Raw genomic sequence first — 123,183 nt, 5'->3', positions numbered from 1 at the left:
CCTTGGGATATGTTTACATTACTGTTTCAGACTATATAATTGATTTTTTTAAGGTTTTAAAATATATAGTTATAAAAGCAAGATAAAACAAAAACCCCAACCCCCTATACCCCCAATCACAAAATGAGTTAATTTACCTCAAAGATGTTTCTTGCACTGAAAGAAATGAACCATATAGCACATCAGAGTGTGATGGGTCTACACAACGAATTCCAGGCCAGGGAAGGCTACACAGCAGGACTGTCTAAAGAAGAAAAAAATTAAAAAAGGAAGAAAGGAAGGAAGGAAGGAAAAAAGGAAAGAAGGAAGGAAGGAAGGAAGGAAAGATGGAAGTCCGGTGGGAGGCAGGCATGAAGGGAGGGAGGGGCTGCAGGAATCTAGTATCTAAAGTTGGTTTAGCGAAGCATCTGATCACTGACAGAAGATTCTCCTCAAGGGGACACTCCCTGGCTTTGCCCCTGTGCAGGGCAGTACTACATAAGCCTGCATGCTGCACTGCTATAATAGTTCCTTGCAGCACATTCTAAAATGTATCCTCCTGCCCCGGTTCTGGCAGCTGCAGTGGTCAGCATCGCTCTGTAACATTGACTCAGGGTAGCATCCTCCATGTCTGGTTAAGGCAGCATCACATTATTTCTTCTTGATTGGAAGATTGCTGTCAGTACATAAGGTTTATTAATCTTTCTGATCTCTGAGGAGAAACACTTAAGGTCACTGGCCCAGAGTAACCCTTAGTGAGATTAAATACTGATAGCCCTAAGAAGGGGTCTCTACAATATGACTTTACACTTTGCATTGGATATTGCAGGTGCCTGGTTGGACACTGCTTCCGGGCAGGTTTACATATACAGGTCAGTATTGCATGTAGTTAACATGTAGGGCAGGTACTTACCTACCTTTACTGAATTTCAAAACACATTCCTCTGTGGATGTGCCTTATTATGGAACCTTACTACTTCCACCATTTACATTTTTTTAAATTCCTTATCTTTTACAATTCTTACAATGGAAAAATCAAGTCTATAGCAAAATAGTCACAGAAATTAAGGAAATTTTTTTTTCAAATTTTGTTTTCACTTGTATTTTTCTCTACTTCATTTTTAATTACAATTTATTCACATTACGTCTGGATTGTAATCCCCTCACTCTTATCTTCCTGTTCCCACCTTCCCCTCCCCTAGACCTCTGACAGGTGGGGTCCTCCTCCCCCACCATCTGACCACAGCCCATCAGGTCTCATCCCCACAGTCTGCATCCTCCTCCTCTGTGTTTCCACAAGGCCTCTCCACCAAGGACGAGTGATCAAATCCTGGGCACCAGAGTTCATGTCAATGGGCGTCCCCTGTTCCCCACCCCACATCCCCATGTGGAGAATGAGCTGTCCGTTGGCTACACCCGAACAGGGGGTCCAGGTCTTCTGCACTGTCCTTGGTTGGTGCATCAGTCTGTGTAGGCCGCCCTGGGTCCAGATCCCTCAGCCTTGATAGTCCTCTTGTGGACCATGCCCCGCCCCACCTTCCATCCACCATCTCTTAATACAACTTCAAGCTCTTAGCCAAGACTCCAGCTGCGAGTCCCAGGATCTGTCCCCATCCCCCACTGGAAAGATCTTCACCAGCCCTACATCCGACAAAGGGCTAATATCCAAAATATATGAAGAAGTCAAGAAATTAACCACCACCAAACCAAATAACCCAATTAAACATGGGGTATGGAGCTAAACAGACAATTCTCAACAGAGGAATATCGAATGGCCAAGAAATACTTAAAGAAATGCTCAGCTGAGTCGTCAGGGAAATGCAAATCAAAACGACTCTGAGATTCCATCTTACACCTATTAGAATGGCAATTAAGAAAATTTAAAATTTATTTTATGTGTATAGGTGTTTTGTCTGTAAGTTTATTTGTGTCTGGCAGTGTGCCTGATGCCAGAGAAGAGGACCTGGGCCTTGGAAAGCGGGGACTGAAGTTACAAACAGTTGTGAGCTGCCACCTGGGTGCTAGGAAAGAAACCCTCAGTCCTGCTTTTAACTGCTCAGCCTTCTTTTCAGCCCACAGAGTAATTTTTAAAAGTAACAGCAGTATTTACTGTTACATTGTGCCAAATGTTTTCCGTTCATTATCTCAGGCAATGTGTACACATGTAGAAGGCACCTCATTCCACAGAAGAAAAAAATGAAAGCTTAAAGAAGTTAAGCCGTTTGCCTGAGGCAGTGGTGGGTGGTTGAGCTGGGAATTCTCCTCCACGTAGTCATATGCTCGCACTTCCCCTCCATGAAGTCATATGCCTGCACGCACAGGCTAATCTAGAACATTCAGCAAGTCTTTTAGATTTAAAACAATAGTTCTCTCACCATGGTGGGTGGCTTCCTAAGGATGCTCCAGCCCTAAACTTTTCAGGGGCCTGTCAGATAGAAACTGTTCCTCTAACGTTACTGAGTATCTTTTCTCTATTCATCTTCTCCGACTGTCACACAGTGGACCTCCCCAGGCAACTGCCCGCCACCCGCTTTTGTAACAGCGGGAAAGCAGCAGAAGAAATGTGGGCATAGCTACCTTAGTGTAGGCAACCTAGAAGTGCCGTGAGCCTGAGAAACAGGCTTTCCCAGGGAAGAGCACTCTGACTGGTTATCCAATACCAAACAGTCAGCCCTGAAAACATGCATACAAGTAACACTATATAGACCAAGCGGGTTATGTTTAGGAATATGCATGCATACACATAGACATACACATATGTGTGTATACGTAAGAGAGAAAGGAAGGGCGTATGGGGAGATTTGGAGGAAGGAAGAGGAAAGGGAAGTGAAGGAATTATAATCTCAAAAGAAATGGCAATATACTACTGCTCTTATAAATATTTTTGTAGAAATTTTAATTTTCACAAAACTATTAACTTGGAATATTTTAACACTTCTGCTGTGAAATGAATTAAGTGAAAAATTTTAAATGTCTCAGTTTTATTCTCTATACAGTAAACACTGACAGGGACAGGTCACATAAACAAAAGCTTTTATAGAGCCTCAGTGAGTTGTCAGAGTCCGAAGGGTCCTGAGATTAAAGAATTTAAAAACAACTGCTCTGAAAAATCAATTATACAGTATTTTATACTGGAAAGTCAAGGCTGCCTGTCAGATGTGGAAGTCAATTTAGAAGGTCAAGTGCCAGAGGTTTGAGAGTTGAGCCAGGGTTAACTGGTGTCTCAGTAAAGCCCAAACAGCGTAGGCTGCCCCTCCTCCACAGGGCTCTATCTACATACAGGAAGGCTGAGTGTGTCGGGATGCTGTGCTAAGCTGCCAGCTACACCATACTTAACATATCCACAGACACATAATAAATACATACATACACACACTCAATCTTATGTATACGTGTGTACATGTATCAGTTTACGTGCATCGTGTGCACTTGGGCACCCCCAGAGGCCAGAAGAGGGCAATGGATCCCCTGGAATTGGATTTGGAACTAAAGCAAAAGGTAGGTGGCTGTGGGCTGCACTGTTAATGCTGGGAATCAAACCAGGGTCTTTTGCAAGAGCATTGAGCGCTCTTAACCACTAAGCCAGCTATCTCTCCTGCCCCCAAATCAGGCATTTCTTTAAAGCCGAAGACAATTAACAGCAAAGAGCCACAAAACATGTTGTTTCAAAAATATAGAGCAATGTGAGTGCTCAACCCAATGCCTTGGGTAAACCAGAGGTCCTGAAGTATTTCAAATAATTTGCGTCTTTGGGATCCAGAAGACCTCACGCAGGACCTCATCTCAAGACTATTCTCTCACAAGGAGATCAAGAAGCTGGGCGTGGTGGCGCATGCCTTTAATCCCAGCACTCGGGAGGCAGAGGCAGGCGGATCGCTGTGAGTTCAAGGCCAGCCTGGTCTACAAAGCGGGTCCAGGACAGCCAAGGCTACACAGAGAAACCCTGTCTTGAAAAACCAAAAAAAAAAAAAAAAAAAAAGAGTCTCTGTATAGCCAAGATCTACACCACCTCTTATAGTTTGCCTATTAAAAATTTATACCACATGGACAGTCAACGGGGGGGGGGGGGATGTTATGCAAAAATTAACTTAATATTAAAATATTTCATAACCTAAAAGGTTTCTTTACTATAATATGATGACTATGTAATATATGGTTAAAATATAATCTATAAGAAAAGTCACCTGAGGGATTGGAAAGATGGCTCTGCAGCTAAGAGCCCTTGTGCCTTCTGCAGAGGACGAGGTTCAGCTCCTAGCACTCACGTGGTGGCTCATAAACATTGGTGACTCTGGATCCAAGCGATACAACGCCCTCTTCCTACCTCCATTGCAATCAGGTGTGCACGTAGTGTGTACACACATATGTAGGTAAACACGCATAGCCATACAATAAATATGTATTTATTAAAAGTCACCTGACACGATCTGAGGCTAGCTTCTGAGAGTAAATTCTCCAGATATAAATCTGAGGTAACCAAAGGAAATGACTTTTAAAATAGTCTCCTACCTGAGATTGGGTGTGTGTGCAAACTGGGACTTAGTTATTTTATTGTTCAAGTTCCATGGAATTCTTACACTCAAAAAATTATCTGCATGTTTTAAAAGTAGTTTACCTAAAAGTAAACACATATTTTGTAATACAGAACTTAAGTTACTGGGGCTGGAGGCATGGCTCAGCAGTTAAGAGCACTGCCTGCTTTTCCAGAGGTCCTAAGTTCAATTCCTGGCAACCACATGGTGGCTCATAACCATCTATACAGGGGACTGATGACTTCTTCTGCCATGCAGGTGTACATACAGATAGAGCCCTCACATACAAAATAAATAAATATGTTTTAAAACTTTAGTTATTTGCTAGGCAGGATAGATTGCCCAGTTTAATGACAGTTCATTAAAATTGATTTGCTTAGTTTTATTGTAAAATGAAACTATATTGTCATCACAGATAAAATTTCTTGCCTTGAATATTTAAATTACTAAAACATTTTAAAAGATTTTTATTTTACTTTTAATTGAGTGTGTGTGTGTATGTGTGTGTGTGTGTGTGTGTGTGTGTGCACGCGCATGTGTGCATACACTGTGGGTGAAGAGGTATCTGTACACATGAGTGATGTGTCCACAAACATCAGAGGCAGTGGACCTCCCCAGAGCTATAATTACAGGTAGTTATAAGACACCCAATGTGGGTTCTGATCCAAACTCTGAAATAATTCCTGGTCCTCTCTAAGAGCAATGTGCATACTTAACTCTGAGCCATCTCTCTAGTACTCTCAATATTTTGAATATGTTACACATGTCAACTGACACAATCTTTTCCTTAAAAAGTAACCAAAGACGGAAAGATTATGTTTGCATTTTCTTTGTGGAAGGTGTTTATTGCATCTCAGAGGGCAGACATGCACTGGGTTTTTAAACCAAAATACAAAGAAAAGCCATTTTGAAATTGGTTTAGGTAATTTTCCCCCCATTACAGTGTATGTTATCCCCACAGTAAATTCAGATACAACCACTTTAAAGGTACCATACATCTATTAAATAATTTGAAAAATAGGCAAATGCCTTTCCAACCCAATATGCTTTTACAAAGAGCTGCCAAGCCACTAAACAACACTGATCAACAGTGACCTTGTGTACGCATCAAAATCTTCAGCCAAGCCATCAGCACAGACAGTGACAACAAATTAAAAATCAAAGGATACAGTATGTACATTAAAAGATACAATTCGCTGAATTCAGTCTTATCACAAAGGTACAACAGAAGTCACTTTAAGCTCAATTGAAGGATGGAGAAACACTGGTCTATAGAACACACAAAGAAATACTAACTGAACAGATTACGAAAAGCCACAGTGAAATAAAAATATTTGCAGTTATCTTTAAATTACAGATGTCTCTTGGGGCACGCTCATAGTCACATAAACAACACATCTTTAATTTTTCACAGACATGATAGAAACAAACTCCACTTTTCAGTGCCTTTGATCAAGAATGAATAAATAGGTCAATTTAGATGCAGAACCTGCAAATATAATTAAAATATATATCTTAATATAGCAGTGATAAATATGGACTTCTCATATGATTTTTTCTCATTCTTGATAAGGTAGCTTCATCAAGGAGAAGTTCTATTATGGACATTAAACTTCATATTTTTTTAAAATAAAATTTCTTAACATATACAGTGCACAAAAATAAACATTTCTCACAACAGTTGAAGTTTCTGTGATTGGAAAAATGTACTCCACACTGAAAAAAGTTTCATATATTTAAGAGTGTTTTCCTCACTAGCTGATAGTATCACATAACGCTTGTAACAGAGGTACAGAAGAGAGTTCATGAGAGGACTTGAGGGTTTGTCCAAAAGTTATAGATATATACATTGAAACCTTCAAAAACACAGACACACCTTTCCAAATGGCTCACCACGCAACAGCTGCACCCTCCGTCCATGGGCAACATCCAGAAAAGCACTAAAGGCATTGGAAACATCCATTCATTGTTTACGTCGTACAACACACAAACAACCCGAATACGCTACGAGTTGGAGAGTAAGGGTAACAGCTAAGGGAGTACACATTCCTAGTGTTCACTGTCACAGCCAGGCTGTGTGTTTGGAGGAGAAAGTTACGAGTCAGCACTGGGTTTGGTACTGGTGGCTCACTTTGAAACTCTGAGCATCAATCTTTTCTGAAGTTTCCAAACTCAGGTTATTTTTTTTTTTCCTATTCAGTCACAAAAATTGCAGCTGTAAAGGAAAAAAAAGAAAGTATTTGAATTAGAAAACACAGTACACACACACACACACCCTCAAACATTTTACCTCCCTTACAATTTTCCCTTTATAGGGCAAAGCACCTGTACACAAACAGGGTTAAAAATGAACAAACTCACATTTACAGTTTTCCAAACTCTCTTAATAAGATAAGCTTAGAAATCTACTCAGGAGACTTAAAACAGTTCTATTTTAGAAAAAAAAAATTACTGACCACTTTTAAAACACTGGCACTAACAATCTCAGTCATGAGACGGTCTCAACTAAGAGCTGATCTGTAAACATGAACGGTGACCTAAAAGGTGGAAAGGCAGTGACTTCCGGCACTTTGAATGCTCCTAATGACACAGTTAATGGTTGGACAGCTGTGCACTGGAGAAGATGGTGAGCCCCAGGGGTGCATGTCTTCTCTCCCACCTCTGTCTACTTCCTTCACGTGCTGCTTTTCTTGGGAAATCGTCTCTAGGGTCAGAGGGAATCTCCTCTTCATAAAATGTTTGTCTGTCTGCCTGGGGCGTGAATCCTGGGGACAGGGTCTGTCTCAAGCTTCCCTGTGTCTGTCACTCACCAAGGCTTCTAGTGTGTGAGGAGAGCAGGAGTTTCAAGTAGGAGACTCCTCTAAGCAGTTAGGAGGCAAGCTGCTGAGATATCAGTGATGTCACGGTTTATGTGACTACCTTATCTTGATCCAAGAGGTACAGGCAAAAGGACAAAAAAAATATCTCTTGACTGAAATGTCAGGGTATTAAAACAGTCTATCAACAGTTTCCTTTAAAACAGATCTAATTATGTGGCCCAGGTTGGCCTGGAATTCTCAGCTCTTGGGCCATAGCCTCCAGTGTACTGGAGTTAAAGGCTTGGGTCACCACGCCTGGCTACTGTTAATCTTATCTAAAAAAAAAAAAAATTGTGAGATAGGATTCCGAGCATACAAAGGAGCCAGCATTTAATAAACGCAGGCAGTGGGTGTATAGTACAAAGCACACTGCACTGTGGTCAAAGTTCCTGCATTCTTACTGTTCTTCTGGAGAGACCTTGAAATACCATTTCATGCTCAAGGATTAGTTCTTTTAGCTATAAAACAGAGCAAAAACCTGACATGGAAAATAATTGAGTAAATATGTAAAGTAACATTAAGCATAAGCGCAAGCCGCTGTAGCTGTGTTAGCTGCTGTAAGCACTTCCTGTGCTGGGCTGAGAGTAAGCACTTCCTGTGCTGGGGCTGAGAGTAAGCACTTCCTGTGCTGGGGCTGAGAGGAAGCACTTCCTGTGCTGGGGCTGAGAGTAAGCACTTCCTGTGCTGGGCTGAGAGTAAGCACTTCCTGCCATCCATTTCCTCCCTTGTGTTCACCGTGAACCATTTAGTAAATTAAATTTATGGAATATAAAACTAGGTTCCCAGAAATGTAAAAATCAGCTTGAATAAACGCAAAGGGCAAGAATCTTAAGATTTACCTTAAGATGAAAAATAAGAGTAGTGGAACAATGTGGTTATGTAGCCACATATAGTTTTAAATGACTTCTAAATCCAGCATTATAAATGCTGGCATCTTATGAAGTCTTAGTCATCAGGGATACAGTGGCATCTCCCAGTTAATTTAGCAGCCTGGGAGACTTTTGCCTTGTTGGCATGATTTTTGTGCTTTTCAAGATAAGAACAAATGACAGAGTTTTCTCCCTACAGTTTAACAAATTACGATTTAAAAAAATCACTGATAAGGACAGGTTTTGCGGTCAAATTTAAAACTCTAAACATTCTTATCTATCTATCTATCTATCTATCTATCTATCTATCTATCTATCCTGAGCCATCCATCCATCCATTCATCTATCCATCCATCATCTATTTATAACACAGAAGTAACAAATCTCATACCTGGACCATTTAAGCATTGTATAAGATCACTAATAGGAGCTCACAGGAAAACTCAGTATCAGATACCTTAAATTGTTTACAAGAAATCCTTGATGTTAAGATCCGCTAATGGGTCCTTGGCTGGAGGTTTCTTGGGACTCTGGGTGGCAGGTGTAGGGCTTGGAGAAAGCTAATGGGGAAAAGGCCAGCCCCAAAGAGCAGAAATAGAAAGCACAAGAGAGACAGGTAAGCATTAGGCAGAACATATACGAGAGAAAACACACAGAAGAACAGACAGCTAAAAGTCAATACAGCTGTTTCGTCCTACTTAGTCTGGGCTGTGCTTAACTGGAGTGGAAAAACACATTGGGAATGATGTTTGCATTTCTTGAAATTCTTTGACATCAGATTCCGCCAAGGTGAAATATGGGGACTCTGGGAGAAAAGCTGAGTTAGGAAGATGTGAGAATACATAGTAAGCACACACATACACACACACACACACAAACAAACATGCATGCACACGTATACATGCACACACACACAAACATGCATGTGTACACGTACGTATGCACACATACACACACAAACATGCATGCTCACATGTGCGCATGCACACACACACACACAAACACACACATACACACACATGAAGGAAGATAGGGAAGAAAGAGAGAATGCAGTAATTTTTTATGCAAAAAGCATTCATTGAATCATTAGTAACACCAAACTATTAAGAATTACATGGCTTTTCTTACAGTAAGAGTGAGTTGCAGGAAGAAACTGTGACTTAAGTTTGCAGACAATACGGTAAGAAATTACTTTAAATTATTCTCTAACTACACTAGTGCTTCATATAAATTATTTGAAATGAAACGGCTTCTGAACAGTGTACGTATCAGACGAACAAGTTGTTTCCAGCCTCATATCCCGCCCATCTAGGCTTGCAGCAAAGGCCCACAGACCTTATCTTGTGTGTTTATCCAATTCTGTAATTGCCAACTGCAGAAGAAACTTCTGGGGCCCTACCTTTCCGGACTGGCAGAGGAAAGCCTTAAAACGTCTACAGGCAGCCCTCCTGGAGCAATGGCGGACACACCTATGTCTTGAAGCCAATTCATCTCAAGATGACAGCAGTTGCTGAAATCTGGAGCTGTGGGGTGTGGTGTCTGTGTGTGTGGTCCAGGAAGGAGATAAAGGAGTCTGAATTTGTCCCTGTGCCCAACCTATGGACTCACTGCTGTATCTAGCAATCTCACTGGTAAAACTGAGGTAAGAGCTCACAGAAATGTCAGGAAAAATCAACGCTGAACCTTAAATGTGCTTAGCAGAAACCAAAGGCTCCATCCACACCTGCGATGACAGTATTATGACAATGATCTAAAATAATTATGAGATAGCCCAGGCATTGGTAATAAAAAACAGCCTTCTACCAGAAAGCTATAAATGCAGGTTCTCTGATAGAGGAAATATAATCTAAATATTAGGCCAGGGCATGGTGATGCACACCTTTAATTCTAGCACTTGGGAGGCAGAGGCAGTTGGATCGCTGTAGGCCAACCTGACCTATATAGTAAGTTCCTGGCCAGCCAGGGCCATAGAGTGAGAACTTGACTTTAAAAAAACTTAAATAAATAAATATTACAGATATTGCATAGTATTCCATGAGTTACTATAATATCAATTGTTATATATTTCATTCTATGATATTTTCTCATTTTTATTCTTCAAATCGAGTAGTTACTCGTGGCATTATACAATAAAAACCATCACCTTAAGTAATGACATGATATTAACTTATTTCTAAGGCTTTCTCACACTACGCATAATAATGTTTAAAAGTTCTGAGTAAGTATCCTATAGATAAGAGAATATAAATACCTATTTGGGCGGTGGTGGCACACGCCTTTAATCCCAGCACTCGGGAGGCAGAGGCAGGCGGATCGCTGTGAGCTCGAGGCCAGCCTGGTCTACAAAGTGAGTCCAGGACAGCCAAGGCTACACAGAGAAACTGTCTCAAAAAACCAAAAGAAAAAAGCCACACGAGTGAAGTTATTTTCTCACCTCATTAAACTCAACTGGAACTGCTCAGTTTAGTTTGCTTAGCAAGTTGCTACTTAAGTTATAATTCTGGGTTCTCACTCTGTCCAGGCCAGTTGCTCAGGGAGAAAAAGTTCACATGTTCTGTACACACCAGACAATTTAAAAGAAGAGTCAAGAGAAGGTAGCTTTCTGCATGGCAGTATTAGCAGCAAACTTTAACAGCATGATGCTTTTTGAATTTCTGTAAGTGGAATTACGGTAGAGTAGGGAATTTGTCCTCCCTAAAAACAGACGTTTTCCTTCATTCTGGACCCTGCTAGATAAATTATAAACCTTAATAGTGACAGGTGTGACTTTGTTATTCATGGTTGTTTCTGGAAGCCCCCTGTACAGGTTAAGGTTTTTTGGTTGGCTGGTTGGTTTGTTTTCCGCCACCTTGGTACAAGTTGGAGTCATCATCTGGGAAGAGGGAACCTCAACTGAGAAAAAGCTTCTATGAGCTTCTTGGCGGTGGGGCATTTTCTTTTTCTTTCTTTTTTTAAGATTTTATTTTATTTATTATGTATACAATGTTCTGCCTGCATGTGAGCCAGCAGGCCAGAAGAGGGCACCAGATCTCATTATAGATGGTTGTGAGGCAGCATGTGGTTGTTGGGAATTGAACTCAGGACCTTTGGAAGACTAGCCCTTGCTCTTAACCTCTGAGCGAACTCTCCAGCCTGGCATTTTCTTTCCTAATGATTGATATGGGAGGGCCCACCGTGGGTAGTGCTTTCCTGAGACAGGTAGCCCTGGATTGTATAAAGGAGCAAACTGAACAAGCCACGCAGAGCAAGACCATAGATAAGTGGCATCACCAGGGTCTTTGTCGTGTTTCCAGGCTCCTGCCCAGAGCTCCTGCCCTATGGTGGACTATAAACTGAACGTGGAAAGAAACTCTTTTCCCCCAGGCTGCTTTCGGTCCTGGTATTCATCACAGCAATGGAAGACAAACTAGGACAACTCCCGATAGCTTATGCTAACAAGATGACTCACAGGGTCCCTTCCATAATGTACGGAGAGACGACTCAAGAGTAGACAGACGGAGGCTGGCCGTACCAGAAAGGCGAACCAACTATTATGTTGTTGAGTCTCTGGGCCACCTAATAGCATGCATGGCCTCCAGGGTGGGGAGGGACTGGAGACTGAGATCAACTCACAGTTAACAATTCAATTATTACTGTGTAATGAGACCTTACAAATCCGGATTGAAACCTAAGTGAACTGCAGTTGGCAACACTGTTGCACATGATGCTAGAAGCAGTTTCCTGCGTGCTCCTAGCCCTGATGCTCCTATCACCTCTCCTCCTCCGGCTGTATCTGATTTGTATCCGTTCACGTCAATAAAACTGTAACTGCACAGGCTGTGCTTTCCTGAGTCCTGTGAGCCGTTATGGGGAATCTAAGCAGATGGAGGCCATAGAGAACCTCAGTTTTGGGTACAGCTGGTCTGAAGCAAGGGTGACCCTGGGGACTCGCAAACTTGTGGCTCATATTGGAAGAGTAGTTATTTTTATGGTGACTGTGGAGTTTGGAAACTCAGTGTCAGAGGTGCTGGGTAGACCCTGCAGTCTGGACAACCATGGCTACACTTGCTTGGTTGTGGTCGTAAGCACCTGTAATCCCAGCGGTTGGGAAGTGGATACGGGCAGTGAGTGGGGCCAGTCCTGCCTACACAGTGACTTTGAGATCAGTCTGGGCTGCAACATGAAACCATCTTTAAAAAAAAAAAAAAACCCAACCCCAACTCCCAAACCTAAACTCAGATCACAGGGAACACATGTGTCAGGTACTGAAAATGAACTGTTCTGAATTAGGTAGGGGAAAAGTTGAGGGACCACAGGGTAGCTCTTTGTCACTGTCTCCATGCTCCACACTGAAACAACAGCTATGAGAGGGCCAATAGGCAAGAACACCTTTTAGACAGCCACAGTGAGGCAGGATAGAGAGACAGGAAAAATGACAGGAACACGAGGCAGGGAAGGAGCCCTTCACCCTGGAGTCTGATTGAAGCAAGAATTCCAGCCCAACAAACATTTGCTGTGAAGGCTAACCGAGACACAACATCCTTTCTGCGTGCAGCTAGCTTATGTTAAACAACAACGGACCATGCTTGAGGCCTAAGCCTTGGGGAGGGTTTTCTAAGAAGTGCCTTGGGGAATGTCAAAAGTGTTAAGACTGTTTACAGTATGGATACCCTACCTTCTAGACTCTGATCTTATCAACTGTAAACCTGTCAGCTGCAGCCCAGGAACACTAAGTGATCTCCCTTAAGGCCCTTAGCACTCTTCTAAGATAGCGGCTTAAACCCACCCAAATGTACACCTGGCAGTGAAATGTGACACTCTCTTAGAGACATCTACACCTATGGTCTGAGCTGTGTCTCTGAGCACTTTTCTTTTAGCCCGCCTGTTAAATCTTTATTAGCCATCAACTCTGCTTTACACTGGCTAGTCTGGACATATATATATATATATATATATATATATATATATATATATATATATATTTAAAGTCAGAAAGCCCAGTCTGTCCTGAATTCCTAAAAGACTAGGAGAACTCCTCAGGCTGCTGAGGGCGGAAGAGTGGAGTTGCGCCTCTCGCTTCTGCTCCTCACACCACTAACAGCACAAGAGTTTTTATGTTTAGGAGGTAAATGCACAGTGCTGTGAATTCTAGGAAACTGACCTGTGTGCCAGGCACAGCTGCTGCTCCAAAGGGTGGCCTCATCATGGGCTGTGCAAACATGACCGGCTGCTGAGGCATCATGGTCATGCCTGTCCCCGCAGGAGGCTGCAAAGAAAGGAAAACTCAGAGCAGGGCTGGGGCCCACGAGTGCAAACCCCAACATGCACACCTTCTACATGCGCCGGGCAACTGTCCACACAGGTAGAAACTATAATTTATTATGTTAACTCTGAACTCTGCGTGTTGAGGCTGCCAGATGGGGGAAGTCCCTGAGCTGTGTACAACCCTGGCTGACCACGTGGCATTCTCACTTCAGTCAGGAGCTGCGCATTCATTTCCAGTTAGAGTAATTCTCGAGGAGACAAAAGTTAACATCCTTAAACAGGATGGCCCTAAAATGTTCTGACGACGGAAGTGCAGGGTGAAAAGCCCCAGCACAGAAGGGGTTGATTTTGATAACCGAACTAAAATATGTAGTATTTTAATGATACAAAAAATACTGTAATTTCATGACAATATATTTATTACACATTGTGGCTGCTTCCCCCACTTCCAGGCTAGGCTGGTTGAGGCCCAAAGAAGGGAACTTAAGTTGAGGTTTCCTTTACTGTATTTCCTGTAGGAGTGAGGGCCTGCTCGTTGGAGAATGTGTAAAGATGGCTGGACTGTCAAGCACAGGCATTTGGCACAGGCCATCATCACTCACCATTCCAAATCCCGCTCCAGGTTGCCCAACGGGCGGGGCCCCGGCACCCGGAGGAACTGAGCTGGTGGGAGGAACAGTGCCCTGCTGCACACACATGCCCACAGAGCCACACAGAACGGATTGGGAAAGAGACAACATAACATGGTTTTAAAATGATAGGCCGTAAATTAAAAATGTGCGCATTTCAAGTTTGTGCATGTGGGTATACAGACATTCTTCACTTCTACATTTTAAAGGATGGCTTTAGCAGCACAGCAGTGATTTGAGCTTCACTTCTGCAGTGCCGTTGGGATTCAAGGGTCTATAGCTTCTCAGCCCCGCTCTGCTCAAAGCACTCTTCCTTCAGTGAGCCCTCTCTTCCCAACATTCTATCCTCTGCATGTCGCAGAGTGTTAGGCATCAGAGCGACAGACAGGCCTGGACAGGCAGGGGTGTCTGCGAGGGTGGAGAACTCCAAGTGGGCTTGGGAAAAGTGGCTTACCTAGTTTTCTTAAAGAATGGAAGATACAGAAATTTAAAATATAAAATAAGGATCTTTTAAACTTTATAGAAAGGGTGATGGTCTAGTTTCAAGTTTAAAATTGTGCTGAAAAAATATGCTCTTAAAACAAAATCTCACATAATAGAGATTGGCCTGTCTTAGGTTGGGTTTCACTTGCTGTGATAAACATCAGGACAACTTGGGGAGTAAAGTTTACAGCTTATGGTCCATCCTGAAGTGAAGTCAGGGCAGGAACTCAAGGCCAAAATCCAGAGGCAACAACTGATGAGGAGGCCACGGAGGAGTGCTGCTTACTGGCTTGCTCCTCATGGCTTGCTCAGCCTGCTTTCTTATACCTTTCAGGACCACATGCCCAGAAGTGGCATTGTCCACTGTAAGCTGGTCCTTCCCATATAAACCACCAATCAAAAAAATGTACCACATTTTGGTCTGATGAGGGCATTTTGTCAACTGGAATTCTCTTTTTAAAAAGACTATAGTTCGTGTCAAGTTAACATAAAACTACCCATCCTCTCTGATAAAAAAAATGTTTTCATTACTTATTTAGACTATCAGGACTAGACTGTGGCAAGAAATATGACAAAATGATATTATAATCCATGATAGGGAATATGCTGGAAAATCATTTCTGTAATTTTAAAAATAAATCAGAAACATAAATATACCATTAAGTATTTATGGAACCATAAGGTTTTTAAGCATAGGTTGTAATCATTATTACATGCAAAATTAATGGATTTGTATTTCATTGAATTTTGCATCTTGCTATGTCACTTCAGGGTCAACATGGGTATATAAGGTTAGTAGTCAAGTTAGGCAGAACACACTTGCTCTGTGTACATGAAAGCTGGTCAGCTGTCCGTATCATCTTGGCCTCACTGTTACCTACCGGTGGAACACCCGCTGACCACGTGGCTGGAGTTACTTTCGGTTGCCAGTTGGCTCCACCAGTCAACTTTTTCTCCCCAGCATTCCATTGGAGATCTCCCCTAAAGGGCCAAGCATAAAAACACAAACAAAACACAAAATTCAGAAAAAAAAAATGTGGCTTCCTGGATTCTTCTACTTGGGTGTAGGAGTTGTCTGTTTGAACCTGGTAATGATAAAGAGTATAAATGAAAACTTACAGAGGAGTCTTACTATACTGTATTAAGACAGCCCGAAGGTACTTAAAATAAAACAAATGAGAGTTTTGATGACAACAGGAATTTCATGTTATGTACAACAGGAAAATATGCCATAAAATTCAACTAAATTCTTTATTCATAATAAAAACTCCAATCAATATATCATCAATGTGGACACTTAGATCTTTTGTTTGTTTGTTTGTTTTGTTTTTTGAGATAAGGTTTCCTTGTGTAGCCTTGGCTGTCCTGTATTCGCGTTGTAGACCAGGCTGGTCTTGAACTCACAGTGATCTGTCTGCCTCTGCCTCCCGAGTACTGGGACTAAAGGTGTGTGCCACCACACTCAGTGACACTAATATATTACTGAATTATTTTTTTGCCTTTTTAATCATGTGTATGTGTATACATCTGTGTGGGTATATACATAGGAGTGCAGGTGCCCAGGAGGCCAGAGGCGTTAGGCTCACTGGAGTTGGGGTTATAGGAAGTTGGGAGCTACTTGACATGGGCACTGGGAACAGAACCCAGGTCCTCTATTAGAACAATCTGTGCTCTTAACCACTGAGCTCTCCCCAGCCCTGCATCTTTTTTTATTTAAAACACGCTGATGATGGTTTTCTTTTCTTCTTGCTCTTAAAGGGTTCAAGAGAAGGTTTCATGTGACTCTATCATGCCTAAAACATGATTTGTATCATTGTATGCTTCTAACAGGCATCCCAATTTCAATAACAAAACATACATGTGAGAAAAGGATATACTGTTCATTATTCTTATGACCCAGGAAGGACATTTTAAAATCAACAGTAGGCAGGAATACTGTGCTTGATCTCCAACTTAAAGCTGTCAAGACTACACAGAGAAACAATGTCTCAAAACACCAACCAGCCAAACACTCAAAACTCCATCCTAAAATATTTCCAGAGGTAACAGTGGCAATCCTAGCCTGAAATAGAATCTTATATTCAAAGTGGAGAAATAATTTGGATATTTCAATAGACTAATAACAAAAATATAGGTTGAAATAAAAAAACAGGTTAAGAATAGGAAACAGTGGGTTGGTGGTGGCGGCGGCGGCAGTGGTGCACACCTTTAATCTCAGCACTCCGGAGGCAGAGGCAGGTGTAACTCTGTGAGTTTGAAGCCGGCCTGGTCTATGGAGCTAATTTCAGGACAGTCAGGGCTACAGTGTGAAAGGCCATCTCAAAACAAAACAAAGATGGGAAATAATATACTCCAGGGAATGAAATGTTTGTCTTGAATAAACACACACATATGAATTGTTGAGAGAAAAGTAGATTAATTGGAAACTACTTACTTTTTTGAGGTGGTACCAGATATTCCAAGATCTACAAATGAATAAAAGAAAAAGAATTTAAATCTTTATATTCAGCTTGTATGTTACAGTACTTGAGAAATCCAGGACTCAGAAGAGGTCTGTCTGTATTCTTGCCTGGCAACGACTGTGTCCAGTTGGATGAAAAAGAAACTACACTAGTAAACAAAGCTAGAATTAAAAAAGGAAATTCCTAGAAAAGGTTTCTCTGTGAGCCTTTGCTGTTCTGGACTGGCTTTGTAGACCAGGCTGGCCTCGAACTCACAGGGATCCACCTGCCTCTGCCTCCCTGAGTGCTGGGATTGGGATTAAAGGTGTGCACCACCACGCCTGGCTCAAAGCTAGAATTTTTAATTCTCTTTTACTCTACCTCACATTTAGTGTGAACTTGCCCAGAAGGTCTGAGATTGCTATCTGAAAAAGTCCTGTTGGGCACGCGGTCTGAGAGCCTGACTGGTGAATGGCTCTTTCAACTGTCATGATGACAGATGACAATGACAAAATAACTAAATGGCTCACTCTGCCTAGACTGTTTCCCTGAGCACTGTTGCCTTCCTTCTTCAGGTCTGGAACTTGGTCAGGTGCCGGGCAGTGTGTGCCCACATGATCAGTGGTCAGTGAAAATGCCCGGGGTTGGAACATCTCACACAGCTGTGCAGCCCTTCTCTCACTGTTGTGGTGGAGCACAGATGTGAGCTGAGCCTTGTGATGGGGTCCAGAAGCCCCACTCATGGACTGTGAATGTGGTCTTGGGAATCCCTGGCTTAATCACCTACCCCCCCCTTGTCCCCCCACCACATGCCGTCCCCATTGTACTTTGTTTGTCAACTTGGCAAAGATGATTTGACCCTTAGTTGAATCAGGCATTATCCTAGGCACTTGGGATAGAGCCATCAAAGAGCCCCACCCTGAAGGAACCTGTACTCCAATGGTGTGCCACAGATGAGAAAGGAACACCTAACAATGATCCAGGCTGCTGGAAGGGAAGAATGAGGGCAAAGGCAGACAGTGAGGGCCTCCTGGACAGGGGAGGCTTTCGCAAGAGCTGAGTGCTCTAAGCTGAGGGAGCAGCCAGCACAAAGCCTCTGCTAAGTATATAGCTGATCTGTTACATGACGATCTTCATATATATATTTCTTACATTTTGTTTCTTAGCATTACAAAGTAAGCTGTGCATATCAACTAAACGAAATACAGAACTCATTACATATAATTTTGATCATTTAAAAGAGAGAGAGAGAGAGAGAGAGAGAGAGAGAGAGAGAGAGAGAGAGAGAGAGAGAGACTATTTTTCTATGTTACCCAGGCTAGCCTCTTAAGTCCTCTTCAAAAAGTCCTCTTGGCTCAGCCTTCCAAACAGCTGAGCTGATGGATAGCTATATGCCATCACTCCTGGCAGGTCATCTTTATTTTTAGAAGACAGAGATGCCTCACTTCTAAACATTTTATTTCAATTAGATTATGCAATTTATTTTCTACAGTAAGTAGTTACAAAGCTAATCAAATATTTATGCTGATCATGTGATGAGGCAAAAATGGGCAGGTGCTCCACACACATGCATACACGGGCCCCTTTGTGGCAGATGGGGATGCTATGAGGTGTGAGGCCTCTTGGGAAGGAGGCCCCGAGTGAGTCGCATGCAGGAGGCTTACTACAGGCATGAAGAGAACGGACAAGTTTGAGTGGGCAAGTCTGCAGTGCGGTCTCAATGGGAGCTTCTGCTAACACTGAGAAGTATTTTTTTTTTTAAGACACGTTTTGTGAGATACAATTCACATGCCAGAAAATCCATCCTTACAGTGTGTAAGCCCATGGCTTTAGTCTATCAACATAAATAGACAGTCATCACTTGGGGCACACTTTTGTTGTCACAAATGAAATCTTGTGCCTGTTAGCAGCTGCTCCTTTTCCTTTCTTCTTACCTCAGACCTACAGTCTCTAATCTACTTCCTGTTTCTTCAAAATTGCCCTAGTCTTTACAATTTGTATGAACAGACTTGTATCATGTGTGGTTTTACTTTCTAAAGAAAAGCTCTGGGCGAAATGCTAACTACTTGGAATCTTGGAACTTTAATACACTCACCCATAAGCAAAACCAGAGAGACAACTGTGAAAAACACACAAAGAGAAAGGACTCCAATTCACATACGACTCAAGCCAATAGAACTAGACCACTACTTACTGCCTACTAAGCTGGCCAGAGACGAGTCAAGGTCGCTGCCAAGGCCTTTGTTGGCTGCCACTGCAGGACTGGGTGGGACCATGGAGACAGGTGCAGGCTGCCCAGATGGTGCCATGGTGGGCATCAGAAGATCGCCTAAACCATCAAACACTGGAAATCAAACAGATCAGGTTCAGGAAATTTGAAAGAAAGAAAGAAAGAAAAAAAAAAGATACAAGAGAAGGACATTATGCAAAAGACAGTCTTTAATGAAACCATGGGAACACATGAAAATACATTCTTTTAAAAGGAACAACATAATGCATATAATTTGAGACTCTGAACACAAAAAAAACATGTCTATTCAAAATCGATGGAAATGCTAATGAGGAGAAAGGCGGGGCAGAGGGCTGCATAGTGTAAGGTACTAGAGAGAGCACAGAGCCAGGCTGTGACTTGGCCACACCCCTTACTAGCTCTGTGCATCAGGGAACTGATGCTTCAGTTTTCTCATCTGTAAATGGGAATGCTACCATTAATATACGCCTTTCTTGTAAGGGCCAAACGAGGCAGTGTTTTCCACGCATTTATTACAATGCTTCCTCTGTATAGGCACTCAGTAAGTGGTATACATTGTTAGTCTAATGAAAAACAACCACTAAGCACTTCTATTCTAAATGGCAGTGGCATGTAGTAAACTGTAAATGATTTACCCAGGCAAATCTAAGATGCTTTTTTTTAAAAAAGCAATCTGGAATTGCAAAAGATGTAACTCCTGGGTGTCCAGTGAAATTAGAATAAAAATAAATGGTAGTTCGTCAGCATATACAAATATGCATCTGAAAGACACTTGATCATATAGTAAAGGTAGTTAATTTTTATTTTCCTCCTTTTTATGGCAATGTTTGGGTTATCCTTTGTGGACATATTATAATTAAATAGGATTTTGAGGACAGAATTCAAAAGCCTACCACTGGTGTCCCTGATCCCCATATGACCAATACCACTTGGTCAGTTCCTAGAATGCAGAAATACTATCCAAAACACAGGCTTAGGATTTCTATAAGATATTGCTAATATCTTATTTACATAAAAACTGTTGGGCTTGTTACTTTATATATATACACATATACATACATATATGTATGTATATGTGTATATATATATATAAAAGAAACTAAGTATATCTATCATAAACACGACCACACAGTCATTCTAAGGGGGGGAAAGACAGCATTCAAGTCAGCACTGGCAATAGAAGCAACCAGATTGTCAGGCAGGGGATATATTTAGGGTGTTTCTGAAACACATTGAATTGCCAAAAACTCACCAATTGAAAATTTGTAGGAAGGACCCAGCATGAGAAGAGGAGAATGGAAGAGAATACAAACAAAATGACAGCAGTGATGAAAGGTTAGAAGCGAAGGTAGTATTTGTGTCTCAACTTCGTAAAACGGAGGGCCATGCAAGCTTCAGAGGGTGCAAGCAACGGCAGGAGCAGGTGTGTGTCGGGGGTGTCCACACACTCAGACACTGGTCAAAGATTCACTACAAAGTGTTTGTCCTCCCTTTACCACCACTAGATCGTGTGCATGTGAGCTTGTGCAAAACAGATGGTGGGTGTGGTAAGATTTCTGGCTAAAATTCAAAAACAGAAACAGAAAGGACAGGAGGTTATTCTTAGAGCTACCAAACATGTCTTGGACATTTTCATTCGAGTTATTATAGGTTGAAGGACCACCAACCAGGCTTAACACTATCTGCCTGTACGTTTCCTACAGTCACACTAACCTTGGGAAGCTGATGCTAGCCTCAGAGATGAGGAAGAGTGTTTGAATAGCCAGTGCCTCACCTGAAGGATCAAAGGAGCTGCTGCTTGAAGTTGAAGGCGTTGTTCCGAAAGCTGCCTCGAAGTTGGGTTGCAGCAGGTTATTCTGAGCTGGAGTCACCGGTGTTGTAGAAGGGGCCATGAAAGAACCCCCAAATCCTGATGGGGAAAAAAAAAGGTTCCGAAAAAAATGTCAGCTGAAGGGAGGGGAGAGGCCATGAAAAACAGTCAGACAAAGTTACAGGAAACTGCATGGTTAGCAGTTGGTAAAACCAGGAGACTGGTTTTGCAGAAAGCTTCTCAAGTATGGTAATCCATCGTGTACGGATGGCAGATCCGATTGAACCAGAGACCAGGTAGCAAGTAAACACTTAAGTACGCGATGTACACGCATCAGCAAACCTTATTAGAACCTGTGGTATCGGAATCTGCTACGATAAAATACATAAAGCAAAGAAGCATTAGAATTCAGATCAGTCTCTAGCATACTGAAACTTGACAATGGCAGTGACGGGCAACTAGAGCATGTTTAGGTGCACACAGTGGCTCAGTAACGAAAGGCAAATTTTTAAAAATGACCATCGAATCCTTAACTCTTCATGTGCTTTAGCCCCCCAAGGCACCACAAAGGGTAGGTAGGTTCTCATCAGTTAACAGTCGCCGAGGGGATGTCCTGTTTGTGGTGCGCATCCCTTGTGGTTGTCTCTTTGCAGCACAGCCAGGGTGGTCACCCTGAGTAGACGACGTTGACGGTTACTCCTGTGAAAGCTTTCACAGGTGCGTCATCACTTTTAGATCCCTCTGTAGAGCAGTCAGCACCGTTTGGCTCTGCTTCTGGACATCCCCCACAAACAGGACTATAGCCAAACTCACAGCTCCTGATATCACGAGCCTCTGGAAGGAGTTCCATGACGTGTTGTTTCCCGGTGCTGCTGGCTACACTCCATCCTCCGTGTACATCACTGTCCACAGCATGTGGAACATAGCTCCATCCCTCTCCCATCATGTCTTCATCCCTGCACTCCCCAAGTTCTAACTCCAGAGATGGCTTGCTAGGTCCAGGAGCTGCGTGCCTTTTCCTCCCGTCTTTTCTATTAATACTTAACACAGTGCTTGCAACAGTAAGTTAATGTTTACTGAATGAGGGATAAGGACTTAAAAAAAAAAAGATTACTGAAAATTAATCAGGTATCAAATTAAATATTAATTCTTTGAATTCTGGAGGCAGATGAAGTCTAGGGTGATTATGTGTTGGTTCTGTATAAAAATATGCAATCTGCAAGGAGGTAACTGGGGATTACTTAGTAAAACACTAGGTAGTTTCTATTATAAAGGGCTTTATTTTTTTTACCAGTAGTCTGTCACTCCCCCCCCCCCCCCCCGCCTTCTTTTTTGGAAGCTGAGTCTCACTAAATATCCCCAGATAAACTTGGAATTCACTGTACAGACTATACTGACCAATTCACAGAGATTTGCCTGCCTCTGCCTCTTGAGTGCTAGGATTAAAGGCATGCACCACCATGCCTAGAATTCTTTCTTATAACCAATTTGTTGCATATATTTTTTTAAAATTTAGCCATGGCATCTCTTCTTTGTAAATAGCTTGCAAAAATACTATGTATGTTAAAATTGTAATTTATAAAACAAATTTATCTTTTGTAAAGTAATTTCCATTAAACTTTAGTCATCTTTTCAGTAGTAAGCAATAATAGTCAAGTCATGTTATCCCTATAAATCAAAAGTGACATAAATTTAAGATTTCGTGGTTTAGACTTTCCTTGAATACATAACTGAAAGTACTATGTAGTCACAGAGATTATGCTGAGTGATCTTAGTATTTAAATGACATTGAGTCAACTTTAAGAAATTATTTGCTACAAAACTATATTCTCCACATCAGTGAGAACTATTATGTCATATTATGAAGCAAATATGAGCTAGAATTATCATTATATTTTGGATATGATGGTTTTGGTTTTACAGACATTGGTGGCCGAATTAATGATGAGTTTTGAAACATTACACCTCAGGTTGTTTAGGCCACTGTTATCTGGCCTAATTCTTGGTTACAGGTAAGACTGGAGATGGCCGCCTTTGACTTAGTTTCTTAAAATCTCAGCCAAGAAAGAACAGTATGTTCTAGAGCCATAGTAGCACAGGTTTATCTGTTTCACCTCTGGCATTCCATGGTTAGAAGTGACTCTGAAAAAGTCAAACTGTCTAGTAGATTCCACAGAAAGGGAGAATGTGTTTGTGCATGTTCATGCACAGCTTACTGGCCGAGCACTAATGAGCTTCACTCAAAGCTAAGATCACACTCATAGGAGGATAAATAATAGTGCTTCCATTAACTAGTGTCTATTTCACAAAAGTGAAATGTGACAACAGTGGGATGAGGCAACCTGAGTGTGGGCCATTGTTCTAAGCATTCTGTTTTGAGTTGACCCATTTGCATCATACACATTTGGCCACTAAGATCCTGCAAAAATAGCACTGTCTACCATAGGTCTATCTGACCTTCTGCCATTGTGAAGCAATGGCATCTACAAGGTTTACACTGGACCGGTGCTACTGAGTTTAATTCCCTTCCAGAAATGGAAACAAAATAAAACAAAATACCCCTGTCAAGTTTTAAAATTAACTTTAAGATTTTGGGCTTAGCTATATCCACAACAGTCTTCAGTCGTGTATGGACCAGGCCATGTCTGATGCCATATAAAACATATGAATTAATTTTGTTCTTAGAAAAAAAAAAGCCCAATGAGGTTCAATAGATGAGATGTCAGAGCCATTAGTTTGACTCCAGACTTTAGTTTCACTATATCAAGCAACTTAAATCAGCAGTTCTCAACCTGTGAGTTGTGGCCCTTTTCACAAACCTCTCTCTCCAAAAATATTTACATTACAATTTGTAACAGTAGCAAAATTACAGTAATGAAGTAGCAATGAAAATAATTTTTATGGCTGGAGTCATCACAATATGAGGAACTGTATCAAAGGGTTGCAGCAACTGAAAATGGTTGTTGAAGTTACTTTTATATATAACAGTGCTTGTTTCTCTTAGCTTATTTATTAACATGGCTATCACACAAATAATTGAGACTCTTTTATAATACAAAGATTCATAATACAATCTCAGCAATATAAGTCTGTTCTTAACCCTCTGTGCTATTTTGTCTTACTCCCAACAAATCCCAGTGATACTTGAAATTTGCAGCTTTCCTTGGCTCCAGCTCCTTCCTCCTGATCCTCCTTGGACCTCTATTGCTGGCCAAATCCCCTGCTTCCTCCTAACTCCTCCTCCCTTGGATGGCAGGAAGTCCAGCCCTATTCTCTCACCTACTCATCAATTGGCTATAAACTTCTTTATTGACATATCAGGGGGACAATTGAGGAGCAGTGTTTACACAACATTTAGATAGGAAATCAGAATTTAAACTACATCTCCCCTTTTTAGTCTAATAAAAGGCTCCTCTTCTTATAATAACAAACTATATGTAACATAACATTATGAAAATTATTAGGTAAGACTTATTATTTGTAGGTTTGGTTTCTTTGGATAAAGTATTCCACTATCTATCAATTTCTATCATCCTAAAAAATTTAACTGTGAGATTATAACTATCTAGCCTTCAACCCCATCAGAGACCTCAGAAGGAATAAATATTACCTAAATACGTAAGAAGTGCAGGCAAGCAGGTTCCAAAAGTATAGAAATGACAGATATGTAGCTGCCTGAAAAGTCCCTCAAAATTTCACCATAGTGTCTTAGCATTATCTTCAGTTTTCTGGCCCGGAATATTTGACAGACTTTTCTGTGAAGCAGGAATTATAAAGGACTTGCTCCTGCATCCAGGTTGTCCTGTTTGGACAGTATTCTGTCTGTAATTGACATAAAGACATTTTCCTGAGCAGTGGCTAGCTTGACACATATGAAGCCTTTGATGCTCCCTGAAGTAGAATGAGGTGCTGCCAGGAGCAAAACTGTCTCATGTCAAAAAAGCCTTAAGTTATTAAAATCTTTAAATGCCATATTCTGTAGATCTCTGAGGTTTTTGAAGACCATCTATCTATCTTATCTGAACTTCAAGAAATGGTAGAAGATGAAGATTAAGTTGTTATGTCGTCAACATATTGATGGTAGAATTGATTATTATCTGACAAGTCTAGATCTAAATTTAACTAGCTTTTATAAAACAATTTTTAAAAAATATTACCCATTTCATTTAGTCTTTTTCTGGTTTTATAATACACATACATTTTCAGTAGCATTTTCTTTTTGTTTTTAAAGTTATTCATAATAGTTGGCCAAATCAGCATTTCACTCTATCATATATTTATTGCCTTTGATGTACATGTAAGCTTATTCCCTTCATGAGGTATACAAGTACTTACCTGCTAGCAAGAAAGAATCTGTGAGTTTGGTCACCATGCAAAAAGAAATCTTAGTTGGTATGAGGCAAGTTGCCTCAGTCCAGTGACCAAGATTTATTCTGCATAGTCTAATCTGCTAATAATGGTATCTGTGTATTAGCTTTCTTTTTTATGCTTTATAAAATAGTTTTATTATAACCAATAATATATAACTAGAAAAATTGTCCTAAAGTACAAATTTTTGTGGTTCAAATCATACCCTCAAACCCAGTTGTGGGTATGTATCTTTCACTAGGCTTATTCACTTGTGTGTTAAGACAGTACTTGACCATGTATCCCTGGGTGCCCTTTATGTAGATCAGGCTAGCCTCAAACTAGTTGGCAACTGTTGTGTTTCTGCTTCCTGAATGCTGAAACTGATGTTATATTCCATCATACCTATCTCACTTATTTATTTTTTTAAGTTATTTATTTAGATATGGAGTGGGCTTGGTATATATGGCCCTAAAAAAGACATATATACAAGTCAAACCAAAGTGCTTATCTCTACAAATGGCCAGAATACTGTGTTCCAGTATTTGTTCTATTTTATATGCATTAAACAAAGATATATGGATAATGTAAAAAACTCAGATACAATAAGTATCCTGCAGCAACCATTGTTAGCTGAGTTCCACATATGATGTTGACTTGTGGAGAGGACTGGGAAAAAAATGACAAGATACAATGATGTTGTCATTCCATAATTTTTTTAAACCAAGAGTGGGGATTTCCTGATGCTGTCATATTTAAGCAATCATAAGACATGCTTTTCTGTAATTAAAACAGAGAGAAGCTTGCCTCTCAACTTAAATTTCAGAAAAATGTGAAACAGTAATTAAAAATTTCTTATATCAGGATATTAGGTGAAAGGTTGGCCTTGCTAAAAAAGATCAGATCTCCCATGACCAAAGTAACTTACAGGAAATGTTTTGATGCAAAATAGACTGTAAAACTCATGCAAACTTGATTGCATTAACCATTAACTTATTTAAGTAGAAAGCGCAGAGAAACATGAAAGTTTGTGCCGTAAGTTTTCCAACCAATGAGTCACAGGAAAAGGCATGGAAGGCATGGGAGAGTAGACTCAGCAACACATGTTTACAGGTGCATAGATCTTGGAACCTTTGTCACTAATCTCTTTCCTATCTTACTTTAGTAACATTTTAGAATGGACAGGCCAACTGCACAACTTAAGCGCACGTGCGCGCGAGTGTGTGTGTGTGTGTGTGTGTGTAAGATTTTAGAATGGACAGGCCAACTGCACAACTTAAGCGCACGTGCGCGCGAGTGTGTGTGTGTGTGTGTGTGTGTGTGTGTGTGTGTGTAAGATTTTAGAATGGACAGGCCAACTGCACAACTTAAGTGCACGTGTGGGCGAGTGTGTGTGTGTGTGTGTGTGTGTAAGATTTTAGAATGGACAGGCCAACTGCACAACTTAAAAGAGAGTGAGGGAGAGGGAGAGAGAGAGAGAGAGAGAGAGAGAGAGAGAGAGAGAGAGAGAGAGAGAGAGAGAGAGAGGAGAGAGAGAGAGAGAGAAGGAGAGAGAGAGAGAATATGACCCAAAGTAAGTCTTTTGGGAGCATATCTCTCTGCAGCTGTGATCCTTGGCTCTCCAGGGGTGCTATAGATCCTATGGAGTCGCCAAGGATCTTGGCTCCAGCTTCTGACTTGGCAGCAAATGGAATGTTTTCTTTTACCAGGATCCCTGGCTCTGTTCCATGTCCTAATGATCGAGGCTCTTTTGGAAACAGCATCTCAGGCTCTGGCCCTGGAGGGTTCAGTGAGGCACACTGGACTGAACACATTGGAACAGACAGTGCGGCCTTGTGGCCAGCCTTCTGTCTAATGGGTTTGAACAGTTCCTGTGACAGATACGGTCAATGGCAGGTCAGCAGATATTCAAGGCAGACTTCTTAGAATTCTTTAGGTAGCCAGTACTTGATTTTAGCCATAATTTCAGAGCCAAAGATTTATAATCAAGTATCTCATTTAAAAACCAGCAGGATCATTTTTCACCAAGGAGCCTGGAAGCTATGCTATTTCTGTGGCCTGTTAAAATCTTACTGCAGATTTAAAACCTGAATGTATTCTGTTAATAAGAGGTTGGGAAGTGTCTGGCCAAGTTGACGTTGCTGTGAAATGCATCTAGGCTGAGGGGAAAGCCAGGCAAGCTGGCAGGCCTTGTCTCCAGCCAGCGCTGGTGGGCTGTGTGAAGTGCACACCTCACGCTACATCTTAGCTTCCAGACAACAAAGCAATATCAAAATGGGGCTCTGGTTCTTCATAGCAGTCACTGTGACAGGAGCTGGCAAACAGGAGCATCATACATAGATCAAGGAGCCAGAGAGAGTGTAGACGAGATGAAAGAGCTACCCCTGCTGGAGAGACGGAAGCCACCAGACGGAATTAATGACAGAAGAAAGGTAAACAGTAGGATTGCCTCTACTTCCTCCTGTTCCTGGAGGAAAGATGTGACCTTAAGCACTGACGGTTGGGTGGCGGGGGTAGCGGGGATGCCCATTAGGCTCCATCATACTTATAACCCTGAGAACACTGACATGCTCCCTGGCCTACTCCACCTGGTGAAGAGATCCTGTCCACACTGCTTTCAGGCTGTTAACCACGGTTACACTTGGTCAAAACCAGTCTCTCTTTAGGGGTCAAAGGGCCAGGTGGCTGCTGGGATTTCAACTGAGGTATTCTAGGCATGGGGCTTCCTTATGCTCAGGCCACTCACACTCATTAGCTCCTTGCCACCCTGAGGAGCAAATTCATCCCCTGTACTGATTAGGGGTACACTGGAAGCTGCACTTTAGTGTCAAGAGGCCTCTGCTTGACTACTGCTGTGCGCCCCTCAAGCAAACCCAAGTACGGTTAGCATGCTGTGTGTTGCTCAGCTAACCTGGGTCTGAGCCTTCCGTGAAGGTCTTCCACCTCGTCACTTTCTAAGTCTGATGTCTTGATTCCGAGAAAGACTCATGCTTGGTTTCCGTTAACTGTGCTTGAGTCCTTGAACTGTTCTTTTAATCAGTCCCTGCTATCTTAGCAACAAACAGTGACCTCACACACTGTGCCCATCTGCTTCCTAGAAAGCTGAGATCACCCTATGTGTTTTCAGGCAGAAAAACAAACAGCTTTTCAAAAGTTCCATGACATATGTCACAACATTTCAATTCAACAGGAGAAATCTATAATGGTTCCTTCTATGGTAAGTCACATGTTACAATACCAACTGTCAAATATTACAGCATAGTTTACCACTGATTCCTTCCAAAAGATATGAGCAGTCATTATATGACAGAATTGGTATGCAAAGCATATTACTTTTCGGCAAATGAAAACAAAAATGCTAACTGAGAGTAACAGTGAGCGTATCAACATGGGTGGTGCATATATATATATATATATACACATATATATATACACACACATATACATACATACATTTAATCATTTCTAGGAAGTAGTAAGCCTTATATTATTCAATGCCATATCCTTTAATTTCATGCTTTGAAAGGAAAATTTAGATATGCTTTGAATTTATCTAGTGTCTATTACTTATAAACTATACCCAAGCTTAACTTTTACAAAATGCCATTTTAATGGAGGCAATTACCAGCTAGTAGATCTGCCGATGCTGATGAACTAGAAACAGCCTGTGGTGCTGGCTGGGTTTCAGGAGCACTACTTCCAAATGCATCTATCCATTATCCGTTACGCAGCAAGAAAGTAAGAGGGTCAATAAGTAAGTAAGGAAGCAATAAAGTGTGATGTACACAGAGACATGCACGTACATGACATTCTGTATGGTGAGCCTGCCTCCTGGGTCTATGTGAAATAACTAGCTGAACTAAACCATGCTCTAAGCAGTTTATTATAATTTATATCCTCAGATAGTGTCTTAATATATAGCTCATGTCTACTTTGAGAGCCTCCCGAAGAGCAGGGATTGCAGGTGTGTGCCACAATGTTCCGCTCTAGAGTTTAGCTTCTCAAGAGAGTTCTAGAATGTTTAAGAATTAGTGCCTCATTATAAGATTAAGAGATATACTTTTATTTTTTATTTTTATTTTTTGGTTTTCGAGACAGGGTTTCTCTTGTAGTCCTGACTGTCCTGAATCCAGAGATCTGCCTGTCTCTGTCTCTCTGAGTGCTGGGATTAAAGGCATATGCCACCATACCTGGCTAAGCAATCCATTTTTTAAGTGGATAAATGTTTCAAACTAAATTCTATCATTTATTAAAAACAGGAATGAGATTTTTAAAAAATGTTTTAAAGAAAAGTAAAGTAGAATTTTCTTATTTCTCATGTAAGTGTGTAAAGATTTAATATGCCCAATGAAGCAGCAGCAGCAACAACAGCTCTCCCTGCTTCTGGGTTCTGCCTGAGCATCTTCGGGGGGTCAGCACCTGTGACTTCTTTGTACCCTCATATATCCAGTATGGCATGTACCAGGATGCTTCAGTGACAGTGGGTAATCAATGAGTATGCAATTTGCAAAGATGATGCTTTAGCCCGAAGACTCACTTTTATGGGTACTCCTGATTCATCTGAGAGCTGTCTCCTTCCTGCAAGTTCACTGCTATCAAGGAACTTTAGATTGGTCATACACACAGATAATCAACTAATATAATCAATGTATCTTTCTGTTTTCAAATACTACATAAAGGGAAGAAAAGAATACATTTAAAACAGAAAAACATCTCCAAGTTTCCTGGAAAGATTTTTTTTTAAAAAAAAAACACTAAACTCAATGTCCATAATCTCCACGGTATTGGGTATGTTGACACCTGACTGGTTTGTTTTCAGTTCTGAATTACCTACTTCATGTTTATATTGCTTTAAAGAACTTTGAGGGTGTTAATGTAACCAACAGATCAGGATCTCTGAGGAAACGGTACGGAGGTGATTAAAAATTAGGCTGAAAACATGGAGACTTCACATGGAGGTGCTCTGGTTTCGTTAGGCCATGCACTGAAAGCTGTGATGAACCAATGAGGATGGAGGCGACGATGGCAAAGAAATGGAAAAGACTGTACAACTGACATTAACATGTAAGAAACAAAGCAACTTAAGGGTCAAAAGAAGCAAAATGAGTTAGGATGAAAGAGCAGAGCCACTCAGAACAAAACAGACCCCAGATGATGTGAGTGCTGAAGGAGGAGAGATACGCACCCCCAAAAAGGTCTATCACACCCGAGGACTCCGCCTTTGCAGGAGAGGCAGTGGCTGCAGGAGATGGCGCTGCAAACGCGTCCACTGCAGTGAAGAACAGGGGAAATGCGGGTCACCCTCAGCACAGTGACACCCAGCACCCCAACAACGGCCTCGATCTCACAGTTACAGGAAGACGGTGGGAGAATCTTAGCAGTTCAGGAAAGCACGTGAAAACTGACCCTTCGATATTAGGGGATTTAGTGGGAAGTGGAATTTTTTTTTCTTTGCCAACCGTAGATTTGCCATATCAACCCTCACCAGGTGGTGGAGAATGAGATTCTTCTCAGGTGAATTCCGAGTCTTAAAGCACATAAGATAAACCTATAAGGTGTTGGATCATCGTTCCCCCACACGAGCCTCCCACAAGGCCTTCCTGAGAGAGCTTTTGAGGACTGGACCTCGGAGAAGCACTCACCGGATAAGAGGTCAGCAGTGAGAGAACTCTCGGGCACCGGAGAAGCCCCTCGTGGTGGAGAGGAGAAAGCATCTTCCAGAAGTGAAAGAAACCAAAACCAAGCAGAAGAAGTAAGTAGCAGAAAGTTGAAATCAGAGTCACACGTCTAACAGATGCATCATCACAGCAACTATACAGGGCTTGACCAAGGACAGGGCTTGACCAAGGACATGTCTACACAAACAGAGTTGAAGACAATGGTTGCTTTTTGCTTTACCTGTGCCAAACAGGTCTATGCTAGGAGCCGCGTCTGGCTTAGGTGCTGCAGCAACTTCAGGAGCAGAATCAAACAAATCTAAGACCGAGAGAACACACAGGCTTTCACTCAGTCTGAAAGAGCAAGCCTGTCACAGCATCACTTGCCAGCTTTTCTGAACAAGCATTCAGAATTCTGGGTTAAGTAGCAAACGGTTCCCAGAGAGGCACTTAGGTGTAGTTTTCATGCATAAGAGGAGTCACCACGTGTGCATTACAGGACTAGGTTCAGGCCACCGGATGGGAGGAATTCGGTAACAACAATGACAGATTACCACCAAAGATATCTAGAGCAGGAGGAGCGGCGGCAGCGGTGGCGGCGGTAGTGGCAGCAGCGGAGGTGGTGGCAGTGGTGGTAGCTGCAGCGGCGGCGGTGGTGGTGGCAGCGGTGGTTGCCACAGCGGTGGGAGCAGGAGAAGGAGCGGTTGCGGGAACTGGAGGGGCTGTGCTAGCTGTAGGGGTAACTACAGGAGCACTGGTCTCGGGTGGCTTCATTGCAAAGAGGTCCAGCTCGGGTGCAGCCTCTGCACTACCTTCGGATGGGGCAAAAGGGTCTTTTGGAAAGGAAAGTGGAGACACACACACAGCGTCAGTCAGGAAAGAGCAAGAGACAGAATCGTAGCTACAGCTAAGAAGACACTTCACACACATCACATACTAGCTAGGCCTCCAGCTACCTGGGGGGGGGGTCAAAACTACTATCTTATTAGCAATTGGGATGTTTTTCTAAAGAGAGAAGAAAATACACTTGGTACCACAAGTTGAATCTGAAATATTTTGTAGGATGCTGTGGAGATTAGCCTACAGTTTTGGTCTAGGGGAGGGGGGTCATTATTTATTTATTTTATTTTTTGTGTGTGCCCTTACCTAATCTAGTCAATTTGGTGCTCTGAAAGTTCATTAAAACATGCCAATATATTTGAACTCAATATCATAAAAGAGTGCATCAGAGGGGGGGAAAAACATTAAGAGAGCATACTTGCATTAAGAAAAATTGTCAATCTTGAGGAATTGCCAATTTTGATAAGTATGCACTTCACTGTCTTAATGTTTTAAGTGTTGGCATTATTTATTCAGTTATGATGAGTGACAGTTAACGCTAGAAGAAAATAAAATTAGAAAAACATATGGCCACATCTAACTATGCAGGTTTCTTTCATATTAGGACAGAAAAACAACAGACTGGCTTATGTCAACCCACCATTTCCTGAGCATGCATCAAGAGCTGCAGCAACTGGGGTTGGGGTAGCTGGTGCGGTGGCCCCTTCGGATGCTGCAGGGGCCTCCCCAGGAGAAGCTGCAAAGGCATCTTGGGTGCAGTTTTAAAAATAACAGAAATTAAAGGAATAAAAAGAGAAGAAAATATAGTAAAAGAACTGAGTTAAGTTGTGAAGAAAGCCCCTTATACAGCACGACTGTTTTCATGCACTGTTGGCAATCACAAAACAATTTTCCTCTGGGTGTCTCCCTGCTAGCTAGCACATGAATGGTGGTATGTAGACACCACTGAAGCTTGCTGTGATCCAACAAGATTCTCACTGTATAAGGGCTCTAAAAAGCGTGTTTTATGTACCATTAGAAATTAATGGATGCAAAAATTAAAACACAAAATTTTACTATGCAATTTAAGACATTAAACTTTCATGTCCAGATAATTCTCTTCTTTGCTGCATTTTTCTTATACCTCTGGCTGGTGGCTTCCAGAAAATTCCAATGTCTTCTCTGTATGCAAATAATATTAAATCGATAATGGCTATGTAAACAAATATTCCAAATTTAAAATTAAGACTAGTGAGGACCGAAAAAATAATAATGTTAACATGAGAGGTTTGGTAAGTATTCACAAAAGTCTTTGCTAACCTTGGAAAGAATCATCAGACAGAAAAGAGAGACTCAGAGACAAGCAGCTAACACGCTTAGGGCATGATGCTTAATGTCTTTATTTCTACTACTTCCACTTATTGCTTTCAAATATCATTATATTTTCCAGTTATTTGGAAAGTGGTCCATTTCCAACAGGTTAAAAAATATAATTTCATGTTTTAAGACTGCAAGTGCATTATTTATAGAAGTAACCTCGTTAACACATAAGTAGGCCCAAGTCACAAGACTCATTTGTGTTTCCTTTTTTCATTGCTTAGGGCAGGACCCAGAGCCTTGTGCACTACGTTCCTGGTCCTGAGTACACACTATGACTGAGGGATACAAATCCTCCCCAGAGCATGGCCACCCACAGACCATCTTCCTTGCGGAGCTGAAGCCCTCAGAGAGTGGGATCAACCCACTTGCACCTGCCATTCATCCCAAAGTTATTCCTGTGTATCCTAGAACGCCAGCCCTCAGTCCCTAACAGGAATTGGCCAAACATGTCTGGGAAGCATCACATAGGAGAGCTGATTCCTCAGAGATTCAGTCAATGCACTAAGCTCGAGGAAGTCCAGTGGTCAAGGTCCTTGCTTCTCAGTTGAATGGAGCAAGTAAAAATCTTGTCCAGGTATATATATATATATGTAAATCTTGAATCCTTATGTTTTGTGGAACAAAACAAAAATAACATTACAAGAGCCTCTTTTGAGTTAAAAAGTGTTCTTTTTCTAAACACCACCAGAGCACATATTAATTTGATCTGATCACTTCCTTCAGCTATCTCCAGAACGCACGTTGCGCTGATGGGGGCGGGGGTAGGGTCAAGTAAATAAAACTGGAAAATGAAAACCACTCAGGGGACAGTGCAGACATCAGAGTGCGTGGGCAGCGTGAAAACCCTGAGGTGAGCGGAAGAGCACCTGCAGAGGAGAGGAGGTGGGCGTGCTCGCGCGATATCCTGCCACAGTTCAGGGTCTTTCGTCTCGTGCCTATATACTCAGAACTGACATCAGTGGCTCTGGGAATCACTCACTCCCCCAGAGACACATTTTTGAAAATTATTAAATTTAACTTCTGTAACTATGTCAGATGGTGCCTTTTATTACTTCCATTCTGTAAGAAGGGCACCACAGTTCAGAGATTTTTAAGTGTTCTACCCACAAAAAAAAAAAAAAAAAATGATGTGAAGAAATACACAACTTGATCTAGCCATTCCATAAGACATACCTAGCTGAAAGCATCTTGTTACCCATGAGAATATATATAACTTATGTTTTTCGGTTGAGAAGAATGACTTGGGTAATTTGATCAAGGGCATGCAACCAGTAAATGGCTGAGTCAGGATTTGAAGATTTGGGCCTTCTGCTGCACATGTCATACATTTCTCTCAAACTCTCACCAAAACCTTCCCCAGAGGCATGAATGGTATTTTTTTCAGGGTATGTCCTCTGCTTCCACTATGTGGGTACCAGGAATAGGACTCAGGTCATCAGGCTCGGCACCGAGCACCTTTGCCATGAGCCACCTCATCAGCCCCCAGCTAGGATACTGCAGAGGAGCAATGCTTCCACTTACCAGTTACCTGCTCCTTATATAAAGGCTGAAAGTGTACCATGTCTTATAATTCTGTTCTGTGTGACACAGAAAGCAGGTTCTATTTCTTAAAAGTTTGCCTTAAAAATAAGAGACTTAGTAAATGTAATCTATAAGATAATGTAACAACTCAAATGAATTACTCACAGAGAATAATAAACATTTTGTAGATAATCAATCTTAATATTTTTCCAAACCCTCATTTCAAGTGTACTAAAATACAGATTGTTAGTGCTTACACTGTTTCTTTTACGTTTTAACATTTTATATTTGTAAAATTTCATAGCTATCATTTTCCTAAAACTCACTACCCTTATTTCTAGAGAAATCTATATTGCTATAAGCTTTATATAGAATGATATCATGTTTTATATCTTTGAGGTGGAGTCTTGTGTGCAGCTCAGGCTGGCCCAGACCTTACTGCATAGCTCTGATTAGCCTCAAATTAGCTATTCTCCTCCATGAGCCGCCTGAGTGTGACCACCATGCCTGACATGAGGGTACATTTTAAAGTTATTCAAATAAACATGGCTGGTAATTACCCATCCTAGAGGTCTAAAATATTTTAAGGTGGCCAAGAAAATGGCCGCAGAGATTTAAGCTTAGTATTTGTTTAAGTCGGAGCTCTAAATGTTTTGTTATAAATCAAGAAAAAGCATGAAACAAATTAGGGGGAAATTTATTGAAGACTATAAAAGAGGCAGCAGTGTACAAAGAGACCCAGCTGTGGTAGACAGAGCTTTTCGAGCTGTCTGAGGTTAGGAGACAGTTCACAGAGCTAAGCAGAGAAATAAAATACGTGATGAGACTTGCAGAGGGGTTCATCCTCACTCATGTCCCTGACAGATGACAGAAGAAACACTAATGACCACACAGGGCAGCTGGCTCTTGGCTCTGTGACTCTGCAGTAGCCCATCGTACGACCTGTATTTAAGGCAACAATTAATGTCACCAAGATCGTATTTTCTGCTTGACAAGACACCAATCACAGACAGCATACTGGCTCAAATGGCATTTCAGAGAAATATCTGGGGCTTTATTATTTCTGGAAAGTTGTGAGGAAAGCAGGACAAAGTCACTTGATATTTGAGATGCCACCAAGCTCCTTTCACGTGGACTGAAGACACAAATCTCTAACTAGCAATGGTGACAGAAATGCTTCAGTGCAAAACTGCTGTCTGACTTGTTCGTATTTTCCACTGACCTTGCATGAGAAACCATCAGACTCAATGCCAGTAGTGGGGTGGGAGAGGGAAGAATGAAGGTGTTAATTCTAAAATTTAAGCTAACCCCCCCTTTTTTTTTAATCTTAAAAGATTGGGGCAACGCTGACAAAGAGCATTCTGCTCTTGAGTGACTCCTAGTAGATCTGTCTAGCTGACGCTCCTTGTCTTGGGCAACTTCGGAGCCTAGTACACTGCACACAGCAGAGCAGTATGTGTCTGTGTAAGCCTTTGTCCCCAGGGGAACACACTGACTCCACCATTGCCTGCTAACCCTCTCCTGGCTTCACTGGCACTTGCTTCCTTCAATTTCTTTACAATATTTTCAAAATACCCTGGGAAATATGCTATATGGTAATGAAGAAACATGAAACTATAATGAGTCTAACAACCCCTGGATGTGTGTATGTGGTCCACACTCTTCTCTGGGGTTGCACAGTGGCTCCACCCAGATGTGACTGTGTAGACGAACAGGCTGCTGATGCTCACTGTGTCTAGGAGTATTTCAGGGCACTTTACTGTGTCAGAACTGGCATCTACATAGAAAGCGTATTTCTAGATAATCCTTCCCCAAACTGACCTGCACCTGTTTCTAATCAGCACACTAAATGCTGCTTAAGATGGCCTCTCAATGTTCCAAAGTCAAGATGACCCCACATTTTACTTGGACACAACAATCAATCAAAGCAGGTATAGCAAGCAGTCAACTCACTGTCTAGCCATCCCAAATTTTATATTTTATTTAGGCAAGGATGGCTCTCTTGTGGTCGTCAAATGCTCCCTAAGCTGGTCCTAGTCTGGCCCCAAAGCCACACCTAAATGTGTCAGAAGCCTGAGATCACTCTCAGAGGCCCTGCAGGGAGGGCATGTGTGGGCCAGAGCCTGGCAGCGACCCAGATCCTGATTTAAGATCCAGTGGGCTCAAAGGGCCGCAGCCTCTGATCTACAAGTGCCAAAACTACAGGGGAGAAGCTGATGAGTTTAGCACAGTCAGGAGTGTATGAACCAACACTGGAAAAGCACTTACACTCTGCCATGCTGTTAACACCGTGTAACGCCTTAATCTCAGGTGCATCAGCCATCTTGAAAGGAAACGAAGGAGAAGGACTGACTAACCTCCAAAGAGATCCACTTCCGTAGTGACAGCCGTCACAGTCGTGGTGGTTGAGGCAGAGGCTGAAGCAGTTTCAGAGGTTGTAGTAGGAGGGGAAGGTTCTGGTGCAAATGGGTCTGAAATCGGTGCTTCAGAGGGAACAGAGGAAAGTGCAGCCAGCGAATCTGTATTTCACCAGAGACAGAGTAAAGGGAAAGGAGGAAAGGACAAGAGATAGACCAGGCTCCTAAAGGCCACAGACTCCTATAGGCTGCAGACATCTCACAGGAGGAGTTAAAAAAAAAAAAACCATAAGGCTTTACTCACCCTCTCCCAAAAGGTCTACTGATGTCCAGGTGATGGCAGCATATAAAGAAATAAGAGTGCCAGCTGAGACTTCTGAGTGTGCCAATGTGCAAGCAGAGCGAGGTGCAGGCTTGGCTGAGCTTCCTGAACCTCCCCAGACCATTTGTAATTAGAGCACAAATGCATTACCAACTCTCATGATCCAACTTTGAAGTCGGAAAGGACTTCAATCTCCAGACCAAGCTATTCATGGACACAGATGGAAAAGTGGAGGGCGAGGGAGGTTAAGAGGCTATTTAAGAGTCTTAAACAACTCTGAAAAAAAAAACCCAACCTACATCAAAAAGATAAGAGTTTTTCACCTTCATTATCCCCTGCACACACTTCGCTGGCTGCAGGGAAGCCGTTAATCCATAATGAGCGGAATTCTGCTGACTGCTCTGTTCTTTCCCATCTCTTCCCACTCTCCATCTTTGAGACTGGTTCCTTATGTAGGCCAGGCTGCTTTCTTACACAACTCAGAACCACCCGTCTGACCACAGAGGCCCTTCCACTCCACTCATTAATCAAGAAAGTACCCCCCCCCCCAGTGTTGCCCACAGGCCAGCATGATGGAAGTGGTACCTTAACTCAAGTTTGTGCCAAGGTGACATCTCCGCAGGTCTTTTTTAAAAGCAGGGTCACTGGTTAGTCTTGAAACTGTGACTTATAAAGGATGAAGTCACAGACACAAATTAAAGTAGGGGAGTTCAATTCATTTATAAGAGATACATCATCAAAGGCCGTTTTTGCATTCTAAAAATGGCTAGAAAATGTTCACTGTAATAAATAGATGTTAAATCTTATAACAAAGAAACTGACATTCTTCAGGTGGCTACAACTGTGTTGTTTCAAGTTACTATGAAGATTAAATGTGCTCATTCACTTAAAAGGCTCACCCATCCCTGGAACACATCAAATGTTCTGTAAGGAAAGCTAGGACTATGAACTTCAAAGCGCCTGTAAACTTTCCAGTGTCAGGTGTGTGTGTGTGCAGCACAGCCTACAGACTCACATCCCAGATTTTTCTTTTAACATAGTAGAAAGAAGATCACAAAATCCATTTGTATTATAGCTAACAATCCATGTGGAAAATATTACTTACATTACCTCATAATGTTACAAATGCATATTGGCTATTAATTGCAATTTTAATAAGACCCTAGCAACAACCTTATACTTTTTAAATAGCAGAAATTTTATGTTAAGTATTTATAATAAGAAGGAATTGTGTGCTTTCCCAGGCCTTAGATATACACACTCCAAATCATTCAGTTACTTGTGCTTCTGAAACACAGATTTATTATGAGTAAAGGAAAATACTCATCAATGAAGGCAAAGGTAGTAATTTCAAACATCTCTGTGCTTTTTCTGTCAATGGGCTTGTTATCAGTCTGATTAAAGACTAAATTTATATATAAATTTAAACTAGATTTATTAAAATATGAATTTGATGAAATGTGGTTGTTTTATACTAATATAAAAATATTATCATTAAATTGTTTCCTGAGATAGAAATGTGTCAACAACTCTAACCCCAGGAAGAATTCTTGGACTTCATCTTCGAATTCTGAAATCTTTTCACTAAGGGTCTAATAAAACTGCTCAAATAAGCTTTAGCATTCACATTTTACTGTCTAGTTATATAACACTCAAATACTATAATATTCAAAAGCAGATGTGGCTTGATGTTAGGAAACAAGACTGGTAAATTGACTTTATGCTTTACTTAGTCAAATGAGGCCAATACGTTTACAACTGGACATCACGCCAGAGCCAGCAGACATCTACAGGAGAAACACAAGCAACCGAAGACTACTTTGCCATTTCATTTTTGTCGTTTCTCAAGTTTTAGGAGTTCTATTATTTTTCTTAGAAATTGAGAGTTACAAGAGAATTGCTGCCCCCTCAGCTCTTTACTGTTAAATGTGTTAGTTCTGGGTGTTTCTGAGAGCAGATGCTGTCTAACCTACTCGAAGGGGATGTGCTCCATCTAGTGGGGGAAAGCCAGAAAAAAAAAAAGTCACCTCAAGGGCAACGGTGAAGGTCGCTAAATGTTCTAGTGCTAAAAAGCATGAACACAATATTGAGATCCTGTAGAAACCAGGAAACCTGAAAGAGGCCATTGGGAATGCAGTGTAATGTAGGCAATATGAAAGTAGAGGTGGGTCCTGGGGCTAGCGAGCTGTACAGAGGGGGAGAACGGCGGGAAGAGGAGAAGGGAGGAGAGGTGGGGGGCTAACCCGAAAAATAAGGGGCATGAAAAAGCCATATGGAAATCTATTATCTTGTAACCACATTTTTAAAAGATAATTTACTTCTGAAAAAGGAGTTTTAAGGAAAATAACCTGCATGGCTGAAAAAAAAGAAAAAGAAAAAGAAAAAGAAAACTGCTACTACTAGAAGCTGAGGGTTATTAAATAAAAATCCCAGCGTCAGAGTGGGGTGTCCCCGACAAGCAAGGAGACCACAGGGGCCCTTCAGGAAATACAGACTTTGGCAATCTCCCTTGGCTTTTCACCTGCACTAGATAATAAAACCTCATTGCTGAAAACACTATGTACCTTGGTTATATGACACAGAGAAATCATGCTGGAACTGAGATGTAAAACTCCCAAGATTTCATAGTCTTGGAAGGTGCCATATCAGCTGCTGGAGGAGAAAAACCATCACTAGACTTACCCAGGCAATGTGCCAGGCAGGACATACCCAATTATGCAATGGTGGCACTACTGTTAGGAGGGTAACCACTCCCTCTGATGGGGCTTAAGGCCTACCCCATAGAAGGGAATCTCAGCCTGGTACTGTAAATCTCATCAAAAACAAACACCAGAGAAGAAAATGGGCCTTAGTTGGGGGAAATGAATGTTGTTTAGTTGAAGTGCTACAGAGTCAAATTATCTTAAAAAATGTTTAAGTTTATACCCATAGACAAATACTACTCTCAGCCTTAGTGAGAGAAGTCCATCTCTTTCCAGTGACTGGTGGTCATCGCACGGACTCATGGCTATAGAAGTTACTGAGAATAAATAATACATGAGTGCTTAGCCCTTAACAAAGTGCTTGTTCTGTCCCCTTTAAGGCTCAGGGAACACTGTGTGAAAGAGGGTGAGAAGAATTTAAAAGCTAGAAGAGAGAAGAGTTTTGAAACGCAAAAACCTTAGTAGCAGGCACTGCTAAGCCACAGCAGCTGTGAATGCCCACAGTGGGTCTGTATAAGAATAAATCCCTCCACAGTGAGGCACTGCAGGAAAGGCTCAGGAAGTGCATCTGCTACCGACAGATACGGGAGAAAGGGATGAACTGCTTCCAGCTGTGTCCAACGCACAGTTCCAACTTAATATTAATACAGATGGCGCCCACTAAACTGAAATGAGTCACAGAGCAAAACCGAAGTCATGAATCTGGGAGAAGGACTAGCCGCCACGGGGAAGTCTCTGGCAGGAAATGTTATGGTAGTTAACGTTTTTTGTCAACTTGACACAAACTGGGCTTATCTTGGAAACTGGAACCTCAGTTTAGAAAATGCCTCCATCAGATTGGCCGACAGGCAAGCCTATGGACATTTTCTATTATTCCTTTACAAAAGTGATTTTCCAAGCCTTTGTGTATATACCACACAAATCTTTGATGTTTCCTACACAAGTTTTTGTTGTAAACATTTTTGCATTATTCTATTTCAGAGTCTGATTAATGATTGATGTGGAAGGGCCCAGCCCACTGTATGTGGTGCCATCCCTGTGCAAGTGGTCCTCCTGATAGGCGTAAGAAAACAGGCTGATTAAGCCCAGCAAGCAGTGTCTCCCCTTGGCTTCCTGCTTCTGGGTTCCAGCCTTGAGTTATTATTGCTCTGACTGGGAGGGAAGCCGAGGTTAACCCTTTCCTCCCCAAGTTGCTTCTGGTTCTGTGCTATCACAACAATGGAAAGCAAACTAAGACACAATTGGAGGTAAGAATGGGGTTGGGGTGGAGTACATTGTATGTTATCAGAATTATCTGAATATATTGTATACATGTATGAAACTGTCATATTATATAGATGTATGAAACTGTCAAAGAACAGAATTAATGAAAGAAAAAGTATGAACGCATACTGACTTAAATGTATGACAGAATTAAAAATGGCACAGTTATACAATATCCAAAAGTCCTTTTCATATAACCCAGTGAATTTAAACTAAAGCTATATTTTAAATTCTAAACATTTTATTAAAGTTTTAAATGAATTTCATGGCCTTGAAAATTTGACTTGAGGGTACGGTTCTGAAAAGTTAACAAGTAGAAAACACCGTATGCTGTGCGAATGAAAAGAAAACATGAGCAAACCAGAATATCGTAGGTATTTAAAAGATAAAGCTGAGAACAGACAAGTCCTCTGAGCAAGAATATCCTTATGCGGGCTCTTGAGCAACAGTTTTCTTTCTCAATTGAAAGGCAATAAAGTTAAAGTCTAATTTACTTAAACATTTAATAGGTATAGCCTGAGCAATTGACTCAGTATAAGCTAATGTCTTAATATGTAAAATGTTCGCATTTCTAGCTGTGGACTTTAGGTCTGGCCTGCTATATTTCTGTTATTTTTGTTACCAAACACCTGGGTAATAAAATGAAGAGATTTCAAAGGCCCAAGGATGGGTAGACTCAGGAAGGAGTGGGCAACAAGTGCCCGTAGCTGAGCCAGAGGGCCCCTTCCTGCCCCCTGACTCCCAACGCTGGCTGCTCATACAAACTCCTCTACTGGGTTTCTCTGCTGCACAGTCCGTATAATTAGGACGGCCATGGGCTTTGTAATAACACAGGCAATGTGCTGCAGCCCCCCACATTCCTGGAGAGAAAGCTCCCAGCCAGGAAGAATTTCTGATGTTTGACGTTATGCTTCTGACTTTTAATAGGCTCACCCAGCAGCTGTTTAATTATCTAGGGCAACGTAACTTCATCTTACTTTGTTTCTTACTGTTAATTAAGGACACGGATTCTGAAATGTTATATTAAATTACAGATCTTGTCTCACACCAATAGAAAGATTTTCTGCCTGAGAGCAAAAGTAACTAAAGGTCATGAGCTTTATTGCCTCATTGGATAGATAACAAGAGCTTTGGTGGAGCCTTGCCATCTTAGTCTAGCATTCCTATACAAACTCTTATGAGTATCCAGATCTTCAGATACCCCAAACCAGCTTCACCAACAGCTTTTCTCTTTTTGGATTACTACATTTTCACCATGTTGCTTTCATAGTTGTATCCTATCTTAAACTCATTGAAAATTGTATTGGTAAGTCTGCGGTTGTACAGCATAACATTCACAAATGATGCCGCACACTTTCAAGAAGCATAAAGACAGGATTTCTCTGTGTAGCCTTGGCTGTCCTGGACTTGCTATGTAGACCAAGCTGGCCTTGAACTCAGAGACCCTCCTGTCTCTGCCTCCTGACTGCTGGGAATACAAGTGTGTGTCACCATGACTGGCATTAAAAATAAGATTTTAGAAACACACACAAAAAATATTTCTTTTGTTTCAATGTTAGATAGCACATGGCTATTTGAACTTTTAAACTATATTATGTGGAATTTCTGTGTCTTTCACAATATGTATTTGATTAGCTGATGCCATCTTGAATAATTTTCCCTCCATGTTTCTAATACCACTGTTGATCATTAAAATGAGCATAGAGTAATTACAGCTCAAACTAAAACAACCACAGAAAATGCCCCCAAGATGCACAGGCCCATCTGATTTGCTCACCTCCCCACGCAGTGGCTCCACCAGTAGCTGGCGGGGGAACCGGTGCTGCTGCCCCTGCAACTGCTCCAGAGAAGTCTGGCTGCAGGTCAAGGAGGTCGCTGGATGGCTTTGCAGTGCTGGAAGGAAATCAGGGCTTCACAGTCAGACTCTGAGATATTACAGTGCAAAGCGTTTCGCAACAAAGACTTGTGCAGAAAATATCAAAGGTTTGTGTTGTGTACACAGAGGCTTGGAAGAAAACCACTTTTACAAGGAGTCGATGACTGGGCTGCCATTATAGCAGGAGTAAGACACTGACAATACAGAAAAAACAAATCACCATGCTCCATCTTAATAAAACTTTATTTACAAAAATAGGTGGTGAGCTATGTAAAATCCTATGGAGCACTAAAAGCCATAACCTTGAGCTTATCTTTTCTCTAGCGTTTCTGTAATGTAGAAAAAATTGTTTTAAAGAATCCTTAAACCAAATAATATTAAAATGAATAACAGCCACTTTCTTTTTTTCCCTAAAGTTAGGCTCTCTGTGCGCTCACCTTATTTTGAGTAAGCTTTTCAAAATTTACTTATCTGTGCAACTTCCAATCAAAAGCCTAAGCTTTATTGTTCAAAGAGTGGGCTCAAAACACCGAGTGTCTTGGGATCTTATTCAAAGTGCAAACTTTCAGGCTTAGCCCACTGTTACTTAATCAGAATCTCTGACCAGCTCTCCTGTGATTCCCAGCCACGTTCGGATCTGAAAGGCACCGATGATGAGCCCTGCAGCTCTCAGAGCCCCAGGCTGCCTGTCTGTCTTCAAAAACAGTGGCTTCACCTTTATACTTTCATACAGTAGATGGCCAAGTAATATGCTACTGAAGAGGGGAGCCTGCTGCTTGCAAACCCCTGAAGGCATTGCCTACTTGAGTAACAGGTGTAAACACAACTAGACTAAACAACAGAAAAGGGAAATGTACTTATTATAAGGAGTTTAACTGGGGTCATGTGTGAGGTCCAGGTTTTGGTCCCAGCACCACACAAATAAAAAAAAAACCACTATATATAAGAAAGGGCTTAATCAAACTTTTGATAAAAAACAATTTACTTGTGTCAGCAGAAAGCACTTGATTTTTTTTTTTTTTAACCAAGCATGTAAGAAGCAGAAGCAAGCAAGAGTGGCACACAGTAAATGGGGAGCAATAGGACTATTCATAGCTGCTTAAAACTGACCTCTCTAAGAAAGAAAAAAATGAAGCCCTTGGACAAACTGCATTCATAAAACACTCACAGACTCTCTAAAGTGAGGCTGGAATACTTTCAGAGTGAAGGAAAGAGCGTACCCCAAACTACTACTTGCAGAAGCCCTTATGAGTTGGTGACTCATTTCAGGAGTTTTGAGATCTCAGACATTCCCTATTTTCCAGTTACAAGGCAGACAGGTGATCAGAGTTGATTAGGGACACTCCACTGGCCTCTCCCTACCAACCAATCAGTTTCTAACTGCGAGGTTTACTCACCTGATGGGTTTTACCATAGCCCACTTGGGCCCCTAACTTGTTATGTAGTCCAGAGTGGCTTTGAACTCACGATCTTCTGGCCTCAGTTTTCTAAGTGCTGGGACTATAGGCTTGTGCCACCACACTGTTACGGTTTTGAAGCACTTTGAAACACCTTTCAGGTTTCTCACAGGAAGAATTAACTTTATTAGGTACTTTGCATATCATCCAAACCTCAGAAGGACCTGCAATATGTATGAATCTTTCTTCCATATGTTTCCTTAAATCTACGAGTGACAGAAAAGGTCTCCCCAAGGATTTAAGAGGTATAGGCTCAAGTCACTCTTAGAACCCAAAAGAACTTACTTTATACACTGCAAAAACAACACAGTATGAGGACTGGATTTCATCTGGCAAAATTGTTTGGCATCAGTAGAGTACATAAAAACACACCATAAAAAAATCAAAGTATCGATGGCCAGTTGGCTACATACTTATTAACTGACCTGACTGGGACAGCCGCAGATGCTGTTGCAAATAAGTCAACTGGTGGGGATGTGTCGATAGTTTTAGCTGGTGTAGAATTGGGAGATGTAACAGTTGTGGCTGGAGAAGACTGCAAGTGAAGATAACGACACAGGCACATTAAATATGCATCTGGGTCTTTCCCTGTCGACCCACACCCTCCCAAGCATTGATCTAAGCATGCAACGCCTCACAGGAGAAAAAGCTCGAAGGGAAATGAGGAACTGTAATAACACTATGGTCCAAATGCCCTTCAAGCATGAACAGTTGAATGCACATTACATAAGATTGCTAAAATATTTGGCCTAATTAGAGTGACTCCTAGTTGTACATTTAAAATCAACATATTTCCTAAACTTAAAATTATTAGGACATCAGCTGTCAAGAAGGATCAATGGTGACAACTGTTATAAAACCAATATTTTCCCCCCTCTCGTCTTAAATATACTTCCTATCTTTCAGACAACTTCAACACCTGGACATTTAACTAAAATACTTCATAGCTGGCAGAGACTAATTCCCAAGTAGCAGTCAAGTCTACGACAATCTGAGGATATGACTGTATCTCATCATACTGTGAAATAAAAAATTTGGAAGTGAAATAAAACCCTAACCTTTGGGCTCAGAAGATGGTTCAATTTGTAAAGTGCTTGCTGATCAAACACTAGGGCCTCAGTTCTGTCCCTAAGAACCTATATACAAAGCCAAGTGCTGTAGTGTGTGTAACATCAATCCTGGGGGCTGGGGGTGGGGCAGAGCTAGATGGAATACACACACACACACACACACACACACACACACACACACACACACATCTTGTTTCCTGTAATTTTTAAAGAAGTATTAATAGTTCATATATTATAAGACTAAAAACTTTGTGGTCACTGTTTGAATTCTACTTTATCTGATATATTTAATTTTCCAGGAAATAAAAATGCATGAAGATCAGGAACAAGCAGAGGCTCTGCCACTTGATTTCAACTACAATAGCTTTAAAAAGTCACGAGAATCATTTTTAAAACAAAGGATGGATAAGAAAGTTATGGGAAATTCTGCCGTTTCAAGAATGTCCCGGATTTACTCCTGCCACAAAATCCTGATATCAAAGCTCAATAGCTACATTGCTGCAGGTGTTGAATACCACAAAGAAGTAAACATTGGAGCGGTGTGGCGCCTGCTGTGAGTGGTGTGTGGTGTGGCACCTGCTTCTGGGGCAGTCACAACTGAATTCTCCCTCCGTAACAGAAACACTTCCCACAAAAGTTCACCAAGGGAACCGGAAAACACTAGCTATATAGCTAAGGGTATATTATCCACATTGGATGCTGACTGCCCTAAAAAGAAAAAAAAAAAGAAAAAGAAAAAAGGACTTCAAATTTTAATTAATACATGTAAATAATCTTAGAAAAAGTAATGGTGTATAAAGGGACAGGGAGAGTGTTAAGGACACTACATATATTACTAATGTCAACACAGAAATGAAGGCCTATAACAAACACCTTTAATGCAATGTGAGAGCTCAGAGAACACAACACCCACAAACCGATTATTATGCAAGACAAAACTCAGAAAATTTTTATTCGGCTAGTATGTCAAAAGAGTCTGTCCCTAAAGGGACCTGCTTCAGCCGAGGGATCATAAGCTCGACATTTCCCCACAGGCAATATGGTTTTAACCGTTTGGCTTTGTATCAGAAAAATTGAAAAGCTTTCTGCTTAAAAATTTCTTTTCAGGCCCTGCGGGAATTTAAACAGCCAGCCAGGTACAGGCAGATGCGTGCTACGTGGGAATCGCTGGCAGCCATAATGACATCCCTGAGTGTCGGTAATGGCCGTGGTTAAATAATGGAGCTCTGTCAAAGGAAAAGCACATCTATTACAGCTCTGCCTGCAAAGCGCAATGGCAGCTGTGAACTGCAGGCCCATGGGAGCAAAGCCCTAATCCTGTCCTCCCCTCAGCTCAGAAAGAGGGATGGCAGGGAAGATTAGCAGGCATGCTCGGGGCGAAGGCACCAAAGAGCATTAGCTTTTTTGTGTCATTACAATACACATAGCACCCTGTGCATGGCCTATATGTAGATTCACAATATGTGAAAAGTATATTTAATCAGCAAAACATTATACAGATACAGATGGTTTTAGCTGTCACATAAGTGCAAGAAAAATCTCACCTGTTTAAGAACACAGATTCTAAGAGAAAAAGCTAAGTCACATACAAATATAACCTAATCTTTTCTTTAAAAAAAAAAATATATATATATATATAAATCAAGTGCTCAATCTGTTTTACTCCTAGAAGCATAATCGAAATAAATAAAAGGTGGAGTTTCAAACAGATATTTCTTTTTTATACATATTTTTAAAGATTTATTGGTTTATTTTTATTTGTATATTTGTGTTCCTGATTGTCTGCAAGTGTCATGTGCTTGCAGTGCCTACACTTCCTTTGCAACTGGAATTAGAGGAGGTTGTGAGCCACTGTGGTTGTTGGGAACTGAACCCAGGTCCTCTACAAGAGCAGAGAGTGCTATTAACCACTGAGCCTCCTCTCTAGCCCTCAATTTATTTATTTCACATTATAAACTTTGTCAGTATTCCTTGCCATTCTGAAAATCTGGTAGTCACTCAAATACCCATTGGAGGAAAAATGAACAAACTGATGTGTTTGTGTGTGTGTGTGTGTGTGTGTGTGTGTGTGTGTGTGTGTGTGTAAAAGAACGCTATTCAACCTTGAAAAGTAAATCTTGGCCTATGAGGCTAGGCTGAGCCCTGAAGACACATTTAAGTTTTCACTTAATGTGAAATAAATAAATTATAAAAGGATAGACTGTCTGGATCCACTCAGACGCGGTATCAAATTTATAGATGTGAAAGAACGGTAGTTTCCAGGACTGAGGTCAGGAGGCATGGGCAATCCCTGTGTCCTGACTCTGGACTTTCATTTTGGGAAGAGTGGAAAAACCCCCAGAGTGTGTGATGCGCCGCCGGTAGTGCAGTCTGAATACACTTGGTGCTTCGAGCTTTACACTAAACACTGCAACATGTAAAAAGGAAACACCCCGAGAAAGAAGCCACCTTACCTTACTTAATGGAGAGGGAGCACCAGATCTGAAAGAAATACAGGAAAATGAGATGTGCGTGCTCCTGACGCTCGCTCACATACCCAGCAAGGCAGACTATCTGCTTGGAGCTCTTTATAGCAACACAGGGACACAGGACACTTGTCATCTACTCCACTACGTCCATTTCCCAATATTTTAACTGACTTAATATCTATTAATGGATGGTCTTAAATTCAAAATTATTTTTTTCTCATCATTATTATTGCTTTTGTCCACCATAAAAAAATAAACACTGTGCAAATTTCAGTTTCTAAAAGTTATTGAAGGTTTGTGGAAAAAGCACACTATACAAACTTTAAAAAACAAATACCTGTTTATTACTTTAAAAGCTAGGGAAAAAAGTCATATGTTGCCATTCATTTAATGTGAACTGTTAGGCATTAAAAGAAAGGGACCCTAGAGAAAAAGAGACAAGATCCCTGCAAGCCATGTGAGTGAGAGCCAGACTCCGCATGTACAACCACACTGCTGCTTGTGTGTGTTATTTTCATGCCCGTCAGGAGAACTCTCTAGGAAAAGTGTCCCCCTACTTTTGTCATAACTACCAGGAGATGGAAAAAGAGTAGCAACTCTGATGCTTATCTCTGAGAGACTATTAAAAATATAAACACTCTTTTAGAAGTTCGTATCAATTCTAGCCCATGTCGTGAGCAGCCACGCTTCTGAAACATCTGCCTGAATAGCTTACACTTTCCTAAGCTGCGGTGGCATAAAATAAATAACAAGCCAAGATGAAGGCAAATGCACTCAGTGTGAAGCTGTCCTCAGGGTCAGCCACGAGGATGGCAACTCTGCCCCAGAGTGAACACTAAAGTTAGTAACTGTGCCCAGCATTATGCAAGTTCCACCACCTATTTACATGTGGCTACTACTATTTATGCATGCCCATAATTTCCCATTTCAGAGGCTCTTTGAACAATGACAGTGTCTCAATATTTCAACTGATTTAGTATCTACTAATTAATGCTAACTAATTTATTTCAAGTCATTATTATTGCTTATGTCCACCAAAATCCACTGTTCAAATTTCAATTTCTAAAAGTTAACCAAGGTTTGCGAAAAAGCACATTATACAAACTTAAAAAAAAAAAACAAATACCTGTTTATTATTTCAAAAGCTAGGAGGTTCAAAAAAAATCATATATTGCAATTCATTTAATTTCAACTGTTATGCATAAAAGGAGCCCTAAGGGGGCTGGAGAGACAGCTCAGTGATTAAGAGCACTTGACTGCTCTTCCAGAGGTCCTGAGTTCAATTCCCAGAAACCACATGGTAGCTCACAACCGACTGTGATCTGATGTCTTCTTCTTGTGTACATGAAGAAAGAGTACTTGTATACATAAAATGAATAAGTAAATCTTTAAAAAAAAAAAGATCCCTAGAGAAAAAGTGAAGCAATTAAGTGTTTTTGCATCTACAGAAAGGATTTAAGAACCTGAGCTTTAGTACACCATAAAGTTGAAATCTTATGAATTTTGGAGTAATCTTTTTTTCCCCCACTTACATTATTCCCTTTAAACTTATGGAAAAGGAAGGAAATTAAATATATAATATGAAAAAAATAAATAAAAAATGAAAAAAATAAAACCTAAAAAAAAACGTTTTCTTGGCAAATACAAAGAAATTACAAACACCTTTGACACGGTCACTTTCTGAGAACAATTTACTTTTTTTCTCAGTCAAGTTTTATGAACCAATTCTTTATAGCACTAACATGACGAGGCATACTGCTAAAAAAAAAAAAAAAAAAGAGTTGGGAATAAGCAAGAGTCCTGAAGAACTCACCAGCCAACACACAGGTATTGTTAGCAGCTTCCCACCTCACAGCAAGCCGGATGCGGGAGCCCTGACAGAATGCTGCCCTCTGCTGATAAACAACTCAACCTCAAGCTATCATGAGCACCCATTGCTAAAGCCCGCAGGACACTCTTACTAGTGATGCCTGTAGCTGCCCCATAGACTAAACAGACAAAGGAGAGTGGACTGTCTCTCCTGAGCCGCCAGGACACCTGCTGTATTCACTCCCACTGTCTCTCATCACCTTCTTCATTGCCGGGTGCTAAGTTCTTGGAGGCGAACGGACACATCCTGCTATTTTATTACCTGAGCGTTTTATACAACATCTGGCATTTGGGGGGTTTTATTTAAAAAATTAAGTAAGAATGTCTGTCTGTCTCTTTGTCTCTGTCTCTCTGTGTATCTCCGTCTCTCTCCCTCCCTGTGCCCCCCTAATAGCCACCAATGAACCAAAAAGTCTTAAGAAATTGTCCTTGTCTTGACAAGATAACTCTGTGGATTAATGGTGTTTCCTGCCAGGCCTCATGGCCAAAGTCTGGTCTCCTGGACTCATGTGGTGGAAGTAGTCAGTCCTCTGACCCTGCTCCATACACACAAGTAAATCAATACTATGTAATAAAAGTATCATAGGAGGAACTAAACTGTCAGTAGCAGTGACCTCCGTTCCCACTGGCTTTATCTGGCCTTTGCCATGACATATTCACAGGTGTTTCTATTGGGGCAATTAATCACTGATTAAAATCTGCTCCAAGCCTGTCTGCTACCCAGGGCTCCTCCTTGGTCCACAATTCACCGCTGCCCTAAAGAAAACACACATGGGCTGGAACGTTTGTTCTTCCCCCACAGTTCATAAGTTGCTGCTTCCTGCATATTTTTTGCTTAATAGTCCATCTGACATGTTTGCCATTGACACTTTTTTTTTTCAAGACAGGGTCTCTCTGTGTAGCCTCGGCTGTTCTAGACTCGCTCTGTAGACCAGACTGGCCTCGAGGTCACAGAGATCCGCTTGAGTACTGGGATTAAAAGTGTGCACTACCATGCTCAGCTTGCCATGGATACTCAAGAGAGAAAATACTACAACTTTTTGCTTATAGACACAGCATTTATGGCTGACCAATGCTTTTTTTTTTTGTTTTTAATTTCACATACAGTGGTGCGCTGTTTGGATTTTTGTCAATTTGACACAAGAGGAAGAAGCAGCTCAACTGTGAAAATGCCTCCATCAGAGTCTATATGGCATTTTCTTCACTGATGGTTGGTGTGGGAGGGTCCAGTCTACTGTGGGTGGTGCTGTCCCTGGGAAGGTGGTCCCGCATGGTACAGAAAAGCAGGCTGGGCAAGACCTCCACTTCAGTTCCTGCCTCCAGGGTCCTGCCCTGTTCGGTATCTTGCTGTGACTTCCCTCACAGATTGACTGTAAGCTGTAAAGCAAAACAGGCCTTTCCTCCCTAAGTTGCTTTGGCCATGGTAGCTATCACAGCAATGGAAACTTAGCCAGGCCTTATAGAAATCTGCAACATATTGGATCCATTTGGGGAAACTAAGGCAGTTCTGAAAATCTGAAATGAGAATGGATATTGCTTATATTGTAATCTAAGCAAATACTCTAAAATGCTACAAACAGGCTTACTGGCTTTTTCAATGAACATAGCAAATGCTAATGTTTCTTTCAAGAAGGAAATAGCAAGCTGTCAAAATAGGAAACTGTTATTTACTTGACTCCCAGCAATGATTCCTATGTAATATAAATACAATCCAGAAAAATACAGAGATGCAAAAGCCTATCAATATCTACAATTTTAATTACAAAAGACATCCAAGGTTTCCTACATGTTCAGCTCAACACTTACAATACCACATGAGAAATAAAATTGATTTCATTCTATTGCTCTGGAATCATAAAGGAGAGAATATACAAAGGTGAGCCATACCATATTGCACATTATTTAACACACTTCAGTGGACATGAAGCACTAAAAGTAAATGGCAATTGTGTCTATCACAGCAGCCTTTTTGTTTTGTTTTGCTTTTCAAGACAGGGTTTTTGTGTAGTCCTGGAACTTGCTCTGTAGATCAGGCTGAATTTGAACTCAGAGATCTGCTTGCCTCTGCCTCCAGAGTGCTGGGACTAGAGGTGTCTGCCACCAATGACACCGGTTTAGGATTATCACAGCAGACATTTGCAAATGCATATACATTGACACAGTGTTAGAATAGCTTTGTATTGCACAGAATGGCAAAGAAAATATTTTCAAACCATCTGTGTTCCTTGTAAAACTGCAGTGTACCAACAGAACGGTCTTTTGCTTATTTATCAAATGAAAATACCTTTTCTAAAAGTTCAGAAGGCTATTTATACCCCTAGAAGATACTGTAATTATGATCCAACAAGACCCAGAGGAAGCAAAACCATTCATGCCAGAGGCCTTGGGGGAAAATACATAATAGAAACACAGATACATGAGATGGACATTAATCCATTTTCAAATTTCTGAATACAAAATATGAAATATCAAGTGATTTTTTGTTTGCATTTTTATAAATCATCAAATGCAAAAACAGTCACTTAGATAGTACTCACCCTTCACTTAAGTTCCCATGCGAGCACAAACATACAAAGAAGAAATGATTAACTACTAAAGCTTGTTTTTTCTTAAAGTCAGAATAAGCAAGAGACAAATTAAAATGCCGTTTCAGCCAATGAATGAAAAGAACCTGACAAGCATAAATCGATTTACAAGGAGCTAGAAAAAGTCACTCTGAGTTGAATGAACTCAGCTATGGACTGTGGGGTTTGAGACCCTATTTTTGAAACTGCCTATGGGTAATTTTCCCCAAGTGGCCACACATGGGCAAGTTCAGAGTCAAAGGTTGACTCAAGAGCCTGGAGTTGGGGAAGAAGGCCCGGGGAGCTTTAAGACGGAACGCGGGGATCTGAGGAAGCAAAGGCTCGGGGAAGCAGCTTGCAGAGCACATACAGCCCTCAACAGGGAGAGGCAGACTCTGAGTGAACGTGCTTATGCAAAGTCTTCCGCCGCTGGAGCAGGGACATTTCTTAGCTTCCAACACAGGGTGGCCCCAGCAATGCGTGACAGCAGGCACCTTGAATTGTTACGTGGTAATCTCACATCAACCACAGCTACACTGGAGCCTGTGTACAAACCCAGAGAGGCCATGTTCTCCATCACTCTGGCTGTGTGGCCAGAAGTGCCTGAAAAACTTCCCTACTGTAAAATTTAAATGATACCATATACTATATATAAAACTATATTAAACTAAGTTGGGGGTAAAAACACAAAAGACACGGTACACGGGGGATGAAATAACTAGCAAAAAATATAACATCAAGACATAAGCTTAAGTTCTGAGAGAATTATCAGAGAAAGGGGGAGAGAGGTCACAAGAGAGCTACATTTTCACAGCTCTGTCACTGGCAAAAAGGCAAACCAATCAGCCAACCCCAAATCTCTGTCCTGCGTGTCGTCCTACAACGCTCAGCTCTTGAGCTCTCCCATGAGCTGAGTGAACTCCATCTCAAGCTAGGACCAACCACTAATGGCGGACTGCAAGCTGACTGTGTAGCAGGGCTGAACAGTAAGTGCTCGGATAATAAAGTATGAAATAGTCATTGATATTTAGAATCAGAAACTCTCATGGACAAACAGCCACAATATGAGGAAGCTCATGACTAAAAGAAGAAGGCTTCATAAGGTGTGAGGTGGCAAAGGGTCCTACTGGGAGGCAGATGACCTATGTAAGTGGGTAAAGGATGGGACCAAGGCTGGAGAAATCACAGTGGAAACAAAGGACAAAGGTCTGAAAGTAGAAGGCCTTGTGAACAGTCAAGCCTGACGGCTGTTACGGAGGTAGGGAAAGAAAAAAGGAACCTGGGCATCCTTTTGTGCACAGCAAAGAAAACAGCCGAAAACTAAGGACCCAAGAACAAAGGCTGCAAAACAAGCAAAGGCCCCATGATTCACCCCCGGCCTGCTCCCACTTTGGGATTACACACTGGCAGCAAGTGCTGTGCCTCCTGCATAAAGGGAGGCGTGTCCCTGGAAACCACACTGAAGGCTTGTCCTTTTCTCACACGGAAACTGGATATTCAAGGACGCTTGTGAAATCTGCTTGTTTGAGCCACAACCAACCACAGTGACTTCTAAGGATATATCTGCAGAGCAGTAGGTCTGGATAACCTACTGCAAACCACCGATGCCTATGTTGCATTACCTGTAGGCAGGCCACCTGTATAGGTCAGGTGTCATATGCTGGAAGGAAGGGCAGGGGTTTTAAAGGAGCCCAGGAGACTGGTGGCTAAATACACCCTGAAACCACACTGGAGTAAGTAGTTAACCCCTGAGAAATCTCATTCTCATAAAACAACCCCTTGGTATGTTTCATCTTATTTATGGTATTAAAGCAACGCATACTATTTACAGCATTAAAGCAACACGTACTATTTATGGTATTAAAACAATGCATACTACTTATGGTATTAAAGCCATGCATACTTGTTTCCAGGTTTCTTCCCTTCTAAGGTATTTAGATGCTGTTCAAGAGTCTCCATAAGACTGCTGGGAGCCTACAATAAGAAATAAAAATACATGCCTGTGTCATTCTTTTTCAAGGCAAGCACACTTTAACATCACTGTAACCCTGTACAGTGCATGCCTGTGTAAGCAGTCTGTTGTCTACCACCATCCCAGGTCCTTTTTGCATCTAGGTACTTAAATTCGGCAGCACTGCAGATAGGCCCATCTTAAACAGACTTACCTCCGCTGCATGCCCAGTGATGTTACAACATGGCTTCAGTGAAAGGCGTTTCCTATGCCAGACAGCATCTACTAAGATACTGCTTAGAAGGACTAAGGTCCACTTCAGTACTTCACACAGAACCACAGTGAAAGAGGAAATCCAAACATATGTGCCCAAATATAAATTTATAGAAATTTGAAGATTCATGTATGTATGCCTGGTTGAAGTATTTTATAAAAGGGTTAAGTGGCAATAAGAATATAACCATAATACCAAGTAGCAATTAATATTTTCCAATTACTTAGCATTTATTTTAAATCATGTGCAATAGCCAGCAAATAGAATATTTTATATCAGTAGATTTGATATATTTAATCCTTAAAAATGTTTTCAATTTTCTATAAGTAAACTTTCAGGCAATAAAAAAAAGGTATTTTATTGTACATTTCTCAAAGGGGACATAATGGTTTCTACAACCTATTCTTCAAGCACTAGAAACTGAATTTGTTTTTTCTTTTAATGCTAACTAGACCTCAAGAGTATAGGTATTCAGAAAAAAGCAGCTAATGTTGAAACGCCTGCATACATTTACAGGTACATCCTGGTATTTGTTTTTTAGTGGAAAATTAATTTTGGAGGATCTTATATTAACCATGCTAACTGCTAAAGTACAAAAAAAATTTATAAGAAATTCATATAACTATATTTTACCTGCACTTAACAACCTTAAATCAGATTCATATTAAAGTTTAAAGAATTCTGCATGTTTAGGTGTTTATTTAATATGAATTTTCATTTTTTAGTAGACTCAAACTTTCAACATTTATATGACTATTATATATAATTACATGAGTATAAATGTAAATTAAGTGTAGGATAATAACTGTACATACAAATTAGTAAGTAAATAAACATATTGACTTGATCCAAACTATAAAAGTAGGATAGAAGGGGACACGCCTATGAGCACTCTCTAACAAGCCTGAGCCTTCAGAGTGAGAATGCTGTCAAGGTATCTAAATAAGTTTAGAAAATGACACAAATTAGAATGTCAAATACAGCTCAGGGGAGGAGAGATTACTCAACAAATTCCAGCAAACTCCAGCTGAGAATAAGCTTGCAAGTTTCAAAAAAAAATTTGTTTTTAAGGTGGCTAGTGGAAACTTTGTTCTATACGTTATGTTCTATATTATAAAGAAACGCTCATTAAATAAATGTGTGCTGTAACTTTAAACAGAAACCATAACTGACTTAAGACTTCATAAATTTCTATCTGATAACTTGGCATGCTTCTCACTGTCAGCTGATGGTCATCACTGAGCGATGACGGTGGAGTGGCTGTATTTCTTCATACACATTACCGTGGGAAGCACATGTCAGGTCATGGGATCCCTCCTTAACCATAAGACCTGCACTCTCTGCGTACACGTGTGGAGTATTAATTGTAAATCAAATGCACTGAAAATACAATATATTCTTTTGTTGCGCTCAAATAAAAAGTTTAAGAAGAAGCCAGGCGAGGTGGCACACACCTTTAGTTTGAGTTCTCAGGGAGGCAGAGGCAGGTGGGTCACTTTGAGTTAGAGGCCAGCCTGATTTACAAAATGAGTCCAGGACAGCCAGGGCTACACAGAGAAACCCTGTCTCAAAAACCAAACCAAAACAAACCAAAACAAAACAGTTTAAGAAGAGCAAACAATATTTATAACAAAAAATGCAGAAGAAATCATGGGACAGCAAAAACTCCATGGGCCCTGTCGTCTCTAGTTTGTAATGCTGAGATTTTTAAAAATACATTTTATTAATTTATTCATATTACATCTCAACTGTTATCCCATCCCTTGTATCCTCCCATTCCTCCCTCCCTTCTGTTTTCCCCCTACTCCCCTCCCCTATGACTGTGACTGAGGGGGACCTCCTCCTGTATATACTCATAGGGTATCAAGTCTCATCTTGGTAGCCTGCTATCCTTCCTCTGAGTGCTACCAGGCCTCCCCATCCAGGGGACATGGTCAAATATGAGGCACCAGAGTTCATGTGAAAGTCAGTCTCCACTTTCCACTCAACTGTGGAGAATGTCCTATTCATTGGCTAGATCTGGGTGGGGGTTCGAAGTTTACTGCTGAGATTAAAAAACAAACAAAAAAATTAGAAAGATTGCTTGTAACTTCATTTTTCCTGAGAAGTATCTATTCCTCACCCTCTTTTTGTGGATAGGATCTTACTATGTATCCTTGGCTGGTCTCAAACTCACAAAGATCCACCAGCCTCTCTGCCTCTTGAGTGCTGGGACTAAAGGTGTGTGGCACCATGTCTGGTGGGATTCTTCTTCTTTTTTTTTCTTTCTTTCTTCTTTTTTGGGGGAAGAGAAATCTGGAGTTGGGGTTTCTCACAGTGATCTGCCTGTCTCTGCCTCCCGAGTGCTGGGATTAGAGGTGTGTGCCACTGCCCCCAGCTGGGAAATGCTTTAGTAAGTGAGAAAACTGGACACTGAAGTAGAGATCTCAATAGCTGAAGGGAAACCTGTCAAGACAGTGGCAAAAGTGACTTGCTCTGGGGGAGTCACTGAGCAATACGCTCCACAGATAACGAGCTTGAGCCTTTTATCCCACAGGAGTTTTAAGTGTCTTAACATGGGCTGGAGAGATGGCTCAGTGGTTAAGAGCACTGACTGCTCTTCCAGAGGTCCTGCGTTCATGTCCCATCAACTACATGGTGGCTCACAGCCATCTATAATGTGATCTGATGCCCTCCTCTGGCCTGCAAATATATATGCAGGTAGAGTACTGTATACATAGTAATAAGTAAACAAATCTTTAAAAAAAATAAATGTCTTAACATTTACAGTTCTCACAAGGACACGTGAAGATCCAAGGGAGGTCCTTGGATCCCAGGAGCACATGAAGCATGCCCTCTTCCCTGCCAGTACAGTGACACCTGACACAACACGGCAGGCGACGTGCAACCCTGGCCTCTGAACTCCCAAGCAGGCATTTTCAGAATGCCTCCGCTGGGCTGCGAGAAATGTAAGGGAACACTGATAATCAGGAGCATCTTTATTTTCTCACTTCAGAAAAATGCACCAGTTGAAAGAACAGGAGTTGGCTTGTGACAGGTGACAGGTAATACGTGTCACAGAGTCACCAACGATGATATAATGTTTAAAATGAGCTGTTTCAGGCCAACTAAAACTCCGGCCATCAAAGCCTAAGAACTTTTTTCATAAATGGAGTTTAAAATTTGAAACAAAACACTCTGAACAGGAAATACTATTATGAGAATTAAATTTTTGTTGAAATAAATTCATAGCTTATTGTGATATCTAAGGTTTTAAAAAAAAGCAGTCATCTACTATTTATATGCTATATGTCATAAAACCAAACTTTAAAAATACAAATATAATTAAGATGTTAGATTAGATCTCAGAAACCTCTCCAACTGCTCAGAAAAAAAACATTATTTCACTTGGGAGACCATATTCTCTTCCTCCTCAGAACAGTACTTTAAATGTGATCGGAAAAGGCCAGTGATCTTCACAAGTCATTTAAATGTTTTGCTGCTAATCAGCACAATGGGTTTATTGTTCACACTCTAAAGTGGGAGACATATGTTAAATTTCCCCTCCCTCCTTTTTGTTTTTCCTGTAAGAGAAATTTTAATCCCCTTTTATTCTAAGTTCAGTGGGAGGTTCTTCTGGTCACCTTCATTTCTTTAGCTTTATTCTTATTTATTTAGCAAAGGAAAAGTCAGTTTTCCCCAGGGGAGTCTCAGTGGCTATAGTAAGTACATACCCAGCAATCGACAGCTAACAGAATGAACTCAGTGGTATTCTTGTAGACTTTTTTCCTCATATTGCTGTGTTCGGGCATTTTCACCTTACTGGTCTTTTGCTTGTACTTTATCATTTCCGATTCCAGGTTTTTATGGTGTGTGTGTGTGTGTGTGTGTGTGTGTGTGTGTGTGTGTGTGTGTGCGCGCGCGCACGCACGCGTGTGCTTCTTGTGCTTTTTCCTTATTCTGGTTTTGTTTTCCAAAGACAGAAAAAAAAAAAAGGTGTGGATTTTGAAAGATGGGGAGGTATGGCGGATCTAGGAGGACTTAGAGGAGGGGAAACCATATCAGAATATTATTGTATGAAAGGATATTTTCAATTAAAAAGAAAAAAAGATTAAAAAATACCAATGCATATTTGAGTGGGTTTGTTCATGAGTGAGGTACCCACAAAGGCCAGAAGATGGTGTTAGGTCCCCTGGGGCTGGAGTGACAGGCCCTTGTGAGCCACTTGACTTGGGTGCTAGGAAATAATCCCAGGCCCTCTGCAAGAGCAGCAAGCACTCTTTAACCCCCGAGCCATCTCTCTAGCCCCTATTTAATTCTTTTCAGACATTTTTTGTTCGTTTCTTTGGCTAGATGGAGCGGCTAGAGAAGCTAGGAGAAGCCTGGCAGAGAGCAGGCCTTTGTCCCAAGCAACACTGTACTGCAGACTCATCTCTAGGTTAACCCCGACCATCTCTAGGTTAACCTCGACCTAACCCTCTCTGTTAAGGGCTAAGCTTCAGAAGTCTCACAGTCCAGCTTAAACCTGTCTGTACTGTTGGAGGACTGGGGGAGGAGGGGGTCCTAAATCCCTAGCTCAGTGAGAGACCTCCCTCAGCCTGGAGAAAGGCGATCTAAAGGAGAATTCACGGCAACGGTGTATGAGGCTCACAATCACAAAGAGAACCATTAAGCTGCTAATTAAGACATCCCAGAAGCATGCCATACTCTCATAGTTGAATTCAAACATATACAGAATTCAGCTAGAGGAGCTTTTTATGGGGTTGTGATCTAAAAATAAATACTAATACTGAAGAAGTTTGCGCTGCCCTGCAGCTCACAAGGAAAACAGGACAGATCATTCTGGATTCTAATGACTCTATCATGGAACATCTTTCTACCGGGCTTCCCAAGTCCTGACACATACACCATACACCATTAAATACGGCTGTAGACTTCTTGAGCGATTACATAAGCGGAATTAAACTATGGTAAATATTTAATTATGATAAATAAATGAATTAAAAATGAAACCCAAGTATGTGCATTCTTTCAACAATCTGCTATGATTTTCAAAACTGAAAACAAACAAGGTATTTATATGGTCCCTTGTCTCTCTCATGGTGTCTAGACTGCCCAAAGGGAGACACGTCAAGGCCTGTTCTTACCTGCCAGGCTCCCCTGAACTAAATAGCTAGTTGCATTTATCCCACAGTGAGAGTTGTTTATAGTGTCAAAGAAAATTTGCTATTTCTAAAATTACTCATTGAGCTAAATATGTAATATCCATCTTTTAAAAACATATTTATCTGGAATACATAGAAAAAAGGGCAATGTAGTTTTTTGTTATAGATGATAAAAATGAAGATAACTATTTCTAATGATGTTACCAAGATAAATCTACCTCAACAAAGAGTTGTTGAAATAATATTTCATGCATAATTAATAATAGTTACCCATGCTAAAAAAAATAAAAATCTTAGTCAACTATATACTTCAGTAGATAACACTAAGTGGAGTAGAAATTATTTTAACTAATATTTCATAGGCTATCTCCTCCTAAACTAAAGAACACACTGCCACCATGCTCTGAATTAGTCAATGAATTTTACATGTATGAATTCTTGATACTATATAGTTTAGTAATATAAAAAGAGAAACCCTCCACTGTCAATTTTCCTAATTTTTAATAAAAAGTAATAGTTATATATTATTTTAAATATCTACATATTTAAATATTCACATATGTTAAATATGTAAATATTTCAAGAAATTATAAGGATGGCAAATTAAACATAAACAACATTATTTAAAAGTGGAGAATGGGACTAGAGAGCAGGCTGAGTACATAAGAGCACTTGATGCTCTTGAAGATCGTGGTTCAGTTCCCAGCAACCTGGTGGCTCACAATTGATTGTAGCGCCAATTGCAGGGCACCCACTGCCTTCTTTTGGTCTCTGTGGGTACTGCACTCATGAACAAGCACTGCAGGCATATGGTGCACATATATACTCATGCAGGCTCGCATACATACACACACATGAATAATTTAAAAACCTCTCAAGCGAAGTGGCGGATTTCACTCTTTTCTATTACAATAACTAAGTTTAAAAAGACACCCTTCATGTAGCTCATGACTGGTGTGCAAGAGAACAAGCAGTTGAGCGTTCTCTCACTAACCCCTACAATGCTGCTTCTAGTGAAAGGACTTGTGGGGAACTGAAATTTACCACGACAGGTAAATTTAAAACACACCAAATCCCGTCAATCATACTGAAGACCATTTTTCAACTCAGTGTCTGTTCTCAGGAGCGGTGTGTCTGAGGGCTGACTGGCTGATAAGGAATCCCAGCTCTCACTGTCGTTTAAACATGGGGTCCAGAAACAGCAATCCTCTACCACCTCAACTCAAAATAATTTGCACACATAGAAAGCCCTCCTCTCCGTGGAGGGCCGAGGGGAAGTGCAAAGCCTTGTCACCAGATTTTCTCCATGGCGGACCTGCAGACCAGGTACATGCGGAGAACAAGGAGAGGGTCCGCTGGGGGCAGACCCACAGTAAGCCTGACTACAAGACCCCGCCCACCAAGTCCTTGAGCATAGCTACTTATCTGAACTCTTTGTTCAGGATGCAGCACAGCTTAGGGCCAGGGAGAATTTCCTTTTATCTCCAGAAACAGAAGCAACGATTAGGAAAAATAAGTATGGTTGGATAATATCTGAGAAACTAGTTGGCTTAGGCTCAGACTCTATGAAATATTTACAGCGTGCCCACTTGTGGCAATCTATTAATTATTGGTGTCTTGTCTACCGATTGTCCCTTGAGACACTTACCTGTGTGAGGTCAGGAATGTCGCCTTTATCAATACCAACTTGCTGTAGATAAAAAACAACAACAACAACAGCAAAATTACTAATTGGGTTTTTGTGAATTTTGGGGCATTTAATGTAAGTTCACTCATAGAATTTGTAAGGGAATTGTTACTCTGTATCCACCTTACCCTGAGCGTATTCTCTTTATGTAGTTTTCCGCTCAGTATAATAAGGCAATAACTTCATTATTATAGTTAGCTATAGCAGGTATATAGAACTTTACTAGAATCAAAAAATAAGTGAAAACATTCTGAAGAATAATTTTTTAAAAGATTTACTTATTTATTTATTTATTTATTTATTTATGTAGACAGTGCTCTGTCTGCATGTACACTTGCAGGTCAGAAGTGGGCATCAAATTATATTATAGATGGTTGTGAGCCACCGTGTGGTTGCTGAGAATTGAACTCAGGGCCTTTGGAAGAGCAGTCAGTTCTCTTAACCCCTAAGCCATCTCTCGAGCCCCAAGAAGAATAAATTTTTAATGTACCCTTTATATTCAATAGAAGCTAAGAAATTATGAAAACGCTCAAACAACATTTAAATAATTGTGCCCACTAGTGCTTGGGGGATGGTTATTTATCTTAATCTTTTGCTCAGAGTGTAGCATCCATCCTCTCTTTCCCTGACACAATCACTTTGCCCATTCCTTACACGTTCATGTTCCTCCAGTGCAGTGGTGTCCACCTGAGGGTCACATTATCAGACATTCTGCATACCATATACTTATATTATGATTCAAACAGTATCAAAATTACAGCTATGAAGTAGCAGTGAAGTAATTTTATGGTTGGGGGATCACCATCCCATGAGGAACTGTATTAAAGGGTCACACCATTAGGAAGGTTGCCAACCCACTGTTCTGGAGTCTATATATAGCCAAAGAAATTTGAAATACAAATATTTCACTTTCTTTTACCAATAACAGAAAATCTAGACTCAATTTTTCTTTTCACTTTAAAAAATAAAAAACATTGTATCTGAATTAACTCACAGATGAAAGCATCAAACAGCTGGTTTAAGGAAGCCACCCTAACCCTGACTGAACATCTCGGGGAACTTGTTCACAGTTAGAATGGCCACTAGGAAGCAAGGGAATTACACTTACAGCTTTACACTCTCACTGTCAATCACATTTTTATTCACTTATCCAACACACACACACACACACACACTCACTCACTCACGCACACATGCACACACCACAATAATGTTTGGCTTTATATCATCTTTCATGACTCACATGTCCCTCTGTCTGCATTCTGTCCTTTCCCATGCCCTCATGTTACCTTCTCTTGGTCTCCCTCCTAAGTGTTACACTACACCCATACTTACAACTGCTTATGTATTTATCCATGTATCTATAATAAGGCTGGATCCACATAGGAAGAGATAGCTGTGGCTCTTTTCTTTCTGAGTTTGGGTCACCTCACTTAATAGAGTATTTTCCAAGTCTGATCACTTTCTTGCAGTCTCATGATTGATTTCTTTCTGTTTATTTTTATATATATATATATTTTTGCATCGAGCTTAATTTTTCATTCAACAGAACAGCTTAGGTATATGTCCATGTTAGCAGAGAGAATGTCCTATCTTTTTAAAGCACTGCACAGAAACTTCCTTGTCTTACAGTTTATTTAATGGGTCACTTATTAACTAATATGAAAGTTGCTTTTAGTTTTTAGCCTATATCTTTACAATTGATTTTATTTCTAATTTGCTTTGTAATTTGTTTATTAATGAAATTGAGGCTCAAAGAAACTAAGTAGGTTAAAGATCCTAAGGCATGGTGGGTTTTCTATACTTCAGGCAATTCTTATAGGAAGGCTGAGGAATTCCACGGAAACTGCCCAACCAGTCTGGACTGGGCAGCTCACTCATACTTTCTAAAGAGATAACACACATTCTTAGTTCATTACTCAGCTTTTGTGGTACCAGGAATCTATAACACAGGGCCTCACACAAATCACACTGCTCACTCTATCACGGAGACATACTCTCAGCTGCCGTTACAGTTTAAAAATGACATTCTGAAAGCCTTCCTTAGACTCTTTAGGAAAATGGTTCTAACTACTGATTAACCATCAAGTAGGAGCCCAAAGGATGAGTTCTGCTTGTGGCACAGCTAAGGTCTATACATTTACTAAAGATTTTCTGCATTGAATGATCATAATCAATCCATTTTATACTGCCTTCAGCGTATTCAAATGACAAAACCCACTATGTAATATGACAGAGAACTACACAAATATTATTATAATTATCCCGCTGAACTTTAGATACTTATTCCTGTAAAACAGCTTCATAAAATTAGTGTCCATTCCATAAAGTGTTATAAATGTGCACAAAATACATTTATTATTCAGCTTTTTAAAGGCAGACTCTTAGAATGACACCTACTCTATGCATCTCCTCTTCATTAGCATACATTTTACTTGTGCTCACATGAGGCATAGAGAGACACAAAACCAAACTTAAGCCAAAACCAAGAGTCTACGTCAGGAATTCTTTTCTCCTAAAGCTGTTGGAAGCAACTTTGTTTCCTGTTTAGAGACGTGCATGCACACACTGCACACTGCCCAGGTTCCTGCCTCCTCCAGAGCAACAAGTGGGAAACTGGGTCGCACCTGCCCCAGGAGGTAACGGGGCAATGAGGCAATCTTCTGCTCAGAGAGCCTGGATATAAGTGATCCTTCCACAGAGAAAACTGAGCAATAATTTTCACTAGATTATACTAATAATTGTGGCTAAATCAAGGGATAAAATCATACAAACTATAAGCAATGAACCCATGTAGCAGAAAAAAAAATTCAAGCAACTGTATCCTTCCAAGAATAAAGAAGTATAGACATGTCGTGAATGTCCCACATCCACAGCACTCTGTGTTTCACTACTGGGTCTGCAGCCTCTCACACTGCATCTAGGCTCTAGCCCTCAGCCAACCTGTGAGATAGGAACCCACTGCCATGCCACCAGAGGGCTACATTAACACCATCACGTCCAGGATCAGCATGAGTCAAGCACTGGATTTCATAAGAGAAAAACAAAACAAAAAAAACTCTCCAATTTACAGATAATCTCAGGAACGCCAACTGTGTTTTGCAGTTGTTATGATTAAGTGTGATAAACATTCTTAAGAAATAATATGTACCTAGGCAGGCAGTCTGGGAAAGCCAAGGTTACACAGAGAAACCCTGTCTTGAACAAAAACAAATAAAAATGTGTAATCTCTATAAAACAATGTATACGTTAGCCTTTTAGTTATGTTTAAGTCATTGACAGGGTAAGGGGAGATGAGGATTCATGATTTATATTTTATAAACAACAAACAGACTTTTCTAAAGGCAAATGTAGAGTTGAAAATTCAGAATGTCCTTACAATAAGACAACAGCAACAAACCAGTCATTAGGTGGAATGGAGGAGTGGACCAGCTTGTAGAACAGCAACGAGGTCTTAACCCACGGACATTTCATTTGACTGAATCTGACTGGGAGGGAGGAGTGTGGAACACTGCTCTGACAAATTGGGAGGAATGACTGACTGTAAGATTTCCTCTCATACTAATGTATCCTGGACACGTGTGGATGTCTTGCCAGACCAGACATTATGCTGCACATTGGTTCTGGTTACCTTAGCAACAAAGCTTGGACCACTTACCTCCGCGACCTTGAGAAATTCGGACACCCGGGTCATTCTAGTTAGAAATCGTTTGTAAATTTCTAGGGCGTCTTTACACTGCCCTTTCTTCATCTCGAAAAACTTTTCTACAAGAGATAAGGGAGAAGCAGTTTGAGAAGAGAATCCTGCTTGTTTAAAACTTTTGTTACAGTTCCTACTTAAAGCTTAAGGCCTGAATCCAAGCCTAGTCAGGAAAACACTAAACAGCCAGGTCACCAGAGGCAACTGGAGTAGCTGGAGAAAGGCGCGTGGCTCACCAGCCTCACCTGAGGCAATCTCAGTAACCAAGGAACCGAGGTGGAAGCACACAGGAACCGTGTAACACGCTAGCCGCATGGCCCCTGTGCTTCCCTGTTTGTTTTTTAAAAAACTGTTACTAACAACAACCACAACTCAAAAGCTAAGGCTGCATTCTAACAGCATCCTTATTCTTTTGTTTCTTTGCTCTCTTCTGTCCTTCTTAACCACTTTCTCTTTCTTGGATGCTGGAGACTGGAGCCATGCCAGGAGAGAGCTCTACACTGGGTTATACCCCAGCCCTAGGGTCACTATTTTCTTACTAGGTCATATAAAGCAACAATCAATACATTATAAACCAATTGCTTATAAGTCTTCTAGAACTGAAGAATTCTTTATAATCCTGCTCATATAAGTTGATGCTTAGATTGGTCATAAATTATCTGTTTAAGTATTATAGTGCGTTTCTGAATTATAAAGTGGGGGACTCACAGAGTCACTGGCTCACCAAACCCTTCATGACTTTCTGCTGTGTGGGCCTAGTCTTTCTCTCAATGTCCCTGAGAGACAGCAACCCTTTCTTGTTACCCTCCCCACCAAGTCTAGAATCTAGTCGTTAAGGTACTCTGCTCTAATTACAGTATGACAACACGGGTTTCGTGTATATATGTATGGAAACCAGTGAGTGCTTTCTTCAAGTTTTTGACAGCCATTCGTCAATTCATTCCGTCAATAATTATCAGTTGATGCTGCAAATGGCAACGAGGTAAAGGGTCGTTTAATCCTCTGCAGTAGAGACAGAGCAGCAGATAGCCACACGTCTCTTTAAAGTGATGCTATGTCTACGTTCTCTCACAGGAGAATTCTTCATGTCACTCTGCTTATGATTTTACTACCTCAAAAGTATTTTTAATTTTCTTAAGAAAAGTTTGAAAATATGTAATTAGGTGAAGAACTAATCACCCGAGGTGACTACTCATTGCCTTCTGTTGACAGCTTTGGTAATTTTGCTTTTAACACAGACCTCCCCTGTAGGGTATTTAACTCAAGCAAAAGGATTAAGGAAACAGCACATGTTGTTTTCTACAGGCCGAGATTTGGCAAGAGTAATATCCTGTCTTCTTCTCCTTCTTCTTCTTCTTCTTCTTCTTCTTCTTCTTCTTCTTCTTCTTCTTCTTCTTCTTCTTCTTCAAAAGGTCAGCTGGCAAGCTGAACACACTCCTGTAAATGGCTCCCACCCATGTCCTGTCATGTAAGCAAGCCTAGTTAAACTCAGTGGCCCATAAAAAAGAGTAGGAGCTGGGGTCTATGGGGGAAGTAAATATGATAAAAAGTACATTATATGCATGTATAAAATTGTCAAAGAATAAATTAAGAATGTTTTCAAAGGTCAACTCTGAAGGCCATCTCTTTCTTTTTTTTTAATTGAAAAATAAAATCTTTCATATTACATCTCAATTGCTATCCCGTGCATCCTCCCATTCCTCCCTCCCTCCTGCTTTCACCCCAGTCCTCTTCCCTATGACTATGACTGAGGGGGACCTTCTCCCCCTGAATATGATGCTAGGGTATCAAGTCTCTTCTTGGTAGTCTGCTATCCTTCCTCTGAGTGCCATCTGGCCTCTCCATCAAGGGGACATGGTGAAGGCAATTTCTTATCTACCATATTTTCTAATGCTACTGATAGCATCATGCTGTTACAATGAATGAAAACCTTTTGTAGGATAAAAATAGAAAATTACTATTTATTCTGAAAAAGCATAGTTTTTCCTGTCTTCCCTTTACTCTTCAGAGGATTTTGTTCACATTTCTTAAATCACTTTTCTCCACCATCATCTAAGTTCTTCAGAAGCAAAATGAGAAAATAAATTGAAATAAGTAATATCAATTTTCCCTTTGAACTTTGAACTAATGCACCAACAACTAAGCAATTTTCTTTGTCTCTTCTGGTTTTTCTTTTCTTTTCTTTTTTCTTTTTTTCCTGGGGAGTTGGGATTCAATAACAAAAGGCCTTCAATCACTCTCTCTCCAAGCTATAATCTTGGAGCTGTTTCTCTAAGAGTATAATAGCAATGACACATAAAGGCAACACAGTATCTACTGCAGCACTAATCTTCGAGGCTCCTTTCTGGCCCTCGTCAAAGGAAGGGTTTAGATAAAGTCCTGTTTCTCGGAAGCAGACCTCTTTTCTTCCCTACTAAAGATAACATGTTGCTTTTTCAGTGACTGAAATGATCAAATTTGACATTTGCAAAACTGTGATACAATGTTTTGACACCGACTTTCAACCCCAGAGAGAGATGTCCAAGGGGACTCTAACTGGGTCCTTAGGAAGCAAGGTATGCTTCCTCAGGACGGCAGAGTTTCACTATGACAAGCAAAGCAGTGCACATTTTATAGCATCTGCCCTGGCTACTTTTTATGTCACCTTGACACAAGCTACAGTCTTCTGATATGCGGAAGGCTTAATTAAGAAAATGCCTGAGTAAAATTAGGCTATTTAAGATGGGTTTGCAGGCAAGCCTGTAGAGTATTTTCTTAATTTAGTGACTGGTGTGGGAGGGCTCAGTCCATTTTGGGGGTGCCACGGATGGGTTGGGGGTCCTGGGGTCTGTAAGTAAGCAGGGGAGCAAGCCAGAAGTGCCACGCCAGCACGCAGCACTCCTCCATGGTACCCTATCAGTCAGCACCAGCTTGCAGGTTCCTGCTTGTTTGAGTTGCTGCCCTGACTGCCTGTGAGAATAAACTGATAGGGAGCTAGAAGTGAGATAAACTTTTTCTTCCTCCTCTTGCTTTTGGTCATGGTGTTTCATCACAGCAATAGAAACCTGGACTAAGATAGTGCCCAAATTGTTTCTAATTTACACACAAAGTATTGGGTCAGCAAGACCTTGATTTTAGCCAACACCCATTTCCATAGCCTCACTCCTATAAGAAAACACAAATTTGCCTCAAAGTATCAGGATCCCGGTCTTGTGTGCCTAGCTGTTAGCTAAACAATGCTAATGAAGGGTGCACAGTAGAACTAAGGGGAAGAAAAATATTTTTGGACCACTTCCCAAAAGTCCTCAACGGAAAATTGTTCAATGGTCCTTTAACCCCTACCCCCTAACTTAGCCAGTAAGCTAGCATTTTCAAATTAAAAATTAAAACGGCTCAAATAGCTATTATTTTACTCTTAAACAGAAACTGCCTTCTCCATACCATCAATGTATGAACCCAACACAACACATAGCAAAGCAGAATATCAGCTAAGCAGCTGTCAGAACAACAGTGAGAGATCACATGGCTGAACCTGTCTGATTGCTAACTGAACTGCAGCCACCAAATCCACTGCTATTGGTGCCAAATTGGGAATAAAGCTAAGGGGGGCGGGGGAACCAAACCAACAAGACGTCACTGCTGACGGGCTGCAGAGCCCAGGAAGATGAGCAACAAAGACAACTTGGTGCAGGTTGAAAAGACCAATGTCGTAAGGAGAAGAGAGAGATTAGGAGCAACAAGCTGAAGAGCTCAGCTTCAGAGACTGCTGGACAGGGAAGAACACAGTAATTGATTTACGCAGCTACAAACAGTAAGAGCTGCAAAGCTGACCGTTCATAACAACAGTCAGAACTGAAAGAATCGATTTGTGGCTTGTTTAATAGAGACCATGGACTGAAGTAAGCCTTAGGGAAAAGCTCAAGGAAGAGTAAGGGTGACCTGTAAAAAAAAAAAATTAATAGGAAAATCTGTATGTCTGCCTTAATGATAACATCTTTCACCTGAAATGAATACTCATTTTATTTTGCACTTCATATTTAAGGCAGGAATCTGTCCCCAAAGAAGGCAACATCCCCCCTTCCCCAGAGCAACATCCTTGAAGGGAGTGACTGGCCCCACCCACCATACCCAGCTGAACTAGAAGAGTCCCCTGAGGCAGGGGGCTGTCTTGCCAGCCTTTCTGCCACTGTTCAGTCTATTGCTTCTGACAGGCCAAAGCCGAAGCATCCACAATTACCCGCCTGCAGCATCCTGCTACCCACTGCCCAGCTTCCTAGATTTAGAGGAGCAATGATTAAAGTAGCAGCCACGTGACCCTTAATCCTGGATTATAGCTTCAAGTGTCCATTTCCCAGCCCTCCTGGTGCTGGGAGGAGGCTGGTCTGGAGGCAGCTTCCTATTTGTGAAGTAACCTGAACTGGTAGCCTCAGAGAAGCAGACGCTGTAAACATAGGGGCTGAATTGCAGGGGCTCTTTTAGGAGACAGAGCCCAGAGCCAGATTCTAGAGGCTTCCAGTACTCATAGAAGCACCCACTTGCTATAGGAAAGTCCCCTCTAGTTAGAAAATATAAAGCAGTTTCTGTTTTTCTTTTTCTTTCTTTCTGTGGGTTTTTTGTTTGTTTGTCTGTTTTCTGTCTGTTCTGAAGTCACACCTTTTGGTACTTGAAGAGACTCAGAAGTAGACTCTTAAACTGTCACATAGCGAATCCGGAATGTGACACTGTGTTATAGCGAATCACACACTGTGTTAAGCTTCCTATGCTTTTCTGGAATTGAAGCTTATCAAGCCATGGCCTTAGTCCCCCACCGTGGGAACACGGCCAGTGAAAAGACGGAGTAAGCCCACACGTCCACTTACGAAAGAGAAGGAAAACACAAGGCTTCCCGTGAGGCTTGAGGCAAAGTTAAACTGTGTCACTCCAAGACTGTCTCGTGGCAGCCCTAGCTTCCTGGGGGAAAGAAGGCTGTCCACACGCAAAGTTCTTCGGCTTCCACCGCCTCATGCGCTGCCCCGCCAGCTGCTTCAAGACTCAAAAGGTGATTTAGAGTCCAGGAGTTCTAACACTCCAAGGGTACGATACCAGTGTCTACGGAAGGCAGGACCCACCTGTTCAGACAGGAAGAAAATCTTCCTGCTAGGGGGTTTACTTTGCTTGAACCTCCCAAGCCCACTCTTTAGTTGTCTTTCTTCGGGAAAGCCATGACTTCACAGAGTACATAGTCGGGCTGTACGTAGAAGTTCTCCCCCTGCGCTGGCTGTAGTGAGCAACTTGCAAGATGGGTCAGGCTGACTTTCAGCTCTGACACCCTGTGGCTGCATAAGATTATCTTGGGCTAAATCTTCCTGAGAGACACACGAATACAGAGTCTGACTCAGGATGGAGAATTATGCATGTCAAAAGGTCAAGACCTCACAAATTTTTGTGGACTGGGCATCTGCTGGATAAAATACAAGACACCAAATTTAGTTATAGCTACACACACACAAAAAAATCATTCTTTAAGAAGTACTTCATGACTTATTAATTCTAAAACTATATCCCCATTAGGTGCTGAGAGATGGATCAGTGGTTAAGAGCACTTGTTGATCTTTAACTCCCAGTGCCTATAGGTGGGGCACAATTCTCTATAACTCCAGTCCCAGGGAATCAATGCCCTCTTCTGACCTTGTGGGCATTGCACATGGTGCACAGACACACATGCGGGCAAAACACCCATACACATAAGATAAAACTTTAGAAAGTATATTGATCTGAAATATAAATCTAACTGGGCACCCTGTTACCCCATCCCATCTCTCTACCCCTGTGCTTTGAACCCATCAACCCTAATTGATAACAAATTGGAAAACTGTAGTGGAATTCCAAAGCTGCTGGGTAGGAAAGACAGAATAAATAGTAAATTAGATTTGCAATATGATCAGCAATTTGTCAAGTCAGGTAAACACACCACAGACTGGGGGGATTAAAGTATGAGCATTACACAGAAGTGTGTGGCTCTAATACAGAGGTTACCAGAGTGACATACTTAGGCTAGCAGGAACACCTCTCCCAAGAGCTTACTGAGAATGCAGGTTCTCAGGCCCCATATGGAATCAGGAACTCTGAGTTCTAATGAGGACCCCATACTTTCCGGAGCAAAGTCCTCCAACGCTGCTAAACATGCTTTATCCTAGTCATCAGTACAGTGGCCACTACAGAGTAAACAGGCACAGCTGGGAAGGTGGAAACACATGCATCTGCATTAAACACAATGAAAACCATAAAACTAGTTTTTGGAGTATTTTGGCAAAAATGAATGGTTAATGTAGAGATTTCCCCATTCTTCTTGCCACCAGGCATAAATGCTCCATACTCAACTACTTCTAGGTGAATGCTGTGCTGGTTACAATTGACAAAACTATGATGTCACATCACTTTCCTGCCCAAAGGTCATAGTTGGTGTTTCTGGTGACTCTCATGCCCACAAATTCACTGTTTAGGTGTTATACAACCAGTACACTGTCCTAAGTCCCCTGCGCTCTGCCACTCCTTACTAGTCAGCACTGACCTTTCCACTGTTTCTTAGTTTTAATTTTCTAGAATGACATACAATTGGAATGAGAGATGATGCATTGTTTTCAGATTGGCTTGTTGCTTTGATTTTCATCACCTGATGTCAGTAGGTGGTAGTCTTCATATGCTTACTGCACATTTGTATGTTTTTGCGGCGTCTTTTTAAAGTCCTTGCCTTGATGCTGTGTGGCACTTTCCTTCAAGATAAAACTGCCCATCTGAGAGGGAAGCTCCTCCAGACCCAGAACATTCTGACAGATGGGAAAGCACTCCATTCTACTGGAAGCTCATTAAGCTCAGGAAATGAGCAACTAAAAGACTTCAGGAAGTCCTCAAAACTGACTAGATTCACTACCCCCGGCATCTCTAAGCAATCAGGACTTCTAGGAGACACTCAGACAAGCCTGGAAGAAGCAGAAACCAACTAAACCACTTGGAAAACACATACTTTTCAACCCGTTGAGCTCCTGCAAGCTGTATAGTGTGTCCCAGGTTTACAAATTTCATGAACTGTTGGCCATGGTGGGCGCAGGCTTTGGTGAGGCAGCTGGCTTTGAGTCATTTCTGCACTGGTTAGTTTCCCCAGTAAGACGCACTGGTTCACCAAGTTGGCGTTTGGCCATATCTATGCTTTCGTCTGTCCTTGGTTCCCTATCTGGGGTACCTTTTATTTGAGTGTGTGTGTGTGTGTGTGTGTGTGTGTGTGTGTGTGTGTGTCCAGAAGAGGGGTATCAAATTCCCTGGAGTTAGAGTTAGGGGTGGCTGCCAGATATGCATGCTGGGAACAAACCCCAATCTTCTTCTGTAAAAACAGCAAATGCTTTTAACCTGTGCCATTTAGCTCACCAGTGCCACGAAGGGTAGTTTCCAAGAGAGCAGGGTTCTAGGGAGATGAGACTTCCCTCTCAACATCTACAGACCCCACTCTAGCTCATTTATGCCTGCCTCACTTCTGAGATCTTGCATATACTTCTTATTTTTGTATCTTTATAAGTATGATGATTTCCCCCTCTTGATTCTTCCAAGATTTTTTTCCCTATTTTTTTTCTAGAGTTTCTAGAGTTCAAAAATTATGAGCCCTGTAGTTTGGGGTCATTTATCATAGATGATATATCTGAGCTTTTGAGATATGTATTCTGGTATCAGACACTAATTTGGTAAAGTATGTTCTTCACTAGTTTACATTTTCAGCCTAATTTTATCAGATTTAGCTGATTTTATCAAGATGAAAGCCAACCGTAAACTGAGGGGGGAAGTGTGCCTCCCGCTCCCCCATCCCAAAACATAAAGGCAGCCTGTTTAAGCTCCTAGAAGCAAAACAAAAGTGTGACCTGGTCACATCTCTCACACTTGTCTGAAGTCTGACTCTAGCAATGTGTCACTCAGGTCTTCCTACCTCTGGCTCACTTCCTGTGGCGGTTTTCACGTTGGCGTCTCTACCTGGTGAGCCAGGAATTACCACGCATACCCACTGGCCTCTCTAATTGTAGGAACAGAGGTTAGCCCTGAGCCTAACCTCTCTTGTGAATGAAAAGAGAGTTAGTTTTTCAGCCTGCTCAGTTCTTTACGTGTTAGGACAATGGTGACTTCTAATCTCTTTACACATGGAACTGGAAAGTGGGAGGTGGCTTCTTCGCCCAGACTCTGAAGGAGTGCTCACTCTAAGATACTGCTGCCCCTGGGGGATTGCTATAACTCGATGCTCCACCACTTTGAGTAGAGGCTTTATGAGCAGAAACTAGATCCAGTGAACGCACAGAATGACCTGGGGGTATTTCCTCTGTTTCCTTAAAAGCGGGCATACTTTAACATCAGCGCTTTGTTGATTCCTGTGAAGACACAGGAATAACAATTCTACTTCATCTCTGGGTAACCTGAATATTTGGTTTGTGCAAAAAAAAAAATGTTCTGGAGTTTAACACTGGTTACTATAAACTTAGGCAAGCAATAAATGCTACTCACAGAGATCTAAATATGTCCTCTTTCCCCAGAGGAGAATCAGCACAATTTATGGCACCTAGGAGGTGTCTACTGAAGTAGAAAAATGTATTTATCTCTACCCCAGTGAGCAGAACCATCAGGAGACAGCAGGCAGTGGTGCCAGTTTACAACCACTGTCTCATTTTAAGAACATTCAGCCTGTGTGGGTGTCACAATCCCATAGGACAATGCTCTGATGACACCAGGATGATGGTTCTTACTGGGAATGAACTGCAGGTATCAGGGATGTCTTGGTAAGTGACATAAATGCCAAGGGGGGAGACAGAATCCATGACAGTTTCTGGATATGCCACTTAGTTAAGGTTTCCAAACAACCAAAGGTCTGGGTAGCTTAGAGAAGTCTTTATGTCAAAGGTACATTTTGCAGTTGGAGCTCCTTGTAACTAAAACACAGTCCAGAGCCTGCTACACTGCTCTGCTTTTTGCAGCAAACACCTAGAACATGTGTACATGTTGCTGTAAGGAGAGCATCCTGCACAGGGACAGGAAGGAGCAGATCCCAGGCAACAGAAAGTTTCATAACCGCTCCAAACTTAAGCTACCAGAGCATTGGTTCTAGAAGAAATTAAAGGTACTCAAGGAGTGTGCAACAGGCTTATATGTCACGAAATCCCTCTATCATGCTCCAGCACGGGTCCCCAGTGTGTGACCGCATAGCCATGCCTTCTTCCGAGAGCCGTAATATTCTCTAGAAGGGTTGTTGGCTTACTTCTAGAGGCCAGGATCCTGGCCAAAGAGAACCAAGTGGTCCTCAGACACAGAGTGGGTGCTGTGTAATCTACCACGCTGTACAGTTGGACAAACACGAGGCTCCTCTAGGATATATAATACCAGTCAAGCAGACAAGTTGTGTGAACAGAAGGCTCATTTCCAGAGCACCAAGTGTCTCTTGTGCATAACCATTTCCTCATTTATGCTTTAAATAGTATCTGTGGCCCCTGGGGATTCCTCATGACGAGCTAACAGAGGAAGAAGAAAATCCCAGTGAGAACTAGCTGGAAGTAACAAGGTGGATAATATCTCTGCAGAGAGGTAACCTGAAGAGGAAAAGGAAACTTTCACAGGAGGCCAAGCCTTTGGTAGTATACTACCCACCTTTCCCCTCGTAGCAAGACTTAGGGGTGACCACCAAACCATGGGTAGCTACTGGGTTGGATGATAGGGACTTAACAAAATCAAGCTGAAGTATTGATTACGAGGACTTTGGGATAGACCTGGATGAAGGAAGTAAACGGACCTTTCAAAATAGATAAATGTCGTGAGTCCATTTTTCCCATGTGCAAAGCAAGAGGCACACACTCCCAATAAGCTTTTAGGTATAAGGAGGATGAGAGAACACTACAGGAGTGACAAAGATGTCAGCATGGGGGCCAAACAGGCCAAACAGCACAGGAGTTCTATCCTAGGATATGCCTACCACCACTGCCGGTCCTCAGTGGGGCAGGTCCTTTTAGGAAGCAGGAGATAGTCAATCTGCCTACCTTGAACTAGATGTCTACCCTAGATGTGCACTCATGCTTTCAGCCATGTTGCTCTGCCAGCACCAGCATCAGGAGCACCAGCATCAGGAGCACCAGCATCAGGAGCACCAGCATCAGGAGCACCAATCAGTACCATGCACTTCACACAACACTGCTTCTACTGAGGTGCTCACTCTAGCGCTCAAGAGGCAAAACAACAAACTCATCCCTGCAGAACGTCTCAGCCTCCTCACAGCCCTGCCAGCCCAATTGTTTCACAGCAGTGCCACTTACCAAGTAAGTTAATGACGCCGTCATTGTAGCAAGCAAACAGTTTGATAAGGTCTTTGAAGAGAAGCATAAACGCAGCATTTATGACACCATTTGTTAGTTCATTTGGATGCACCTAGAAAGAAAATGAACACTTAACTTCAGCTGCACATCATCAACTTAGTATTTTTCTCAAATCACAATAAAATAGTTCGAGGCCAGCCTGGTCGACAGAGTGAGTCTAGGACAGCCAAGGATACACAGAGAAACTCTATCTCAAACAAAACAAAACAAAACAACAACAACAACAACAACAACAAAAAACCCCAAAAATCTCAAATGACAATTGACAACTAAGAAATCCACTCATATTCGAAAAATGTTAGGTAACTTTTAGTAAACCTTTCAATGTCAAAGGCCTGGTTGCATACTCTTCAATTACCTAAACTAGAACCCTGAGTCAAAAAGAGGAAAGCTAAAAATAGACAAATAAAAAGAAAGAAAACCCATTAAGATTAGATGTCTGATAAACATCTTACTGTAAAAGCTGTCAAAAACCAGTGTGATGGTTTGCAATTTCTACTTAAAATTTCACAAGAGTTAGTTGTTACGTGAGGGCTCAATTATAGTTAAAGTCATAGAATCTCACCAAAGACTTTAAGCTAGGGGTATTTGAGGAAAAGTGTTTTAGACACCCATCTAATACAGAGGAGCTGACAATGAGAGCTCAGAACTTTCCTACACGTCAAAATACTTTATTTTCATGAGTCAGGTCTTCTTAACTGTTACTTTTGAGTTAATTATACATTTACAAGCAGTTGTAAGAAGTAAACGAGGGAGATCCCATATGGCATTGACCTAGTTTCTCCCAAATGTAACGAAGAGCTCACAGAACCATAGTTAATCATGTCACAGGCAGGGTACTGAATGACACAACCAACCGACTGCACTCCCAGGTCCCTGGGTTTACTTGTATATACTATGGTTGTATTTAGTTCTATACAACTTTACCACACATGTGCATTAATGTATCACCACAGCCAAATACTGGTGTGTTTTTTTTTAACTATTTTTTATTGTGTATGACTATTTTGCCTGCAAGTATATCTGTGTACCACTGTGTACCTTGTGCTCAGAGATGTCAGAAGAGGGCATCTGATCCCCAGGAACTGGAGCTATAGATGGTTGTGTGCATGTGGGGATTTGAACTCTGTTCTCTATAAGAGCAGCTAATTTCTTATGCACTGAGCTCGAACGAGTATTCTTCTTCTTCTCCTTCTTCTTCTTCTTCTTCTTCTTCTTCTTCTTCTTCTTCTTCTTCTTTGTGTGTGTGTGTGTGTGTGTGTGTGTGTGTGTGTGTGTGTTTAACAAATAAATTGACACTGCCAAAAAAGACCTGACATCTATGAAAACACAAACTCACTCTCTCTGGTGGACATTGTCACTTCTGTAGTCCATGTCAGATGGTTTCTGACAGAAAAGCAGTTATTTAGCGCCCTGAGGTGCATCTTGAGCATACCTCACCCTATAAGCACAACAAGCCTTCGCTGGACTCAGAGCAGAAGCTCTAAGGAGGCTGTGCTCCTCTTTTTCTGATGTTAGAAAACAGTTTGTAAACTCTGAAAAAATCTGGGAGCCTAAGACTGAACGAAATGCTCCTGTCGCTCATTTACATGAAGACGCTCTACAGATGATTCTGCAGCAACCTCTAGCTGCCCCGCAGCCCCTCAAAGGAATGACGAGCATCAGTGTTGCACGAGAGATACATACGTCAAACTCCAGCAGCGCATCGATCTGCCCCTGCAGGATCGGCATGCTCTTCAGGAGCTTTTCAGGAACCATTGTCCTCATCACACCGTCAGCCCTATAACACCACAAACAAACAGAAGGACACATCCTTGTGGACACTGGAAATACAGAGCCATATTTGTTTTGAGCTGTGGAAGAGCAGCACGTGCTCTTAAGTCAGTGGTTTTTAACCTGTGGGTTGTGACTCCTTTGTGGGCCAAAAGACCCTTTCACACAGGTCACATATCAGATACCTTGCAATCAGATATTTACATTATGATTCTTTTCTTAAAAGTAAGTTTATTTATTTTTTAAATGATTTATTTTTTTAAAAAATGTATATGCATTGGTATTTTGCCTGCATTATTTATCTGTGTGAGGGTGTTGGATCCCCTGGAACTGGAGTATAGATATTTATGAGCTGCCATGTGGGTTCTGGGAATTGAACCCAGGTCCTTTGGAAGAGCAGCCAGTGAGTGCTCTTAACTTCCAAGCCATCTCACTAACCCCTACATTATGGTTTTTAGAAGTAGCAAAATTCATTATGAAGTAGCAACAAAAATAATTTTAGAGCTGAGGTCCCATGACACGAGGAGCTGTATAAAAGGGTCACAGTATTAGGAGGGTTGAGAACCAGTGTTTTAAATGCTGAACCATCTCTCCAGCCCCTCTATAGATTCTTAAAACTAAAATAATAAACCTTTACAAGACTTTAACATTACGTTTAGTTTGGAACAGACAAAAGATCTGCATTTACTTCCAGCTAGAGTCTTTGGCCCAGATTAAATCACCTATTTAGAAGTAAATAAATGGCAACTGTGTATTAAATTTAAAATTTTCTGCTTTCTTGAGGTTTTCTTAATCAGTAAGTAATATCAATAATTAATCTATGGTGTGCATACTTCCTAGGAAAGTGTTACTTCCCAAAACCAAATCACCTTAATCAAAAATTACATGAATAACTACTTCCATCTACCACAACCATACACCGAAATGAATCTTTTCAGTACTTTCAAGTTACTTAAAGCTATTTACATTAAGACTGTTGAGTCAGTTTTAGCAAATAAAATATTTCTGAGCAGCAGATCAGATTTTCATGCATGAATACATGAAGTACTGCACACTCAGGGTAGCTTTACCGTGCTGACTTACTGAGCTGTTTCTTTGGGCGAATGTGAACTGGGCCTTCCAGTATCAATGCTAGCTAGTATATAAGCTTAGTCAAACAAACCATGTGCACCTTGAGGATTTACTGCGCTTAAGTAAATAACAGAAGGAGCGAGAGTCTTACCCTTTCTTCACTCTGGCAAAGTCAAATGCCATCTGTCTGTATGAGAAAGCCTTTTCATTCAAGTATCTGCTGTAACGCCTTATGAACGTAGACATATCATAACCTGGGGAGAGGGAAGGAGGGGAGTCATGGACACAACGCCGACAATTGAACCTTTCACACTAGCAATCAGTCTACAGCTCCTCAAAATAGGCAAGGATTGTCACGATTGCCTCTAGAACGGCGCTCAGCGTGGAAGGCAAGCCCCGTTCACCACCCTGCCTGAAGACCGGCAGTCTTCCAAATGCGGCGCTCTGGCCGTTCAACACGGTCATTACGGTGTGCTGCACCGAGTGGCTTTCTGAAATTTTCCCTTGCATTTGTGTTTACTGTTACAAACAACAGCCTGTTTCATAGGTAACACACGCAGCCATCTGACCAGGGACTGTCTAGCCTTACCTGTGCATACAATAGCAAGCAAATATGACGAATGAACCAGAGGTAAGGACACAAGCTGCATTAACCTACAAAAACATTGCTTTAAGAGGGGAGTCTTTTTCTTTTCAATTTGGGTGACACCTTTTACTTCTCTCATCTCCTGAACCTTTATAAACGAACTGTGAGGCACATTCACGCACCGTTCACTTTTCAAAGTGACACAATAAAATTAATATATATTTTCTATGCTCAGTTGTCAACAATTAAATCGTTAATTTAATAGTTACTTTCATAAGTAACCAATGGAACCATCCGTAACAAGGACTTTGGACTTATCCTTACCGTGGGATCCGCTTTTATCTAGGAAGTTGCTGAGGTTGAACAGTGTATTTCTAGAGGCCAAATACTGAATAAATCTCTGAAAAACAAAATTAAGAGTTAAACATCCATATCTTCACATCATACCTTTAAACAATTTCTGATGCTAAAGTTGTATTTTATTTATTTATTTTAACAAATTTTTATTGTGTTCGGTTAGTTAGTTATGAAGCCTCCCATGCTGATAACTTTCTCTAAGGGAGAAATTGTTTTTAAAACTGCAGAGAGATATTCATTCAATCACAATTAAATTTTGTGACCTGTTATTTCTGTACATTCCAGAAACACTAAAAAAAAAATCAATAGGATTGACTGGAAATTCCATGTAAAATAAGCAATTTAATTTTATCAGTATTTTTCAAAAGTAAACATTCCGTTAAAGCATTGCTCATTCAAAGTCACCAAAATACTCCCTTGCGGGGAAATATCCCCCCTGATCCCTTCTCTTTAATATTTCTGTCCACTACTACACTCACAGAGAATGTGTATTTACACACTGCTGTATCACCGAGACAAGGCACAACACAAAAATGCATCTTTTTAAAAAAAGATAGCTAAATTCGAGGTTGACACGACATGCATGATGACCGTGACGCACATGTTTCTTCTTTTCCTCCTCGTCAGGGAAAACTCAAGGGTCTTAAGTTATCATCGTACTCCGCTACCCCAGCCTCTGCCAAGGAACAGCTGTGCGTTGGGTTACCTCATTTCCATGCACCATGAGATGGTGTGTGGTCACTAAAGCTTTAAATACCACCACCCAGCTACTGTTCGTCGCCCGCTCAAAGAGGGTGTCAGCCATCTGAGGGATATTGACATTGGTCTCGTTGGTCGCCTGGATCAAATCTATGAAAACAGAAGACATCCAGTAACTATTTTATATATATAATGATTCACCTCAAATCTTACTTATTTAAAGCTCATTACTAAAACGTGACTTCAAAATTACATAGACAAGAGTTAATTGAGAAAAAAAAATCTCTCCGTAGCATTTTTACATAGGAACACATTAAATATAGGCATTTAAACCAGTATATTTATTTATTCTTGAACTTTTAAAAAATGAATTCTCTTCTGTATTTGTGCTGGTTTTTTTTTTTTTTTTTGTCAACTTGACACAAACTCAGGCCATTTAGGAAGAGAAAACCTCAGTTGAGAAAATGTCTCCCTGAGACTGGAGACTAGCCTGCAGGAAGGTCTTGGGGAGCTTTTTTATTTTTATTTTTTATTTTTTGCTTAATGAGTGATACGGGAGGAGGACCCAGCCAACTGTGGGCAGCACCATCCCTAGGCAGGTGGTCCTGGATTGTGTAGGAAAGCAAATTGAGCAAGCAAGCCAGCGAGTGAGCAGCATTCCTCCACAGCCTCTGCTTCCGCTTCTGAACCCAGCTCCTGCCTGGAGTTCCTGCTCTGACTTGCTTTCATGGTGGACTATAACCTGCAAGCTGAAACAAACCCTTGCTTCCCTAAGGCGGTTTTGGTCATGGTGTTTTATCCCAGCAATGCAAGGCAAACTAAGAAAGTGCTCTTGTCTGTTTTTGTTTTGTTTCTGTTTCTGTTTTTTGTTTTTTCTATTTCTATTTGTCTTTTTAAATGACAAAAACACTAGGTGAGTTTAAGCCTCCTGCCACTCCAAGTACAATGTTTCAAACATGCAGATACCAATCTAGTATACTGTTTAGAGGGAAAAAAGAAAAAAAAAATATATTTGTAACATAGTATCTAAATGCATACTTCACAAATACCCTTTCACAAATAGCAAATGAGCAAAGGATCCCAGGATATTCATCCACCACCACCACTTGGCTCTCAGAGACACCGTGCAGCGTTTGGCTATGATCTGGCCTTAGACAGTAAGATAGAAACACTATATAATACACTTCACCATCCACATCTTCACATCAATACAATTCAAGGTGAATGGGAGGGTTTATATAGTGGGGAACAGGGAAGTCCAATGCTCAGAAAGGATGCTTAGTGTTGAAATTTAGCTGGGGCAACCAAAGATCATGTCCGTCTCTGATGTGTCTCCAGACCCATTTCTATCAGCAAAGGAAGAGAAGAACCTGTGTTTCAAGCATAAGGTAGTCTCATAATACCATCTCAGATGCAGCATAGTGATTACTTTTTTCCCCCAAAGAACTGTTGCTATGTTTGGGTGAGGTCTATTTTCTATACATTTTCTTCAACAGGCATGTATTGTGTGTAGGTCTCGGGGAAGCCCCATGCAGGAAACAGACCACTTCTGTTCTTTAGCAGCTCCTGGTGTAGTAGGTTTATATCTAATCTGATCTGGGCTGTCTAATAGCCCAACAGGAACAGTGGTCCTCCAGTTTCAACAGAAAGGGAAGTCTTGGGAGCTACATCTCCTAAGGACCAGAAAAGCTTTCTTGAAGGATGAGAATTACAATGAAAAAAAAATATTGGGGAAAAATACAGTGACAGGAGAGGGATGATGGCTGGAACTTTAAAGGGATGTGTACTAAAAAATAATTATTCATAATTCAGAACAATTGTTAATATCCCTAAGTGTAGATGCTGAGGACTTTTTTGGTTTTTTGTTTGTTTGTTTGTCTTATTTTTTTTTTAAGATCCTGTTTGTGAAATAGAGAAATGTCCAGCTTACTAATGGGTGAATGTAGATGCTGGGAGGCCTGGGAAGGCTTGTCTCTGCATTTCCTAGGAAAAAAGGTACCAGTGGGTTGTCTGCAGGGTGTGTGTGTGTGTGTGTGTGTGTGTGTGTGTGTGTGTGTGTGTGTGTCTGCCTGTATTTATTTGTGTCTGTGTCTGTGTGTGGGCAGTGCAGATGCCCATGGAGGCCAAAGATGTCAGATGCTCTAGAGCTGGAGTGACAGGTGGCTGTAAGCCAATCAACACGGGTGACAGGAATCCAGTTAGGGTCCTCTGCAAGAACAGTGCTCTTAACCACCAAGCCATCTCTCTAGTCTGAGAAGGACTTTAAACATATTTATTTTTTATTATCTTTAATTATATGTTCACGAGTACCTGTATTTGGGATATGCATGTGAGTGTGGGTGCCTCAGAGGCTAAAGACATCACATCTCTTTGGAGCCTGAGCCATGGGCGGTTGTAAGCCACCCTACATGGATGCTGGACTCAGGGCTTCTGGAAAAGCAGTCTACAGTTGTAACTGGTAAGCAATCTCCCCTGCCCAAGAATAACCATTTAAATGCACATGCGGCATGGATCCTTCAGGATCATACACTTCTGGTGGCGTGGAGGTTAGGCACATGAGGACAGATGTGTGTGTCTTCCTTAGGCTAAAGAATGGCTTATGTCCAAGAAGGAGCCACATATAACTTCATCAAAGAGTTGGATTACATTTTAACAGATTGGTGTGTATGTGTGCATGTGTGTGTGTGCGCGCGCACACGCGCTTCCAGCAGGCAAATACCAAGATAATTTGGCTTTTAAAAAAACATCACATAATTCTGTGACTACTAGGTACTACGTCCAAGGTACACATAGGCAGTCAGGACGAGGTGTGGTGACACTGAACTAACGAGACTGTAGCAAAGGATGGAAGAGAGATAAGGAACAGGAAGAATCCAGGGGGTGAAACTGGACACGCAGGTTGAGGAATGTATGTCAGAGGGAAACAGGAAAGACTTCTCAGGAAATTTCGCATCTCACTCTGTGGACCAGTAAACGCTATTTATCGATAACCTTGAAAGAGCAGTTGGACATCTATGCTGAAATGTGGGTTGGGGGCTGGGGATAAAGTCTATCTTAAGCTTAGAAGGAACATTTGGCCTCGATACAAATTGGGAGTCACTGGTGATAAGAGCTGAAAACACAAATAAAAGATGTAACTCACAGAACATTGGGGCAGGGGAGGAATGTAAAATGAGTAAATAAGAAGCAAATCTAAGAAGTTTTAGATTGTTATTTAGTATCTTCAAAAAGTTCCAGAAGCAGTTAGGGGTCACCAGGGTCAAATACTATACACAATACTATTTGGCTGGCCACCCACTAGACTACAGAGCTGACAGCTGACAGGCTAGCTGCTGTGCTTGGCAGCGAAGCTGTTAAAGTCCAGGCTCACTGGAAGGAAAGTGGAAAGAGAATAATGGTCAAGGAGAAAAAAAAATTTTTTTTGGTAGTCCTGGCTGTCCTAGACTTGCTTTGTAGACCAGGCTGGCTTAAAACTCACAGCGATCCACCTGCCTCTGCCTCCCTAGTGCTGGGATTAAAGGCATGTGCCACCATGCCCAGCTGAGAAAACTTCATATTTCTGAAAAGTGGGAAATATCAGGCTGAGGTCAAGTAGAAAAAAACAAAACAAAACAGAAAGATCAAGTTGATAACACACAGTGTATATAACTGAGACTAAAACTGTGTTATGGAAGTTTCGGCCTCTTAGTTATGTTATGGAAACATGCTTTTGTTTTAATCCCAGGTGTGGGATTTGGGTTGGTCCACAGCAGCAGACTATTTGCCTCATGCCGCTCTGAGAAGGGCGTGGACTCTGCCAGCTGCAGTTAGTTTAATTCTGAAGACTCTGGAGAAGGAATAAATTCCAGAGCCCAGACAGTGTTGATGGGCTCAGAAGGAAGAAGAGGGTTGCTGCTGTTCCTGGTCGCTGGTGACACAGTGCGACGAGAAGATGCCTGAGATGAACACTGGACTTGTTCCCAAGGAACCCAACGGCCCTAAACACCATGAAGTAGCTAAGGAAAACTACGCTCCCTTCTCCACTAACCTTTCTCTCCTATCTGGTGTTGGGGTGTTAGAAGGGATTGGGGTGGAGAAGGGAGAAAGGGATATAAGAAACCAACATAAAAATAGATTTTAAAAAAATAGCACTAACAGAAAGCCTCTGAAACCATGAGCAAAGCCAAACCCATCCCCTCTTAGATTGTTTCTGCTTTTCTCGTGTCACACTGACACGAAAGCACTACTTTGTGTGTCTGTGTGCATGTGGGGCATGGGGGGCTGCTATGTCGCACAGGCTGGGCTCTTACTTTTGGACTCAAGGAATTATCCTGCCTCAGCTTCCTAGTAGCCAGAAGTGCAGGTGTGTACCACTTCACCTGGCTATTAAACTCTTCTTTCCATTCTCTGTGATGGGTTGGCAAGCTACTGCTTACTGGGAAAATCTGGCCCGTTCCCTGTTTTCGTGAATCTTTGTTGGAACACAGCCATGCTATGCGATATCGAGTCTGTGTCCACACTACAATGACAGAGGTGAACAGTTGTAAGGCTCAACTCAATTCCATGGTCCTCGAAGCCTAAAGTGTTTACTCTCTGACCCTGTCTGTGTAGGAAACATTTGGTGACCTATGTCTTTATGTGGGAAGTGTGCATGAAGTGTTGGTCTTGCAGAGCAATGATGCCTTGAGGAAAAGCAACTGACTAAAGTGTTTCTCTCTGCGCCAGTGTAAGCCAGTTTACGAGACTGCAAGCTACAATGATCAGACTCCCTACTCAGCAGTAGTTATTCTGTCACAAATAAGAGACTGGGACCATCAAGTGGCTCGGTGCTTTATGAACATACTTGCTGCCAAGCCTGACAACCGAGTTTCATCACTAGGTCCCACAAGACCCCATGACTTGTGCAAACTGTCCTCTGACCTCTGCAAGTGCCTGGTGGCATGTATAACCCATACAACACACACACACACACACACACACACACACACACACACACACACACACACACGGGAGGGAGGTAATGGGGGATGGAGAAAATTGCTGTTGTTGGTATTTATTTTAATTTGGAAAATAATCATTTTCCCAAGTTAAATTTTTTTGTCTTTCTTTCTGATTTTTGGGACACAGGATGTCACTATGTAGCCCTGGCTGGACTGGAATTTGCTACGTAGACCAAATTGGCCTTGAGTCATAGGGATTAGCCTGCCTCTGCCTCCCAAGAGCTGGGATTAAAGGTGTGTACCATAATATCCATTTCTAATGTTAGAAGGGTAACTCTATTGAGTTCATTAATAACTTAAGAGTTAAAGAAATCCTGTGATGTTTTACTCCTAGAACTATTTGGCTGTTGGCTGTCACATGTGTTTCAAAATGCCTTTAAGAGGTGATCGTGTCCATCTGTGCTTTAATTAGTAGATGGTATGTTTCTGCTGTGTTTCCTCAGTAAATAGTTTCCTTTTAAGCAATTTCAAAAACAAACAACAAACAAAAAAACAAAAACAAAAACAAAAATCAAAAAATCAAGGTATGGCAACAAACATGCAGAAAAAATATTATTGAAGACTAATACTCTATATGTTATGTTTAAAGTTTCCACAATTCAATTTTAATTAAAATTGAACTTTGAAAAAATACAACTGGTATTCTAAATTCTAAAATTTATTCTAAAATTCTTCTTTCTCCTCTTCTCCCTCCATTGCTGTTCCTCAGCAACGTCAGCCTGTTTTCAGGCAATATAAGTGCATCTGCATTTGAGAGCCAAGCCATCTCCCTGGGGATGGTCCCGATTCTCTTCATGTGAGTCACTACACTGAGGAGATTCACCCACTTTGCTGCAGTGTGAGTAGTTTCCCTGCTGCACTGACTGGCGTGTGGCTCCTGACATAGAGGTGCCCCTAAGCGCCTCTTTCTATTACCTTTTCCCCAATTATCAATTTTTAATGTTACAATCGAAGCTGCTATGAGCCTCTTTGTATAACTGTGTGTATGTGTGAGTGGGTATATAATTTTACTTTCCTTTGTGAAATTACTTGGAAGTAGATGAATTGGGTCATTTTCTGGTACTTAACTTTAGGAAATTACTTCCAAAAAAGTTTCTCAGAGGTAAATTCTCCCTGGAGGGAATGAGTATTCTATCCCAGGACATCCCTGCCCTGGCTTGACATGGTCTTTTTATACACCTCCACCACCATTTAACGGCTATGCTGCGTCTCATGATAGATTTCATTTGCATTTCCATAATAACTAGTGATTTCTCTTAATTTTTTTGTTTTGTTTTTTTGAGGCAGGTTTTCTCTGTGTAGCCTTGACTATCCTGGACTCACTTTGTAGACCAGGCTGGCCTTGAACAGCAATCCGCTTGCCTCTGCCTCCCAAGTGCTGGGATTAAAGGTGTGCGCCACCACCGCCCAGCCCAAATATTTTTTTAAGTTTTTCAATTGTTTCAGGCAGGAGAGTAAATACAAACTGTTTTCATTCTTCTATGCTGTTACAAAATATCAACCTCTCCCTTGTGGCCGTCTTCAATCCTTGAACATTTGTCATAGGAAATCACTTTGAGGTAAATTAATTCAACAATAAGAAAGAAACAGGGAAGTGAGAAAACAACCATAACTCCTTAGAGCTGTAAACAATTAGTCTCTGAAATAAAATAGCAACAAGCTTGAACTGTTTTCGGATTCATGGTTACTTTTTGTCCAGGTCCCTGACACTGGCAGCCACTTGAACCATATACAGGGTGGGTCATGGCAGGTTCCTAGTGGCCCCTGACTTGGGGTGTCTTGAGTCTCTCTTCTGGATTACCTCCAGCATGAGGAGATGTGTTCGTGGGAAAGTAACTGTCCATGGCTCTTCTTCCAATCATAGCCTCCCTGGAGCCTCCTGCTGTCCAGTGAATAAGGCCAAGCATTTCAAGTATAAATCTCATACCTTGTACTTACACCCCAGGCCTTTACTTATGCTTGCATCCTAAGTATAAGGCTTGTACGTTATACTTTACCTTGAGAACATAGCCTTTCATTAGAAGGTTCAGCTACCTTACTAATCTTTTCTATGCCAACAAAACCGTATTCCATCAAAATTATTCTGAAACTGTTCCCTGCTGTTCTTATTGCCTAGGCTGTCCCTGCCACCGCTCTATTGAGAGTTCATCTGGGATCAATCTCAAACAGGCTACCCGTATGATGTTCTGACACCACCCTCAAGGGGAAAATGACGCTTTGATCTCGCCTTGCATACAGTGAAAGGGGAAGGGCACTGGGCTTGGGGTCAGAAATCTAGCTTGCAGCCTAGCTTTGCTACTTATGGACAAGCTAACGTGATGCCTGTGCGGGTCTGGTTTTGCACCTAACCATGGGGATAATATTAACCACTTTACAGAACAGACACTGTCATTTATGCTAATCACCACCTTAACACACCTCGACTGCGGTCCTTATTACACAGAATTGTAATTGTTTCTTCACATATGTCTCTTCCATCGAGCCCTGTGTCCAACAGGAAGGAAAGAAGTCCCATGGGAATCCCCCGGGAACCTAACATTGACCATCACACAGAAAAGACAGTTATCTGAGATGGCTATACCTAGCTTATTATCTGTCCCAACCTGAAACAATTTTAGACAGGCACCGTGCATACCTGTTATCACAGCACTCAGGATCTAAGGAAGGAGGGGGGCTAGTTCAATGTGAGTCTGGACTACAGGGAAAGACTATGTCTCAAATACTACTTCCACTAGAAATTACTCTTTTTATACAAAAAGTAGTGGTAGGTATGACAGGCCAATTCCTTTCACTGGCTCTTACTGAATAAAACAATCACATCAAACTTGGATGAGTTGCTTTCTATTCCATTGTTAAATATACATCAATCGGCCTAAATTTAGAAAGCTGCCTTCTATTCCATTTAAAAAGAATCTTAAGAGGCTGGTGAGATGGCTCAGTAGGTAAAGATTTGTGCCACCAAGCCTGAGGACCTGAGTTCTATCCCTGCAGCCACAGGAAGGAAGGAAAGAACTGACGCCTTCAGGTTGTCTTGTGATCTCCGCACGTGCATCTTGGCATGCATGCCCCTTCCCCCCTCGCCAAGACAGACAGATAAACACAGACACACATAAACATACAAAATAGATAGATAGTAGATGATAGATAGATAGATAGTTAGATAAACAAAAGTAAAACAATATTCTTTGTGTTTGATTTTTGTCAAACCCACTAGGACAAATTTCCACTCACTAAATACTAGAATAGAAAACAAGGACTGGCCATCCTTAAAACACCACCGTCTTCTAAAGCCAAACTCTCTCCCATAGATAAGAAGCTACACACCAAAGCCCAGTGACAGATGAATTATCAAACTATAAACATCCCACCACATAAAACAGTTCAGAATATTTGTCGTGAGGTGTAACTAACACATATTCAAATACTTAATTGTAGTTCTTTTTAAGTCACTCAGCTTTGTCCCCTGACTCCCTTCTTCCTTTACTGTCTATTATGGAGTTCATATTTATGTCCCACTCAAAATGCCTAGGTGGAACCCCTAGTCGCCACTGTAATCACATTTGGAGGGATGGCCTTTGTAAGGTGCCTAAGTCATAAGGATGGAGCCCTGAAGAAATGAGTGCCCTTGCGAAAGACACCCAAGTGAACACCTTCTCTGTGGACACAAGGCAGTGTTAGGCAGCCTGACATTGGGAAGAAGCCTCCCACCATGATAGCCTTTCACTGGCCGCGTAACTTCCCATCTGCAGAGGGAGAAATAAATTTCTGTTTATAACCCAACCAGCATGCTATGGCGACCCTCCCTCCCTCTCTTCCTCCCTTCCCACAGACTAGGGAGTAGCATCAGTCAGCTCAGGCAGATAAACTCTGGTCAGCAGAAATAAATACCTGCGATTTGGAGAATAAAAATGGAGGTGACTCAGAAGTTTTTCTTTCTTGAGTTCAGCACAAAGAACAGGCAGTAATGTAGCCTCACCGACTGCCACTTTCTTCCCTCTGAACTTGAAGAGTCCCATGCCTGCCCTACCTGTCAGGAAGGCCAAACTGACAGGAGGTAGGTGCCATGCTGACTTCCCATGTAGCTAGACCTATGCCTAGCAGTCTGCCTGAATCACCTGGCAAACGCTTTCCTTTGTGAGACAGGATTACTAGGGCAACACAGCACTTTCTATCTCTGAGCTTGGTTATCTGTCTCTGTTCCTTCTGTGGATGTTCGTATAAAACTATATGAGCATCACACCATCCAGGATAGGACAGAATGTCAACAAGATGGAGGCAGCAGAGGAGAAAAAGCAAACATTGGGCCTGCTCATATCTGACTTCTCCCAAACTCTAGAACGCTTCCCCCCTCCAATAATGGCACTGGTGATTTCATTAATTTGAATATTCTGTTATGTGCAGATAAATGCACATTTAACTGATACAGACGAAAATAGAATACAGCAAAGCAAAGCACAAGGAATCAGGACAGTGAGCCTAAAGTATCTTCCACCTATAATAATCTTTGGTCCTAGAGCAGCTGTGCCTTTTCCGAGTATCTGATAGCCTGATGCTGTCTGCCTCTGAGGTAAGAGCCCTTTGCCTGGAAGTTTAGCATCAGGTAAGTCATGACAGAGCCGAGACAGAGGGCACAACTGCAAGTGTTCTGTTTTAGGAAGGAGAAATGGATTATCTTGTAGAAAAGATGAGCTAAGGATGGGTAAAAACAGTCTAAACAGGAGGTTTGAGGTTGCATGGAGAAGCCCAGGACATGATTAAAAAAAAAAAAACAAAAAAAAAAAAACAATACCTGAAGAAGGTGGCTGAGCCCACAGACCCCTTCCTCAAAGTAGACTGTAGGAAGAAGAGGCATTAAAACGATAGAGCTGCCGCTGCCGGTGAGGGCTCCAGTGGGGGCAAGTCTGAAGGAGGAGGGCAGCTGAGGAAAGGGAGGGCAGCTGAAGAAATGGGGGTGGGCATCAGAGGAAGGGGAGGGCATCAGAGGCAGGGGAGGGCATCAGAGGAAAGGGAGGGCATCAGAGGAAGGGGAGGGCATCAGAGGAAGGGGAGGGCATCAGAGGAAGGGGAGGGCATCAGAGGAAGGGGAGGGCATCAGAGGCAGGGGAGGGCATCAGAGGAAGGGGAGGGCAGCAGAGGAAGGGGAGGGCATCAGAGGAAGGGGAGGGCAGCAGAGGAAGGGGAGGGCATCAGAGGCAGGGGAGGGCATCAGAGGCAGGGGAGGGCATCAGAGGCAGGGGAGGGCATCAGAGGAAGGGGAGGGCATCAGAGGAAGGGGAGGGCATCAGAGGCAGGGGAGGGCATCAGAGGAAGGGGAGGGCATCAGAGGAAGGGGAGGGCATCAGAGGAAGGGGAGGGCATCAGAGGAAGGGGAGGGCATCAGAGGCAGGGGAGGGCATCAGAGGAAGGGGAGGGCATCAGAGGCAGGGGAGGGCATCAGAGGAAGGGGAGGGCATCAGAGGAAGGGGAGGGCATCAGAGGCAGGGGAGGGCATCAGAGGAAGGGGAGGGCATCAGAGGAAGGGGAGGGCATCAGAGGCAGGGGAGGGCATCAGAGGAAGGGGAGGGCATCAGAGGAAGGGGAGGGCATCAGAGGAAGGGGAGGGCATCAGAGGCAGGGGAGGGCATCAGAGGAAGGGGAGGGCATCAGAGGCAGGGGAGGGCATCAGAGGCAGGGGAGGGCATCAGAGGAAGGGGAGGGCATCAGAGGAAGGGGAGGGCATCAGAGGAAGGGGAGGGCAGGAGAGGAAGGGGAGGGCAGCAGAGGAAGGGGAGGGCAGCAGAGGAAGGGGAGGGCAGGAGAGGAAGGGGAGGGCAGCAGAGGAAGGGGAGGGCAGCAGAGGGAGGGAAGGGGAGGGCAGCAGAGGGAGGGAAGGGGAGCAGAGGAAAGGGAGGGCAGGAGAGGAAGGGGAGGGCATCAGAGGAAGGGGAGGGCATCAGAGGAAGGGGAGGGCATCAGAGGAAGGGGAGGGCATCAGAGGAAGGGGAGGGCATCAGAGGAAGGGGAGGGCAGGAGAGGAAGGGGAGGGCATCAGAGGAAGGGGAGGGCATCAGAGGAAGGGGAGGGCAGCAGAGGAAGGGGAGGGCAGCAGAGGAAGGGGAGGGCAGGAGAGGAAGGGGAGGGCATCAGAGGAAGGGGAGGGCAGCAGAGGAAGGGGAGGGCAGCAGAGGGAGGGGAGGGCAGCAGAGGGAGGGGAGGGCAGCAGAGGAAGGGGAGGGCATCAGAGGAAGGGGAGGGCATCAGAGGAAGGGGAGGGCATCAGAGGAAGGGGAGGGCATCAGAGGAAGGGGAGGGCAGTGGAGGAGGGGGGGCAGCAGAAGAAGGACATAAAAACAGGATCGTCTGAAACTACCAGGCAGGGACTAACAGGGCAACAAACTACAGAGACAGGAAGATGTTCATAAATGTGTCCACAGATCAACATTAGCCAACTCAGCAGCAGGCATATTTCTGCAATTCTTTTCTTTAAGCATAAAGGTATAAAACGTTTATACAATATCTCACTTGTTTCAGTGTAAGTTTTGTATTTTCATACTGTTACATGTGACTTTTAATGTGCCCAAGTGCTAGAATTTTGGCTTTCTTTCATTTTTAAGAAAAATGCATATACGTTCACCTTTTGCAATCTTTGTAAACATGTCCACTACAGAAACTTCCTTTCTGCTACTTGCCCTCCACTGGGATACTGGCAGTGTCACAAGTGGGAGGTCTAAAAGGCACAGTTGTGGACTGAAGATTTGAGGCAACCTGACTTCTTTCTATTAATTAGAAACCATATGACACTGAACTATATTTCCTTATTACAACAGTGAGGCCAATCACAGCCAGCTGCTTTATTAAACAACAAAAGTCAAGTGTCCTGCACAGAGCCTGATAAAACTACAGAAAGCACACATCTGCCTGTCTGTCTGCACAGTTCAATTTGGTTCATCCTTTGGATACACACACACACACACACACACACACACACACACACACATATGCACGCATGCACTTGGCAGATTTTGTAAATTAATTCAATTACTTAACTGCTTAAAAACTATTTTAAATGCAAACTATGTGCCAGGCATTGGCTTATTAGCCAGCTGGATGCAAAGCCGTGAAAGAGAAGCCACTGCCTGGCTTCAAAGAGCTTACATTCGAATGGCGAACACAGGCGAGCTAAACAGCCAGCAGACAGAAGCAGTGTGACAGAAAATGAGGATGGGTGGATAGATATGTAAGTAGATTTATACATATCATGCCGTAAAAAGGGGGTGATTAGGAAAGGTCTCCCCAGTGAAATGACATTCAAAAGGACCCAGGTACAGTAAAGAAGCCAGCTATTTGGTGATCTTGAGAAGGGAATGTTCCAAGCAAAGGAAACAGCAGAGGCAAAGGCTGTGTGGATCCAGGTGAGATGTCAGGCTCAAGACTAAGCAAGCTAGCCTCTGTGGATGGAGAACAGCGAAAATGGGAGAGGGGAGCTGTAAGGACCGGCCACACTCTTGGCGACACAGGGAAGACCTGACACTTTGCTCTGAACATTTGGGGAAGGGTTGGAGAGAGTTTGGCCAGGGCGGTGACACGTTCCATCCTCCATTTTGAAGAATGATTGCAGCAAGTCTGTCATGTGCAGGCTGAATGAAGGGAATGGATCCACGGAGAACCGGGGTACTTCAGGCGAGAGGTGAGGGTGAGCTTGCCTCAGTGTGGAGCGGGACCGGAGCAGGAGGCACAAGGAAGGATTGCACACACTTCACAGGGAGAGTCTAGAGCACCAGCTGGTGGATGTGACTCAGGTTGGGGAACAGGAATGGAGAAGGACAAGGTCACAGCACCCCGAGACTCAAGATAAACTGTGTCCAGTGTGCTCTCCGGGCAAAAAAGGGCAGAGAAGCAATGTGGGAGCTGGCACTTAGCTCTTGTTTCGCCTTCTGCCTACTTCCACTGACTGTACTATCTTCTCTCTGACACCCCCGCCCTAGGGTGGTGGTCCCGTGACCTGTGCAGTACAGGAGACTCCTGGTCTGAAGAGCACACAGGCAAGTTCTCAGTAGAGCGGTCCCATTCGATGAACCAGCAATAAATGTCCCCTAAGTGAGCACAGGCCAGCTTGAGGTAAGTTTAGGAGCATCTCAAAGTTAATGTGATGAATTAGCAACCAAGTGAGATAGGGGAGACGTGCTGGTCCTGATGCCTCCTACATGCAGCTCCCAGACATGAGACTGCAGAGAGCCAACACGAGTACCCAGCTGCCTGCATGACCCATAACCAGGGCCACACACCAGAGGGAGAAGAAGCTGGGGGAGGCAGGAACTGCCCAGGTGTCAAATATGGTCAATCCACGGGGGTTTGTTTTATTTATTTATTTCTAATTGCAAGTTTAACTTTCTGCTATTTAGGATTTGAACACAGATATTCGTGTCACTAGCCACGTAACCCTAAGCATGCCACTGAGTTTCTTTACCCTCGAGTCATTGTCTGTGAGGTAGAAACGATCATTTCATAGGGTCCCCCTTACCACAATTGTATTTCTTTGATAGCTAAGCCTCTTCTGGGTGTTTTCTTACTTGTCATAGGATTCCAAGAATTCTGTTTTGACATAACATAGTTTCTAAGGACAAGGAAAAAAGTAGACAGTACTCGTAAAGAAAGCAGATGGCCACAGAGATAGAACGCCTGCATCCAGGACATTCTAGACTCACAGGCCTGTCTCTAGATGGCAAGAGTGCTGGAAAGATGGCTTTGGCTAATGTGGTTGCTAGGGAGACTCTAGAAGATACTGCAGCTTCGGTTTCTAATTTCCTGCTACTGTCTCTCACATAATGATCACCTACGAGTGTCTAGCCCTCAAGTGTGTCAAGTAAATTAATACAAGTCCTATTCATATGGCAGCCGTGAGGGTCTGTATGCTGTAGAAACTTCGGAAAAACATAAGCTAATCATCATCATCAACAACAACAACAATGACCACCACCACTCATAAATTATCACTCAAAAAGTATTTTAAGGACCTTTAAAGAATAATTTGTCATGAAGACAAATTTGCCATATCCTAGTACTGAGCAGCCTGTGTGTCCCTTATGTCCTACTCACAGCCCATCACTTCCTACACCATTCTCAGAGGAGCGCCAACTGCTCAGCTCTTTCTGTTCAGTCCTTCCTTGGGGCCATAAGAGGGGAAGGAGTGCTGGACTCACACAGCAGACTGGGTTCTCAGTTCCTATCAGGATTCACACCCACATGTGTGAAACTTATGCTTCCTAAAATTAAACAGGAGTCAGAAACGGCAACAACAGCCTCAGCATCTGGGATTCTCTCTCCATCCTCTCAGACCAAATGGCGCCTGAATACTTCGCCATTTTTCACACCAAGGGTACATATTACCCACCATCCTCCACTCCTGTTCCTCCGCTAGGCAAAAGCTCTCAAGCCTCTCCTCCAGGACCTCACCTCTGGTCTTGTCACAGCCCCCACTGCTTCTATACCTTGGAGTCTCCTTTTTCTTTCTAGAGAAGCACATTTAAAAAAAAAATCCTCAAGTTTACTTTCATTCTGGAATATCGTAACATCAGTTCTTAATACATCTCTATTGTCTACTGAAGGATTTCAGCAAACTGAGAAACAGATTTCTAGGTAAATGGACAAAAAATATTTCAGCATTTTCTCTATGAATGCCATATTTCCTGGGCAAAAGGAAAAACATGGAAGGAAAACTGGAAAAGGATTTTACAGTTCTTTAGAAGCACTGAAGATAGGTATCTGGGCATGGCAGCACAAACCTACAGTTTCAGCCCCAAAGGAAGCCGAGGTCAAAGGATCACAAGTTCAAGGCCAGCCTGCCTGTCTCAAAAATTCAGTTATAAAAGAGGCAGGGAAACAGCTTTGATGTACAAAACTTGTCTAAAATAACACAAGGTTCAACCCCAAGCTTTGGAAAGTGTAGATGAGTAAATGTGGGAGAGTAAATAATGGTCAGCAGTACAGAGACCATCACATACGGCACCAGGAGAACATTAACCAGGAGCCATCCCATAAGGTCCCCTTATCAGGCTCTGAGAGCACACAGCAGCCAAACCTCGCTCTTTGATCCAACAGCTAGAAACGCAAATCAAGCCCTAGTCCCATTACAGCTTAGGAGGTTACAGGGGGCCTTCTGGTGTTTCCCAACGGAACGCTGAATCCACAATCTCAAGGCACCGCAGCAACCGTCAGTTTCTTCAGACTCCTATGTGTTTCAGGTACAACTATGATTAAGGCAGACTCGGGCAAGACAGCTAGATTGCTAGATAATATAACTAGTTTTTGTCATCTTTACACAAACTAAAGTCACCTAGGAAGAAAGAGCCTCTATAAGACTGGTCCATGGGCACGTGGGGGGGGGGATTTTCTTGATTAGTGATTGATACGGGACCCTTGCTTAAGTAAGCAAGCCAGTAAGAAGTGTCCCACCATGGATCCTGCTTCAGTTCCCGCCTTGGCTTCCCTCTATGGTGGGCTATAACCTATTAGACAAAGCTTTTCCTACCCAAGCTGGTTTTTGCCAATGTTTTATCACAGCATCAGAAAAACAAACTAGGACACTATAGGGAACTTAAATACAAGCCAGAACCATGCTATAGGCAGTTTCCACCACAGAGGGACCAGGGCTCCTAACTTACTGCTTCTGTCCAGACAGCCTACCATTGCCACCACTACAGGGCCCTGTTTTTCATGAGGCTAGAATCAGCATCCTAGTGGGGCAGATGCCGTTCTCCAAGTCCCTATGCCACAAAGGGAAGATGCTAAGATGGAAACAAATGAGGGGTAGCTCAGATTGACAGGCGTAAAGAAAAGCCATAGCGATGATCTGGGATGGTAAGAGAGAAGAGAACTGAAAAGAATCAAAACTTTGACCTTGTAAGATGCTGTAGTGCCTACAGGTGGAGGCCCTGGGTGTGGCCAAGGGGGCAGAGGCCAAGGGACATGAGGGTAACTGGGTCAGGAAGGGCAGGCTCAACTGTCACCTGTACAGTACACAAAGGATTCTGACGGCACAGACCCTCTAGATAACGTCTGTATGTCCTTCCCTTGAGTGTGACAGCCTAAAGCAGTTCCTAGCAGCCAACCCAAAAGACTCCTCCATCTTTGGGATTTCTCTATGAATAGGGATATTACTCGCCAAACTAAGTCACTTTGCCATGTCTACGCCAAGCCCATTTCTATAGAGATCTCCTGAGACACAGTAAAGCTAATGCAGTGGTGAAAAGAAAGGCAGCACCCACAAGCCCTTCCTAGGACGATCCTTGTCACAGGGAAGAAAGAAGCAGACAGACTTTTCCCAGAGCAAGATGCTTCAAACCTCAGATCTTCATCCATCTTCTGCCTGAAAATGATGACCAGTTCTGAGGGCTCCTCCCAGTTTGAGGATGAGTCCTCCTAACTGGTCCAGACCATTCTCTGGAAGACACTTTTGCCAAACAGTATATAAGGAACGAGCTGACACTATGTCTCCTTTGTCACTCACTGTTGGGGACAGTAGCCAGCTAATGGATTCTCAGAGCCCAAAGACAAACAGTCCACTCCTGGCAAAGTTCTCCAAAGTTCTTCTTTCTTTTTAAAAATCTTATAGATGACTTCGAATATTTTCTTTTGACATCCAGCAGTCAGAGGTATTCTAGCAGGGTCACTGTAATTTATGACCACAGCTTCTGAGGTAGCTATCTGTCCTAAGATAATTAGGCGATCGTCAGTGACAAGCAATTCAGGATGCTTCTATCTCTTACCTATCACTGCTTGGGTCTCTGTAAAAAAAAAAAAAGTTCACTGCAGAAAAACAAACAAACAAACAAACAAACAAACAAAAAAACCCAACACTGTTCTAGAGGGAAGTGATTTCTAAATTCAAAAAGCCCTGATGTTCATAACTGGCCACACAATGTTACACACCACCTGTGTCCACATATATACGTACATATATATGCATATATATGTATTTACATAAATACCTTTTTCAACAAGTCAAACTAGATCAATTCTAACCGTGCTTCCCACGTTAAGCACTGACGATGCTTAATTTACTGAATCATTAACAGCTCTCTCTTCATGAAAACATCACCTTGCTGTTCTTTATGGCTCTTAATCGTTTAAAAAATGACTCATTAAATATATTTACAAAACCTTCTGGGTCACACAGCTAATCTGTGTCAAAGAAAAAGCTAGATCTTTCACAATAATGTCTAAACACACTTATGACTAAAACAATCTTACTATGGCTCTCTGTCCCAAGTCACATTATCTGTGCTTAAAACCTTATCCTTATTGGCAACGATGCAGACAGCTCAGAAGGAGCCAGTGATGTTTAAATGTTTCAAACTTTCTGCCTGGCAATTTCCTTCTGATTTGGATGACTTCTGATCTTCTCACCTTTATTTCCTTTTATTAAAATACCAGGTGGGGAAAATCGGCGCTGTTATGTTCCACCAAGAAGCAAGAACTCTAGTGATCCAATTCCTGTACCCACAACCCATAACGGTGCCCTGTGCTGGCTAGTTTTATGTCAACCTGACACAGGCCAGAGATACTGGAGAGAAAGGAGCCTTAATCAAGAAAATGTCTCCCTAAGACAGGCTGTAGGCAGGCCTGGAGGGCATTTTCTTAACTAGTGATTGATGTGTGAGGGCCCAGTGCATTGTGGGTAGGGCCCTTAAGAAAGCAGGCAGAGCAAGCAAGGGAAGCAAGCCAATAAGCAGCGGAGCTGTGTGGCCTCCCACCAGCTCCTGCCCTGTCTGAGTTCCCATCCTAACTTCCTTCAGTGGTTATGGTGTCAAAGTATAAGCCAAACAAACCCTTTCCTTTCCAAGTTGCTTGTACTCATGGTGTTTCATCACCGCAACAGTAACTCTAAACTAGGACCCGCCCCTACCATGTGCAACAGAGTTACTGCCTCACAAAGTTACTGCCTCACAAACTGGATGCTTCCGGATCTGCAGCACTGTGCTGTATTGTTTCCATACTTAATTCTCCTCACCTACGCTCACTGTAAGTTATGTACAACGTTGCAAGCACTTTCTTAAATTCTCTAATGCTGAGTCTTGAACACTTTTCTCAGCAATGGTGTAACTGATAGCCCACTGCGGCTGACTGATGTCACCCCGGGCACTGCTTCTGGGTGCTACAAGAAAGCAGGCTGAACTAGCCGGTAAGCAGCGCTCCTCCAGTCTCTGCATCAAAGCAGTCTCTGCCTTGAGCTCCTGCCCTAACTATTCCCCAGTGATGGAGTGTGACTGGAGAGTTCTAAGATGAACTAAACCCTTTCCTCCCCAAGTGGCCTCTTTATCTACCGCCTTTGTCACGGAACAAGGACACACCACCCTCAGCTCTTGTCCCACCATGTTTAGCACTTAAATCTGTGTACTTCATACTAAAGACGGGAGCTCTTCCTGATCAGCAAAATTCCTGAGAAAAGGGGAATATGGAATAAACAACCTTTGACAAAATCAGAATAAGTGCCCCGTTTTCTTCTTGGGATACCTAAAATAGTTATTCCAACTTTTGGAGCTTGAGTCATTATTTCTTAAAAATCAGAAGCAGCTTAGTTGCACATTAGCACTAATTACAGTCATGAGAAAGCCGAGCACTGCTACCCCACCCAGTGAAGGAGAAAGTCACGACAATTATTCTAGAAATCTGTGCCTCCTCAGAAGATAACCAACATGTGGCAACAAGGGAGGCTGTGCAGTGTTGGCAGAGAGCTTCAGTTCCGTTAAAATTCCACACTCCTTTGCTACTTTAAGCCCTGTGCAGGGGAAAAAAGAAAAAAGAAAGAAAAGGGGGGGGGGAAGCAAAAGCAATGCCTGTCCTTGGTGTTTACACAAGAGCTATGGCTGCATGCTACAGGGCTACAGGGCCAACACTTGATAATTCTTAACACTTCAAGGGAAGTTATTTTATGGATTGGAACATACTTTATGCCAACAGCTGTGTGGCTGTACCCTCAGAACATGACTGGTGTCCATGGAAAAACCCTTCTGTGGCACCCACAAATACAGAGGTCCCACACTAGGCCAAGGGTGCAGGCCCCCTTTTCACTGGAATTATGCTTCTGAAAAGAGCTGGGAGTACTGGGCACAATGCCTACTGTGTGCTACATGGTGCAAGGAGAGAGAATCAAGGAAACCATAGACACTTTGCTTGTCTCTGTCAGAAAGCATCCACTCCATTGCTATTACAAAGCAATGGTCCATCATATAGGACACATGCCTAACTTCAGCGCATTTAGGACTGCTGCACACGGTGTAGGCTCCGCTCACACCTGTGTGCAGAGCTCAACTGCAGGGTCTGTCCTTTTTCTGTCCCACCCACTAACAACACCTTTGTGAATAGCTTCATGTCTTCAACTCCAGTCATGCTCCTCAATCCCCACACGACCCCCGCAACCCCATGTCCCTGCTCCTGGCTGCTGAGGACGTACCAGCATGGGGATTCCGTACCCCATCCCCAAGCTTCACTACATGTGACAATATGGAGGTCCTCAAAGCACTTCTTAAAACTAACTATGCTGATCTTCTCTCAAAATACCAACACCCCACCACCTCCAAAGTAAACCCGTCATCGTCATCTCTGTCAAGGTTACACCTAAGGAATCCTGTGTCTGTGCTTTCAGCTCCTCTTTTCTTTAGCCCTTTTTGCTGATAACATATTACAAAATTTACTTATTGCACCACCCCACACCGACCCGCTTCCCCCTGACTGTAATAAGCCTGACATTCCTTATACATTTCACTCACTGACAAAATCCGAGCACTCAGAGCAGACATTCTTGAGTGTTTCTTGTGAACACCCAGAGGCGCTCAGTTGCCTGTGCTCCCTTTCCATTCCTCAGTAAACACTGAGCAAGCTCATGTCCTTTGCTTTCAGTGTTAAAGAAGAGACTCTTGGGGCGAGAGATGGCTCAACAGATAAGGGCACTGGCTACTTTTCCAGAGGATCTGGGTTTGTTTCCCAGTGCCCACAAGGATGTTCACAACTGCCTGTAGTACCAGTTTCAGGAGATCCAATCCCCTCTTCTGGGTTCCATGAGCACTAGGCACACAAATGGTGCACAGGCAAACATAAAGGCAACAGACTCATACACAAAATTAAAACAAATTCAATTTTTAAAAAAGAGACTCTTATTTAAAGCTCTAGTACAGTTTTTTGCTTTAAACAGTGCCTGATCAATCTTTGCTGGCTAATTAATGAATAAATTACCTAAATTGAAGGTCCAAGTTGGGCCCTATATTTTTCAGGGATATAGCCACTCTTAAAAAAACAAAACAAAACAAACGAAAACAAAAACATTACTGCTGTTTAAAGAAAGCCAGGTAATTTCAGGCATAACACAGACCAGCTTCAATATCTTTCAGGCCAGTAGTGTTTGTCTAGAGTCACAGAATGTTTCAATGGATACACTAAATTCACCAGCCCCCATCTCAATCTATAGAACATAACCAAACTTTTCTTTATTGCTATTTCCTAAGATGGCACAAGTAAGAATGAAATAGATGCCAACTTTTTAAAGAGTTTTGTCAGGCTGGGTGTGGTGGTGCATGCCTTTAATCCTAGCATTTGGGAGGCAGAGGCAGGCAAATCTCTGGGAGTTCAAGGCCAGCCTGGTCTACAAATCGAGTCAAGGATAGACAGACAGGCCTGTGTTACACAGAGAAATTCTGTTTCAAAAAGAAAATGCTTAATCAAAGGTACGTTGAGAGGCTTGTTATGGGTCGGCCTTTTCGGGGAGGGGGGTTAACATGGATGTGATGCAAGCCTTAACATGGCAGGCTTAAATTCAGCAAGCCCGGCATTCTGTACCCCTTACCCTTGCTGTGAGCTCGGTGGCTTGTTGAGCTGGTCCTGCATTTTGGTGACTGTTACTGATGTCATAGAGTAAGGGAATTAGGGAACTGTAGTGAAATAGCACCCTTTTCAAATGAAAACACATTCAACAAGTGACTCTAGTTGCTCTTGTATAATAGTAAGATGACGCAAAAAACTGTTTCAAGAAAAAGTATGCAGCACACTATTAACATATTTCAGTAAAAAATGAGAATGCCTTACGTGAACGACATGTGCTCAAAGCATGCCTAAAATTCACCTGAGATGGGAACTCCCAAGCTGAACCGTCATGACTCTGCACTCATGACCTTAAATACTCACCTCTGTGTTTAATAGTGTGACTTTCTTTCTCCATATTTGGGTTCTTTTGTTTGTCTGCTTTTTACATATTTTTCTTTTTTCCCTCTTCATCATAAGCTCATCTCAGAGCAGGCTGTCCCACTTACCCATGCAGATCTTTGAAGGAAAAGATGCTCCCTGGAGGTCAAGGAGACAGTCAGCGCCAAGAAAGAGGTCTGGCTGACTTCAGGACAGTGTGTCTGGGACCCACGGGAGTTGGAGAAACAAAGACCAGACCCTACTCATCCTTGAAGGCCAGGATAAGGCCCCACAGTGTTGGCTGAAGGAATGGGGAAAAGAACCACCTGGCAGCTATGCTGAGCACACACAGGTGGGCACAGTTGGCATGCAGGAAGGACAAAAGCAGAATCAGGCAGCTACTCCAGCAAACCTCAAAGAGACTGAGATGGCCAGGCCTACGGCAGGCAGAGCCAACACGTTTTCCTGAATGAAAAATATCATGGGAGACAGAGCAAAGAGTCCTGAAAGACTTCAGCGTTTAGACCTGCACAGGAGGATGGGCTGACGCTGCTACTGACCGATCTGGGGATGGCAGAGAGGGATGGATAATAGTTTTTGAGGCAAGGGAGACGAAGAGTTCTGTGGTATCTATGTTTCACTGTGAAATGTTGACAAATGTTGCTAATGGTCAATAGTTCTGGCCATGTCGAGAGTTGACCTTGTCACTGTTAAGCGGCCCTGGCCTCCCCTTCCTTTACTTACCCTGTGGCCACCAGCTACAGACTCAGAATGCCTTTCCAACCCCAGCGTCTCCACTCTGCCAGTAGACAGCGGCCTCGCTGGGACCCATCGGTGCTTGCCTTCCCCTTCTACTTACACGTTGAATTCCTCCTCTCTCTAATGTGCTATGTCTACAGAACTGTTCTTAGTCTATAAATTTTATGAAAGAACTCTTCAGATTAAGCCTCTGGCTTTTCTCTGCTTTATAAAACTCTATGACAGTTTTCTCACAGTTTCCGTTGCTTCCCTTCCTTTTCACCACACATTAAACCTGCCAGAGCCAGGTGTGCTTCCTTGTCTACCAAACTTCTATTCCCCCCTTAATACCCAACCACACATACCACTGACAAGCTATTGGTGACTCCTAGACAAAACTATCCAGTCTTGTCTCATAACGCATCAGCCACACCTCCATTGCTTCTCGAGGAATAAACTGCATCTGATTCGTCAGTAAGACTGTTCTATTTCTCTCAACACATGCTGCTGGGGCTTGTTTCTAGCAGTGTCTCCCCAAGTGTTGGTTTGGAGGTTCCTCTGATGACTGGCCCTTTGAGCATGTTCAGTGTTGAGCAGAGGCAGTGTGACAGGTCTGCACTCCTACATCCTTCATCTTCAAGCATGACCCTCATCAAGGACCACAGCGGCGCTTACCCCACCTCTCACCCCTCCTGCAACGACAGACAAGGACGTTTAGGACCACCCAAAGAAAGGGCAGCTGGTAGAAGACCTAGCTGGCATGCCAGCACAGAAGCCATCAGGGTCCTATCAATGTTCTTTTTTTTTATTGGAGTACTGAATCCTACAACATGAGACTGTAGCGCAGCTCTCCATGTGCCAGCAAATGCCATAGAATAAAGACTTCCTGTAGGTACCGAATTACAGTAACATAAATGTTTTAAGAAAACCCAAGCCTAATATACTATACTTTGGCCTTCAGTAAAAATGTTTACTATGAGCCAGGCAGTGGTGGCGCATGCCTTTAATCCCAGCACTTGGGAGGCAGAGGCAGGCGGATCACCGTGAGTTTGAGGCCAGCCTGGTCTACAAAGTGAGTCCAGGATAGTCAAGGCTACACAGAGAAACCCTGTCTGGAAACAACAACAACAGCAGCAGCAACTGTTTACTATGATAATGGCAGATGAACCTTATGACACGCTCTTGTATTCAGTATGGGAACAAATGATAAACTGCTTTAAAAAAAATTACTAAACACAAAACAAGACATCAAAATGGAAACTTCAAAAGTAATTTAGAAATAAATATTTTTAATAGATTAGGGAACATTCTCCAGGTAGGATAGGCGTCCCTACACTCTACAACCTCTGCACAGGTACCAGAGAAGGCAGAGGAGAAAAGGATGAGCCCAGACAGTTAGAACTCACTCAACAACCCTTGACATCACTCCTCTAGTACTAAGGATGGCTGGGGGTGGCAGCATACTTCTTTAATTCCTGCACTCAGGAGGGGAAAGGCAGGGGAATCTCAGTGGGTTCAAGGCCAGTCTGGTCTACATAGGAAGCAAGTTCCAGTCTACTCAGGGCTATATAGGGAGACCCAGTCTCAAAAGGAAAACAAACAAACGCCAAGCAAAAAGCAACAGGGGACTTGGTGATCCTGCCACTTGTTTCCAGGTGACATCTTTGCCTCCAGCTTCCCAATTCCTTCTTCCTTTTCTGTCTTATTCTAGTTTCACATTTAGTACTCTACCTTTAGGGGACGGTGAAAAAGGGTTCTCTATCGTTTTACCATCCATTTCATATATTTTGACTTAGTTTCTCCTTCACTTCATCCTCATTTTATATTTTAAATGACTGCCACTGATCTTCCTGATCTCTTCCGACCACACCCTATCCCGGAACTATCAGTTCAAATCATCTTTCGATTATTTTTAACTATGAAAACGCTCTCGAGTAAGTTCCTGAAACAGGAAGGTAAAGGGGAAAATCAAACTGAGAGCTTCCCTACCTACTCTGGCCACGAAAGCAATACTTTGCGTATCTGACATATTTTTCCAAGGACTTCCTGCTGTGAGAATGAGTCTCCTCCGAGGAGGTGAAGAATGACAGGGTTCGAAAGGACACTTTTCTGAGGCTTCTCTCCCTTGGTACAACTCTGAGAGCCTTGAGCTCTCTAGCTCGAGACTAGCCCTGAAGTGTGTCAGACCTCAGAGTTAGTCAGGAAGCGCTTGTTACAAGGTTTGTAGGTCTAAGAGAACACAGTGCGGCTCAGTTGCACATTAATAATGAAGCACCTGGTTCTGCTAAAGCAATAGATCCATCAAACAAGGGTTCTGTCTGTCCGGTTGCAAACACAATACTTCTCAGGAAAGAGAAGGCTGCCCACTCTAAACCCCCATGCATCTTTGTAGGAGAACATTTCAAAACAGGAAGGGCAGAAGGCTAGCAGGCTCATTCCTTCCAGCAAGCACCTTCTGCATCTCCATCCCATGCCCTTCAATCTTACCTCTTCTGCAATACGGTATAAAAGAAAAGTAAGGTATGTGGGCCTAGTATTTATGTTATAATTAATGCCATTTAAAATAAGGCAACCAAAATATTATATGTGTGTCTGTAGATAAAGTAAGTCAGACCACGATGGAAAGATTGCTAATGTTCAATTTGTTCATGTGTTTTTCAGCCCCAACATTCTACTAATTGTAATTCTTGTACCTTTATGATTAAAAGCTTAAGTAAAAACTAACAGTTTGAAATCAAAGGAGAGGTTTGCCTTTTTTTTTTTTTTACACTTTTAAATAGAGACTGGCTAAGTGTAACAATTTAAAGAAATACATTTTTTTAAAAATACCAAAATGTGTGCTGGAAAGAGGGTGCAGTGCCTAAGAGCACTTACTGCTTTTGCAGAGGACTGAGTTTCCTAGCATCCGTCTGGGTAGCTCACAACTGCCTATATCTCTAGCTCCAGGGGACCGAATGCCCTCTGCTGGCCTGCAGGGGCACCTGCACACAAGTGCACATACCCACACAAAATACACATGAATAAAAATAATAAATGTTTTAAAATAAAAATTTTCTTTGCACAGTTAAGATAATACTTACAACTATGACCTCCCAAAAGTTATATATATATATATATTTTTTTTATTTTTTGGTGAATTAGTTTATCACATTATCAATTTTAACCATAACCATACTTAGTGGCTGACTGTAAGAATTGATTTTTGAAATGTAGAATTTTAAATGATTCAACAATTCCATCAATAGCTTTCCAGAATGTCTCCAACCTGAGCAAGCATCAGTATCGATGCTTAACTCAAAATAGTATATTTGATGTCCCTCCATTTCATTTCTATCATTATAACTGGGCAGTGGTCTAAAATGAGAACTCTGTACAGTCAGTCATAATACTTCATGATTTGCACTTATTCTTTTATAAGCATCTTAAACACTTCAATGGTCAATTTCCACTATTTTTATTAAGTAACCAAGCACTCTTGTATTAAAAACCTATTTGAAGCCAAGAGTGATGGCACATGCCTTTAATCCCAGCACTCTAGGAGGCAGAGGCAGGTGGATCTCTGTGAGTTCAAAACCCGGAAACAAACAAACAAATCCAAATAAACAAGCAACTATTTGAGAAGTTTTAAATAGTATCTAAGAAAAAGCAAGTCTAGAACCACACAACTGAGCCTTAGTAATCTACACTACTAAAGCAAACCTTAATGTACATTCTAGGCTTTTGTATTTGGTTTTAGGAGATGATTTAAGCTGAACATGTTACATTTATACCCTAATGTTTAGTGCTAGCTTTAGACATAGCTCATGTCACCTATGAAACTACAGTGAAGGCTTAGTTGCCTTATTCTCCTTTCATATTATCTACAAAACAAACAAACAAACAAACCCTATCATTTCTCAAGCAGATGCCACAGAAAAGGTCAGAGCAGCCACAGTCAGGCTGTTCTTTAACAAACTCACTGCTGCACGTCAGCCTTTTTGTCTAATAAGAATAATTTGTAGATCAACATGGTTTGTTGTCTCTTGTTTTAGCAAACATATTCCTTTCATTGTTACCACAACCCCATAATGCCTTAGGAAGAGAGAAGACAGAGACCCAGATAATTCAATTTACCTGCCCAAGATCAGAGCCAGAAGGCAACAGAGTCGGGGTTAGGCCGGGTTATCTGATGGCAGCTCACTGCTCTCTCTAAAGCTGTATGCTTCATACCTCCCAGTGTCACTAGTTAAGAGTGTGTTGAGATACTTGCTTTCATACAAGCCTACAAACGCCATAATGATGAGGAGTAAATGGGCTCAGGGGCAGTTACCTGATTCCACACCCTTTGTGTTTTCCCCTCCTGTTACCCAATGGATGATAGATAGGCTTCATGGGAGTTTCTCCCTGTAATGAAGGAGCTTCGGAACTGCCTTGAGATCACACCTATTCTGACCCTTACAACAACCACATGGCTATCTTATCTGTTTTTGTTTTATATTATTACTTCTTACAACACTGGGTGGATAAGCTGGAGATGCCATGCGTAGGTGGGAAAAGAAACATGAGTCTTGCAACAGAACCTGTGAAGAAATCCTGGGTTCTCCCCCTCCCCCAGCAGTGGTAGGCCTTGGATGAGCTCTGGACTTCCTGGGACCCTGATAGACATGCTAGTTGATGGACTAGCTTATTGCTAGCTTAAAACTACAAGGCCACTAGCAGATCAACCCTGGGCTCTGAACTGTCCATGCTTACTGCAAATGCTAGCTTGGAAAAATTGCCTAGACTAGGGGTGCCACAGTTGGTTTCAGCTTACATGTCAACTATTGTTGGGGAGTGAAAATCCAAGCCATTGTGTACACGTCAAAGTTTGAGGCCAAACCAAGTTATACAGCAAAGAGCACTAACATCAATTAGCCATGTGTTCCAAGGTCAGGGAACCAGTGTCTGCCCACTAGTCATCCATTTCTAGAATCATCTACCCTCTGAAAAGCACTCACATCAGTCAGCTCACTGGACATCTGAAGAACCGTCATGCTGAGGGCAGTGAAACTCCAGAGGATCCGCAGGCATAACAGAAGTATTTCCAATTCCTTTTCATTAGACTTGGTAGGGCCAATGTCCTCTGTTCACAATCCATTTCCTTCTGCTAGACTTCACCCTATAACTTTGTTGAGGTCAATGGCTGAGTTCTTGCCAATAAAACACATAGGAATGGCATCTAGGTCTAGTCCCAACTCTTAGACTACTTTTTTTTTTCTGTTTTCCTTATTAGCTAGACGTCAGTGGAGGACTTTAAAGGTCTAGGTAAGAGATTGAAAAGTGACATCCAAAACACACTGCAACAAGAGCAACATGGAAAATTTGCATCTGGCCCCTAGCTCTTGGGACTGATCCCAAGAAGGTAGCTCTCATTAAGCTTGATAATCATGGTATGTTGGTTAGATTTTTGTCAATGTGACACAAGCTAAGGACATCTGGGAAGAGGGATCCTCTACTGAGAAAAATGTCTCCATATGACTGGCCTGTAGGCAAGTCTTGATTAATGACAACATGGGAGGACCCAGTGTACTGTGGGTGGTGCCATTCTTGGGCAGGTAGTCTTGGGTTGTATATAAAGACAAGATGAGCCAGCCATGAGGCTGGAAGTAGCATTCCTCCATGGCTTCTGCTTCCTGGTTTCAGCCTGGAGCTCCTGCCCTAATCTTTCTTCATGATGGACTATGAGCAGTAAGATGAAATAAATCCTTTCACCTCCAAACTGGTTTTGGACATGATATTTCTCCCAGTAAACAAGAATTGCGCTCTATGATTTTTGTCAAACTCTAGCCATAGGAAGAAAGACAATTTCTCTCAGTGGGGCTGCAATGATAGCAATCCACACTTCAAGAATGAAGCTTGATTCACTGCTTTTATGTGGAAAAGAACCCGAAACAGGAGGCTGGTGGGGCATCCTGAATAAGCATCAAAGGGGCCTCCTCCATCCATCTTTGTAACACTGGTTTGGTTATAAGGGTCAAAATGGCCCTCCTTCTGCCCAAACTAGTGTGCTCTATATTCCTGTAGCCTAGAAACAAGCTAGTCATCATTGGTAGAGGTATAAAGAGAAAACAGCCATCCAGTAATACCTATCACCAGCACATGCACCCATTAAAAAATTGAACCAGGTCTTTATGTTTGAATTTCAATGACAAATATACCTTAACCTTTTGTTTTCTGAGGGCTCCCAGTGTCTGTTTGAAGACATGTTTGATTTCAATAAAATACTAAGGAATGCATAAAATGATGTAATCCATGAATGCTTCATTTTCTCTATTTTCCTAAGATAAAACCAATAGAAGTCAAATTACTAGGTCAAAGGGCTTTCAAGGTTTTCAACCGATACTGACAGCATGTCCTCCAAAACATGTAGATTAATTTCTACTTCCACCCACTGAGCACTCAACTCACTCTCTTTTTTCCATCTGAGCAATTAAGGCTGAGCTGAAGTGAAGAGACACTTCTCTCAGCTCACAACACTAGGTTAAAAAATCATGAGTACGACTTACAAATCTAATTGACAGCTGAATGAGGTGTGTGTGTGTGTGTGTATGTGTGAGAGAGAGAGAGACAAAGACAGAAAGAGAGAGATAGAATGAAGTGTGTGTGTGAGAGAGAGACAGAGACACATACAGAGACAGAGACAGATAGACAGAGAGACAGAGACAGAGAGAGGTAGACAAAGAGACAGAGAGAGAGAGAGAGACAGAGATCTCCTTGGTATGGCAGAATTTGCCATGATGGCACAGATATACTAAGATATACACAGATACACTATATACTACAGAATCACAAACTACTATGAAAAAGATAAATACAAATTAAAAGCCTCCTTTGGGAAATGGTGATAATTAAGAACAAGTAATCATACTCAAAGTAGTGGTGTGATGTAAGGGTTAAACAGCAGGCTGAACTGCATCAAAGCAGGCTGCAGGAGATCCTTCCACAGGCACACTCCTGCTCATACAAGGGCTGAAAGAAGCAGAACACTGCACCTCAACGTGTTTAAGGAAGAAGTCATTAAAAACATGAACACAGTGCAGCCTGGATGGGATAAGAGAAGCCAGGCGCAACAGAACTACATTAAACCACAGTCTATTCAATTACCCGGCTAGAAGCTAGAACAGCTGCAAGCTGCAGACTCTTGATACTAGCCAGGCAGTCAGAGTTGCACCTGAGGGTCTCTGTCATCACACAACCAATCAGGATGAGGCCAACAAAGCAGCGACACACTGGAGCCGTTGCTCAAGACAGTTAGAAGGAACTACCAACATAAACACACAGAGAACGTGTGGTTTTTGCCCCCCAGGTCTTAACTTCCTTAAGTGTAAAAACTGGGAGTCTGGAGATGGCTGAGATTCTCTCTCTCCAACCTTGACGGCCCCCCAGGCGGAGGTGCACCGGCTCAGAGGCTGTTTTACACTATCCAACCTCTTACACGGCCAGCCTTCCAGTAGCTGTCAGCTTCTTTTAACTGCCTAAGGCCTGCCTTCTCCACGTGAGCGGCTCTCCCCGTGAACAGCAAGCAGCCCTTGTCCACAGCTCTCTCACGTGCGTTCCTTTGATCCTTCTAGTGCGGCCTTAAAGACCATTTCTGCAATGCTCCTCCACTGTGGTCTTTCTTTTCCTGCTCAACCTTAATGCTTTTTGAATCACTGGTAATTAGTTCTTTCATTTTCTGTCTCCCCTACTAGGCTGCCAGCGCTCTGGATGCCAAGGGCTATATCTTATTCTCCATGGTATCCCTGCCTCCTGGAACAATTCCTGGCATTTGGTAAATATTTATTAAATGAATAAATAATGATATTATGCTAAGTAAGTATTCGAAGCCTCAAGACTGAAAGTAACTTCTAATTTCTCCAACTAGGTCATTGAAAACAAAAGAAACATGCTGACATTTATCGCTCTCTTTGCAAAGGTAAAAAGAATATTATTTTAAGTTAGATTTCTAAACCCCTCAAGTCACTCCTTCTTTCTTTTTTCTTCCCTCTTTCCTTCCTTTTCCTTTTCCTTTGCTGGTGAGCAAATCCAGCAACTGATGCACGCCGGGCACGTATACACACCAGGAGCGTGCTGTACCACTGAGCTTGCCGTCTCCCGAACCATGACTGCCATCGTTTTAGTGGGGTTATTATTAAATGCCAAACAGTATAATTTCAGAGTAAGTTGTGAGTTGGTGGCCACTTTGAAATTATGTTTTTAATTTTTTGAACTTTCCTTCCCATTACAAAGTATCCATTACTGAATTATAAGAAAGAAATGGAAGAGTAACACTCCTCAACCATAACTGACTGGAAACAAAGAAAATGGAAGCATACACACACAGAATGCTGAAATTTTTTCTGTAATATTGCATCCTAATTATTGGACATCTAATCATGAGAGAAACACACCACAGGAAGTACACATACGCTTCAAATGCACAGCCAAAAAATTATAAACATAATTTAAAAGGTAATGTTTTTCCAATTTACAAATCCTGCCATTATATGCTTCTTGTCAGTTATAGTTTCACCCAGCAATTTATTTTTTTATTTTGGTTTTGGTTCTTAGAGACGGGGTCTCTCTATGTAGTTCATAGCTGCCTCCTGCCTTTGCCTCCAGAATGTCTGGATCATAGGCATTCCCAAAGCCGCCTGCCAAAACGTAGCTTTTACCATATCCCAAGAATGTAACTGTAAAGAGGCTAGCAAGGACTATGCATTAACTGTTTATATTAAGCAATTTAATGGTCTTTTAAAATTGATTTTCTGAAAAAATTGTTATTAGCTAATCTTACAGTCTTTTAGTAAATAGTGTCTAATTCCTTGTTCTTCTGAGAGTTATTAGGTAAAATTGAGATCTTTATACACAAAGTATATGGGGGAAAGGCCTGAACTTGGGGAAGAATGAAGCATGCAATCAGGACTGTCATATTTAATTTCCCAACATTTAAATTCGCAAACCAGTTCTCACCCTGTGTTTGGTGTCAGAGGAGCTTCAAGGAAACTCCAACCATGGGGAAAACCCAGTACAGTTCCGACACACACAGGGAGCCATCAGTACAGTTCTGACACACACAGGGAGCCATCAGTACAGTTCTGACACACACAGGGAGCCATCAGTACAGTTCTGACACACACAGGGAGCCACCAGTACAGTTTTGACACACACAGGGAGCCATCACTACAGTTCTCACACAGAGGAAGCCATCACTACAGTTCTGACACACACAGGGAGCCATTTAATTCCTGAGCAGGCATGCCCAAGCTGGGTGTTAGAAACGAGATTCTAAAATACATAAACAACATGTGCAGAAGACTAAAAGTAATCCGTGTATGATAATTTTAATGAATTAAAACATAGCTCAAGAGTGAACCAGTGGGGGGAGAATTGAGCAAGAACAAGAGGAAACAGGCAGGCCCCATTCCTAGGGCACAGGTGGACTATCAAGGCAAGACATCCTTCCACCCATTGGCTTCCTCACAAGATAACGAAAGTAATACCCAGGATCAAAACACGCAGAGCTTTCAGAAAACCATAAGATACAGCAACAATCAGGATGGCCCAGAGGTGCCATAATTTAACAGTGGGTAACAGGTGACCAGTCCTCTGCGACTAAGGAAGAAATAGCCACATGTATAGTGCCCAGATTCCAGTTTTGCACCCTTAGTAAAATTAACACCCACAAGAAGACAACTTTTTAGCAAAGGGAAACAATTAAATGTGTCACATTAAGCCTACAGTCAGGGTGGATGAGAAGGAAATCTCAGGGGCGTTTGTAACCACAGCTTTCCCCTTTCTCAAATGTGTTATTGAAACTTATACTACAGACCAACACTCCAATATCTCAGGCACTTAGGGCCATATAACTCTGATTTTACAGCTTTTCAGATTCAGCAAAGGCTTAAGACACACTGCATACTAACACCCAGGTATGCTCTTGACAGCAGTGGTGATATTTCTGTAGCTGAGCATACATACTTTAGGGTACGAGGTATGAAGACAACCAGGTCAACTTCTGCCACCAAAGATTCACAAAAGCAATTTTCTGAGCTTTTTGGATTTTTAGGTGTGGACAGAAGTCATGAACCCAGACCTACATCAGATGGGAAAAGAGAAATCAATTCAAAATGGGACCCCTGTGGGGCTTTCATAAAACAAGCCCAGATTTTATCTAGGTGACACCAGGCTCCCTGGGCTTCTCTCTGATGGAGACCTAACCAACATGACCTCAGATGCTAAAATTATGACACATCTGTGAAAACACCACAGTGAGGGTCAGGCTCAGGCTAAACTAGAAGCAGAGCTGCATGGACCAGAGCCGCAAAACAGAGGCTAAAATTAGCTTGGCTAAAGATGGGAAGGAAGCAGGGAGTGGAAGTGATGGTCATCCCTTTAATCCCAGCACTTGGGGAGGCAGAGGCAGACAGATTGCTGTGAACTCAAGGCCAGCGTGGTCTACAAAGCGAGTCTAGGACAGCCAAGGCTACACAGAGAAACCCTGTCTCGAAAAATACTACACATACACAACACACACACACACACACACACACACACACACACACAGGAAGGAAATAAAGAAGGGATCCAAAAAGATGAGCAAGGGACATCTTCTTATATGCTGTCCCCAAATGAAAAGATCTGAAAAGCTAAAGAGAGAATAAACTAACTAGATAACACCTGAAAACCAAAGAATGCTCAAGAGAAAAGTGCCAGGAACTATGGAAGGTATGTTCAGACACTCAAGGAAGTGTAATATATCTACGCGCTTGAGCGTAGGAAGCAATCAGTGATAATTCAAAGGCTAAGAATTTTCTCGAATTGAAGAGAGATGTTTATTCTCAGTTCGGGAAAACCCAATGCAGTCCCTATAGGACAGACAGTAGGGAAGCCACATGTAGACACATAGTATAAAAGGTGATAACAAATATGATTTTTTTTTTGTTTTTGTTTTTGTTTTTTGAGACAGGGCTTCTCTGTGAGTTCGAAGCTAGCCTTGGCTGTCCTGGACTCAACTTTGTAGACCAGGCTGGCTTCAAACTCACAGAGATCCGCCTGCCTCTGCCTCCCAGAGTTCTGGGATTATAGGGGTGTGCACCATCACGCCTGGCTTGAAGAAGATTTTTTAAAGCACCCACAATAGGTGATTATTTAAAATCATGCGGATAAAGAAATTCTTGTGACCAACAATGGAAGCCAAATGAAGGAAACACTATTTGAACATGGAAACTGTCATCCTAGCGTTGTTAAGACCAGCTTTCAAAACCATAAAGGAAATAAAGTCTTTTTAGATGAAAACATAATTCTCCAGTGAACAGCCTACTGAGGAAGCTTCAGAGGGTTACACTCAAGAAAACACTGGGAAGAAAGGACTGGTGAGCAAAGCAGTCCAGTAAGAAGGGGTGATGACTAAGCACACACTGTCTCTATCACTAACGACAGCTAACCAAGTTAAAGCTGCAGTAGCACTAACGCTTGGACATTCATAGTATACAACTCAGAAGTCTTAAAAGTTCCTAAATTTCTTTTATTACAAAAAAAAAAAATTACCAATGGACTTTAAAGCATAACTATTAAATTAAGGATCGTCAGTGAAAGACTAAACGATTGGACATATAGCTTCCAAACTGTAGAGAGAGGAAAGTTAGAACTGACATAATTAAAAGAATGGAGTCAAGCAAGCATAGAGAAATGTAAGTGTTAAACATTGGTGAGAGTGGCAGGCAGGGTTCTTGTGGTAAAGGCTAGTAGCAGCAGCAGCAGCGGTGGACAGCAAACACATTCTCCCCAGCTGTCCCTAGGCTTCCAACAGAAGCCTTAGCAACCAAGACCTCAGCACTGATGGTGAGGTCCTGACCGTGGCTGCATATTTGTGTGTCAGACACAGCTCTCAGATTATAAGCCTGGTAAACTGAGTGGACAGTGATGGGTACCCAACTGCAATTCCCATAGGGCAAGCCTGACTGAAATACAAAGCCAAGGGATATGCAAAGTCGGGTACAAATGGTGTCTGTTGACTTTGAAATCACCACTCCAAGAAAGTTGGCAGTAGGAAAGAGAGTGTGGCCAGCAGGCTGGCTTCTGGAAGAGTCCACGGAGTCTAGGGACACTGCCCAGAGGTGGGTTTGTCTGTTTAAATGAAGATACTTGAAAATGGGTGTAAAACAGATAGGATGTGAGGCTGAAGATACTGCTGATAGAGAAGATAATCAAGGGATCAGACCAAAAGGCAAAACAACCCAGAGCAGGTGAAGAATTAGCATCTGTCTCCAGGATTGCTGGGATAGCACATTACATAACCTTTCACACACAGCATGGGTCCACCTTAACCTTGTGTAACAAAGAAACCTCATTACACAAGGAGGTGGTGTCTCCCCCACCACACACACACACACACACACACACACACACACACACACACACACACACACAGACACAGTAGAACAAATGAGGAGAGTAAGAAAGCAGGTAGGCAAACAAAGACTGGGCTTCAGGGTGCACTTTCACCCCACGGCCCCAAGGCAGAGTCCACTTCTTACAGGACAGGGTATAATTAATTGACACCCAGGCAGAACAGTGACTGCCTACCTTACGTAAATCCCTCAAGGAAACACAAGTAAACAGGTTTCTAGGCAAAGACAGAGGAAATTTACAAGAGAAAAGAAACAGGAGTAAATATTTTAATGGCAAAAAGTGTGGCTTTCCAAATGACTTCAACCCACTATGATTATATTTAAAGACTGTCCAAACATGCTGGCTCAGGGGCTGAGTCACCAAAATACAGCGTTATAGTGAACGCAATGGTGGCCTTCAAGGAACAGGGTCCTATGTCACTTCTGACCTTCTGTAAGGTTACAGAAACCAAGATAAGCCTTGAAGAACACCCGAGCCTAACTGGGGTCTACTTGGAAAGAAGGATTTTTGTGCAAAGCTAAAAGAAAGATGTAAGACCTAATGTACAGACAAAGTCACAGAGGAGTATTCATCAGCCATTAAGTGAATTTTAGAACAAATGTAGCAGTGTACTAAATCCCAGGTTTTTAAAAAGTATTGCATGTTAATACTGTAATTAAGATATGAAAACCCCTACTTCTTAGTCTTATATATTCTTCCATTTTCAAGTCACTAGAAAAGCAGATATGAATCAGTTTATTTTTATTTTTGGTTTTTTGTTTGTTTGTCTTTCGAGACAGGGTTTCCCTGTGTAGCCTTGGCTGTTCAGGACTCACTTTGTACACCAGGCTGGCCTTGAACTCACACCCATCCATCTCCCTCTGCCTCCCGAGTGCTGGGATTAAAGGTGTGCACCACCATGCCTGGCAAATCAGTTTTTTTTTTTTAAAGACTGGAGATATAGCTTTGTGACTCAACATGTGCTAAGCATGTATACAACTCTGGTTTGAACCTCCAGAACCAACAATAAGAATTTTTTAATTGATTTAAAAACAACAACAACAAAAACAACAACAACAACAACAAAAAGACAAACCTTTCCACTCCACTCAGCTTCTTTCCTGGTTTTCACTCCATTGCTAAAAAGTACATCCTGTCCCATTACCTAAAACATTCTTATTTTTATTTTATTTATTTATTTATTTATATTTTACTATTATGCATACCATACTCTGCCTACATGTACACCTGCAGGCCAGAAGAGGGCACCAGATCTCATTACAGATGGTTGTGAGCCACCATGTGGTTGCTGGGAATTGAACTCAGGACCTTCGGAAGAACAGACAGTGCTCTTAACCTCTGAGCCATCTCTCCAGCCCTAAAACATTTTTACAACCAACTTTATTTTAAAGCTTGGAAATCAAAGTATCACACACTGAGACTAGCCAGACCCAAAGTCTGCACATCTCACTGAACTACAGCTAATGGCCTTTGGAACTCCACTGCTTTCCCCCATAGCAGCCACTCAGCCTGCTTGGCCTCTTTTCTCCCCACCTGGAATGCCAAGAACAGCTCAGGTGTCCTTTAGGACTTGTCAAAGAAATGGTAGTCAGATTAAAGGATTTTTGAGTATGTATTGTCCCCATCTCTTCTTGACTGTCCAAAAAAATGACATATTCTGTTTTAAAACATCTTCACAATTGGACTAGGTCTTCTGATGAAATCTAGAAGGCAGAATACACTAGGGTATAGGGAATAATAGAGTGTGTCCAGACAGTGGCAAACAGTTAAGTCGAAACAACTAGTCAAAGGTAAATACTACAGCCAATTAGTGTACTTACACCGAAAGCTAGTTACACAATGTACTCAGTATCTTTCATATATTATCGTACTTAATTTTATTCAGTAATCTTCCCATCTTTCAGTATATAAAAGAATATATTTAGCAGAAATATAGCATCCATTGTAATAGTGCAGGTTATGTTTCTTTTTCTTCTTTTGGTTTTTAGTCTTTTGAGACAGGGTCTGATGTAGACCAGTGTGGCCTTACTACGTAGTCGGCGATGACCTTGAATTGTTCCTCCTGCTTCTGGCTCCTAAATGCTGGAAATACAGACATGCACCACCACACCTGGCTAAAACTGCACTCTGTAAATCATAACATACTTTAGATATACTAAGCGTATAGATACATACTAATGTAAGTAAAGAACACTAGTTTGGGGGCCTTGGCGGAAAAGAGAATGATTAATAAAATTTAATATTTTCCCAACAGATTCAGGACTCCAATCACTTGCTTCTTATGTAGGATGAACTTGCCATCAAATATCTTTAAGAATAATAATGAAAGAAAAATAAGATTTCTGGTAGGCAGATGGGGTTTCCATTAGCTTTGGCTTGATGTTATTGGTGATGCATGGAGTGTGAATTGTGATTATTTTAGTTCAGGCCCTTTAATGGCACATACAGAAATCACTCAAGTGAATCTCACACCAGGGTTAGAGTGCACTCTGCATTTCCCTATACAGGTGTTTCTTTGGACTGACTGTGTTTTTGTTAAGCCTAGGCACAGTACTTAGCTCAGTACTCAGCGCATACTAAGTTTTTTACTTGATCATTTAGCCTGGGTTACCTTTTAAGCTAACCACAGAACAGAAGAGGAAAGCCCACTGCCATGTAGCTCAGCAGTAAGCAAATAGTCAAATGCCTGTTAAGTTCTGGGCAGTTTATATGCTACCAAATATACACAGGACATTACAGAAGAAGTAAGGGGAGACGACATATGTCAGCCCTGAAAACTAGTACCTGTTACGTCTTTAGTCTAAACGTGCTGATGGGGCAACATTATTACTGGATGGTAGGGTAGAAAAGGAAATTCTTAGATAATGCAAAATCTAAAATAAGATATAATCTTTACTTAGATTGCTAATATTTACCATATCTGTAATATTTAACACATAGCGACTGACTATGTGGATGGTTTTGTGGATCTGTTCCTCCCTTCAAGAAATACACTGTCATTGGAAATGAGAAAATCTGGGCTAGGAATGAAACTGAGTGGTGAAGTGCTTGCCTAGCACACACAAGGCTCTGGGTTCAAGAACTAATGCCATATGCAAACAAAACAAAACAAAACAAAAACCCTGAGACTATCAACCTTATCCACATACACATTTCCCCATTTGAGATTTCCACCAAATGTTAAGGACTCATCCCGTCAAACATGCAAATCATATACTATGAATGACCATAACAAGCAATAATAATCTTTGGTGTCTTAATCCAAATATATTAGTTTTTAAGCCAGTATTCTAATATTGAATATTTGTTTCATAAAGATTCTGAGACCAATTAATCTAGTATTTTTAGAAAAATCACATAATCCTAAACTCTACTTACTATATCCAAACCGAAACTCCAAACTAAACTTGCGTAAAACAAATCAAACTAACAATACATTTTTGCTTCAAATTACCAAATGGTTTTGTTCTCTTCCTCCTAATCAACATTTAATGCTTTCAAAACTAAAACAGCTACTATTTGGATGGTTCAGTGTCTACAGGCACTGAGTTCGCATGCCTTAATAACAAGATCAATGCACCTTTACAACTGGTATGTTACTTTACCTCTGTCTCTTAGATACTGAGAGTCTGCTGCTTTTTAAAGGAGCATCATGAAGAATTCTGGGCACATAACAAAACTTAAATAAACAGGCTCTTCAGAACTTGGATCTTGTTAAGTTTTTAAAGTGACAGAATTATGAATTTTTCCATGTAGAGAAACTACAAAAATGTGTGTGTGTGTTTTGAGGTCCATACACAGCCATTCAAGCAACATAAGTGCTTTGGAGATAGGGTGAGCATGTTTTCCCTTTTCACAACAAAGTGTGTTTACAACCAGAGATGTCAGTTAAATGCAGTAGTTAAAGGCAATTGGGGTTTGTCACTCAGGCTAAAAAGGCTCAGTAAACACACACACACACACACACACACACACACACACACACACACACACACACAAAACCCACATAATTATTTGAATAATTAAAAAAATCAGTTCCTATTTCAGCTTCTTTCTCTTAACATAGAATCTTCTAGCGTTATCTTCTAAAGTACTCTAGTCATTAACCTATGCGGGGGTATTGGAAACACCCTGCTTTCAAACCCTGAGAGATGTTTCCAGATCTATAAGGATAAAGGTAACTAATTAGATTTGGGGAACCCAGTCTTTATCGGCATCTACCTGAAATGATCCAAACCCGAGAATGCTCTCTGTCATGCACTGATGTAGCGATCAGTCATAAAAGAAGCAAAATCCATAACCTAAACAGTTTTTTTTTTTGTCATGAGTGTGTTTTCTAGGTTGACATAACCACTGAATTGTGAGTCAGCCTCCCAGAGTTGGGGAAACTGATGGAAAGATGGCTAAATGATTCAGCACGCTGCAGCAAAATGAGCCAGTCATGAATTTATAATTTCTGCTCCTGTTAGATGTCTTGGCTTTGGTAGCCTGTCTTACCTGGGAATCAGTGTGTAACACATGATACTGTGATCAATAAATTTTGTTAAACATTCCCCCCAGGAAAGACGTCCTAACGTCTTCTCCGCAGATAAACTTCTAGACAGCAAAGTCTCCAATGCTATGTGGCAGCTCAGGCAATGCCCAGCTGCAAGCTTTCTCAAGCTTTGCTCGTGCCAAGGATAGGGCTAGAACTGTCTGTAATGGTGGGGACAGTCTTCTCTCAGCAGCACAAGAGACAGAAGGAAAAGGACTGAGTGGGAAAAACAAAACAAAATAAAAACCAAGCAACAAAAAAAGAGGTCAAGGGGGTGAAATGGGAATAGGATGTGTTGTTTTTCACGCCAGCACTGGCATTTAGCAAGGAACCTCGTCAAAGGTCAGCAAACTCTAGGCAGGTCAGACAGACTGACAGAAACTGCAGACTACTATTTGGGGTAGCCTTAGAGGATACTTCACTGGCAAAGCAGGTGAAAGCCTTTCAAGGGTCACTTTACCCTCCAGCAACAAAAGAGTTACTACACTAACAGCATGAAAAAAAAAAAAAAAACCCACATCAGAAATACATAGATCCCAAACCAGAATAAAGCTCTCTCCACCCAATGACCATGTGAAAATATTGAGGTGTTAAAAGTTTCCTTCTAAAACTGTACCACCTCAAATGAGGGGACTACATCCATTTTGTGACCTGAGCAGTCATCCCACTCAGCAGTTTCTGAGAACAGGACAAAGGAAGTGTGCCAAGACGTGCAGAATGAAACCGCGATTATCTGTGAAGTGGGGCCGGCTCATTTAATAGCTTGGTTTTATTTCAGTTCAGTTCAGTGTAGTGACATATGACACACACACTCCCCCACGCTCACACACACACACTCACACATCCTCAGTAGCAGCACAGGAAAAGGCAGGATTTTTACAATTATCCAAAATGTACTTAAGAAATCACAGCGACAAGTACGGCCACCTCTGAATGCCCCTTCTTCCCTTCTCTCTGGTTTGTTTCTCCTCCCACAGGCCCCCTCGCCATCCTGACCACGCAACCCTTCATTTCCCTTAACCTAATAGAAGGTGGAGAAAAACAAAAGATGATTAAAAGAACACAACCCAAATGTACATTTTTATGCAGCCGTGTGTGTGTGTGTGTGTGTGTGTGTGTGTGTGTGTGTGTGTGTGTGTGTTTGCTTCCTCCTCTAAGACCTTGGAGGTCATCAGAAGGAAAAAATGGCTCGATAGACAATGTTTCAAGGCCTACCCAAGGGGACACCTCCAAGGCCAGAGACAGAGCTCAGGAGCGCGACCGGCTGGGGAGACAGTTCCCAAGGCTTCAAGCAGTATTATTGAGAGCCAAGGCCACGCCACCGGTCTTTGAGGCAACTATGCACACATGCATGCGTCCCACTTATATAAAAGGATGCTTACAGTCCAGGTGCTTCTTCTTGGGGCCCATCACCTCATGAGTGGTGGCTTTGCAGACGGCTCTTGCTACAGCAGAGCCAGTCACGCTGTACTGAGCGGCGGCGATCCGATCCGTGAGCGTTTGGCCCGACATCTTCACCGGCCGCGCCTACCGCCTCCTCTTCTGCAGGAAATAAGAGGAGATGGTCCCACTTTCACCCGCACCTCCCGTGCTGGAGCGCCCTGGCCTTGCCTGCTCCCACCGCACGGCGGCTCTCTCCTCCGCGGACCCCGCCCTGGCACCGCCTCTTGGGACCAGCGACGCGCCAAGCCCTGCGGGTCCATCGCGGTCCAGGGCTGTCAGCCACCCCCAGGGTAATCCTTGCATCGTGTGGCTGTACCGCTTCCCCACATCCTGAAGAGACAGCCACATCCCGGCCTCACCCTCTGTCAATCACCACTGTCCGCACAACCTTATTCCGTGGTGCGGGAGCCGGTGCGCGCCGGGGTGGCTCCAGACGCCTGACCCAGAGGCGCGCACCTTCCGCTGCCCAGAGCCGCAGCGTTTTCCCCAACGGCAGCCCGCAGGGCCGCGGCCACCTCCCTTCTGTCCTGGGGCTTCGGCGGCAGAATGACTCGCCTTCCATCCCCAAGGCAGGGCCGCCCAGAACCGCGGCGCGCCTCACCCTTCTCTGCTAGGAGCTCAGAGGGCCCTACAGCCCAGGCCCCTCCCCACCGATAGCGCGCCACTCAGCTGTCACCTGGCGGCCTCTGCCCTTCTCCGTGCCCGGGGATTATCCCTCGAATCCTCAGGCCCCCGGAGCAGGGGAGGGGACCAGTGTGGCCCAGCATACTCACCGCGCCCTAGAAGCACTGCAGCCCGGACGCGGCGCGGAGTAGCTAGGTGCAGCCGCGCGCCGCCCTGGACTCCCGGGGCCGCGATGCCTGCAGCCTCTGCCCGGCCCCTAGCTCAGCTCCGCGGTCCCCGCGCCGGTACCCTCCCGCCGCCGCCTCCGCCAGCGCCGCCGCGTCTCTCTAGCGCTCGGCGCTGCGTCCCCATCCCCGCCCCCACCTCAGCTGGAGCGCTTGCGACGAGTCAGGTGACGGCAGCGGACGAACCGGGGCCAGCCCTCTGCGGAACGCCAGCGGCCCCCTCCCCGCCGCTCTGGCTCGCCACCCCCTCGGAGCCGCGGCTTTAAACACTAGAAGGGCCGCACGCGAGCATCCTTGGCTGGCGACGGCAGAAGGGGGTGGGACGGCAGGGGTGCCGCCGCTCCGTAGCTTGCCTTCTCGCGCGCGCCCTGCGTACTCCCCCTCCTCCGCGCGCACCCGCTGCGTCCCCGTGCGGACCTGGTGCACGCGCGCCGCGCACACCTGCGGGGCAGCTGCGGGCTGCTCCGGGCTAGCCCCCGGGGCGTGGGCCTGGGGAAAGGGTGTGCTGTGAAGGCCGAGGAAAGGGCCGCGGCGGGCGCTGCCGAAAGAGCCCAGCCCCTTCTCCCCATAAGCACGTCTGTGACCAGCTGGCCTGCCAAGGGCAGCCGAGGCCCAGATGGGCAGGGCGATTCGAAATGTCAGATTCTGTGACCACGCGACCGTTACCTGTGCGCCCTCAGCTCCCCGCGGCTGCTCAACTTGTCTCAGTTACAACAGGGAGCAGAGTGGCCAGGTAATTCGAACTGCCTTAGTCCTTAAGGCGATACTGAGGTATGCGGTAGAGCCAAATAAGTAACAAAGCCATTAACAGACTCTCAGATAACACTGGACCGGTAATTTCTGCCATTTAAATACATTGGAACGGTTTAAGTCATTTGAATGTTATTTGCATGGGACTGGACTCAGTCATTTCAAGACACTTGGCAAAGGTCATTACTTAGCCGTTCTTTTAAATTCTCATAGTTAAGATCAGAATTTCCCTTAGGAATTGACCTCTGTTTAGCCCCTCCCCCGCCCAAGGCCATATATACCTACTTACACACCTCAAGGTCCTGCCTTGTAGTGCTTTTTCACTTGGTCGAGTGTTCAATATGTAGTCATGACTTCCTGATAGCTGGGGCTGATCCCAGCACCAATTAGAAGCCTTGTGACTAAAGAAAGCCCAACTCCACCTCCCTGTAGCTACATATACTGCCATCACTATATGACCCCACAGTCCCATATTTACCCAACAAAAGTAAAAACACATTTTTACCTATAAACTTTTATTCAAAATTGTAGTAGCGTTATATAATGCCCCCAAACTGGAGGAAACCAGTGCATTTCAGTAAATATCTAGAGAAAATATGGTGTATCTATACAACACAATACTACTTGACAGTAACAAGACAAAAACAGAAGGTGTGGATGAATCTCAATATATAATATGCTTCATGAAAGAGGCCCGACCATCAGAAACATCATTTACTATTTTGATCCATTTATGTGACAGACTAAGAAAGGTGTAAATACAAGACAGAAAATACACCAGGTACCAAGAATCAGGAGTGCATTGACTTCAGAGGGCCAGAAAGAAGCGATTTAGAGTGATAGACAAGTTTTACGGTCATGACCAAGGTGCTCATGACCCAACAGTATGAATTTGAATGCTTTAAGTTGATGGATTTTTATTGCGTGTCGAGAATAACTCAGGGTATATGGTTAAGAGCTGGAGTAGCT

General features: G+C 42.4%; 1 protein-coding gene across 15 annotated transcripts; it reads right to left on the bottom strand.

Moving 5' to 3' along the window:
• Nucleotides 1-5,324: 5,324 nt before the first annotated feature.
• Nucleotides 5,325-121,844, bottom strand: SNAP91 (synaptosome associated protein 91). 15 transcript variants are annotated; one of them, XM_084754957.1, is made up of 29 exons: nt 121,604-121,844; nt 120,556-120,715; nt 80,367-80,509; nt 79,628-79,703; nt 78,869-78,971; nt 77,560-77,653; nt 75,814-75,925; nt 65,483-65,589; nt 61,786-61,827; nt 54,672-54,742; nt 48,321-48,348; nt 45,223-45,332; nt 43,242-43,357; nt 37,482-37,499; nt 37,178-37,339; nt 32,581-32,688; nt 31,655-31,933; nt 31,342-31,419; nt 31,086-31,157; nt 30,629-30,712; nt 29,069-29,152; nt 21,061-21,195; nt 19,230-19,379; nt 17,029-17,059; nt 15,476-15,575; nt 14,085-14,168; nt 13,379-13,483; nt 8,696-8,798; nt 5,325-6,726 (listed from the first exon to the last, which is right to left on the bottom strand). In XM_084754957.1, the coding sequence occupies exons 2-28, from the start codon at nt 120,683-120,685 to the stop codon at nt 8,706-8,708; spliced, it is 2,715 nt and encodes a 904-aa protein (XP_084611083.1). In that variant the 5' UTR covers nt 120,686-120,715; nt 121,604-121,844; the 3' UTR covers nt 5,325-6,726; nt 8,696-8,705. The 15 variants fall into 15 exon arrangements, with proteins under 15 accessions (XP_084611083.1, XP_084611076.1, XP_084611085.1 ...); XM_084754950.1 differs by lacking the exon at nt 121,604-121,844 and adding an exon at nt 121,390-121,581; XM_084754959.1 differs by lacking the exon at nt 121,604-121,844 and adding an exon at nt 121,390-121,581 and having other exon boundaries at nt 19,230-19,364.
• Nucleotides 121,845-123,183: the final 1,339 nt, after the last annotated feature.

This window comes from Acomys minous (assembly GCF_964271855.1).
Source record: "Acomys minous genome assembly, chromosome: 13".
Lineage (NCBI taxonomy): Eukaryota > Metazoa > Chordata > Mammalia > Rodentia > Muridae > Acomys > Acomys minous.
Note: the sequence above shows the minus strand (reverse complement) of the source record. Positions and strands in the feature narration are given on the sequence as shown.

What these genes read in the sequence shown, in the direction of transcription:
- SNAP91 (XM_084754957.1), bottom strand. Translation starts at nt 120,685, where the DNA reads ATGTCGGGCCAAACGCTCACGGATCGGATCGCCGCCGCTCAGTACAGC. An exon ending in ATCGGCAGATCTACTAGCTG is followed by an intron (nt 21,196 to 29,068) that starts GTAATTGCCTCC and finishes TTTCCCCATCAG; the next exon opens with GATTTGGGGGTTCTTTCATG. An exon ending in TCTGGTACCACCTCAAAAAA is followed by an intron (nt 15,576 to 17,028) that starts GTAAGTAGTTTC and finishes TTGGCCCTTTAG; the next exon opens with GGGAGATCTCCAATGGAATG.